Source organism: Peromyscus leucopus, chromosome 2 (assembly GCF_004664715.2).
Source record: "Peromyscus leucopus breed LL Stock chromosome 2, UCI_PerLeu_2.1, whole genome shotgun sequence".
NCBI classification, from domain to species: domain Eukaryota; kingdom Metazoa; phylum Chordata; class Mammalia; order Rodentia; family Cricetidae; genus Peromyscus; species Peromyscus leucopus.
Window position 1 is genome coordinate 111,110,311 of NC_051064.1, and position 105,395 is coordinate 111,215,705.

The 105,395-nt window shown below is 44.8% G+C and overlaps 1 protein-coding gene and 1 non-coding gene across 3 annotated transcripts; both read right to left on the reverse strand.

Moving 5' to 3' along the window:
* Positions 1-10,294: 10,294 nt before the first annotated feature.
* On the reverse strand, positions 10,295-10,399 carry LOC114707724. Its single transcript, XR_003736697.1, has one exon. It is a non-coding gene; the product is annotated as a U6 spliceosomal RNA (small nuclear RNA).
* Positions 10,400-11,699: 1,300 nt separating this feature from the next.
* Scp2 (sterol carrier protein 2) lies at positions 11,700-101,030 on the reverse strand. Of its 2 annotated transcripts, XM_028888562.2 has the most exons (16): positions 100,626-101,028; positions 95,261-95,318; positions 93,764-93,835; positions 91,166-91,297; positions 87,965-88,029; positions 84,824-84,950; positions 76,539-76,602; positions 67,365-67,451; positions 66,139-66,289; positions 63,740-63,887; positions 54,441-54,548; positions 48,896-49,049; positions 39,290-39,392; positions 27,547-27,676; positions 15,331-15,410; positions 11,700-12,721 (listed from the first exon to the last, which is right to left on the reverse strand). In XM_028888562.2, exons 1-16 carry the CDS (start codon positions 100,692-100,694, stop codon positions 12,626-12,628), a joined length of 1,644 nt encoding a protein of 547 aa, XP_028744395.1. In that variant the 5' UTR covers positions 100,695-101,028; the 3' UTR covers positions 11,700-12,625. The 2 variants fall into 2 exon arrangements, with proteins under 2 accessions (XP_028744395.1, XP_037058681.1); XM_037202786.1 differs by lacking the exons at positions 11,700-12,721; positions 15,331-15,410 and adding an exon at positions 12,898-12,947 and having other exon boundaries at positions 100,626-101,030.
* Positions 101,031-105,395: the final 4,365 nt, after the last annotated feature.

Here is a 105,395-nt window from a genome sequence, read left to right on the forward strand (position 1 = left end):
AAGTGCCTTTCCGTTCCCTCTCCCACCCTGGGGTCCTGGGCTGTGGCTGACGCGGCGCCAGCCAAGACCAGGCTGGACCCCTTCCCGGCAAAATTCCTTGTTTTCCGCCCCCACCATCCGCCCTCACTCCATGGGCCCTGGGCCCACAACTTGGTGAACCTTGAAGGTTGGTAAATTGGGCCGGAGTCTTCATGCACACAGCTCCTGCTAGTCACAGAAAGAAAGGCAAGGGGGTGAGCCGGGAGCACTTACGGCACCATATTGCTCCCAGGAGCTGAAAATGGTTCCAAGGAAAGGCACATTAAGTACTAGCAGCTGAAGCAACACTGCTCGGCGGCGCCAGGGGCTTCATGGCTGGAAAGGCGGTGGGATGGTTTGGGTGCTACTTGGAACCGCCTCTGAGACAAACCTTTCAAACGTGCTCTAGCCCTTGAGCAGAACTCACCTGGCTCTGAGGGATGCCGTTAATAAATCAAACGTGGGACCACTTGGCCACCTAAACTGCCAAGACCCTGAAAGGCTCTGGTAAAGTGGCTCCAGACCTTTCCGCGCTGCCGGGCATTCTGTTTCTACCTCCATACGTTAGTCTCTAATCCCTACAGCCCTGCCAAGGAGACTATTTCTCTAACAAGTCAAGGGCATGGCCCCTGCCAGACTGTGTAACTAACGTGACCACTCAGAGCTGGGGATTCTGGCCCGTCTACCCATCTCAACAGCCCTCTGTGATGCGAACAGGCAGATAGGTGAGTGGGTAAGGAGAGAACCTGGATTTGAACCCACAACCATCTGTTTCCATTACCCATCACTGAAGAACTTAACAAGAATGAGAAAGGGAAATATTTTGCCTTCTTTGGCCTCAAATTCCAGTCCTCTCTGAGCTCAAACTTGAAAGTTGGTATGATTCACAGGATTGGACAGGGCCCAACAGAGATGCGTCTCGTGTTTTCTGGACAGGGCCTAGATTCAAGCGGAGCTGAAAGAACTGGAGTCTATTGGCCTGATTACCCATGACCCAAAATCTTCTAGAACAAGGAGAGTCAGCACATACTGAGTGCTAACGAAGTGCCAAGCACTGTCCTTAAAACTCCTGCTCTCCCAGGCCTGTGGGGAAGGGACCCTAGGCTATTCCGGGAAGGGCCAGAAACTTGGAACACTAGACACTCACTTCCCTACTATCAGAAGTAGCTCTGCCAAGCAGTGCCCACACGTGTTTTGTGTCTGTGGGTGCTGAAGGTACAAGCCACATTACAGAGGCCCGGTCTGGAGGAATCACGAGCGTCTCGGGTAGAAAATGGAGACGATCCCGCTGCAGAAGCAAGTCCTCTGGCTTTCAGAAGGCCTGAGGCACTGCAGAGGCTAACAGGGTTGCTTCAGCTCCTTCACACTGCTTCTCGGCGTCAGCATCTGTTTGGTCTGAGATCACTACAGTGCATGATGTCAAGTACACGGTTTGGATGGAGACCCCAAGGAAAAGAAATGGCTATACATCAAACTGTCTACGTTACAGAGAAATCCAGGACGCTGCACAGCACTGGACTCGTGGTAAGTACTCCATAAATAATAGCTGTTTTTTTACAAGACTGTTACCCCGTCCTGACTAAACTCCAAGAGATGTCCAATAGAAATTCAAAGGCCAGTGTCATGGAGCATGCACAACCCCAGGACTTAGGGGCTGGGCAGGAAGACAGCAAGCTTGAGACAGCTGGGCTACACGGTGAAGTTCTGTCTCAAAAAGTGGTGGGGCGGAGGGTTGGAGAGATGCCTCAGTGGGTAAAGCCCTTGCCACACAAGCCCGATGACCTGAGTTCGAATCCCCAGAAGCCATGGGAAAGCCAGACACTGTGGCGCATGTGTCTGTAATTCCTGTGCACTCCAACCAGATGGGAAGTGGGGACAGGAGAATCCCCAAAAGCTGTCTCAACAAGGTACAAGGTGAGGACTGACCCTGGAGGTTGTCCTGGTCCCCCACATTCACACTTCAGCCCCCCGTCATGCTTGTATTAACACACTAGTAACACAAATATACACAAAGATTTTAAAGACAAGTGTCGAGAAATAAACTCCTGTAGGGCCAGCCCAAGTGCCTTCTAATTAGAAACGGAAGGAAGTGACATCCGAGAGGGAGAAAGACAAGGCACGTGAGACACAGAGCGAGGACTGAAGGACAGGAAAGCGCTAGAGGAGATTGATGGTGAAAAGCAGAGTCAAGCTATTTATTAGACTTTATCAACCAGAGAAGAAAAGAATTCCCTCTCCCTTGAGCTCAGGACTCAAGGCCGTTCCTTATCCAGTAGCAGAATCCTGAACACTGAGCAACAGAAGGGGCTGAATCAACTCAGTGCTGTTTGGGGCTATGGCGTTGGTCTGAAAGATTTTTATTGTTGTTGTTGTATTCATTAGTGCTGGGGATTAAATGTAGGGCATTGTGCACACTGGGCAAATGATCTACTGCTAAGCCCTACCCTCAGCCCTCTTTTTAATTTTTGTGACATTTTGATACAGGGTGTCATCAAGTTGCCCATCTTGAACTAGTGATCTGCTTGCCTATGACTTCTCAAGTAAGCGAGCCTAAAGGCCTGGCAACCATCACACCTGACGGAAGGCTCTGGACAGAGGCCAAGACTTGGGCCGGGGGAGACGGCTCAGTTGGTCAAGTGCTCACATGAAGACCTGAGTTCAATTTCAAGCACCCACCCAAAAAACGTTGAGTACAGTGGCATGCACCTACAGACTCAGAAACTGGAGTGGGGGCGGAGTAGAGACAGGATCCCTGGGGTCTTCAGGCAGCTAGTCTAGCTTGATTGGTGAATAAAGATAGAAAGACTAGAGACACAGATCAGTTGGTAAAGTGTTTGTGTGCAAGCCTGAGGACCTAAAGTTTGGATCCCCAGTACCCATGTGAAAAGCCAGTCATGGCAGCACATGTCTGTAAGGCACCCCAATATTGTGGGGCTAAAGACAGGCCAATCCCAGGAGCTCACTGGCCAGCCAGTCTTGCCAAATCAGTCATCTTGAGGGACCCTGTATCAAAAACCAAAGTGGAGAGCAATTGAGAAAGACACCTGGATTATACTTCTGGCCTCCGAGGACATGTGCACACATGTGCACATGAGCACACACAAAGACAAAACTCAGCAAGGAAGCAGAGAATGATGGGAAAACCACAGGCCAAGTCCTGTACAAAGAGGTCTGGACTCCTATTACATTTCACACAAGCTATTATTGGATTTGTGTATTTTTAATGTCCCTCACTGGGTTGAGCCCTCCAGGGCAAGAACCTTAAGTCATGTTGGGCGAAGTCCCAGGTAGAATGTCACATACCACCCCTCAACATACACACACCAGAATGCCTGCCCCTTACCCTCCACAACTTGAAAATACATGACACAAAGGGCTTTGCAGGTGTAATAAAACCTGTGGACATTTTCTTTGGGGAGAGGGTTACTGATGGGGATGGAACTCAGGGCCTCAAACATTACCCAAATCTCCAGCGCAAGGTTGTGGATTTTCTTAATTTTGTTATGTAAACTTATCTCTCCATGCTGAGACATTTTGCAGACTTGAGACAGGAGAAATGGAACAAAGGGGGCCTTCAAAAGGATGTGGCATGTGAGGCTTCCAGTAGCTTTAAAGATGAAGGAGCTGTGCGTCAGGGAAGGAGACAGCTCCAGAAGATGCAACACCCCCAGCCATCCACGAGGGCCTTCAGGCCTGTAGCAGCACGGAGCTGAGCTCTGCTGAAATCCTCACCCATCACACCAGCAGATTCTCTGGTGGTCTCCTCAGAGCAGCTCAGGGCCGCAGTAACTCAGCTTCTAAGACCCGAGCAAAGCAGCCCGGACAACCAACCAGACATCCTGAACCATGTGGTATTATCCACTCCTTACTTCAGGAAACCCACGCCCAGGGAGGAAATGAAACTTGCCCAGAGCGTCCTGCTAATGAGGGCTGGAGGTAGAATTCGGTCTTGGGTCTTCAGGTTCCAGACCAGTAAGAATCTTGTGCAGCAGCCATTCAGTGGTCAGAGAGCCTAGTACATACAGGAACGGTGCGGCCACACACTTCAGGCTGCTTTCACACGGAAAACTTGAAAGCTTTAGAAGGTTCAATTTCTTCCAAAAGTATGAGCAAGTACAAAAATTAAGGGAGAGGAACGAGTCTTTCTGGCACATAGAAGTATTCTAAAAGAAGTCCTCAAAAACAGTCGCCAGTGAAAGGGCGTGTTCTCCATCACACAATCCTTTAGCCGTCCCTAAGGTCTGGCTCACAGTGGATGTCCTCAGGGGTGACACACCTGTGGTTGGTGCCTCTAGTCCACACACTACCAGTTTTCACTGCCAAGAAGTTCAACTGATTTTTTTTCTTTTTAAAAAAATTTATTCATTTTACTAATTTATGAGTTTCTGACCTGCTGTATGTGTGTAGCGTGTATATAGCTGGTGTCCAGGGTGTCTGATCCCCTGCCACTGGAGTTACAAATGGTTGTGAGCCATCATGTGGGTGCTGGGAACTGAACTGGGGTCCTCTGGAAGAGTCACAAATCGCTGAGCCAACTCTCCAGGCCTCAACTGTTTCAACCAGAGATTTCCCAACCTGTATTTCTTCCCTTCACTCGTAATAGCTAAGCAAGCTTCCACCCTCCTTGGTCTTTCCTTTGCTCACATTTGTGAGCTGGTATCACACCCTGCCCTTGGGAATCATCTCACCAAACCTAAGGCTTCTTAGAGCTGCCTAAGCCAGCCATTCATTACAGTATCTCTATGTCCGTTTATTTCCATCCCAATGAAGTATCTTGAACAGGCCTGTGTCTTTCATACTACAGAAGGTGTCATATTCTAAAAAGTGAATTATAAAGTAACTTGGAGAAAAAAGGTTAACATTGGGTAGTTGATTAGTACTTACTTGTCTGCCTTTAACTTATGTAACCCTGTTTTCTTTCAAGATTAAATTTTAATTATTTGTTTTCTTTCAAGATTAAATTTTAATTATTTGTGTTTTTTTTGGGGGGGGGCATGTGCACATGAGTGCTGGTACTCAAGAAAGCTGGAGACACTGGATCTCCCTGGGCTGGAATTATAGACAATTGAGATCCGCTTGATGGTGTGGAACTCAGTTCCTCTATAAGAGCAGCCCACTGTTGTGGGAATTTGGTCCTTTTAGCCAATGGTATTGGAGTGACTAGTCCTCTGGGCGTAGTCTTCTCTGTGTACATGACCCAATAAGCACTGAGGAAGATCCCACTCTTCTCTTGGACGTGGAAGGTTTCCTGACGCCACAGCTCAGTGACCAGGTCCGGAGCTTTCCCCATCCTTCCCTGGTGGACGAAGAGGCAGTGACGCCGCTTCATTCTGTATTTGTGAATGTGTTATTTCCATTTCATCCTTTAATAAGGGGTGATCCCAGGCTTCTGTGGATTCTCGCTTTAGCCCACAACCTTAACCACTGAACCATCCCTTCAGTCCATTTTTTTTTTTATTTTAATTTTTTTGCAGTGGTGTGATCAAACCCAGGGCCTTGCACGCACTAGGAAAGCATTCTACCACCAGGCTACATCCCCAGTCCCTTTGCCTGCAATTTAAATAAACAGCACAGTATAATTAACTGCCTCTACTTAATTGTCCCTAACGAATGTTATGGCCATAAATGCAGCAACTGTAGGTCAAACATTTGCCATGTCTACAAACTGCTGAAAACAGTAACATGAATATCAGCAGTAAAGACTTAGGAGAACTGACTTATATGACCTCCACTTTGGGCATTAAGTTTTGGATTTTCTTTCTTTCTTTCTTTTTAAATAGTTCTTCAAGAAGTCTGGCTAAAGTCCCATACCAGATAAAACATCCAGCCAGATGGAATCAGACTCCACACTTTTCCAGGGCCAGAAATCTAGCCCAATATTCTCTGCTCTACCAAGAATTAAAGAGCTGTTTGTTGCAGTGGTCTCCAGACACATCTAAGATTGGACCATTCCAGAAGATTTTGTAACTCTCTATTGAGAAAAATTCTAAAATTTGGCCAGACTTGGCTGTGGTTCCTATAGCCCATAAATCTTTCAGGCCCCTCTTCGGCTGTTTAGTACAAATCCCTGATTCTTACCAGTGTGGGTCCAACCCATGGAGCACATGGAGGCACAGCCTGGCTGATTTCTTCTCTGGTCAACAATATCTGTGGATGTTGTTGTGTTCAGAGAGCAGCTGTATAGGTCAACTAGAACTGCAACATTTGGCAAAATCTAAGTCTCTGAATGTCATACCAAATAATTCTATATCTGTTCATTTAGTTACTGTTTAGTTATAGAGGCATTACATTTTAATGGTTCTTAGTCAGGCTTGGTGATGCACGCCTTTAATCCCAGCACTTGGGAAGCAGAGGCAGGTGGATCTCTGTGAGTTTAAAGCTAGCCTGGTCTACATAGAGAGTTCCAGAACAGCCAGGACTAGATAGAGAGACCCTACCTTAAAAAAAAAAAAATGGTTCTAAAGGAAAATGTAAGAATACATACGGTCGGCCGGGTGGTGGTGGCGCACGCCTTTAATCCCAGCACTCGGGAGGCAGAGCCAGGTGGATCTCTGTGAGTTCGAGGCCAGCCTGGGCTACCAAGTGAGTCCCAGGAGAGGCGCAAAGCTACACAGAGAAACCCTGTCTCGGGGAAAAAAAAAAAAAAAAGAATACATACGGTCAATAAAAGCAAACTGCTCTCAATCCTAAACCAAACTGGTTATCTGAACTCAGAGAATTCTCAGAATATCCCAAACCAGTAATTTCTTCATATAAAGAAACCTTTCTCAAATAACCTTAGAACAATCTACTGAGTGCTAACATGCACTTGACAGTTTACAGCTACAACTACTAGCCTCACACACCTAGGGCAGATACAATCACTTCAAGATTTATTATCTGTATGTGTGTGTCACGTGTGTATAGGTAGCCAAGGAGGCTACATGGGTGTTGGGTTCCAAACGTGGGTCCTCTGGTAGAGCAGCAAGTGCTTTTAACTCCAACTTAAAAAAAGTTTGTGTGTGTGTGTGTGTGTGTGTGTGTGTGTGTGTTTGTATGTTGCCTACATGTATGTCTATGAACCACGTGTGCCTGGTGCCTGCAGAGGTCAGAAGAGGGTGTTGGATCCCCTAGAACCAGAGTTAAGGATGGCTCTGAGCCACTGTGTGGGTGTTGGGAACTGAATCCAGGTCCTTTCCAAGAGCAACAAGAACTCTTAATGGCCGAGCCAGCTCTCCAGCCCCTCAACTTTTTCTAAAAACGATGTATTACTGTTTTTACTTGTGCATATGTGTCTGTGTGAGTGAATGCCACGTGTGTGCACGTACCCTAAGCGGTCAAAAGAGTGTCAGATCTTCTGGAGCTGGAGCAGTCTGCCAGACACAGGTGCTGGGGACTGAGCTCGGATCCTCTGTAAGAACAGCAGGCGTGCCGCACGCCTTTAGTTCCAGCACTTGGGAGGCAGAGGCAGGCCGATCTTCGTGAGTTCGAGGCCAGCCTGGGCTACAGAGTGAGATCCAGGAAAGGCACAAAGCTACATAGAGAAACCCTGTCTCAAAAAACAAAAAGAAAGAAAGAAAGAAAGAAAGAAAGAGAGAGAGAGAGAGAGAGAGAGAGAGAAAGAAAAAGAAAGAAAGAAAGAAAGAGAGAGAGAAAGAAAGAAAGAAAGAAAGAAAGAAAGAAAGAAAGAAAGAAAGAAAGAAAGAAAGAAAGAAAGACAGACCAGCAGGCGCTCTTAACCATTCTACCCCTCTCCCTTCTCACAGAAGGTCAAACTGGATCTTCACTTACTATTAGCTCAAGGTCATAAAGCTCTTAACTGCTACAGTGAGAACCAAACCACACATCTGACAGACCCCTAAGTTTCCCACAATACCAGGCTCCTCTAAATGTCTCATTGCCTCAGAAGAGAACACCATTAGCTACAGCTTTATGTTCCTGTTTTATTCCCTTAAGGTGACACACACACAGAGAAAACCAGAACACTTACGGAACTACCTTTTACGGAGTATTTCACATTCTAAAGAGAGCTCTTAAGTTGGATGTGGTGGTGCATACCTGTTCGTAATCCCAGCCCCTGGGCTGTGGAGGCAGGAAGATCAGGAGTTCAAGGTCATCCTCAGCTCCATAGTGAGTTAGGGCTAGCCTGGGCTACAGGAGATTGTCTCAAACAAACAAAAACTTTAATTATTACTATCTAATCTTCATCACTTCAAGAAATGGTTATTGGGGCTGGAGAGGTGGCCCAATGGTTAGGAACTTGAACTGCTCTTGCAGAGGACCTGGGTTCAGTTCCCAGCACCCACATCCAGTGGCTCACAACTGCTTGTAACTCCGGTTTAAAGTTTTTTGTTTTGTTTTGCTTTTTAAATTGGCCTTAAAAACATATTACTATTGGCTTACCTCTAATGGATACTATACTGACACTAGAGATGAGATGAGTTTCTAGAACATTCAAGATATTTACAGTCTAAGGGACATGGTCTCTTTGTAAAGAAAGAACTGAAAGCCAGTATACCTTGAATGCCTTATGCCAACTTGGCTTACAGGAGGCAGAGACCGCCTGGTCAGGTAGCAGTGTCTCAGCCAGAGGCCTCTCTGCCCCCAGCCTCCGCCTACCCAGACTTTCCATTGTTCCTCTGCTTATCTGATGCAGATGGTAGGAATCTGTGTGAAGTCATCTGGAGCAAACATAATGATTAATGCATCGACAGCCCTGGGGCCTCCACTTTTACCCCCCCCAAAGCGCTAATAAACTGATCTTTTCTTACTACTTAATTCAGGATTCTGTTTTTGGTTGAAAGACTTAGGAGAGATTCCAAATGTTGTCAAAGATCAGGACAAGCCAGGCTAAGGAAGAGTTCCTAATGTCTGCTTTCATCATTAGGGTAGCAGATGGTCCATTTCAACAGACTGTAATTCTGTGACTACGCTTCCACCCTCAGACATGCCCTTCTGTGGAAACTGTTGGTAAGTTAGCTTCCTTCCTTCCTTCCTCCTTCCCTCTCTTCCTTCCTTTTCTTTCTCTCCTTTCCTTCTTTTTTCCATTCGTTCAATCAGTGACAGTTAAGACTGGGGAAGGGGTCATCATACTAGATGCACAAGAAGCAGATTTTGCCCCTAACGAGCTCTCTGGTGGGAGACAGGAACACATTACCATGAGGGAGTGATTAGTTCCCTTTTGTGACTCATGGGGACAACTTCCTGAAAGGATGAAATCTGAGTTTTCAAAGTGTGTATGGGGACAGGGGCTGAGTGACCAGGGGTGACACAGAAAAGGGGCGACAGAGAGAATAGCGTGAGCAACCCCCCCTGGGTTGGACTCCAGTATATCAGATAACGTGCCTGCACAGTGCGGACTCTTGGGAACCAAGCGCACTGCTTCCCAAGAGAACTCTCATCTTATGTCACTGAATTTTACAAACCAATTCCAGTCTGCCTTCATCCCTACTATGCCATTGAACCAATTTTATTTTGGTCACCAATGATCGCCATGTTGCCAAATCCTGTCAGACATCAAACTACTGGACCTCACTGACCCTTCCCAATTTTGGCTGTGCTCTCTTCTGGAATTTTCCATCTACCTCTCTGACTTCTGTCTACTTGACCTCTGGTTTACCCAAGACTAACCCAAACCCTAATCCACAACTCCAAACAATACCACCCATTCCTGCGACTTTAAACTCAACCCTTTTGTGCACAGGATCCGAATGTGTCTCTGAGTAATTCAGCTGACCTCATCTTGTCTGCTCTACACCTCCCCGAATATTTCTACCTGGTATTTCTTGGGCACCCCAGACTTAAGTTCCAAAGATAAGTGTTTCAAACACTCCTGCTTCAGGTTTCGCTGTGGTCCAGCTAGGGTCCGCCCTGGGAGTAGCTAGTCACAGGCAGTTAGTCTCACCTCGGTATCTAGTTGCCAGGTTGTGCCAGTTAGCTCTAGCTCTACCTACTTCTCTGCATCTGTCTCCATGACTGACAGACGCCTTGGTGGAGAGCACCATCCCCTTGCATTTAGACAGCCACTTTGCTCAGAAGGTTGTCACACAGCTGTGAGGGTGGAAGCAGAAGCCATGGATGGCAGTATCCTGCCTTCAGTCCCTGTTCTGGAGAGCACCATCTGGTCACAGACACCCCAGCTCCATCTTCTCCTGGTCCATGCGGAGTTTTGAAGTTAGGTGTGACACATGACTTTCTTGTTTTCTATTCTAATAAGAATAAATTTATTCAGTGTCCTAGTAAAAATTTTGATCACAAGTATCCAACAATTTAAAAGTACCAAACAGATCTGTAGGTTTAAAAAATGAAACACTTCACAAATTTGTACATTATCCTTGTACAGGGGGCCAGGCTAATCATCTCTAGATCATTCCAATTTAGTATTTGTGCTGCCAAAGAGAACGCACGACTTTCTTTGAACAAAGGCACGTGACCAAAAGCTTTAAGCACACTACCTCTCCCTCTTCCTATGCTGTGATGGGAAGGTGGCCAGCAGCAGAGTGACAGGCATGAAGCCCTGTCTCAGCTCACTGCAGTCCGCTCACGCTGACCCCTTGCAAGTCTTAGAGCAAGCCACCTTTAACTCAGCATTCTCCACTTACTCCGAGCCTTCTCAACCTTCCGCTCTCAGCTTAACAATGTCGTCTTCATAGCTGTCTCTAACGACATCACAAAGACTGTCCCTGCAGCCCCAGCACGTCCCCCTGACGGCTTGCTGCCCAGCACGTCCGTCGGTCTGTGATGATCCCTCCTCTCTGTGATTGCCTCCCTGACTGCCCTGAAAACAGGAGGGGGAGGGGCGCCCCAGCATCTCTGGAGCTTGCACTGCGCCGTTTGGATGTCGAGCCTTCTGTTCCCACAGGATCGGCCGAGAGCCCATTTCTAGAACCTCTCGTCATCAGAGGGCAGAAGGAGCGGCGAACGCAAACTACCGAGAAATCAGGCATTGCACTTTCTTCTTGGTCTTTCTTCTCAGAGTGCAGAGGCCACTCTGATTAGGAAGATGGTCTATTCCTTGAATCCATCTACGGGACTTGAGGTCAACCTGTCGTGGTTTCATTTACCCTCAGGTACTATCACCAAATGCCTTGTTGGTCACAGAACACAGAAAGCTAATGGTCTCAGGGACCTGAGCAAGTCCTGACCACACTAGCGAGGACCACGAATATTCAGGACGAATCGAGCAACCTGACTTTTTTTTTTTAACCTCTGACCTCCTTTGTGAAGGAACAACAAAAGCTGGACCTACAGCTGGGCATAGTGTCACACCTACGATCCCAACACTCAGAGGCAGAGACAGGAGGATTACCACAAGTTCAAGACCAACTGGGGCTATATGGAGAGTTCAGGCAAGCCAAAATTACATAATAAGACTTTGTCTCAAACCTCCTCGCCAAAAAGCAATCAATCAATCCAGGGGACAGCCGAGCTCCCAGTGAGAAGACCAGCCCAGCAGGAGACTTAGATCTGTCTTCTAACAACTCAGGAAACAGCACCCAGGCAAGCAGTTATTTCCCTGCCTAAGAGAGGCAGTCTCCTGGTCAAGTGTCCTTCCCACACGCACCACCTCCCCAATCAAGATCTAGCAACTGTGTGAGAGGACTGGTAGATCATGTCCATGTCACACCTGAGTTCTAAGGCCCCAGGGTTTTCTTTGCTCCACAGACTAGAGAGTCCCGGGCAAAAAGAACATACACAATAAAAACGGATAGGAAGAGCTATTTTAATTTTCTTTTTAAATCTTCCAAAAGCATTATTTTTATCCAAACCTAAGTTATAACAAAGAGCATTAGAATCAGAAAAACTAGGCAGATAGATGCAGACAATCAAATGTATAAAAAAAGAGAACTGTGAGACTCAGTTTATGGACTTATTAATAGGAAGTTAGAATTGAAGCCTGTGCCTCTGGAAGAAACTTTATTCTATTGTGTTTAGCAATGGCATCCAATGGCTCTAGTACCCCGATTTTTTAAAAGATGCCCATTAAAAAAAAATATTTTAAAAACAGCTCTGTTCAGCTGTAAATTCCCTCCTAAGCTCTGACCATAATTCTTGTATTTTATTTGGGAAGAAAAGAACTGTTTCTGATGGCATGAAATGCACATTTTCAAAGTTTTTTCTTTTTTCTTTTTTTAAAACTTAGTACAGAATTTTATTTTAAGAACTATTAGAGAGAACTTGATGCAGGTAATTAAGTGCGAGACACCAACTCCTGGTAACTATGGAAGTCTGTTTCTTCTCCAGTCTCCCTAAGAGGAACTCTCACACCAAGTGTTCCGCACAATGATCCTTAAATACACTTCTAAGCAAAACAAGAGCTTTGTTTACAGTCTTTAGATTACCGTTCTGAATTTTATTCTGAAACGCCAATTTACCCCAAACCATCATTGACATAGTAGCTTTGTTGTGCATAGTTGTACTCAAGTCCTCAAAGCAGCAGCAGCAGCAGCAGTCTGGGAGGCCCCCTATTCACCCCCAGCTCCGGAAAACCTCGATTGGCCACACCCACTTAGCAACAAATCTACCTCAAGCTATCCAGGAAGTGTCAGTCTAAGCCCTGACAATGAGCCGTGGACATCTACATATCTACACATCTCATCGTGTGTTCTGGGGTTGCTGAGGGAGCTCTTCACAGCTTGGCTTTGCCGGGCTGAAGCTGAAGGTTCTGCAGTTTCATCGCCAGACCCATGTTACCAGCAATTTTCAGTTTACCTTGAAAGAAGGCCTGTGAGTGATAAAAAAAAAATACCATTCATTAGTTGGCGGGTTTTGTTCAGCATTTGCTAGTGTTTCTAGACTATTCAGGCCTGAGATCATCTATCAGGTCCTTAACCTTCTGCAAAAGACAAACCTTAGCTTTCTGGGACAGATTCAGAACAAGATCCCTTAAAAGGAAGAATTCCCAACAGCCATGCTTTATGTAAATGAAGGGAATTCCCAAATTCCCTTCTCTTAAAAGTTGGGGCTCTCTACCTCAAATGTAGTATACCTTGTTCAAATGCTAGGCAAAACAGATCCACACTAGATGAATTTGCTTTAAAATATTACTGGGCTTAAAACATGAAATGAAATTTTCAACAGGTTGCTGTGAGAGAAAGCACACTCAAGCCCAGCTGGAAAGTCCCGAGATTCAGTGGATGGTCAACTCCACCTCTGGCTCTGCTCTGCTCAGCTTTCCCCAAAGGACTGGTCCCTGCAGAGGTCAGCCCCTGTTCACGAGGTATTTCTGCTCCTCATGCTCAGTGAGAAGCCTCAGCCACTCTGAAGGGCAGAGCCACAAACTGTTCCATTTAACAAGGCTGGGGATTAGATCACATGACATTTGCTAAATTTACTGTGTAACAAAATCCCAGGGAGACTCAGAAGTAGCAAAATGAGGACTATACATGACTTCTGCTATGACTTTAGTGTTTTAACTCAGTCTTTGAAATAAGGAAGAGCTGGCTGAGAGAGGTTTCTGGGAGTCTCAGACGCAAGCAGCGTTGCTGGGTTTTTCCACACCCTGGTAGGGATCACCAACACTCCCACCCCCAGTAGGGACAAACTAAATATTTCCTTTTTATATGGCACAACTCCTTCTGCCTGATGACTTAACGGTCAGGTGTCTCAGAACACAATATATTTAACATATGTTATTTAAAAGTACAAACCAGCTGTACAGCTGAAATGCACCACCTTCTCCTTTTAAAGCTACAGGAGAAAATAATGGAGAAAGCATGAGCGTCCCCCACGAGAATCCAAGCCTGAGAACCATGTTAATCTGGCCCTAGGTATTCTTTGTGCTTCTCTGTTGGCCGGATCACTGCTTTGTTTCAACTACAGCCAAACACTGGAATTAGAATTTCCACTGCACTGAACGATTCCCAGTCAAATCCTCTACCAAGCATCAGGAAAGGCCATTAGCACATTAACAGAAAGGTCTGCTACTTGAATCTTCAGTTCCTCTGGGTGTTAACAGGTGCTGAAGGAAAGCAAGCTGATACCATGCCCCCTCAAACGCTTGTTCATAGATAAACTGTAGGAGAACAAGGACATCGGATGTGTGAGGGGCGAGCCTCTGCCAGAGCTGTGTGGTGTGCACAGAATGGGCGCAGCAGCTGGGAAGAGGATGACAGCCAGCTCCTGTGCTGGTGGCCTCTGTCCCGTCCAGGTTTCTGGAGCGGACTGTGGGTGGTGATGTCAGCGCCGGGGTGGGTGTTGCAATGAAGCATCACAGATGCACACTGCTCAGTCACGGCATTGCTGAGACATGCTTAGTTGCTAAGAAAACCCATTTAAACAGGAAAAGGAGCGAGAGCCAGGTTCAGTTTTTGTCCGTCATCAGTTACCTGGGAATACCAGAGACAAGATGTGAAGCAGCTAAGACAACAACAAAAAACGAAGTTAGAATAGAGGGAAGGTCTTGGGTTTCTTTTCTGCTAATGGGAGGCTTGCTGTCTCCAGTCCTCTTGACCCTGTTGATAAAGAAGGTTCCTTGACAACTCTGGGACCAGGGGGAACCATATGAGGCACGTGTACATTTTAGATAAATACACCTTTTAATCTAACAACTGTTGAGAGCAACCTAAAACCACCAGGCATTGCACTGATGTAGAACCCCGCGAACACATGATGTGTTTGGTCTTCTGTGGCACTCGAGATCTAACAGGGATGAGACAGACTCAGGACAAGTGCTCAGCTCAGCCAGGAGAGGAACTGTACTCAACAACTCAGTCAGTCCTCGAGGAGCTGATTCGAAAAGGCAAGTCTGTCAGGGAGCAGAGTTTAGGCAAAAAGAGCTTGGGCACCAAGAGGAACATAGAAGGCCCTTTTTACGGTCACTACCACCTCTTGCTTCCTCAATGTGTCCCTTTCTACCGAGCCTTGCTAACTCTGTATGTTAAGCCTTTCCTGAGGTTCCTTCCACATGTGGGCTGACCACAGCCAGGAATGGTACCTTAGACCTTACCATGGATCTTAGCAGCTGTGCTTGGTGTGTGTGTACGTGCATGCATGTGTGCGTGTGCGTGTGCGTGTGTGTGTGTGTATACATACACCAAGAGCAGAGGTCAACACTGGGTGTCTTCACCTTATTTTCTGAGACAGCTCTCATTGTGAGCTCCAAGGATTCATGTGTCTTTGCCTCCCTAGCACTGAGATGGCAGACGTATACGCTATGCCCAGCTTCTTCCCGTGAGTGCTGGTGATCCAAACTCAGGTTCTCATGTTTGTGCGGCACGCACTTCACAGAAATCTGTTTCTTACCACACTAAGTGCAGGGACTACCTCAGGTTCCCCTGGCACTTCTAACACAGAGATGGTATTGTTCACATACATCTGTGACCTCGTACTTACCGACTGAGGATTCATTTTCCCAGTCATCAAAGCCAGCAAATCCGAGTCAGCCATGGTGATGGTGCAGTCAGCCTTCTTATCTACAGCAGACACACACAAGAGAAAAGAAGAAGAGAAGAAAGCATTCAGGACATGACACTTGGAGACCACTCCGTGCACGAGACTCACAGCTGAAGAAGCAAGAGGACCCCGGCACTCAGGGACACTTCTGCCGCAGTCTGGTAAGATGGGGTAACCTTGATGTTCAGTAACAGGAATGAGTTAAGAAAGCACAGTGCGTTCTTATACTGGAACACAAGGCAGCCAGGGTCTGGACGGCAAAGGTCTGGTATTTGTGACAACAGTGACATAGAGGTAGTGACAAAGTAAACCCCAATAACGACCCCATTTTGCTTAAAAATAGTATTCAACGATAGAAATGAAAGAAAAACAACTGTCATCTTAGACACGGATATGTTTCGGTTACTGTGGTTGACAGACTCAGGGTGGCCCTCGTGATCCCTGTCTACTTTTGCATAATCCCCTTGGGCCAGTGTGAGCAGCACCTGTGCCTTGCTTCTGCCACGGGAAGGTGCTGGAACGGAATCCACGGGGTTTACCCTGACAAGCGCCCATCTTGCCAGCAAACTCACACTTGCGCTCCTCCTGGCTCTGATCAGCCAGCTGAGCATGCAAACTTCCCTAGAGAGGGCCACACTTTCCAAGGAGCTGGGGGCAACTGAGGCTGTCATCCTCACAGCCACAGGAAACACATTCTGCCAACAACCTGGCTTAGCCCGGATGCCGAAACCGATCAAGCCTCCAGATGGGGCCCAGCCCCAGCCAATAACTTGACGGCAGTTTTATGTCACCCTGTGCAAGAGAATCAAGTTGGGCTGACATCAGCTCCTTAACCATTGGAAACGTGAGGTGATGAAGAAATGTGTCGCCGGGCGTTGGTGGCGCACGCCTTTAATCCCAGCACTCGGGAGGCAGAGCCAGGCGGATCTCTGTGAGTTCGAGGCCAGCCTGGGCTACCAAGTGAGCTCCAGGAAAGGCGCAAAGCTACACAGAGAAACCCTGTCTCGAAAAAACCAAAAAAAAAAAAAAAAAAAAAAAAGAAATGTGTCCATTCCCCCACTATGTAGCCCAGGCTGGCCCCAAACTGGAATTACAAGTACACGCCACCAAGCCTAGCTAATGTATATATTCTTTTAAGCCATTAAAGTCATGACGATTTGTTTTGCAGTCAGAAAAAATTAACATAATTACATAAATATGGGATTAATCAACATTTCTGGTAAAAGATCAGACACTAAATAGTGTAGGCTTTGAAGGTCACCAGGTCTCTATCACAATTCGCCATTCTATACAGTGCAAAAGCAGCCATAGATAACATGCCAGTGAGTAGCGGGGTCCAGCAAAGGGGGTCCTTTTTTTGTTTTTTTTTATTTATTTATTCATTTTGGGTTTGTGTGTGTTCATATACACGTGCACACACTTATGCCCATGTACGACATAGTGTGTATGCATCAGAAGACAACTTGAGGGAGTAAATTTTCTCCTATTGTGAGTTCCGGACTCAAGTGCCTTTAGCCTCCCCCCAAAAAACTCAAAGCAGTGTCAGAGGGGGGGAAAGACACCTACAACTCACGGATCTACAATCTGTGTCCAGAACACTGAAGGAATTCCTACCACTCAGCGGCGAGCAGGTAGGGGAGGGGCTGGGGAACGGCTTGGGTGCTGCACACGTACAAGGACCTGAGTTCGGATCCCCAGCACCCACAAAAGCTGGGTGCAGCCGGGCAGCAGTGCAAACCTTTAGTCCCAGCACTCAGGAGGTGGAGGCAGGTGCATTTCTGAGTTTGAGGCCAGCCTGGTCTACAGAGAAAGTTCGAGGACAGCCAGGGCAAAGTGACAGATCAGGACCCCACATGTGTGCACTTGAACGTACACATGCAAATGTGCAAGGTCACCCTGGAACTCTCAAGGTAGACCAGGCTGGCCTTGAACTCACAGAGATCTGCCTATCTCTGTCTCCCAAATGCTGGGATTAAAGGTGTATGCCAGCATGGCCCAGCCTAAAGGGTTTTTGTTTTGTTTGGTAGATTTTATTGAGTATAAATTATAGCCTGATAGACATGACTTTAAAAAAACTGCCAGTTCCAAGTACTATAAAAAAATATGAGGCAACTGAATATAAAACAGGCACTATAGCAAAACCCTGATGGTGACGCACTTTATGACCTAACACTCCCACCCCAAAGAAATGTCCCAGGATGTGATAAAATGTCCAGAACAGCTTTCTTAAGACCTAAATTGGGAAGAAGGCAAGGCAGGCACAACCTACAACAAGTAAATGCTGGGGTTTGGGCATGGTCAAGACGAGCAGTCAAGAAGAGCCTTCACTGCCTGCCATCATTTGCCCGCATCCTACACTGCTGAACAGGAGGCCAACGTAAAAACAACTACGGGATGATTCCGTCAACAGCTCCTAAAATAAGTAACACTCGATCTGTGGTGACAGAATCTGCAACAAGGTTCCTTTTTGGGGTGGATGGTATGAGGAGAGGCCTTAGGGAGGCTTCTGGAATGCTGGAATGCAGCAACATTCTGAAGCCTCCTGATCTGGGAGGTGTATTATTCTGCAAATATTCATCAAGAGAGTACTTCAGAGCTATGCCCTTTGCCACAGGCTAGACTTCAATAAAAGTTACCCAAGTGAAACAGAGTAAGAAAACAGGCGGTGGGCTAGACCTGGTCCATAATCTGCCACTTCCTAGACTAGATGGTAGAACTGCGGGAGGAAACATCTACCCTCATTTTATTTCTCCATCTTTTTCTAACCTTTTATACTAACTGTCTGTTACTTAGTGTCTTAAAGAGTATTCATTTGGGTATCATTAAGTATGATAGAAGAAGCCTGGACCACAAAGATTAACATCCCATTGTTGAATTAGCCATGAGGACCATGGGCAGCCAGAGGTTTCCAGCAGAATGGACAAGCTCCCCTTAGCAGCCAGTGTGTTAGGCAATCAGCCAGCGGAACAGGGCCAATAGTGGGCTCCTCATCTTATAAGGGACTAGTTCAAATAAAAGCTGGCCTTTTCCCCAACCAAGGTACCTTCGACCCTCTACCTTTTACTTACTACATTTATCTAAGACTATATTATGTACTTGTATAGATTTTCTATCTGTATTTGTACAAAGAATGAGAAACTTCATGGGGGCAGGATCCACCTCAGTCTTGTTTATTATTATGTCCCTATGTCCCCAAGTCCCCAGAAGAGGGTGTCACAAATAAAGAGCAGACAATAAACTGTTCAGATAATCTGGACCTGAAGAAAAGAGACAGGGGCCAGGACTGGCAAAGCATGCCTGTAACTCCAGCACTCAGAAGGCTGAGGCAGGAGACTGCCCTGACTGGATGGATGCTCTCATCACTGCTCAGCAGGCCAGGGTGACAGTGAGAACCAAGGCAAGCCTGGCTGGGATGCATAGTAATACTTGAGTAATACCTCAAGCTGTCTGTAACTCCAGCTCCAGGAGATCCACGATCCTGGACTCCGCAGGCACTGACACACACATACCCACACAGAGATACACACATGAACACATAATTAAGAAGAAAAAAATTGAGAGAGAGAGAGAGAGAGAGAGAGAGAGAGAGAGAGAGAGAAAGAAGATGGCTTACTCGGCATGGTAGTCCACACCTTTAATCCCAGTACTTGGAGGCAGAGGCAGGCGGATCTCTGTGAGTTCAAGGCCAGCCTGGTCTACAGAGTGAGTTCCAGGCCAGCCCGGGCTTTTTTACATAGAGAAACCCTGTTTTTTTTTTTTGTTTGTTTGTTTTTTTGTTTTGTTTTTTAAAAAAAAAACCCAAATGGGGAAAAATAAAGACAAACAAACAAACAAAAACGAAGGTCCCTGACATGGTGGTACACACCTTCAATCCCAGCACTTAGGAGGGAGAGGCCAGCCTGGTCTACCTAACGAATCCCAGGAGAGCCAGGGTACATAGTGAGATTGTCTCAAAAAGAGGAAGGGAAGAAAAGACAGGGCAGAGCATTAGAAAAGGCACGCCCACATTACTAAATAACTAAAGCAAGACGAAGAGAAGCTTTCACACTGGGGACTGACATTCAATGGCCATTTCCACTAGAGCTGCCAAAACAATTTTCTAACTGTAAGACGAAAGGCCTGAAACTTTCAAAATGAAGACAATTTACTGCCTAGAAAATCAAATCCTGCTGCAAATACCTAATATCAAAGAGCAAGCAGGTAGGGGGTGGAGAGTGGGGGAGCTAACTAATGAGACAGCTGGACCTGATTCTGTCATTCCCAGTGGCTTTGGGAAGTGACATCTGCTCTGCAGTGACTACTGAGATCTCACCATGCTGAGCATGGACAACTCTGTCTCCTCTGACCACATCTACTGAGCATGGATAGCTCTGTCTCCTCTGACCACATCTACAGAGATCTCACCATGCTGAGCATGGACAACTGTCTCCTCTGACTACATCTACTGAGCATGGACAACTCTGTCTCCTCTGACTACATCCATGCTGAGCGTAGACAACTGTCTCCTCTGACTACATCTACAGAGATCTCTCCATGCTGAGCGTGGACAACTCTGTCTCCTCTGACTACATCTACAGAGATCTCTCCATGCTGAGCATGGACAACTGTCTCCTCTGACTACATTTACTGAGATCTCCCCATGCTGAGCGTGGACAACTCTGTCTCCTCTGACTACATCTACTGAGATCTCACCATGCTGAGCATGGACAGCTCTGTCTCCTCTGACTTTATAAAAACCCCATGCAAGTGAGAGAGATCAAATGACTTGCCTAAGATCACACAGTGGCTGCATCTAAGAAAAATTAGTATTTAACATATTGATTCATGAAGTCTTACGATGCTAGGTGCTTTAAGACCCTGTATCTCATTTAATTCCCACAACAGCTCATACTGACAGAAACTACCTTCAGCCATTTTCTAGAGGAGACAATTAGATGCAGGGAAGGAATGTACCTTGCCTAAGAGACTGAGCCAGGATCTGAACCCAGGCTTGAGAGCCTCCAAAGGCTCATCATAATATACCTGGGGACGGGAGACCCAGAGGCATTCTCTACCCTGCTGTCCATGAAGGGTCAGGGTGAGAACTCAGTAACTTAGGGCAGAAGGAAGGAATGAGGAAATAACACTGCTGTGGGATGTTCTGTATGTCCTGTGGGAGCCCGTTCTTGGGTTTCTTGTGGCTTTACCCAGCAGGTCTGCATAGAGGATGATTAGGACCACGGGCCTGAATGCAGGTGTCTGAGATGGTCTGCACTTGGCTGTGCTGGGGGGATGGTCTGTATGTCAAGTTGCTCTGATTGGTCAATTAATAAAACACTGATTGGCCGTGGCTAGGCAGGAAGTATAGGCGGGACTGACAGAGAGGAGAAATAAAAGAACAGGAAGGCAGAAGGAGTCACTGCCTGCAGCAGCCGCCAGGACAAGGAAGATGTAAAGTATCGGTAAGCCACGAGCCACGTGGCAAGGTATAGATTTATAGAAATGGATTAATTTAAGATATAAGAACAGTTAGCAAGAAGCCTGCCATGGCCATACAGTTTGTAAGCAAAATAAGTCTCTGTGTTTACTTGGTTGGGTCTGAGCGGCTGTGGGACTGGCGGGTGAGAGAGATTTGTCCTGACTGTAGGCAAGGCAGGAAAACTCTAGCTACATAACTCGTTGTGTTAGAAGTTACTTCTGAAGAGATACTATGTGAGATGTTTCAAAGAAGTCAAGGGAGAGAAGGAACTCAGAGAGAAAGTAATAGAAGGCATCCAAGAAGCCAGAAAAGATGATGGAAAACACATTTACAAGTGTTTAACATAATCATATGTATACCACTACCACTCTTAGAAAGCAGATGAACAAAATACGAGTATAAACCTTACTTTTTAACAGTAACAAAACTCTCCTGACGATAAGTACACACCAGAAGAACTAGCAATTCTCCTCGCAATGCCAGTTCAAACTAGGACATGTTACTGAGGCTTTACCATAGCTAATATCTAACAAACGGGCATTTGTTGTGGACGTAAGGGGAACTGGCAGTTTCCAGTGGTGGCTTTTACAGGCTAAGCCCACATTTCAACACGACTCCGGGCTGCCAACAGGTGTCAGGTTTAGCAGCAATGACCCTGCCCCAGGTTACCCCCATTCAGGTCTGGAAAAAGGCACCTGAAATGGGGAGACCAGACCGCAGGTGTCCGTGCAGGGAGCAGGGCCTTTCCGACATCGTTCAATAGCCTTCTATAAGCAAACCATGAAACCATCTTTCATGACTAACCAACCAACAGCACAGGAGAACTCTGAAGATTACTTTAGCATCTGTCAGGAAATATAATTCTAAGTAACTCGGAGCCTTTATTCATGTTCTAACTGCCACTCCTGCTGGATATGGTGGCCCATGCCTTTAATCCTAGTGCTTGGGCAGCGGTTAGTTCTCTCTGGCCCTGCTCACTCCTTTCCAGTTCGTCAGGCCTATTCGAGCTTATAACGTGTTGCCAGGTCACGTGGTAACGGCTTGATCCCCAGCTGGTGGTACTACTGAGAGGTGACTGGGCTGTGAGGGCTCAAACTTCACTAGTTTTTCACAGATGAGTCCATGGCTGAATGGGCTGCTAGGAGGCGGGGCCTATCAGAGGAGATCGTCCACTGTGGCTGTCTCTCTGAGGGTACAGTATGTTCCTGGTGCCTTCCTGGCTCTCTGGTCCCAGGCTGGCACGCAGTGAGAAGCTTTTGTCTAGCATGCCCTCCCACCCCGATATTTTTCCTCAGCATGTATCGACCAGCTGCCCTTGAAAACTGTGAGCTAAACAAACCTTTCTTTTCATTTTTATATCATCACAGCATTGGAACTGACTAGTGCATCCACAAGCACCAGTTTCATACTCTGAAGCACAGTTCTTCACTTTTTCTTAAAAAGCTCTAATGAGGTTGGTGTGGTGGTCCACAACTTTAATCCCAGCACTCGGGACACAGAGGCAGATGGATCTCTGTGAATTCAAAGCCAGCCTGGTCTACATCGTGAGTTACAGGACAGCCAGTGAGACATAGAGAGACCTTGTATCAAAAACAGCAGCAACAACAACAAACAACAAAAAATAAACAAAAAAAAAGCTGTAATGATTTGATTATAATATATCAAACAGCTTTCAAAGTTTCTATTATGGCGCTTTTTTTTAATTTAAAAAATAAGTACTTTCTGTGTATGGGTGTTTGGGCTGTACATTAAGTCTGTGTACCACATGTGTGCCTGGTGCCTACAGAGCTCAAAAGAGGGTGTCTGATACCTTGAAACTGTAATATGGACAGCTATGAGCACCATGTAGGTACTGGGGACTGAACCTGAGTCCTCTACAAGAACAGCCAATCTCTGAACCTCTGAGCCATCTCTCCGACCCCACATCAAGGCATTTAAAAATCTCTAGTAAGTTGACCCCGGCCCTTCATCTTTCTAAAGTACCAGACTCTCTCGAGCAGAGGAAGCTCCCGTGCAGTATGACTTCTGCAGCAAGCACCACTCGTGCCTTCCTTTGCGCGCTGTTCTCACTGCTGAGGGCTACACGTGTGATGTGCTACTTGAATTACTGCGGGTGCAGCAGTGGCCTAAGGGACAAAAGCTCTGCTCATAGTGGCCCTGTCGGGGGAGCAGCAGGTGGCAATCGAGCTTTGGGAGTTCGGCCAACCAGGAAGCAAAGCACTGATGGGTGAATCTCGGACAGGCAAGGCCCGCAGGTTTCAGACCCACGGTGTCTCTGCTCCTGCTGTGTCTTTGCATGTCTGTCACTGCCGTTTTTCTCTGGTATCTGGCGTGGTGTGAATGGGTGTGCAGGAATCCTCACTGCCTGTAATGTAGTGTGATTACCTCATGGAAATATCCCGTTCTGCTGGGCATTTTTACCTGTGGATTACTACGAAGACGATTTCCTCCTAAGCTGTTCTTTTTAACTGAAGCAATGATTTTACAGTATAAACAGAATTTTGGTTAAGGGTTTTTTAATAAATATAATAAGGGATTATGATAGTGGTTAGTTTAGAAGGAAACTTAATATAGGTAAAGGTAGGATATGGTGTTGTCCCTGCCTCTGATGAAGCAGGGGCTGCAGAGGACAGAAAACGAGAACAAGGAAGTGCCACACAGCCAGGACTTCCGAGTTCCTCTTGCGTGGCTTAGGTTAATGACTAAGAAGAACAATTGTGTCCCAGAAGTTGGGCTAGCTCAAATTCTTTTAATCTTAATGAACACGTTTTGATGAGCATCACAGTTAAAACAAAGATTTAAATAATGACTTTAGGTTAAGATGTTTTGGTTACTGGCTTTGAAGTAGAAGATCTTAGGGAACAATTTCAAGTTTACAGAGGCGCAGAGTTGAGTGAGGGAGTTGGTGAGGTCAAGAAACAAGAACGAAGAAAGCCCAGTTATCATTAGCTGACATATCTTTCTTGCTAGGATGGGTTGGTGATCAAAAGTGATTATTAATTCCTTGTACTCATTCCTGCCCTCTGCTTCCTGATATAAAAAACTGTTGATGAGGAGAGATGGTTAAGAGCACTGGCTGCTCTTTCAGAGGACCTAGGTTCAATTCCCAGGACCCACATAGCAGCTCACAACTGTCTATAACTCCGGTTCCAGGGGACCCGACATCCATGGCAAAACACCAATGCATATAAAGTTCAATAAAAAAAGAAATTAAAAAAAAAAAGAACTGATGAATAGGCATGCACCCTGAGGACTGAAAGTAGAGCTGACTGTTTTTCATATATAGAAGTTTAGATTTGTGATCTTTTAAGATTTTTTTATGATTACCTCTTAAATAATTAAGCAATTGATCCTTTCCTTGTAGCTGTAAAATGCAGCCTCAGGAAAAGAACTGGCTGAGAAAAAAATACCTTGCTTGCTTACACTCTGTTAATCCATACCAAGTTGCTTGGACATGAATATATGTGGGTTCTTGGAAATAATTTTTCACCTGTAATAGGTAAAATGTTTAATCATATAAGGCATAGGAAAACATGTTTTTTTTTTTTTTACTTGTATTCATTGTAATCATTCACTTGAAAAATAGAATGCAATCACATTGTAATTTTTAAACTGCTTCAAAGATTTTTGCTGGGATATATAGGCTGTAAGGGAAAAATTAAGAACACACACAGAAGGGGTACATCTGGATAGAGGTAAGAAAAGAAATAAAGAGATAAGAGAGAGATGAGAAAGAAAGACCCTGAAAGTGAATGTGTGTGAGTGTGAGATTGTGTGTGTGTGTGTGTGTGTGTGTGTGTGTGTGTGTGTTTTCCTTTTCGCAGTCCCCAGAGAATTAAGTTTTATTCCCTCAAATAGAAAAGTCAAATTGAGTGATTAGTTCGCAGACTCCATGGCTCCCCCTCCATCCCTGAGCTGCTGAGCTGGTCCTCATGGCAGCACTCTGCTTTCACAGAATGGACTCTCGGGGTGGGAGAGCAGCAGCAAATGAGAGCCATAAGCACTAGAGAGAGACCTAAGTCAGAAAACAACAGTAAGTGTGGTTAGGGAAGGAGACTTCTGGGCAAAGACGAGGCGATGAAGCTCTCTGGGGAAGATGGTTCCAGGCGGACAGGACAGAAGTTCCCAAGTGAGAACAACACCCTATGCTCAAGCTACAGCTGGAGGCCAGTTACTAAAGCAAGAGAGTGAGACCACAGCAAGACAAGCTGGCCAGATCATCTGGTGGTGTCACTGAAACTGATTCTGCTTGAAATTGAAGGCTGGCTTTGAGCAGAGGATACAAATCTGACTCTGGTTTCTGATCATAAGGCTGCTGCAGGAAGAACTGTGAGGGACAAGGACAGGAACAGACACAAAGCTCGGATCCAGCGGGACGTGGGAGAAGATGGGATCATGGAGTATGAAAAGAACTGGGCCAAGGATGACCTCAGAGCTTTTGGACTAAGGAACTAAGAAAACACAGGATATTGAGAAGAGGGCAGGACCACAGGAGCACATGCCCCAGGGAAGCAGGGCCCGAGTTCTGTTTCACACACGGTATCTGTTAGGTGTTGACATGGGTTTTTTTTTGTTGTTGTTGTTTGTTTGTTTGTTTTCAAGACAGGGTTTCTCTGTGTAGCTTAGGAACCTGTCCTGAAACTCACTCTATAGCCCAGGCTGGCCTTGAACTCAGAGATTCGCCTGCCTCTGAGTCCCAAGTGCTGGGATTAAAGGCGTGCACCACCACCACCTGGCTTGACATGGCTTAATGTGCCCTCTAAAACACATTAAAATCTAGTTCCAGTGTGTGGTGATATATTGTGTAACCTAATAAACTTGCATGAAGATCAGAGGACAAAGCCAGAGCCAGCCACTAGATTAGACATGGAGGTCAGGCAGTGGTGGCACACATCTTTAACCCCAGCACTTGAGATCTCATGTCTTTGCTTGGGAAGCATACACGCCTTTAATCCCAGGATTATATAGCAGGGCAGAGAAAGGTATATAAGGTGTGAGGAAACAGGAACTCAACTCTCTTTAGGCTGAGGATTTCGTAGAGATAAGAACTAGTGGCTGGCTGTTCTGTCCTCTGATCCTCAGGCAAGTTTATTAGGGTACACAATATATCACCACACTAGTGTAGCAGTATTAAGTGGTAAAGCCTTTTAAAGGGGCTGAGGGCCATGATGTCTCTGCCCTCAGCAACAGATAGGCTATTACCTCTGGAGTAGGCTCCTGAAAAAGGTCAGTGTCCTGCTCCCACGTCTCTCCTGTTTAGCCCACCTCCCTTGTCCTTCCACTGGATCACCGGGGTAAGAAAGCCCTCTCACTAGACGCAGCTGCTCAGTATTGGATTTCCAGCCTCCAAAAAGGGAGCCAACTAAACTTAGTTTATAATTTACCCAATCTGCGATATTTTGTTATAGCAGTAGAAAATGACCGAAGACAGGTGTCCACAGACACTTGTCAGCTAAACAGTTATGCAGACATCTCTGGATATGGTGCTGGGGCCATGGTGAACATATAAACCTGGGAGTCATCAGCCAGTTGTTTTTAAAACACGAGGCTACATGAGATCCCCAGGGAGTGGATGAACCAGAACTAAGCCTTGCAACACTCCGATGCCTAGAACTGAGGAGATGGAGAAATTATCAAGACAGGCCAAAATGAGCAGCCAATAAAACAAAACAAAACAAACAAAACATCCCTGGACACGGGATATGAAGGCTGGAACTAAGAACTGCATCTAGCAAGGTGGCAGTCACTAGGGACCTTAGCAAGAACAAATCTGGAGAGACTGGACAAAAGCTAGATGGAATGGGTTCAAGAAAGAATTGGATGAGAGAAAGTAGAGCTAGTGAACACAGCCAGATCTCTCGAGGTCATCCACCATGCCCTGGATAATGAGATCTCAAGCTAATCAGGAGAGAATGCTCTCAAGCCTCACATACACTCTGTGAAACAGGCAATATTTATGGCCATTCTCAGGTAAGACAACTGAAGCTTGGTGTGCTGGCTAGTTTAAGTCAACCCACACAAGCTGCAGTCATCCGAAGGAGGGACCCTCGATAAAGGAAATGGCACTAAGAGATCAGGCTGCAGGCAAGCCTGTGGAGCATTTTCTTAATTAGTGATTGAAGGGGGAGGGCCCAGCCCATTGTGGGTGGTGCTGTCCCTGGACTGGTGGTCCTGGGTTCTATAAGAAAGCAGGCTGAGCAACCACGGGGAGCAAGCCAGTAACGGGGCCTCCTCCATGGCCTCTGCATCAGCTCCTGCTTCCAGGTTCCTGCCCTGCTTGAGTTCCTGCCCTCACTGCTTCTGATGATGAACTGTTCTTTGGAACTGTGATGGAATAAACCCTTTCCTCCCCAAGTTGCTTTTGGTCACTGTATTTCATCACAGCAATAGAAACCCTACTAATATACTCAGAGAGGTTGAATAACTAGACCAAAGTCAGAATTGGAGTGACCAAGCCAGAAATCCAAGCCAGATGTGTCTACACCCAGTCTAAGACTAGTATCTCTTGTGTGGAGCCCCCCCCCAACTTTGCAGGGGTGGTCTGAACCTCCATCTCTTCCAAGGGTAGAAGAGTTCTTTTCAAGGACCTGTAACCTCTACCGCAGGTGTCTGTGGGAACACCAAAGCGGACTCTGATTTCCCCAGCCGAAAGCCCTGTGAACTTGTCACTGTCTAAGTGAAGTCACTACGGCACTGACCTGAGTTGGGAAGCACCGATCCTTTGCCGTTCTTCACGTCCACCACCCAGGTGGCTTCTTTGCCTCCAGGGCCATCCTTCACTTTGAAGGCAAAAATACCACCGATTTTCTTCACGAACTGTTCCCCTTCCTGGAAACAGAAGGAACACAGGAAGTTATCTTATGTCTCCTCCTCTGGCTTTAAGTAAGTATTTTAACAGGTACATGTGAGCAGCAGGGATGGCAGAGTCCCAAGACTCCAGTAGGATCTCTACTCAGAAGTCAGAAAGAAAGCAGGGCAACAATTCTCCCATCTGTCAACTCTGAGAAACAGCTGTGTAGATGGGAAGATGGAGCCAAAGGCATGGATGGCAGTGTCTTCTGGTGAAAGAGCCTGTTTGCCCCAGTGGTTTGAGAGTCATTCCGGCCGGCCTCAATGTGGGCACACAGGCCTTTGATCCAAAGTCAGTTCCTTAACTCCTGATTTTGGTTCCCTACAATCAAAACTTAAAGTGATTCTAAAACCAAAATTTTTTTAAAAGTTCAATTCCTGCTTAGTAGAAGGAACTATGTAAATAATATTCAATTTGCCTCTTAATGTTGGATCTCAGCAATGCAGTGGCCTAATACAGAAGATGTCCCAGCAATCTCTGGAGGACAGACCTAATACAGAAGACATCCCAGAGATCTCTGGAGGACAGACCTAATACAGAAGATGTCCCAGCGATCTCTGGAGGACAGACCTAATACAGAAGACGTCCCAGCGATCTCTGGTGGACAGACCTAATACAGAAGACATCCCAGCGATCTCTGGAGGACAGACCTAATACAGACGTCCCAGCGATCTCTGGAGGACAGACCTCATACAGCAGACGTCCCAGTGATCTCTGGAGGACAGACCTAATACAGCAGACGTCCCAGCGATCTCTGGAGGACAGACCTAATACAGAAGATGTCCCAGCGATCTCTGGAGGACAGACCTCATACAGAAGACGTCCCAGTGATCTCTGGAGGACAGACCTCATACAGAAGACGTCCCAGTGATCTCTGGAGGACAGACCTAATACAGAAGACATCCCAGCGATCTCTGGAGGACAGATTCCCCTTTTCCTTTCCTTCTTCTTCACATCCCACTTTGTTCCTACTCCACTTTCTTCACCTTCTTGAAACATAAATGGCCCCAGACTCTGTTGCAGGCACCCAGACTGCAGCGGCGAGGGGGTCGGAACACAGGCTGGCAGCATTCTGTACTGCAGACAAAGCCATCCAATAAAAGGGAGCAGAGGGGCACAGTTGGCAGGGTGGACAATGAGAGAGGACAGCGGCACACGCATGCCACTCTAAAAGGAAGCAGGGGCTGGCCAGAAGGCTCAGTGCTTGCCTGGTGCCCCAGCTTAATCCCCAGAACCCGCTATGAAGTTGAAGGAGAGAGCAGGCCCCACAGGTTGGTCCTCTGACTTCACAGGGGTGTGGGCACACGCTCCTCCCCCACATTGTGCACACAGATCCTCTGACTCCACAGGGGTGTCAGCACACGCTCCTCCCCCACATCAGGCACACAGGCACAGACTCTAACCGTAAATAAAATTTCTAATTAAAAAAAGAAAAAGAAAACCAGAGTCTGAAGAGGTGACTCAGAGGTTAAAAGGTGGCTGTTCTTCCAGAGGACCCAGGTTCGATTCATAGCAACCACATAGCAGCTCACAACCATCTGGAACTCCAGTTCCAGGGAATCCAACATCCTCTTCTGGCCTCCATGGGCACCAGACATGCACATGGTACAAAGACATGCCTGTAGGCAAAAACACCCATACACATAAACTAATTCAAAAATAAATTAATTTTTAAAAAGGGAGCCAATTTTTTTTGAAATATTTTTCTTTAGAAAAGAAACACATAGAAAAATTAGCAAATATTGATAAGCAAAAAGAAGAAAATACAAATCATTTCTAGTTTTATCATCTAAAGAAAAAAATCACAGCTGGTATGAATTCCATCTTTTTTCTCCACACACAGTTTTAAAAATGGATGTGATGGCTGGGCATGGTGGTGCAATCCTTTAACTCTGTCACTCAAAAGGCAGAGGCAGATGGATCTCTGTGAGTTCAGGCTAGCCTGGTCTACATAAGCAAGTTCCAAAACAGCCAGGGCTACATAGAGTCACTCTGAATCCAGTAGGATGGAGGTGGGAAATTAATGTAAGGCATATGCCTGTAATCCTGCTGAGGAAAGAGGACTGAAGAGTCAAGGCCAGTCTGAGCTCAAAAAAAATAAAAAAAAAATAAATAAATAAAAAAAAAATGAGTTCTAGAACAGCCTAGGCTACATAATGAGAACCTAATCAAAGAGTTGGGGATCACCTACTTTTCTGCTGCAAGCCGCAGGAAAACGTCATGGAATTCAGCTACTATCACAAAAGCTACTACTTGGAAAAGTCAAGGACTTTTCCAGAGGTCAAGCCACGGCTGAAGGAGTCTTGGTGATATTTTAGCTTTTATATATATATATATATATATATATATATATATATATATATATATATATATATATATATATATATTGGCTGGTTCCTACAGTGATTTTCTTGTGTGCTTCCAAGAACTCCTAACAGTGTATTTATCTTAAATGCCTATCAAGCATCCAAGGCCATACGAAACAACACCTGTCTCCTAGGTCAGGCGGATAGCTTTATTTCTTGTGCAATTTAGGGTGAGACGCTCCTTTCTTATACAACCTTACTAATAGATCCCTAACTTCTTACCTAACCACTTCTCGGAATGCAGACTGAGCACACAGATCCCCCTTTTCATATACTACCCAGTCATTAGCACTCAGGTGACCTCCTCTTTCACCTCTCCCGTTTTGGGTTGTAAAAGAAAGCCTGGTGGTCACTGCCTGAGGAAAATTCTTACCTGCCTTTATGACCCTGTAGAATTCAAGCCTGGTACCTTGCTGACCAGGGGCTTGCTATTGCTTGGGTTTATAACTGGATTCCTGGGAGAGTTAGGTGGACCGTGGAGAACGGAGAGACAGAATGGAGAGGAATACAGAGGACCAGAGTACATGTGGACGAGATGGAAGATGGGGAAGAGTCAGATGGGGAAGTCCTAGCTGGGTAAGAACAATATGAAAAGGACCTAGATGAGGCAGAATTAAGATAAGAGAATTAAGATAGAACTTAGAGGGAGCAGTAGATAAACAGAGAGAAATCAAATCAGGCAAGAAAGGAGCTAGGCACGAGAACAGAACTGATTGTGTATCAAGGATGTTATGCCAGAGGGATTAAAGCAAGTGGACTATAGAGCTCGGTGTGCTGAGATTCTATCTTCTGAAAATAGGCCTCGCCATTGGTAGTTCTCTCTCCTGAGCCCCTGGGATGTATAATATGAAGGCTGGTCCCTCTAGTGTTATACAAGACTTTTCTAGCTAATATAACCTCCTGCCTCTGCCTCCTGAGTGCTGAGATTTAAGGAATGGCTCAGCATGTCCATATGGCCCTTTTATTATTCTATAAAGAAAACTATTTTTTACATTTGTGTGTGTGTGTGTGTGTGTGTTTTGTTTTTTGACACAAGGTTTTACTCAATTTCTTAGGCTGATCTCAAACTTGCAGCAATCCTCCTGTCTCAGCCCCCCAAGTAGTCCTAGGATTACAATCAAGGGTAACTACACCCAGTCACACTTCTATACACATTTACTCTTAGGCATTTTATAGTGCTCTGCTACTACTATACTTTTCATTGTATTTTATGGCTGGGCTATTACAGATACATAGACAACATGCTAATCTTCTTATGCTTATTCTGGAACTGGTTAGTTTTTGAGTCTCCTGTAGATTCTGTTTCCCTTCTTCTTCATTTCAGACTTAACATCCCTGCAGTAATATTTTCATATTTTTTTTATGTCCAGGGTTCTTCCTTCCTATTCATTCCCTTAACAAACAGAGATTAAAGTGTTCACTGTGGCCGGGCGGTGGTGGTGCACGCCTTTAATCCCAGCACTCGGGAGGCAGAGCCAGGAGGATCTCTGTGAGTTCGAGGCCAGCCTGGGCTACCAAGTGAGTTCCAGGAAAGGCGCAAAGCTACACAGAGAAACCCTGTCTCGAAAAACCAAAAAAAAAAAAAAAAAGTGTTCACTGTGTTCAGACCCTGTAAAGATCACCTGAAATACTCAACACTCAAAGGAGGGATTTATGTCAACTGACACCACACCCCAACCTGTTTCTATGTGTGCAGAACCACGGCCCACACTTGTGTGTTCTCGTTCTCTCTCTCTCTCTCTCTCTCTCTCTCTCTCTCTCTGTGTGGTGTAACAGGAATTGAGGTTATAATTTAGATCCTACAAAATTCACTGTTACAGTACACAATTTGGTATATTTTGGTAAAATACAGTGTACCTTTTTTGGGGTACACTCTAAGATGTGTATGACAGTTAATCTTCATTACCAACTGGCAGGAATTAGGATTGTCTAGTGAGTGTGTTTCCAGAGGTTTAACTGAGGAGAGAACCCCCGCCCCCCCATGTGGTGGCACCATCCTATGTGCTGGGATCCCAGACCAAATAAAAAAAGAAACAGGCTAAACACCAGCACCTCTTTCTCTGCTAGAAGCTCCTGGCTTCGGATGTGATATGACTCACAATCCTGCCACCAGGCCTTCCCACCATGCTCAGACTGTGCCCTTCATAACCATGGCCAAAATAAATCCTTCTCCCCTTAAACTGCGGCCTCAAGTGTGTGGTCACGGATGGGGAGAGTGACTAACGTACAGTGCGCCACCCAACATCACCAACTTCAGAACATTCTCATTTTCCCATGTAAACTTACACCCTCTGCAGTCCGTCACCATGTTCTGATACTAGCTTCTGAAAACCACAAACCCGCTTTGTTTCTGTAAACCGGCTCATTCTGGACATTTCCTATAAACAGAACCATATGGTGTGTTCTCTGGTGAGCGGCCTGTCTCCTCAGCATGTGCCCAAGGGTCGTGCGTATCAGCAGGACACTCTCTGCTCTCCTTGCTGTGGTCAGAGGACAGTCTACTGAATGCGGCTTCTTCTGTTTATTTCCGGTATTGTTGTAGTGTGTGCATGTGTGTGTCTGTGTGTCTGCTGTGCACACTCGGGAGAGGGGTGTTCACTCACACAGGCTCACATGGATGTGCACACACACGAAGAAGGGTGTTCACTCATGCAGGCTCACGTGGATGCCAGAGGCTGAGGCTTTCTCTCCTGCTTTTCTGCGTTGCTTCTTTTTTATTTTCACTTTTTGGTTTTTTGTGATAGGGTCTCTCTGTGTAGCCCTGGCTGTTCCAGAACTCTGTGTAGACCAGGCTGGCCTCAAACTCACAGAGATTCTCCTGCCTCTGCCTCCCGAGCGCTGAGATTAAAGGCGTGCTCCACTGTGCCCAGCTGCCACCTTCTTGAGACAGCATGTCTCCCTGGACCTAGAGCTCTATGTCTGAGTTTGTTTCTAGCCAGCAAGTTCCCAGGACCCACAGTCTTCTCCCCACAAGCACCAGGACGTCAGATGTCCGCCACACCCTGCCTGTGCACGGGTGCTCAGAGAATCTCACCAGGTCCTCACGCTGTGCAGCAAGCACTTAACCCACTGGGCCCTCTCCTCACCCCTCTCCTCAGCCCTCTCCCCACTCCTCTCCCCAGCTCTCTCCCCAGCCCTCTTTTAGTTGTTTCCACAGTTTGGTTCTGACGAGTAATGCTGCTGTAGACATTTGTGTACACATTTTCATGTGGACAAAAGCTCTAATTTCTCTTAGCTGGGTAGTTAGAAGGAAACTGCTGAATCATTAGGTGCCGCCTGACTCTTCAAAGAACTAGCCAACTTTTTCTGAAGCAGTTACACCAATACTCCAACCCTACCAGCCGAGAGAGTAGGGTCAAATTTCTCTATGTCCTCGTCACTGACTGTTACCTCGTTAGTCAGTCCGCTGGGCGTGTTAGTCTTTTTCTTATAGAGAAAATTATCCTTCCTTATTACTTCTTTCTTATCACCCTCCAGCCTACCAGAAAGCAAGCACCACAGGTCTTACAGCAAAGTAGCTGATCTAGAGTATTCAGTCTGCACCCACTTTCCTCAGTAGTCATGGGTACGTTTCCCCTCAGTCCTAAAGATTGAAAACCTCTAGCCAGGTTTCTTCTAGATGCGTCTGCCTGCTTGCACAGTGCCTCGCAGACCTGCCAGGAGCAGACAGCACTGAGTTACATACAGCAGGGAAACCCAGCAAGGATTTAGAAGTTCTACCTTCCAAATGCCCACGGGATCCCTGTGGTCTCACTAACCCTCCCCTGAAACAGATGTGAGCTGACCGTTTCCAAAACCACCTGACCCTCTTCTCACAAACCCGGAACGCTTTCACAACATTTTCATTTGGAACGGGAGTGAAAGTGGGTAAGAGTTGAAAGAGAGGAAAAAAAATGCAGTTGCAAAACTGGAGACCATTATTACCAAGCAGTCCTAAGTGCCTCTCACGGGAGGAAAAGCTCTTTCTGAGCGGGGTGAATGTCGGGGAGCCGGGCTGCTGCAAGCGAACAGGACAAAAACTGAGGACGAAATTCCAAGAACACCAGTGGAGTACTGCTAAGAAAGACAAAGACGGAAACACAACCTCTTGCTAGGTTGCCTCCACTAAGTGGAAAATGCATTAATTGACAAAGAGTCCGGACTCGCGCTTTCCAGCGCTGCAAACACTGAGGAACCCGACAATCGTGGGAAGGCCCGGACAGACAGGGATAAGTTAGGAAGGAGTTCAGAATTAGAGAGGGCAGGAGAGGCCCAAGCTTGCACAGCTCAAAGCACAGTGCAAAACTGAACCAGCACCTCTTTGTTAACCCCGGTAAGGCAGTCCTCCACGGTGGATCCATGGCCGACCTCAGACTCCACAGTAGGTAATCTCTGACCCAATCTTCTATTTGACCTTTGAACTAAGTCCTCACAGAGGACTTATTTTACAGTGGACACTCAATAATGAAAGGCATTCAAAACACAGTAGGGAGCTATCATTTTCTGACTCAGCTGGCAAAGATTTTTATACAATAAGCCAATATAGTATTGGAGAAGGTGCAGAGAAAAAAGCAATTATTCTCTTGAATTGTTAGTAAGACTGCAAATTATAATCCTCTTTCTGGTGGGAGTCTGGCAAGCTAGACTAAAATGTAAAATGCACACACTTAACTACCCAATTCTGCCCTTAATTATTTACACTACTTAGTACTTGAAGCACAAGAGGAAATTTACAACAGCAATGTTGCACTTGCAAAATTGAATATAATCTGATAGTCATCCTAAGAGGCCAATTAATAAGTCATGGCACATATGTGCAAACAAGTACAATGTGCTAAAAAGCATGCTAAGGACCTATACACACGGCCACGAAGCATCCTACGGACGAAAACAGAATGAAGTCATCGCCCACGATGGCAGCCTGGTGGTCCTGCAGCTCCGGGTCCCGGTGCCATGCCTGGGGCCACGCCCCTGGCTCTGCTCCAGCCCCGGAAGGCCCTAGGGAATGCTGGTCCTTTCACAAGGCACACTAGCCACAGTACAGTCAGATGTTAAGAAGTCCTCAGACCTACAGTAAGGGACTTAGACGATGTGCTCACCTTTCCCTCTGTGGCTTTAACCGGAGTGGAATGCCAGCCTAAAGGCCCTGACTCCTTTTGTTTAGTTCAGCCCATTTTAATCACCTTCTCAGATGTGTGCTCTGAACTGTGGCTGCGACTGTAACTGTGTCTGCTTGGTCTAAAATCTAAAGTCAATAGTGAGATCCCAAAAGACTTCACATTTCAAACAATGAAATAAATACCTAATCTTGCCTAAGAGTACCTCTTTTTGATTGCTTTCAGGTGACTTTTATCTATCAAGAACTAATTATGGGGGAGCTGGAGAGATGGCTCAGCTGATAAGAGCACTGGTTGCTCTTCCAGAGGTCTTGGGTTCAATTCCCAGCACCCACATGGTGGCTCACAACCATCTGTAACTATAATCTCATGGCACCCAATGCCTTCTTCTGGTGTGCAGACATACATGCAGAAAAAACACTCATATACACAAAATAAATAAATAAATCTTTAAAAAACAAAAACAAAAAAAACACTTGTTTTTGTAGAGGACCTGGGTTTGATTTTCAGCACCCACATGGCAGCTCACACTCATACATACACACACACACACACACACACACACACACACACACAAAGTATAATTCCAGTTCATGCTGGCAAAATACCCATACACATAAAATAAAAAAATCTAAAATAAATTTTTAAAAAGAACTAATTGCGGGACGGCAGTGGCACACGCCTTTAATCCCAGCACTCAGGAGGCAGAGCCAGGCAGGTCTCTGTGAGTTCGAGGCCAGCCTGGTCTACAGAGTGAGTTCCAGGACAAAGAAACCCTGTCTTGAAAAACCAAAAAAAAAAAAAAAAAAAAAGAAAAGAAAAAGAACTAATTATGATACATAAAAATAGATTTTCATGTATAGTGCAATAAACCCAACATGTATCATACAGGACCATGTAAAATTCTAAGTTTATACACAGGATGACAAGTAGAATGTTCACTATGCTAACATTTTAATGAACTCTAAGTGGTACAATTGGGAAAATTTGACATTTTTCTTTTTTTTAAAAGATTTATTTATTTGGTTTTACTTTTTAAAAAATAATATATTGTTAATGAATTTAGATATGATAGATTTGTTAATTATTTACTTATTTTATATGCATCTGGTGTTTTGCCTGCATATATGTCTGTGTGAGGGTGTCAGATTCTAATATGTATACACTGCACATGTGCCTGGTGCCTGGAGAGGACAGAAGAGGGCACTGGATCCCCTGGAACTGGAGTTACCCACAGTTTCAAGTCATTATGTGGGTGCTGGGAACCCAATACCCATCCTTCGCAAGAGCAGACAGGGCTTTTTTTTTTTTTTTTTTTTTTTGGTTTTTCGAGACAGGGTTTCTCTGTGTAGCTTTGTGCCTTTTCTGGAACTCACTTGGTAGCTCAGGCTGGCCTCGAACTCAGAGATCCGCCTGCCTCTGCCTCCTGAGTGCTGGGATTAAAGGTGTGCGCCACCACCGCCCAGCTCAGACAGTGCTCTTAATTGCTGAACCATCTCTGAAGCTACCTAAAATTTTTTTCTTTTTTATGTGTTCCTATATAATGTGAACTTTAAAAATTAGAATTCTTTTTTGCAAGAAGGGAGCAGCAAATAAAAAAAGACTTTGAAATCTGCAAACTAAAAGCTGGGTAAGGTGGTGTACACCTGTAATCCTAGCACACGGCATGGAGGCAGGAAGCGGAGGTCATCCTTGGTCATAAAGTTAGAAGTCAGCATGAACTATATGAGGCACAGTTCAAGGTGGGGGAAGCCAATAAATAATTCCATTATTAAAATAATTCTGAGGAAAGGGGGATGAGGACAAGAGAAACAACAAAACAAATTTTGTTTGAAAATGACATTATGAAACCTAATGTATATGATAATAAAAATAAATAGTAATAAAGAAGTCTGATGTCATGTAGACTTAAATTACGGGGTAAGGGAGAAACCTGGTGCTAGGGAAATTCCCAGGAATCCGCAAGGACGACTCCAGCTTAGACAACTGGCAATAGTGGAGAGGGTGCCTGAACTGGACTATTCAGTAATCAGACTGGTGAATACCCTAACTGTCATCATAGAGCCTGCATTCAGTAACTGATGGAAGCAGATGCAGAGATCCACAGCCAAGCACCAGGCCGAGCTCTGGGAGTCCAGTCAAAGAGAGGGAAGAGGGATTCTATGAGCAAGAGGGGTCAAGATCATGATGGGGAAATCTACAGAGACAACTGAACCAAGCTTGTAGAACTTGAACTCTAGACCGACAGGTGTGGAATCTGCATGGGACCGGACTAGGCTCTCTGCAAGTGGGAGACAGTTGTGTAGCTTGGTCTGTTTGAGGGAACCCTGGCAGTGGGATCAGGATCTATCCATAGTGCGTGAGCTGGAGCCCATTACCTATGGTCGGACGCCTTGTTCACCCTTGGGGAGGGGCTTGGTTCCTGCTGCAACTGAATTACCAGGCTGTGCTGACCCCCCATGGGACACTTTACCCTTTTGGAGGAGGGGATGAGGGGGAGGCTAGGGCGGAGCTGGAGGAGGAATAAGAGGGGGATCTGTGGTTGGTATGTAAAATGAATAAAAAAATTCTTTTAATTAAAAAAAGAGACATAAAGGAAGAATTGAGGAAATAAAAATTAAATTCATGTGCTGTGGGATGGTCTATATGTCAAATGTGTGCTGATTGGTCAATAAATAAAACACTGATTGGCCAGTGGCCAGGCAGGAAGTATAGGCGGGACTAACAGAGAGGAGAATGGAGAGAACAAGAAAGCGGAAGGAGACACTGCCAGCCGCCACCATGACAAGCAGCACGTGAAGATGCCAGTAAGCCACGAGCCACGTGGCAAGGTATAGATTTATAGAAATGGATTAATTTAAGATAAAAGAAGTAGATAACAAGAAGCCTGCCACGGCCATACGGTTTATAAGTAATATAAGCATCTGTGTGTTTATTTTATAAGTGGGCTACAGGACTGCTGGGACTTGGCAGGACCTGGAAAGAAGCTCTCCAGCTACATTCATGGATCACCTTAAAAAAAGAATTCCTGAAGCATCTTCAGCATAAGCATTATTAGACAATTTTCTTTTCAAAAGTGCTGATCAAATAGAAAGATAACCTTGAACACACTAGAGTTTTGCCAACAGGAATTTCCACATTCAATGCTCATGTGCACTGAAGTCTCAAGGGAGAGCAACTTTGTTTCCCAACTGTGTGTGTTTTCTTTATCTACCAAGTCCTATGACTATTATAAAAAAAAAAAAAAAAATACAGTTTGGAGGGAAAACTAAAATGCCAATTTAATACATTGCCATGATTGTTTTTCCTCTACTATGTTGGGTAGGAGCGATCAAGTGAGATACATAAAGAACTAAAATCATAAAAAAAAAATAATAATTAGTAAAAGAATTCTGATGTCCTGTAGACTTTATTATTTGAAATATCATTTGGGATGATTTTATATAAAACCTCTTTAATTCATAAGGAAATTATAAAGCTGAGTGTGGTATTACACTGTCAAATCCACTACTTCAGACCTGAGACAGAAGGACTATCGTGTGTTTGTGGCCAACAAACAATTTGTCTCAAAAAGACAAAAACAAAACAAAACAAAAAATGGTTATATCAAAATATGGCTTCTTACATCTGAACTATACCCATAACTGGATGTCTTCCTGACAAAGAATACTAAGATGAAAATGATCTTAAACATTATTTACTACAGTCTTTATATTCAAATCTGGAGATGTACGCTGGGCAGTGGTAGCACACATCTTTAATCCCGCACTTGGGAGTTAGAGGCTGGTGGATCTCTGTGAGTTCAAGGATAGCCTGGTCTACAGAGAGTTCCAGGACAGTCAGAGCTACACAGAGCAACTCTGCCTAAAAAAAAAAAAAAAAAAAAAAAAAAAAAAAAAAAAAAAAAAAAAAAAAAAAAAAAGAAAGAAAAGAAAAGAAACAAAACAAATCTGGAGATGTATACATTTCCAAAACTCAGTCTTACTAAAATTACAAAGAAGCTTTATGAGACACCCAGGGTTCTGAAACACAGACTATTTCAGCACATGACATGCAATTTCACCTTGAGCTACCAGCAGCATCAGGCGAGAGTATGCAGCGCCTCCCAGCCCCGGCTCTGGTCTCTCACCTCTTCAAGCTTCTTCTCAATCTCCTTAAAGACAAGATCTGCCTTGAATCCATCCCCCGCAGAGCTGGTGGGCGCAGCCTCGATCTGGGGTGCCCTGAAGGAGCTGCGGAAAGAATTAGGGTCAGCTCTGGGAGTCACAGAGGTACCTGGGTTTCCAACATTTCTGTAACTTTCAAAAGGCCCAAGAATGGAGATGTTGCAACTCTGACCTAAAGAAAATCTTCAGCAAGTATATAAAACAATTACCCAATTCTCATCCCACAACATATATTTAGTTCTTACTGGGTGAAACAACCCTCATGAAACTTACATGCCAGAGAGATCATTAACAAAACAGAAAGTATACGGTCACCTGGCAAACACACAGCAGCTAAGTGTCTAGAGAGAGGGGACATCTATGTCAGGCATGACACTGTAGACACTGGTCACAGAGAGCCCTCTAGGGAGGGGGTAATATTTACATTACATTTTCAACCGCTAAATGAACCAGCCCTGCAAAGAGTTTTGGTGGGGAAGCCAATGCTAGCCTGAAGGAACTTAGGTATAAAGGTGGAAAGGAAACACAGGGAAGCTAAAGGAGTCCCCAGGCTGCCATGGCTACAGCAGAGGAGAAAGGCAGGCTGTGAGAAACCAAAGGGCTGAGACCAGAACGAGGCCTCCTAGGCCTTAGGTAGTGGTTTTTGTTTCTTTGGTTTCCTTTTTGTCTGTTTATCCATTTACTTGTAGTCCTGGGGATGGCATCCAGACTCTTGGGCATGCTAGCCAAGCACTCTGCTACTAAAGTGCCCCCAGCCCCTAACATTTCAGTTCTAAGGGTTAGCATGTAGCTCAGTGTAGAGCATGCACTTAGCATGCGTAAGAACCCTCATCACAAAAACAAAAACCAGACAAACAAACCAACCCCCACCACCGAGTTTCAGTTTTAAGCATACCCAAATCACTGGAGCATGACCTAATTTATGTCTGAAAAGGAAATCTAGCTAGAAAATGGACCTTAAAGGGACAAGCCAGGAGACAGGGACATCAATGGAGATAGGATGGGAATCAGAGCCAATTACAGGGAAGTGGATGAGGCAGAGGGGCCCAGGCAAGGCTGGACTGGAGAGCCACCTTTACCTGTGACAGGAGATGATGTGTTTGCAGACACATTGCTGATACCCAGGAGACAGCCACTGAAAATGGCCTCGTGTGGCAACAGCAACGTATCTCTCTCTCTCTCTCTCTCTCTTTTTTTAAGATTTACTTATTTATTGTGTATACAGGGTTCTGTCTGCATGTGTCCCTGCAGGCCAGAAGAGGGCACCAGATCTCATTACAGGTGGTTGTGAGCCACCATGTGGTTGCTGGGAATTGAACTCAGGACCTCTGGAAGAGCAGTCAGTGCTCTCAACAGTTGAGCCATCTCTCCAGTCCAGCACCACAGTTCTTAACGCTGCTAAGGGCCTCTTCCATTCACAAGCAGTGGATTCTGGGCAAATGACTGACGTTATCCACTGCACAATGGGAGGGAGGGGAGACAGTGTCAGTGAGTGCAGAAGTCGTGGAAAACAGTATTAGCCATGAACGTGGTAGGCTCCAGGACCCCAAGAGTTAGGTCTGAGGGAGCAGTCAGCTTTCTTCTGCCAGCTGTCAGATAATTGCCGACTGACCAGCGCAGACTGGTGAAGGCAGGGGAGCCCAGATGTCTGGGGGGGGGGGGGCGCGCGCAGTGCGCGCGCGCACGCACGGCACATCTACTCCCACCTCCCTCCTCCCGCCCTGCTCCTCTCCCCACCGCAAATACACGTCTCTCTTTCTTCTTCTTTCTGTTTCTTATCATCTGTCTGTCTATCTTCCTACCTATCTACATCTATCTATCTATCTATCTATCTATCTATCTATCTATCTATCTATCATCTCTCTGTGGGAACTGAACCCAGGACCACGTACATGCTAAGCAGGACTTAACAGTGAGCTACGCTCCCTTCCCTCTTTCAGTCATTTCATAACTATCTAAGCTGGTATGGTGGCATATGCCTGGAATCCCAGTACTTTGGAGATAGTCTGGAGGGTTGAGTTCAAGGCCAACCTTGGCTACAAAGTGAGTTTCAAGCTAACCTGGGCTACCTATTAAGACCTTGTCTCAGAAAAAAAGAACTAGCTGGGCCTAGTGGTGCATGCTTCTGATCCCAGTATCCAAGAGACAGGAGCAGGCAGAATCTCTGGCCAGCCTAGTCTACATAGGGAATTCCAGGAATACATAGTAGGACCTGTTTGAAAGAAAAAGAAAGCAAGCAAAGGAAGGAAAGAAGAAATGAATGAATGGAGGAAGGAAGGGAGGAAGGGAACCAAACACCAGCCATTAAAACCCATTAGCAACATTCAGTGATTGCCTGCAACATGCAAGGCCATAGTGTTCAAGGAATGTTCTGAGCGGTAAGGTCCAGCTACTACCTTATTAGAGCAAGGAGGGGATCTGCCTCCCTAAAGGCTAAGCTGCCGAGATCTCAAGGGCAACAAGCTGGTATGATCAGAGTGACCAGCACAGCACATGGGGAGAAAGTGACATGGCATGAAGGAGGGGAACTGGACAGAAGACACAAAGCTAGGAATCTGGGAACCACAGAGAGCGGCGGTGAAGCAGAGGGGTGTGTCTTGACAATCCTCCCAACAGTGTGCAGAACAATTCAGAGGGGACATGAAAACAGGTGGAGAGAATGGAGGCTGCTGCAGTGGTCTGGGTATAAGTGACGGTGGCCTGGACTGTGGGCTCAGTCTGCTAATGGAAGTGAAGAGAAGGAAACAGATTCAAAACAAAGAACAGAACCGACAGACTTTGTTGCTGGGGTGAGTGAGGGACACGGGAAGAGGGCAGAGACTGCCTTGGGAGTTTGGGGGTGACTGGGAATGACAGTGCACTCAGGTGAAGAAGAGTGGGCTGGGAGCACAGAGGACTGGATCTACCTGAAATCAGCTGGAGTCTGTGAGGGCAGAGGCAGGAGGACAGGAGAGTCCAGAACACACAGACCCAGGCTGGAGATCAAGTGAGATAATAACCATCAGCAGAATCAAAAGTGTTGGAATCCTGGAATGAACCACAGAGAACACAAGGCAGGGCAATGGCCCTTGGGAACCAATGAGAATTCATTCAGAAATCAGGCAAAGTGTCACAGAAGCCTGGAGCCAAGAAAGTACAGGAGGTAAGAGTCCATTATGTCAAACACGGCCAAGAAAAGGGTCAAGGACCTACGGGCATGTGACAACACTAACCTGCTTTCTGAGACACCCACATATGGAACAGTAAATTGAATCCACCCCTGGAGCAGTGACAGCTGGGAAGGGTAAATAAAGCTTGTTTGGAGTGGGATAAAAATGGAGTCTTTGGCCGGGCGATGGTGGCGCAGGCCTTTAAACCCAGCACTGGGGAGGCAGAGCCAGGCGGATCTCTGTGAGTTCGAGGCCAGCCTGGTCTACAGAGTGAGATCCAGGACAGGCACCAAAACTACACAGAGAAACCCTGTCTCAAAAAAAAAAAAAAAAAAAAAAAAAAAAAAAAAAAAAGGAATCTTTGGGTAATCTCTTACAGAAATGCAGCATTTCCTTTTGGGTATAAGCGTAAAACAGTCCTATAAATCTGTAAGATCTTCTCCAATATTTTAAGTGTGTGAAGATCTACAGGACACAGCCAGATACAGCAGTGCACACTTGTAACCTCAGCACTTGGGAGGTAGAGGCAGGAGGATGGAAAGCTGAAGATCATCTTCAGGTACACAGCAAATTCATAGCCATACTGGGCTTCATGAGACCATGTCTCAAACATGAAACAACAAAACCCCACATCACACATGCTTCATCACCTGAACCACACGTAACTACGCAGTTCAGTTCAGTCAGATGTTAAATATTCTCGGAATGCTGAGTAGTTATCAGCACCATGTAGCTCTGTAACCCTTACATCTTATAAAACTGAAGCTCTGGAGCTGGAGAGAAGACTCAGCAGTTAAGAGCACTGGCTGCTCTTGCGGAGGACCCAGGTTCTAGTTCCAGAACCCACATGGTGACTCACAACCATCTGTAACTCCAATGCACTCTGCAGGCAATGCATAAGTGTGGTTCACAAACGTACATTCAGACAAAACAGACATATACATAAAATAAATGAATGAGTCTTGAGAAAAATATTGTCTCGTGTGGTAGTACATGCCTTTAATCCCAACACTTCAGAGACATAGGCAGCTAAATCTCTGAGTTTAAGGCCACCCTGGGCCACAGCAAGCTCCATGCCAGCCAGGGGCTACATAGTGAAACCCTGCTTTAAATCAATCAGCCTGGCTTTTAACCTTTAATCACCAATGTGTCCTTTTCTAAGATAGACACTTGTTGACTCTATCTGGTAAAACAACTGATCCTGGCAGCCCAAAATGTACAAAGTATCTTGACTATGTGGCAGGTCCAATCCTGGCAGCCCAAAAAATGTACAAAGTATCTTGACTACGTGGCACGTCCAGACATATTTCCAAAGGTCAAGGTCTCCCTTGTTTGAAAAAGCTCATCACTAATTAACCAACTTAGATTATCTAGATTAAAAAAAGTTAACACGAAAAATACTGCCAATATTTTCTGAACATCCTTTCTTGATACACACCCTGTTTAAAAGAAACTGAACAATACCTTAAACTCAGATATCTCTCATACAGAAGATGTTTCTCCTGATTTCCTTTTGTTTTATTGTTTACTTTTTTTGTCTTGCCATGTTGCCCAGGCTAGCTCAAGTGATCTTGCCCTCAGCCTCCCAAGTCCTGGGAATACAGGTGTATGCATGCCATTGTGCCTAGAATCTCATAACTTCTTTTGATACAAAATTTTAGTAGAAACTAAGTTGTGATTGGTTTTTATTTGACTCTGGTAAATACAAGTTTACTGGAATAAGTCTAGCAGTGCATAAAGTTGGAAGGGGCTTAAAGATTAATTTAAAGAATATTCTAGTTTGTGTTTGGGTTCCCACCAGATATATGGCAAGTTTCACTGTAAGGCCTTCACAGGCTCTGTATCCACAACGTCACAGACTGGGAGTAAAGAGAGGTAAATGAAACAGGAACTTTATACTGGGATGGTGGCAAAGACCTTACTTCTTAATCTGAAACTTCCCTTAGCTCAACTGTTTTAACTCTGACCTCCAATTTATCTGCAGTGAGTTCGGTACTACCTACCACGTGGGGTTTTTACACAAAGGAGTGGGGTGCAGACGCACTGCTTGGTGAGGAAGCCCTTTACCAGCACCCACAAAACAGGCCCTGGGTTTAATACCCAGCACAGCAGGAAATAAAAATAAAATGTTAACACAAAGCACCTAGTGTGTTCATGGCACATGCCAGGCCTTTTTAAAGAACCCTTACAATTCGACAATAACCCACTTTTGCCTAAGGCTCCAACTAGGATACAGAAATGGGGAGTAAGCAGCCCAGAAAATGATGTTCAGAAAATGACTGACTATGGAGGAGACACAAGCCAAAACTGTGAGGTGTCACTTCCCATGCAAAGGACTGCTAAGTAAAGACAAGCATGACAAGAGTAAGGAGAGGCCCCCACACAAATGGGGTATTAGTCAGCCCTCAAAAGGATGAAGCTCCTTGGAAATGCTATGTTAAATCAAAGAAGCCAGTCATGAGAGAATAATACCAGATGACTTCCTTTATATGAAAAATGCAGAGTAGGCAAAGAGACGGAGTGGGTGACCAGCTGGCAGACTACCAATGAGACAGACTGGAAGTGAAAGCATTTGGGATTTGTGTTTGGGGAGTCGGGGATAATGAGAATGTTCTAAAAACTGATCATGGTAAGGATAATCCTGTAAATCACTGAACTGCGCAGCATGGAAAGTGTGTCTTAATAGTTTCAAATCATTTCTAAAAGGGGCACAGTTATTCTTAGTATTTGAGATGCATACAAAAGTCCTCCAATTCAGTCATTCAGTCTCAAACCATAGGTAACGGGTCGTGGCTTGCTTGTTCTGGTTGGAGAGGGCCCTGCAATGCACGACCTCACTGAGGAGTAAAGGTCACAAACAATCAGCAAGGCCCTCTGACCTCCGAGCTGGCGGAGGAGCCCACACGCCAGGACAGATGTGCAGCCTCAAGAGCTGGGAGTTAAAAGAAACCTCTTCAGGATATGGTGGCAAGCGCAAGCAGATCCTCCTCGACCGAGCTGTGGGCTGTGACAAGGGGATCGTTCCCATTTTCTACTAAAAAGTCAAGTTTGTTTTTTCCAAACTCCTGAGGGATAGCACAAACTCAATAAATGATTTCAACCACTCAGCCAGGGGAAGGAACCTGAGGCCCAGGGAAGAAGGGAGGCAGGTGCTGGGGAATAAACTCATGGTTCACCCAACGCCTGCAGCCTGTGGCAGGCACACTTTGGAAGTCTCCTGAACTCTGAAGTAGATACCTTCAATATTTTCTAAGTGACAAAAAGGTTCACAGGCTCAAAACAGGTGATGAAAAGGTGAGCAGGGTGCTCTTTCTGGTCCCCTCTCCCTTGGTCTGGAGAACGACAGACAGACAGACAGACAGACAACAACAACAAAGCCCTCACACAACTAAAATGACACTGTCTACAGATGGTATTTAACTAGTTTTCTAAATTCCTATTCCAACTGCTAAAAACTGGTGGCTATGTGAGTACAGAGACACATAAATCACATCATATTGTCCCTAAATTTCTATGTAAAAACTAATGTAAAAAGCTATGTTAAAAAAAAAAAAAAAACTATGTGAAAAGCTAAACTAATGCAAGTATGTGTCCACTGTGTCACCTGAGAAGGCCTCGGAGTGGCAAGAATGAGCACCTAGCTAGCAGATGTATAAGGTGTCTCAGCATCATTCTCCACTAAAGGAAACCACGATTCCTTGGAGAAATGACTGATGTTAGGGATGGGACATGGAAAATGCAAGAGGGGCTGGAGAGATGGACCTGAACTTGGTTCCCTGAACCTACATCATGCAGCTTACAACCACCTACAATTCAAGCTCCAGGGAATCTGGTACCGTCACTCACCTGCATATGCATGTCCAAACACACACACACACACACACACACACACACACACACATAAATATTAAAAAATTTAAAAAGAAAGTACAAGAAGAGGTTGGACTATCTTCTTGAGCCAGAAAATAGGGAAAGAAAGTACTACAAAGAATCATGGGACACAAGTGTCACCTTGAGTGGGTTTCCCACTGGCCAAACCAGGGGCATTCTGAGCACCAAAATAAGTGATAGTAAAGTAGTGTGACCCCATGGATAATACAAGGACTCGTGATTTCATACAGTGTATAGGAACTCATTTAAAAACAGGAGAGGAGGGAAAGTCTTTTTCTTAAAGCAGAATATCAGTTAGTAAATACAGAAGGGAAAGTTAGAAAAAACATTAATGGGTACTAAAATTAAAGGAGTGCCCAGTTGTTTGGCTTTTTTATGAACTTACTGACATTCGTATAAAGAGCAAACAGCAGAGGCAGAAAACAGAGCGGGGCTGCGAGGAGAAGGTTGGAACAAGGACTGATGAAAGGTACATAGAGAACTAAAGAGTTGGGCATGGTGGCGCATGCCTTACTCCCAGCACTTGGGAGGTAGACAGGCGGATCTCTGTGAGTTCGAGGCCAGTCTGGTCTTCACAGTGAGTTCCAGGAGAGCCAAAGCCACATATGGAGCCGCTGTCTCAGAAGAAAAGGAGGAGAAGGAGGACTAGAGGACTAGGGAAGCAAGCCACAGAATCATTCTGAATCTTTTTTTTTTTTTTCAGGAGCCGGGTTTGTTTGTTTGTTTGTTTTTTGAGACAGGGTTTCTCTGTGTAGTCCTGGCTGTCCTGGAACTCACTCTGTAGACCAGACTGGTCTCGAACTCACAGTGCCTCTGCCTCCCGAGTGCTGGAATTAAAGGTGTGCACCACCGCCATCTGGCTCATTCTGTATCTTAACTTGTGGTTTACAAACTACACACCATCGGCATGTGAGAACTTGCAGGAATATATTAAGTTGAAGCAGGAAGATCACTGCCTCTAAAACAAAGTTAGCCTGGACTACCATGTGGGGCTGTCTCCAAAAAAAAAAAAAAATCTGTGGACAAACTTCCTAATTTTATTCTCAAGAAAATGAAGTATCTATTCCAATCATACCATCTGTGTTGGCTTTTCATAGCTTGACTTTTACTAAGGGGTTTCAACTACAAGAGTAAACTGGGTGGTATTCCAAGGTGGTCAGCACAGAAGGGATAACTCAGATTTAGGAAGAACAAGATTCAACCTCCTTTGTTTGATTCAAAAGCATTTACTCACTATGAGGAAGACCCTAGGGGCAGGAAAAGCCACAACTTTAATTAAGCCTCAAGAGACCAGCACTGGAGTAGGACCTAAGGACCACAAAAAGCTGTGGTCATCTGAAAGGAGATAGTCTTTGAGATGGGTCTTAACATTGGAAACAAAAATAAAATTCTGAGCAGAGAAAGAAGAGTGAGATCATGGAGAGGAAAAACACCCAAAGTCTGTAAAAGTAAAGACTGCAATGGAGTCTGTAAGAGTGCCCTATCCTTTGTAGAACAAAGTGTATGAATAAATGATTAAGCAATTACCAAGAATTTCAAGAGAAACAGAACCCATTAGTGTTAGGAAGCTACAGTGTGGTTAAAGACTTTTAAGGATGGAAAATACAGTCAAGGATAATCAATTCATTCGGCTCAAAACACAGCCTGACCTCAACGCAGACCCTGAGGTATACCAGCACACACAAAAGCAAAGAAAAAAGCCCCCACTGCAGGAGGCGGGCAGATGTGTGAGTTCAAGGCCAGCCTGGTCTACAGCATGAGTTTCTGGACAGTCAGAGCTACACAGAGAAACCCTGTTTCAATGAAACAAAACAAAACAAAAGGCTCATCATGAAAAGGAATAATTAAAGCAAGAAGAAAAGAAAAATAGACTGCGGACTAGGCAAGATTCGCTGGTGTTTGGTAACAGAGGCAGGCAGCCAGTGCAGGGAAGGACAGGAAGACTCAAAAGAGGGTGGACATACTCTGGAACTAGTTACAGAAGGTGGGTGGAAACCAAGCACAGAGAGGAAAGCTGGGCCTTGGGAAAGGAGGCGCAACCCTGAGAGGCTGCAAGGAAGTTAAGGGGTCCGAGAGGGCTGGGACAGGCACCTGAAGGGGCAGGCCCTGCACGAGAGGAAGAAAGTAAGACGCGCGAGGAGTTCGAGCAGCAATGAGGGCCTGGTTCAGAAACGTGCCTGCCAGGGTCCACGGGCACATGTATTCGGTCGCTTTCTCCGAACCACTCCAGCAACCCGAGAGGCCAAAGGAGATCGCCAGCCGTGGGAAAGAAAACCAAAGGGAGACTTGTCTGGATTCCGCAGGCGTGTGGGTCAGCATTCCTGCTTCGCTGCCTCCTTCCGAACATAATTTCCCTGAGGCTGACTGCGCTTAAAAACTAAGTCTTAGCTTTTAAAGTCCTATTAGAGAAGTAAGGTCATGCTTTCCCTTACATGCTTAATCAGATTGTGGATTCGTTTAAATACGCAAGCGTCACTTACTGTGGACACTCCGAAGGACAGAAGTGACACAACACGAAATGCCACTTACCCGGCAGCTTCAGGAAAGCCCATCCTGTAGAGTGTAACAACCACAGCTCCTCCGATGCCTAAATTGTGCTGCAGAGCCACCTTTGCCCCGGGAACCTGCCTCTTTCCGGCTTCGCCTCTCAGTTGCCAGCAGAGCTCCGCGCACTGAGCCAGACCTGGCGAGTCGAGCACAGAGCGTCCCGGGCCGCGTTAGAGCCAAGTCTCCGCCCACCCGCCCCACGCGAGCCGCTAGTCGGGACTTCCCGCCAAAGCCAGCCTTGGGCATTTAAAGCCCAAGGTTCGGCGGCTAGTTCCCACGCTAAGAGATCTAGCATTTAAAAAAGAAATCGTGACATACTCGCACTCTTTCTTCAACTCATTCTTTTCTGGCATGTGAAAATCGAAAACACGGCATCTAGCTGATGGATCGATCATGGTGGCGCACACCTTTCATGCCAGCACTCCGGAGGCAGAGGCAGGTGGATCTCTGTGAGTTCAAGGCCAGCGTGTTCTACATATCGAGTTCTATGACAACCAGAGCGACACAGTGAGTCTCTAATGTTAACTCACTTAGTTCTTTTGAGATGGGAGCATTGTGAAAAGCAAAGAAGAAGACTGAACTGAGCTCTGGAGAGGAACTAGGAAGATGTAGGTGACATCAAGTGGGAAATGGAAAAACTGGGTAGGAGAAGGGGTTCAAATTGGAGAGAGGAGAAGGAGAAAATACAGATGGAGAGGGAGGGATCTGTAACACTAAGAATGTCTAAAATAGTCATAGGGAATCATATAACTTTATATTTACCTAAAAATACCTATAGTACATGTTAAGTGTCTGTGTATACACACCACACACACACACACACACACACACACACACACACACACACACACACACTTATTGTTTAAATGAAGTTATACCACTTGGGATGATAAAGCCTCTCCCAAGAGCCATAGACTATCTAACAAAACAAACCCAGTGCCAGGCATGAGAAACCTCCCTTTGAATTGCTGGTCAGGGGAGTTCAGGAGACTCCCAAAACAACGAAGGCCTTGTTGCCCTTAGTGTCATCCCAGAAGTCAGAGGTGAGTGCCTATTGCTAGAGACAGCACACAGGACACAGGACTCAGAGGAGCTGAGCTGGATTGAACCCAAAGCCTCCTTCCCGAGAACTACCTTTCATCCTACCAGAAGGTGCTGTGCAAGCTGGAAATAAAAGGGGGATGAGAAGTCAACAGTCCTACACGCCTGTGGTGCCTATGAACCACAAAATGACCAGCACCGCAAGACATCCCTGAAGGTGCAGTAGTGACTCATATCTTGATGGCCATCAACTGCTGTCTAATTAGACTTAAGGCCCACTCTGAGAGGAAGGAAATCTCACCAGTGGCTGGTGAGGTCATGTATCTTAAGAAAGACTATTGCCCCCACTTCCTGAACCAATATAATGCCTAACTGCATTCTAAATACTTATCCTCCTACCCAGAGAGAAGTAGAGCTCTCGACTCTCAGAGTTCTCTTGCTCCGCTCACATTCCTACCCTCACCTTGAAACACTTCAAAGTCAATCTGAAGACCTCCGTCAGTAAAAGCACTTGCCACACAAGCTGGAGGACCAGAGTTTGGTCGCCAGAACCCACATGAAAAACAGACAAAACCCGGATGTGGTAGTGCACGCCCGCAATCCCAGGGCTAGGGAGGCGAAGGAAGAAGGACCCCGGGGTTCCCGGGCCAGCCAGCCTGTCCCACTTGGTAAACCCCCAGCCAGTGTCTCCCACAAGCACATGCGCTCATGTGCACCCACACACATAGATGTACACATACACCTGTACATGTACACACCACACATCCACACACATGAATGAACAACAGAGCTAAGAAATGATACTACAGTATGTTTGTGTCTACCTTCAAAATATTTTAAAACTAAGTGCATTCTATCTATGTTCCTGCCTGTTTTGGGTTGGCTTTTTAGTACCCCTGGAAGACAACTGTGCTGGTTAATTTATTTATTTTTAAAAATTATCATTATTATTTTATTGTCAACTTGACACATGCTAGAACCATCTGGGAAGAGGGAACCACTATTGAGAAAATTAGATTTAGCCTGAGGCAAGGGGGCGGGCAGCTGGCTCACTGTGGACAGAGCCATTCCTGGCCAGTGGTCCTGGTTTAAATAAAGAAGCTGAGTGAGCCATGGAGAGCAAGCCAGCAAGCAGTGCTCCTCCACGATCCATGCTAAGTTCTGGCCTCCGGGTTGGACTGTGGCATGGAAGCATAAGATCAAATAAACCCTTTCCCCCCTAGGCTGCTTTTGGTCATGGTGTTTATCTCAGCAATAGGAAGCAGACTAGGACAACTGAATGGCATGGCAAATTTGGCAAAATTGTCAAATTTGGTAGGAAAATCCAATGTTAACAAGATGGAAGAAAAAGACATATTTTCCCCACTCTATGGTTGGGCATGGATGCTGGTATAATTTTCTTTGGAAGAAAGTTTGGTAAGCTGGACAAATTTGTAAGTGTGTATCTTTGACACATCTGGAATGAATCCTACGGGTGTGTACAAGCATGCTTAGTGCAACCTGTTTGTGAGAATAAACTAACACAACCCAGATGTCTGTCAATAAGGGATTTTTTATTTATTTTTTATTTTTTTATTTTTTACAGTAAGAATACTATGTGGGTGTTAAAAAGAATAAAGAGGCTGGGTGAGGAGAGGTGGCGCATGCTTATAACCCTAGCACCTTCCAGGCTAAGACAGGAGTTCAGGTCAGCCTCGGCTATATTGTGAGTTCAATGCCAGCCTCAACTAAACAGCAGATTTTGTCTCAAAAAAAGGTTAAAAGGATCTAAAGATAGGATAAAACAGCACTATACAATATATGCACTTACATAAATAAAAACCTGGGATATGGTTTTGTTTGATAGCAGAGTCTCACGTAACCCAGCCTAGCTTTTCTATATGGCCAAGGATGACCTTTTCCATGTGTGCATGCATGAGCACACACACATAATTAAAAATAAAAATAAACCTTACAAAAGTCTTATGTGAGGGGTATGGCACTACTGGAAGGCAGACTCTGGCAAGAGGAAGATGCATACTGCATATCCTGGAGCACCCATGACAGACGTTCATAAAGGAAAAATTCCATAGAAGAGAGGAAATAATAAAACTCTGCCAATCTTTTAAATGATCACAAAAAACCGAAGAAGAGATAAAAAGAACACCAATAGCAAGGTAGCACATCACACTAGAGTTACCTGTGAATGTGCAAGTCTGCCCACCTGGCCCTCCCTCATTTACTTTTTTTCTCGAAGAACTCAGCGCCTTCTGTATCCTAGACAAGTGTTCTACCACTGAGCTAACACGACAGCCCCTGAAATTTCCTTCTTCTCTCCTCCCCAATCCATCTAGCTTTTCTATTTTCTACAATGTTGTAAGCTTACAAAATCTGTGAAGTTTCTTGATGTTTGTTAGTTTTTTGACACAGAGTACTCTAAGTAGCCCTGGCTGTCCTAGAACTCACTCTGTAGATCAGGATGGCCTCAAACTCAGAGATCCTCTTTCCTCTGACTCATGAGTGCTGCGATTAAAGGTGTGCGGTGGAATAATCTTTTTGAACACTGTGAAGATGTGTCATTCTGATTGGTTTAATAAAAAGCTGACCGGCCCATAGCTAGGCAGGATTTTCAGGCACACGGGACACCGGGAAGAAGAAGTGGGGAGTCAACAGCCAGATGGAGAAAAGCGGCAGGGGCAGAACAGAGGAAAGGTAATAAAGCCATAAGGCAAAAAGGAGATTGATAAAAATTGGTTAACTTAAGTTGTAAGAGCTAGTTAGTAATAAGCCTAAGCTATTGGCCCAGCATTCATAATTAATAATAAGCTCCATGTCATTACTGGGGAGCCTGTGGTCCTGACAAAAAGACCCAACTTCAAAGGTGTGCACCACCATGCTCAGCTGAAATTTGAGTTTTAAACAGAAATAAAACAAGGTTAACTGCTTTAATAAATACATTGCTTTAACTTCTCTATTGTGGGAACTGCAAGAAGTTAAAATATTCCATTAATCAACACATACAAGCTAATAAAGAGAAAACACAACTCATCTACCTTTACAGAAACAAACCACAGAAATTTACCACTAAGTTATTTTAGAAACTGCAATACTGAAGTTGTCATTTTTCAGCTAAAGACCTATGAGTCAAGGTGATTAATTTCTAACTGGTTAGAAGAATCACGTGGCCAGTAGACAGCAGACCCATAGTGAAATTTTTTTAAAATATATTTATTATGTATACAGTGTTCTGCATACATAATATACATGCATACATATTATGCATGCAGTGTTCTGCATGTGGCTTATAATAAGTTTTGGTTTTACTCAATCACTGGACAAGCTTCAGTGAAACATTTCACTATTAGGGTAAGAATTTGTACTGTATCAAGCAGGTAATAGAAGAAAATAATAATAATAGTAAACACATAGGGGGAAAAGGTTTATTTATTATGTATACAGTGTTCTGCCTGCATGCCAGAAGAGGGCACCAGATCTCATTATAGACGGTTGTGAGCCACCATGTGGTTGGTGGGAATTGAACTCAGGACCTCTGGAAGAACAGCCACTGCTCTTAACCTCTGAGCCATCTCTCCAGACCCATAGTGAAATTCTTATTTCATAATTTCTAGTCTGGTTTTCTCAAGAGAAGATGAGCTCCATGCATTGCTAACCAACATGTAATGTGCTCATCTGAAATAACCTTATCTGGTTAGTCTAGCAGCTCTGTTAGGAAACATCTTGCTAATTAAGTGCACTGCAGGTAAAGGGAAATCAAGTGACTGCAGTTAGAAGCATGGAAAGCTCCAGTCACAGGGATGGATGGGATGGAGGGATGACTCAGCGGTTAAGTTCATTGGCTGCTCTTCCAAAGAACCTAGGTTCAATTTCCAGCACCCATGCGGTAGTTCACAACTGTCTGTGACTCCTGTTCCAGGGGATCTGGTGTCCTCATGTAGGCAAAATCCCAATGTACATTAAAAAAAAAAAAGAAATATAAAATAAATCTTAAAAAAAGAAAGAGAGAAAACAAAGCTCTAGTCACACAGACAAACTGAATCATAGACGTCAGCCACTCACAGTGGCCCATACCTATAATCCCAGCATTTGGGAGGGGAGGGGCAGGCAGGGGGGGACTGCTGAAAGTTTAAGGTCATCCTGAACTATACAGTGAGTGAGGTCAAGCTGAGTTATAGAGTTATAGAGTTATAGAGAGACTGTCTTGAAAAATAAAAAGAAGAGCAAGATGGCTCATCAGATAAACACATACCACCAAGCTTGACGACCTCAGTTTAACTCCCAGGACCCACAGAGAATTGGAAAGAGAGAGCCGATTTTCTCAGACTGTCCTATGGTCTCCACATGTGTGTACTACAGACCATGAGTGTGCACTCTTAAATACACAATATATAAATAAATAAGTGTAAAAAGAATTAAAAACCAAATCAGGGTCTAAAGTATAATTTTGACAAAAACAACAGAAATTTCTGAGATCTGTATGTGTTGTTACCTGTCGCTCCCAGCGGGTGCCCCTTGGAAATGAGTCCCCCACTAGGGTTTACGACCCACTTTCCTCCATACGTGTTATCTCCTCTGTCAACCAGTGCTCCGCCTTGCCCTGTGGGAAGAAAAATCAACATTCACAAAAGTTAAAAACTAACATTAGACCGGGGGCATGTTTGCTTAACTTTTCCATATAGCCAAGGATTTCTTAATATAAACATTTCCTAAGAGCTTAATAATTTATTGCAAAGGCTTTCAAGTGTTGAGTAATGATATTGAGCAACAAAGACTTATCTTTCAAAAATGTTCTGCATGAAACAAAGCACTTACTCCTTGCTAACAGCCCTGTAGCTTCCAAGTTGACCCAACTGTTAACAGAGAGGCGGAAAAGAACCAATACTGTCAGAACAAATACTCTCCAACACTTTAATTGAAAATTATAGTTTCAAAATTCGTAAGTTTCCAAAATGCATTTATTTTCTCTCTGGTTTCAGCTGCATTACTGTGTAATATATATATATATATATTTTTTTTTTTTAATTAAAAAAAAAAAGAGCATTCTGATTGTGGTGGCACACACCTTTAATCCCAGCACTCAGAAAGCAGAGGCCGGCGATCTCTGAGTTTAAAGCCAGCCTGGTCTACAGAGTGAGTTCCAGGACAGCCAAGGCTTACACAGAGAAACCCTGTCTCAAAAAAACAAAACCAAAGAGGAGGACTAGAGGTGTGGCTGGGTGGTAGAGTGCTTACTTAGCATGCTCATGTTCTGGTGTTTGATTCCAGCACCACCAAAAACAAACAAAGAAAACAAAAACAAACAAACAAACAAACAAAAACTCACTTTCATGAAATTAAGAAAGACCAAAAACACTGTTGAACCATAAAAGGTTAAAAAAAAAAAAAAATTTCACAGTCACAGGAGTGGTGCACAGACCTATTATCATAGCACAGAGGCAGGCAGGTCTTTGTGTGTTCGAGGCTAACCTGGTCTACATATTGTGTTCTAGAACAGGCAGGGCTAGGTAGTGAAACCCTGTCTCAAACCAACCCCCCCCCCAAAAAAAAAAAACAACTACAAATTTATTTCATGTGCTTGGTGGCCTCCACATTACCTGTTAATGGTTTGTTTATTATTTGGTGGTGGTTACAAAATAAATACAAGTGCATGGATTATAGAAAATATTCTTCCAGATGCTTTTCTGATCAAATAATAAGATCTGAGAGCTCCAGATGTGCTGATAATGGTATGGGTGCTGTCCAGATGTCAGTACGAAGAGTGGCCACAGCACCGGGGAGAGAAGGAAGGCAAAGAGTTTGCGGCAGTGGGAACAAGGAGAGAGCCCTGGACAAACCACACGGGGCTCTGGACACAGGACCTGAGGGGAAAATGAACCTAGAGTGTTTGCAAAAGGAGGCTGGGGGAGAGAAGTCACAGCAAGAGGAGGCGGGGACGCCTGGGGAGAAGTAAGGAGACACCATTCGGCCTGCGCCTCTCTGTGAGTGAGAAAAGAGAGCAATCACATGGCCTGATCCCAACAATCACTCTGCTTTGGATCCAGCGAGGAGCCCGAAGGAGTCCAAGCCCACTGGGGACGCCGTGAGAGGACCACAACCTAGGAAGCCGCGCTGGCAGTGACCCAAGCCCACTGGGGACGCCGTGAGAGGACCACAACCTAGGAAACCGCGCTGGCAGTGACCCAAGCCCACTGGGGACACTGTGAGAGGACCACAACCTAGGAAACCGTGCTGGCAGTGACGAAACCGGCAAGAAGTGCTACACTTTCTCTGAAGGCGGAGTCCAGCGCCAACAGGACTGCTCAACAGTGGATTGGGGGAGGGGAGTGAGAAAGATTGACTCTGCAGAGGCTGGAAGGATGGCTCAACACCGAAGAGCACCTGTTGCTCTCGCAACAAGTTTGGTTCCCAGAAACAAACTTGGGCAGCTGACAACCTCCTGTAACCAAGGACTCCAACAGCCTCTTCTGGCCTTTGTGTACTCCTACACACACACACACACACACACACACACGCACGCACGCACGCACGCACGCACGCGCACACGCACACACACATTCACGCACATGCACACACACAAATAATAACTATTTAAGAAGAATGATTCTACAGTTTCCAATGTGATCAACTGGAGGATGTCAAAGATGGAAGGTTTGAGATGATGACAAGCCATCAAAAAGCAAATCAAAATAGCACAAGAAAGACCCTGTAACACCCTGAAAAGTAGGCAGCTTGCTCACTGAGTCTAGATTTCAGGGAAGCATTCAGAGCTGAGAGATGACCCTGAAAGTCATCATCACGTGTATTTAACTGGGTTCTGGTTCTGCTACCAAAGCATGTTCTCCATGGTGCTCCTTCCCCACAGTGATCCTCCCCTCACAGTGCTCCTCCCCCACAGTGCTCCTCCCCTCACGGTGCTCCTCCCCTCACAGTGCTCCTTCCCTCACAGTGCTCCTTCCCTACAGTGCTCCTCCCCTCACGGTGCTCCTCCCCTCACAGTGCTCCTTCCCTACAGTGCTCCTCCCCTCACGGTGCTCCTCCCCTCACGGTGCTCCTCCCCTCACAGTGTTCCTCCCCTCACAGTGCTCCTTCCCTACAGTGCTCCTCCCCTCACGGTGCTCCTCCCCTCACGGTGCTCCTCCCCTCACGATGATCCTCCCCTCACGGTGCTCCTCCCCTCACAGTGCTCCTCCCCTCAGGGTGCTCCTCTCCTATGACCACCACTGAAGGCATGTATTCAGTGCTCTGCACAGCCACCTGATGACTGGGAAGCAAACAGAGACAAGAAGATTAGCAAGGGAAATCTCAGGGAAGCCACTGCACAGGGGGAACTCCAGTTTGAACTCCTCAGGCTGTCCTTCGCAGTTCTGCACAGGGGGCAGCGCCCTGAGACAGCCCCCACGGCAACACAGGCGGTGTCAACACTACAGAGCTAAGCCTTCCCCACTTCCTTTCCACCCCACCCCACGTTTGGCCTTTTCAGGCTGGCCTTGAACTCCTGATCCTCCTGTCTCTGCCTCCCAAGTGCTGGGATTACAGGTGTGCACCACCATCCCACTGACACCCCACCTTTCCACCCAACAGAACCAGGAAAAGAAACCCCTTTGGCTGTAAGCAAAGGAGGCCACGGTAGAAAGCGCCAGAGCAGACGCCCACCCCATTCCAAGTGCAGACTTATGTACGGCTGAGGCTCGCTCCCGAGCCATGGATGCACAGGATGGCCCCAAACCGGCACAGCTCAGGCTCAGGAAGGAAACATGGGTATGCCGTCACCTAAGAAGGCAAGACAGAACTTGTCACAGCAAACTGGACTGACTGCTCCCTAAATCACAAACAGTGTGGAGCTGGGAAGATAACTCAGTCAGTGAACTGCTTACCATAGAAGCATGAAGACTGAGTTTAATCCCAGCACCCACATGAAAAGCTGGATTTGGTGTGCATGCTTATAATCCCAGTGCGGGGAGGCAGAGAGAGACAAGTGGATTCCTGGGGTTCACTGGCCAGCCTGCCTCATCTCAAACCGGGAGCCCCAGGCCCCAGCCACAGACTGTCTCAAAAGTAAAACGGGGAGGAGATAATCCTGGGATTGACACTGGAGGTTGCTGCCAGGCTTCCCCACTGTCCATATTACACAGGCCCCACCGCTCCTCTCCAGAGGACACTGGATAAAGTCACATTCATACTATCCAGGATGCAATCTAAAATTATGCAACCTGCAAAGAATCTGAAAAGAATGTAACCAACTCCCAAGAGGGAAAGATCGTCAGTAGCTACCCAAGCCCGAAGTCCAGATTACAAAGTTCTCAAGGACTTTCAGACTGATGCAAGAGCTGCAAGGTGAAGGAAATAAACACCAGGACAGGAGTTCTCAACAGAGCCAAGAGCTAGAAAACAGAGCCAATATAAATTTGAAAAGTGAAATCTTTGAAATAAAACACTAAATCCAGACGTGGTGGTCACGCCCAGGATGATAGCACACACCGTGCAGAGGCAGAGGCTGCAAGGTGCTGTGGGATGGTCTGTATGTCAAATGTGTTGCTCCTGATTGGTTAATAAATAAAACACTGATTGGCCAGTGGCCAGGCAGGAAGTATAGGCGGAACTAACAGAGAGGAGAATTGAGAGAACAGGAAGGCGGAGGGAGACACTGCCAGACGCCACCATGAAAAGCAGCTTGTGAAGACGCCAGTAAGCCACGAGCCACGTGGCAAGGTATAGATTTATAGAAATGGATTAATTTAAGATATAAGAACAGTTAGCAAGAAGCCTGCCACGGCCATACAGTTTGTAAGCAATATAAGTCTCTGTGTTTACTTGGTTGGGTCTGAGCGGCTGTGGGACTGGCAGGTGACAGAGATTTGTTCTGACTGTGGGCCAGGCAGGAAAACTCTAGCTACAGCAAGGTCAAGGCCGGCTCATAATCGTGAGCTCCAGACAAGCTGCACAGAACAGCCCTGTCTCTTTGTTCTTTTGTTTTATTTTTTTCAGTACTGGAGACTGAACTCAGGGTCTCCTGCATGTGAGGTGAACACTGTGCCTACTGAGCCTGATCCCCAGCCTGAGATCTGTCTCCAAAAAGAAAGGAAAGGAAGAAAAAGGAGAAAAGAAGACATCCTACCACTCTGGAGGCTGGAGCAAGAAGATGGTCATGTGACCAAGGCCAGCAAGATCCTATCTCAGAGAGAGAGAGAGAGAGAGAGAGAGAGAGAGAGAGAGAGAGAATGAGAATGAGAACAAAAAGAAAAGTCTTACTCCAGTGGCTCAGAGCAGAAAGGGATTTAAAAATGAACAGATGTGCATGGCCCCAGGTTTGGTCACTAATTCTACAAGAACAAACAAAACAAAAAAGAAAGTGTTTCACAGACTTGTGGGATAATATCAAAACTCTAAAGCAGACATCACTGTAATCCCAGATTGTGGAAAAGGCAATCAGGGCAGAACAAGCATCAGAAGCAGGGAATGGTGGCACATGCCCAGAGCCTCAGCACAAGCAGGAAGGTCAGTAGCTCCAGACAAGCCTGCAAACCACAGCAAGACCCTGCTTCAAATAAGACAGACAGACAGACAGACAGACAGACACACACACACACACACCAAAAAAAAAAAAAAAAAACCTATAAAACCTAGGAACAAAATTAAAAAGAAAGAAAGAAAAGAAAAGAAATATCAGGGCCGAAAGACTCAAAAGACTAAGCAAAATACTTTCAAAGCTATGAGAAAAGATATAACATCTCAGAAATCTAAGTGCAGCATATATTTCCTTTAGGAATTAAGGCTTGCTACAGACATTTGCAGATGAAACAAAAAGATGATCATTCATCTGTAAGACCCAATTTATCAGGAATACAGTAAGAGAGGGGTGAGGATGTAACTCAGTTGGTAGAGCATTTGCCTTGGTATGCATAAGTTCTTGGGTTCAATCTCCAGAACTAAATGAACCAGGCATGATGGTGCACACGTATGTATGTAATCCCAGTGCCTGGGAGAAGGAAAAGACATGAGGATCAAGAGTTCAGGTTCATTACACACTATCTCAGGAAGGGAGGGACGGAGGGATGGAGGGACGGAGGGAGGAAGGAAAAAGGGAGGGAAGGACAGAGGGACGGAGGGAGAGAGGTAGGGATGGAGGGAGGGAGGGAGGAAGGAAGGAATGCTGAAAGAGTCTTCAAGCTAAAAATATCATGGGTGCTCATGAGTGTTGGAGAAATGTCTCAGTGGTTAAGAGCATGTACAGGCTGGATGTAGAGATTCATGCTTTTAATCCTAGCACTTGGGAGGCAGAGGCAGGTAGATCTCTGTGAGTACAAGGCCAGCCTAATCTACACAGTGAATTCTAGGTCAGTCAGGGCTATATGTTGAGACCCTGTCTCAAAGGCAGGTGGGGGGGGGGAGGTGGAGGCAAAGAGAGGACCTTGGAACATTCAGCCCTAAATGGAATGTCTCTATCAAATCCCTTCCATCAGGGCAGGGGAACCCATCCACCCATCCACCCACTCCCACCTCTGAGGAAGTGGAAAGAGTGTAAGATCCAGAGGGGAGGGAGGATGCCAAGAAAACAAGGCCCTCTAAATCAATATGATCAAAGCTCATACGAACTCAGAGAAAGTGCTGCAGCATGCACAGGTCTGCACAGGCCTGCACAGGCCTGCACAGGTTCTATGAGTATATAGTATGGCTTTCAGTTTAGTGTTCTTCTGGGATCCCTGAGTGTGAGGACGAGTGGTCTCTGATTCTTGGGCCTTCTCTCGGGCTCTTTTCCTTCTGTTTCTTTGCCTTGTCCAACTCCAATGTGATAGTTTTTGTTTTATCACATTATATTTTATTTTGTTTTATTTTAAAAAAGTATACACAGGTCTTGCAGAGGACCCAGGCTTGGTTCCCAGCACCCACGTGCAGTTCACAGCAGCTTTCCCTCCAGTTCCTGGGGATCCAGTGCCCTCTTCTGGCCTGCTCAGGCAATAGGCATATACTTGGTGCACATACAGACCACATCCAGAGAATACAAATAAAGAAGAAACAACATGGGTCTTGTGTTGGAAGCCAGACCGACCCAAGGCTTCCTCAGAGGCCCTGACGAAAGGACCAAGAAAATGCTAGTTCTGTGTCCTTGCCCAGGGTAGACGTGGCAGGTCCAGTCTGGGACTGGAGACAGGCCCCCTCAAGGGAGTTAAGGGTTTGGTTCCTGGAAACCTGGCCTTTTCCCCAGGAAGAGACTGGAGTCATCAGTCTCAAAGATGCCGTGTGCTTGGTCAGTACCGCGTTTCCTATGTTCCTTTTGTGCAACATGGCTTGGTTAGCTCCCTGAAGACTTTGTCCACTGTATGGTAGCTTTCTGCCAACTGTGTTCATTTTCCCTGCACACTGTGTATAAGATGCTGTACTTTTCAATAAACATCTTTGCATGAGCCATGCTTGTAAGAGACCTGATCCCAAACTTTGTCTTCTTTAATGTATCATCCTTTGGTCCTTCTCTCAGAAACTTGTCACTGAAGGAGAACCTGCCAGTCCAGGTCAGTCTTGGGCTGGGAGACGGCTCAGCGGGTAAAGTATTGCCCCTCAAACATGAGGACCTGGACTTGAAACCCCAAAACCCATGCAAAAGGCCAGCATGAATCTATAACCCCAGTGCAAAGTGGGAAGTAGAGACAGGAGAATCCCCAGATGCTTGTAGAGCCCTGAGCAGTAAGAGAAAGACATCTGAAACATGAAGATTGTCCTTGATATCCACGAGCATTCTGTAACACACACACAAACACACACACACACACACACACACACACACACACAATCTTAAAGAATGAAGAAAGTGACAAAAATTATAAATATCTAGGTAAATATAAAAGACTTTTTCCTCTTAATGTCTTCAAAATATGATGAAAGCAAAAATTACTTCATCATGTTAATATTTTCAATATAAACAGGTGCAATATATATAGTAACTACAACAATGGGGTCCATGAAGGCAAAGAGGAGTCAGTTGATGGACTTATATGGCGGCTTGGCTTCTTCCTTGCATGTGAAGAGGCACAACGTTACAAGGTCACTGAAGGTTAAGTACACACCATGACCTTGGAACAGTAGTTCCTAACTGGGGACATTTTACCCACAGGGAGAGATTTGGTAACTTCTAGAGACATTTTTGGTTGTCACAACCGTGGGAAGCATTTGCGGCATTTTGTATGTAGAAGGCCAAGAACACTCACCGCTGAACACCCTAAAAAGCACAAGCTCTCCCACAGAATAACAGGGCTCAGGTGCCAACAGCGCTGAGGCTGTCCTATTAGCAGCCTCCAGAGAAGAAAAAGAAACAGAGGGGCTAAGGATGTAGCTAACTTTGTAGACTGCAGAACTTGGAAAATAGAAGCAGAAGAACCAGAAGTTCAAGGTCATTGTCAGCTATGTAACAAGTTAGGGCTAGCCTGGGGAAAAGGGAAGGCCTATGGGATGGCTCAGCAGAAAGTGCTCACGGCACAAGCCTGATGGCCTGAGTGTGATCCTGGAACCCATACAGAGAGCGAGAGAGAAAAGTAGCTCCAGGATGCTGTCCTCTGACCTCCTGACATTCACTATGCCATGTGCACACCAATGAACACAACAACACAATAATCATAACTAATTCATTTACATTTGAAAAGAGATCAAGCCAAAAAGCTAGCAGATACATTAAAATAGTATATTACAAATGTTCAAATAATGCAAAAGAAAACAGAAGGAGAACAGAGAAGGAAAAGTATAGAACACAAGTAGAAAACAATAAAACAGTCAACCTAAACCATATGAAACACAGAGGACTATGTTCTTGGACTAGAAGAAAATGTTCACAACATAAATGATTATCATTGACCTGTATCTAGAATATATATATGTATATATATATATATATGGTATACATATTAATATTATGTTATATATATATATATATATAAATTCTTACAATACAATAAATACAACAAATAACAGACAAGCAAAGGGCAGAGATTTAAACAGATATCCAGACATGACACGTGATACATAAAAAGAAGGTACACGAGGCCTGGAGAGAAGGCTCGGCAGTTAAGTACATGCACTACTCTTCCCCAGAGGACCCAAGTTTGACTTCTAACACTCCATAGGGTGACTCACAACCAGCTGTAACTCTAGCCCTAGGGGATCCAACGCTCTCTTCTGGACTCCATGGGCACCGGAAGTCACATGTTCACATACCCACACACAGGCACCAACATATACACATAATTAAAGATAATATAAATCTTTTTTTTAAAAGAAGATAAATGAATGACCAAAAAGCACATACAAAGATTTTCAATAGCATTAGTCATGAGGGATATGCAAATTAAAACTAAAATAAGATGCAACTATATTCCCGTGAGCATGTAAATGTAAACAACTGACCATGGAGTGTAGACAAGGAAGTGAAGGAATGAAAGCTCATTCACTAAGAATGGACGCTTTAGAAGGGAAGGAACCCTTCACACCCCACCCACCCATGTTTGCTGCTTTCCTTCCTGCAAGTCTTCCCCAATAAATCCTCTTTAAAATGTAACCGGACATTCTAAGTACTGATTTGCACAATGTGAACGAGGTATACACTCTGTTATGCCAGTGTTGGTGTTGTCCAAGACTGGATGTTCTAAAAACGCTCCCACCAAAACTTCTTACATCCCATTTGCACAGTGTGGCAGAGCCAATGTGCAGGGAAAGGCAACGAGTGACTTCTATTGTTTAATGATGAAAGTGAATCCTTCTCAGTGGGCTTTACACAGGGCAAGGAGCCCTCTTCGGAGACACTACCTTCTGGACAGAGCCCCAGTGCTTCGTAAGTAAGGAGTTCATTGACGGAAAAGCAATCGTGAAGCTCTATCACATCGACGTCACTCGGTCTCAGGCCGGATTTCTCGTAGCACTTCCTGGCAGCTTCTTTACTCATATCATAGCCAACCTAGAACCAAAAATCCATTCAGGAGTAAGGAAGGGCACCAACACTTGGCCTTTTAGCCAAGGAGTTTAAGAGAATAATACACGCATAACATTAAAAACACAAAATATCACATAGATTGAAATCTCAGCTGATTCTGCATTATATAAAATGTCTAAATAAAATAATATCCAAAAAGAAGAATGCACACATTGAATTTTATACCAGAAAGTACAAAAGTTTAAAAAAGATATTGAAAAAGGACTTAGCATCTCTGAGGTTCTATTTATGCTGTTATGAAAACTATGGAGTCATGAAATATAGTTTTACTGATGAAATCAAAATGTATAGTTGTACTGGTTGAAGAGAATTATGAGTCAGACACTGAAAAATATGGGACAATTTCTATAGGAAAATATGCAACCTCGTTTTAGAAGATCATAGAGGATTCAAACTACTTTTGCACAGGCCATATTCAATTTCTATTCAAGGAACAAGACAGAAATAATATAAAATGTGCTATGAGAAAACCGGAACATAACCTATGTGCCATAACCTAATTTTATGATCTTAGCTCTGCTGGTCAACATCCCATTGCTGTAACAAAATACCTAAGAGGACAATCAAGAGCAGGAAAGCTTTTTTTTCTTTGTTTTGTTTTTTTAGACAGGACTTCATGTAGCCCAGGCTAGCCTCAAATCCACTGTGTAGCCAAGGATGACCTTGTGTTCCCGTTCTTCCTGCCTTACTTCTCAAGTGCTGAGTTACAGGTATGTGCAGCTGTGCCCCACTGGAAAGAGTTATTTTGGTTCACAGTTTCACAGGTTTCGATCCAGGGTTACCTGGTGCTATCACACCAGACCCACTGCAAGGTTTAAAAAAAAAAAAAAAAAACATAACAGAGAACACATGGTCGAGTGAGGCTGCTCCCCTCCTGAAGGCCAGGGAGCAGACAGGGCTAGCTCTGTCCACAGAGCCTCTTCCCTGAAACCCATTAAACTATGAACCCATCAACCAATTAGTCCTTTGATTGGGCTGGAACCCCCATGATCTGATCACCTCCCAAAGACTCCACCTCAAAACACTGCTGGGTCAGGGATTAAATCTGTAATATATGAGCTTGTGGGGAGCATTTCAGGAGCAAACTAAAGCACTGGTTAAGTTATGTGGGCATTTCAAACTTGGAGCATGTTGTAAAAACTATTTTATAAACTCTATATACTATCACAATTGTTTCTGTAGTCGAGGGGCGAATCTCCAATTGTTCAACTCACTGTAGGTCTGAAATCTTTTATCTTCCCTTTAATAAGGGCACGCCTTTAATTCCAGCACTTGGGAGGCAGAGGCTGGCGGATCTCTGAATTTAAAACCAGCCTGGTATAGATTTCCTGGACAGCCAGGGCTATATGGAGAAGCCCTTCCTCAAAAACAAACAAACAAACAAACAAACAAAAAACTGAGCATGTCTAATAAACTGAAATATTCATAGCTCCATCCTAAGTAGCATCTGGTTAGCAATAGAGCTGAGTCTGGCCCTGAATTCCTGATCCTCCTTCCTCCGCCTCCCAATTACAAGAGTAGACCAAGCCCTCTCCTTCACAGGTTCTTAAGGATGGGTGTGGTGGTTTGAAAGAAAATGGCCCTAAGGGAGTAGCACTCTAAGGAGGTGTGGCCTTGCTGGAGGAAGTGTGTCGCTGTGGAGGCGGGCTTTAGGTCTCATGTGTGCTCAAGATACCGCCCAGTGTCTCAGTCCACTTCCTGTTGCCTTCTGATCAAGATGTAACTAGCTCCATGTCCGCCTGCATACCACCAAGCTCCCCACCATGATGATTGATAATGGACTGAACCTCTGAACTGTAAGCCACCACCTCAATTAAATGTTTTCTTTTATAAGAGTTGCCATGGTTGGGCTGGCTCAGTGGTTAAGAGCACTCACTGTTCTTCCAGAGGACCCGGGTTCAAGTCCCAGTACCCATATGGCTGCTCACAACTGCCTGTAACTCCAGGGCCCAACCCCCTCACACAGACATAGATGCAGGCAAAATACCAATGCACATAAAAATAAAAATAAAAAAATTTGTTAAAAAAAAAAAGAGTTGTCATGGTCATGGTGTCTCTTCACAGCAATAGAAACCCTAAGACAATGGGCTCCATAAGAACCTTTCTAGATCAAGTTTTTATAATACCTTTTAGAGCTAATGACAGCAAAATGTCAGGTTGCAATTTAAAATAATATTTCCTTAATTTGATTTTTTAAAAAATGAATCAGGTATACCATTTTAATAATGCTTTTTTCTTCAAATGTGCTTGGCAAATCGGTCATCATCTCCTGTGCCACGATTTCCACAGCTTTGGCTTGCAGGCCATACTTGTGCACAAATTCTTCACTAGCCAAAACTGCTGCCGCAGCACCGTCCGAGGTGGGACTAGAAGGAAGGGAACAGGATGACTTAGTCCAGCACCCTCTCCGAGGGGTTCCGACCGGGGGGGAGAAAGACCCGTGTGTCTCCTGGCCAGTCCACAGTCTTCTCTGGGATGTCCACTGTTAAACTGCACATGCAGCCTACTGAGCTGAGCCTCCAGCAAGTCTCAAATGAGCCTCACTGCCCAGTCTGCAGCCTCCCCATCAAGCTCTCACTGGAAGAATCCTGGCTATGCCTCCACTGATGCATGAGGCGATTTCTGGAGACTTTCTGCAGAGTGAGTCTAACAGGCTGTTTCCTGTGTTAATACTATGATGATATTACTATGGACTCACACCACTCCAGCTTTGCTATATCCCAGAGAGCCCAGTCTGGAGATCTTTTAGAACCTGAGACAGAATGGAATGGGGACACTGAAAATCCAGAGGTAAGACCCTTGAGATTGCAACACAGGTCTACAAGAGCTGTGAAGCGAGGTGGCACACACAAGAGGCCCTCAATGAGTTGGGAAGGGTCTTCTAAGTGGGCTGCCCCTAAGACTGTAACAGGTGATAACTGACCCATTTTTTTCAACTGCATCCCAGAGAGTATCTCCAGAGCTCAGCCAGGAATGTAGGCAGGACTACACAGTACTCAGTCAATGTTCCATAAACAAGAGAGTGACAGACAAGTCTCAAGGTGTGACTGAGCACCATTAGAGCTACGATCCCTTCACCTCACTCTTATCTATCACAAGAAAAATTGTCCGTATCAGAAGTCTACAGGGAGATCAAATGCTCCTAGAACCTTGGGGCTGCACTGGCCTCCTAACGCATGTTTTTAATGGACAAACACAGAAAACCCAAAGCAAGTAGCAGTTACTAACGAAGGAAGAAGTAAACCATACTTTGTCATAACAGGAGGGGGATCTGCCTCAGAGAAGCAACAGGAAATAAGGGTACATGCCCATGAAGTAACCCGGACTGAGGAGACATTGGCAATTCTATAAAAACTGCAGACAGAGCCTAACAGTGACCCACGGAGGGACGGGCAGGGGAGAGCACTTATGTTTAGGAAAATATTAACATGCTTTTCTTACCAGCATTGCAAGATAGTCAGAAAGTCGAAAACCGTTTTTGATTTCATTATTTCGTCTAAGTTGTATTCATTTTGGAACTGGGAATACCTAAACACAAGATAAGTAGTTACAAGATGTAAGAAAGCAACTGCATTTTTTGCTGACGATATCTTGGTCCACTGTTACAGAAATTATGTGAATTTTCTTTTCACAACCCACAAACTTACATTAAGAAGTTTCAACCTTAAAGTCATTTGAGTGAAATTTTAAAAATAAAGGAAAAAACAAAACAAAACACTTTACTCCAAACTCCTATGTTGTGTATTAAAACTGTCTGTCCTAGTCGGGCATGGTGGCACTTGCCTGCAACCCCAGAACTAACACTAACTACACTTGGCATTAACACTCAGGAGGAGGCAGAAGGGTTAGAAGTTCAAGGTCATCCTCAGCTACATAGTGAGTTCAGGGCCAGCCTAGACTTCTTCTTGAAACAGTCTCAACAACAACAACAACAATAATAAACTGCCTGTTTTTTGTCATGGATTCTAGGCGCAGAGCTTCTAAAAGCATTTCCTAAGTGACAGGGCTGGCTTTGTTATGCTAATAAGACGGCGGCAGAAGCTGGGCCCCTGGTCAATCATTTCCTCCCCACTCTTCCCTCTGTCCCTCCCCTAGGAGGGTCTCTCTCATTATAGCCCAGGTTGACCTTGGACTCTTCATTTTCCTGCCTCTACCTCCTAAGAGCTGGAATTACAGGTGTGCACCACATACTGCTTGCTCCCTTTGCAACCTTTAAGATAGGTACCTGATCACCAAGAGACCAACCCTGTAGATTCAGGGTATGATGGGAGCCTGCTCATCCTTTGCTGAGGAGAGGAAGGCAGGACATTATTAGGTTCAGTCATGTGGCCAGTCATTCATGAATCATGCCCATATAACAAAGCCAATAAAAATTCTAGACACAGGAGGTGGGGAACATCTGATGTACTGAGGAAACATCAGTGGGGAAAACAGGCCCTCTCCATCGGGAGAGAGCCCCAAAACCACACTGGGACTCTCCCAGTTAGGATCCCATGAATTCCAGACTGGACTTGAACCTGCCGTTAGCCGAAGATGACTGTAAACTTGTGATCCTTCTGCTGGGATAAGAGGCCACCATGCCCTGATTCATTTGGCTTTTTTCTGACTAACGTCTTTTATAATAACACTATAATCACAAACACAGCACTTTCCTGAGTTCTGTGTTATTCTAAAATCGGAAAATCTGAGGGGGTCATAGGAATCCCTAGAATGTAGCCAGTGAGCCTGCAGTGTGGATGGGCGGGCCAAATACCAGCAACTGGTATCTGAAGCGAGGTCAGTCTCCTGAAGGACAGAAGCTGAACCGGGTGGAGTCTGCTATCTTTGGGTGGCTCATGCCAGCCCCAAGTAACAATGTACCCAGCTGGTGCTAACACCAGTTAGATGCTGTACCAGAATACCTTATTTTTTTCCCCTGGTCAATTATAAAATGCTAGTTATTAAAATTAAATGACTTGGGGTCAGTGAGATGGCGCAGGTAAAGGTTCATGCCACTCAAATCTGGTAACGTGAGTACAACATCCAGAGCCCATATAAGGATGAAAGGAGAGAACTGACTCCACGGAGCTGTTCACTGAACCCCATACACATGCCACACGCATCATGCACACAGCACACAACAGTAGTAAACAAATAATTTTTAAATCAAATGACTTATTGGCCAGGAATGTAGTGCAACTGGAAAAGTTAGGGTGGGTTTGTTTGTTTTTATAGACAGGGTCTCTTTATGTAGCTCTGGCTGTCCTGGAACTTGCCTTGTAGACCAGGTTGGCTTCCAACTCAGGTATCTACCTGCCTCTGCCTCCAGAGTGCTGGGATTAAAGGCGTGCATTACCACACCCAATTAGAGTACTTTTCTAGGATGCTTGAGGCCCTGGGTTCCCAGCACCACATAAACTGGGTGTGGTGGCACATGCCAGTGTTTCTGACACTCAGGATGTGGAGGCAGGAGGACCAGACGCTCAAGGTCATCCTCAGATACATATCCAGTTTGAGGACAGCCTGGGCTACATGAGACCCTGTTTCGGGAAGAAAGAGAAAAATCCCTTGCCTAGCCTATGTGATGCCCCAGGTTCCATCCCTGGCACCACAGCGTAAGTAAAGTTAACTTGGACCATGACTAACTTTCAGAAACTACCTTATTTGAGCCATACCCCATGCTAGGCAAAAGAGACACGTATACAGTTCCTACCCTCAAGGAATTCTGTATGATCCCACAGTAAAGAAATACATTCTGTTCTAATATTTACAATATATCCCATACCATGACAGAAATGTTATGTGGGTGCTATGGGAGCACACTGCTGCGCATTAAGTCCAGATGCCCCCAAACAACTAACAAAGGGAGAGAGGGTCCCTGGCAGAAGTGGGCAGCAAACGCAAAACATCCTGAGGCGAAAAAACCCATCAAGGCAGGCAGGAGGGCTTGAAGTCTGGGAGGGGTGAGGAGGCCAGAGGGGAAAGGTGGAGCAGGAGAATGACCCAGGATTAGAGCAGGAACGCCCGTTTTACGACGTTCAGATTTCACACTGAAAACAGCGCGGCATGGGGTACCAAACTGGGCTATGGCATGGTGAGATCCATAAGTCAGCAGAAAGACCTGATGTGCAAAAGGGACAGAAAAACATCATCACCAAAGCAAATCAGCAAAGAGATGGGGCAATTAGTTAGGGCCAGAAATGAAAGGGCCCGACGTGGGAAACTCCAAGTGGAAGATGGAGAAGAGGGATAGATTCCAAAGGCGGTCAGTAAGGAGCCAGAAGCTGTGAGTTCATCCCCGGCTGCATATGGAACACTGTGGGAGGCAGATTCAAGGACGGTCCAGCGTTCTCTCTTAGACGACAAGATATACATTGATGTCAGTGACCATGGTGAAGGACAATGAAGGGACACCAGGGTTGAGGGAAATGACAAATTCAGAGTAGACCCACCGGCTCTGAGAAATCTGTAGGACATCTAAGTGGAGCCAACCAGGAGAAATGTCAGACGTTAAGTGCAAAGCCTCAGGTGGCGTAGGCTAGCTCCAGTCCTTCCTACCTATCACAGATCCTCAGTGCCTTGCAATAGCCTTATACTTTGTGGGAATATGCTCAAAAATAGGGTTTTTGTTTGTTTGTTTGTTTTCTCTTTTGCAGGTAGGATCTCATGGAGCCCAGGCTGGCCTCAAACTAGATTAGTAACTGAGTATAGATGACGTTGTGCTCCTGATCCTCCTGCCTCAGTCTCCTGTGTGCTTACAGGGATGTGCTAACAATGTCTGACTCAAGAATAGTTCAACTCAATCTGACATAGACACATAATACTTAATAGACTGGTGAACAAACATAGAATTCTTTCCTGGTCAAATGAAACTTAGCATGACCGGCTACTATTTATTTCCTTATTTATTCATTTATTTCAAAGCAAAGTTGGCATTCATAAGGGAAGAACAGATCTAAGCATGAGGAGAGATAACCAAGGGGCATCTCAAGAGAGTGCTTTAAGTAGCCAGGCGGTGGTGGCACACGCCTTTAATCCCAGCACTCAGGAGGCGGAGGCAGGCGGATCTCTGTGAGTTCGAGGCCAGCCTGGTCTCCAAAGCGAGTTCCAGGAAAGGCGCAAAGCTACACAGAGAAACCCTGTCTCGAACAACCAAAAAAAAAAAAAAAGAGAGTGCTTTAATGGTGGGTGGCTATCTATAAGAATTTGATGGCTACTGATGTATTTTGTTTAAAGGGTTTTTAAAAATCAAGTAGAAATGCTTGGGGTTTATTTGTTTGTTTTTCTTTCTTTTGACAGGATCTTGCTGTGCAGACTTGTACTCACTACATAGCCCAGGCTGGCCTCAAAGTCACAGTAATCCTCCTGCCTTAGCATCCAGAGTGCTAGGATTACAAGTGCACCACTGCATCCAGCTGTGTACTTACTGTGATGGAAAGGCCTTTCTTTGTAAATGAGATTGTAAAGGGGCTTTTTATAAGGGGCAGTGTACACCTTTACAGACGGGTGAGGAAAAGGCAGGTCAAAAGCTGTCAGAGGAGAACTGAGGACATGACTCGGTTGGTAAAGCACTCTCCTGCTCAAGCAGGAGGACTGGAGTTCAGCTCTGCAGCACCCATGCCAATGCCGAGCAGGCATGGCAGCCCACCGGGGATCCTGGCAGGAGTGAGGCAGAGACAGGGGATCCCAGCAACAAGCAGCTGGCTAGACTAACCAATCAGCAAGTTCTGAGTTCAAGTAAGAGACTCTGCCTCAATGTGTAAGATGGAGAGTGACTGAGGAACACCTGACATCAACCTCTGGCCTTCACACACACCCACACCATGCACCCATACACATGATAACACCCATACCCATCATACACATATAAATATACATGGGAAATGTCAAAGGAATTTTTTGTTGTTTTTTTCTTTCTTTCTTTCTGTTCCCTCCTCCCTGCCCCTCGAGATGAAGTTTCTCTGTGTAGCCCTGACTGTCCTGGAACTCACTCTATAGACCAGGATGGCCTCCAACTCAAAGAAAGATCTGCCTCCTGAGTGAACCACCATTGCCCAACTGTTTTTTTGTTTTGTTTTGTTTTGTTTTGTTTTGTTTTTTGTTGTTGTTGTTTTTGAGACAGGGTCTCACTATGTAACTCTGGATGTCCTGGAACTCATTATATAGACAAGGATAGCCTCAAACTCACAGAGATCCACATATCTCTGCCTCCTGAGTGCTGGGATTAAAGGCTTTCTGAAGCTTTTTCATACAGAAAGACAAATAAACTCTACCTATCCACAGATGGAATCCTGACCTGACCCTGACTTCAGGGTACCTCAGAGATAAGAGAATCATCATTTAACCATCTACATACAATTTCTGAGCCAAACCTGAAAGGTATTCCTAGGCAATCAGTGAGTTTTACATAATAAAAACGACAGCTAGAGACTTGGGTTTGGTTCCCACCACCTACATGGTGACTGACAACTGCCTGTAACTCCAGGGGTGGGAGGTCAGATGCCTCTCCTGACCTCTGCGGACTCCTGCATGCATGGCATTCATGACGGCATACACATATAGACATAAAATATTACTTTTAAATAAAACATATTTATTATTTGTGAAAAAAAACGACATTTAGAAATAATATTTGCCCATTCAACATAACAGCATCTATTATGTAGCAGCAACAGAAGGTCCATAGGGACAAGGAATGCACCTGCCTTGTTTACGACCTCATTGCTAGCTTAAGCAACACCTGTAGGAGGCTACTAGATAAATATTTATGGAACAAATAAAATGTCTTAAGGAGAGTGCTGTGGTAGGTGCATAAATGGGTGGGCGCCTAGTTAACCAGGGGGTTAAGATGAAGACTTGGGAGATGTGAGTGCTAGCGACTTTCCTTGTCACTGTAACCAAAATATCTGACACACACAACACACAAAAGGAAAGTTTACTTTTTTGTTGTTGTTTTGTTTTGTTTTTCGAGACAGGGTTTCTCTGTGTAGCTTTGCACCTTTTCCTGGAACTCACTTGGTAGTCCAGGCTGGCCTCGAACTCACAGAGATCCGCCTGCCTCTGCCTCCCGAGTGCTGGGATTAAAGGTGTGTGCCACCACCGCCCGGCATGGAAAGTCTGCTTTTGCTCATGGTTTCAGAGGGTTCACAGCTGCCGAGATCCATGCACTTAGGCAGGACATCATAGCATCAGGGGCATAAAGAGGGGGGACTTTACCTCATGATGGACAAGAGACAAAAAGAGGAAAAAGGGCAGAGGCTGGAAGCAGGATGCCTCCAGTGACCTACTTCCTCCAGACTGGCCCACCTCCTAAGGTTTTCAGAATCTTGTTTTGAATAGCTGGGGACCAAGAATTCAACCCATGGGGCTGCGTGGGATATTTTGTACCATAATAATTTGATTCTCTAGAAGAAGCCAAAATCTGCCTTTTGGAGCCCCAAAGCCAGAAAAATGCAGTGCTGTTAATTCCTCCACATTCCAGGAAATCAGAAGGCTCTTTAATAGCTCTCCAAGAACTAAGGATACGGTATCGGGTCTACGCATCTGCACAGGCGTCAGTAGACTCATCCTAGCTCTACTGCTCACTGCCAGCATCTCCACTGCACGCTTACCCTGTCCCAAGTACACTGCTAGGATCAAAACGGCAGAAGGGGAAAGGAAGAAAGAGGAGGAGGAGGAGGAGGAAGAGGAGGAGGAGGAGGAGAAAGAGGAGGAGGAGGAGGAGGAGGTCCCTGCAGGAGTCACGACAGGCAGGGAAACGAACCATGGAGAGGTGAGAATGAAAAATCGGTTCAGCCTGACTTGCTCTGCCAGACTGGACCAAACTTCCAGAAAGTTCGATGCCAGGCGGTTAATTGCCAGTGTGTTTAAATATAATATAATGTAAAAAAAGTTCCCAGGTATAACACTATCCCTGGTGCCCAAGGAGGCAATAACTATATTGAAACTTAACCCAAAGTACATGCTCTTTCCTCCAAGAAGATGGGTTTTATAGACAGGCTACATGTATTAGCTTAAGGGTCTGGCATGGTCTCAGTCATACAGATACTATAGAGGTCATCTGGGCTATTAGCCACCTCCCGTCCTGGATGTGGGAGCTTAGGGGAGCCCCTGGCTGTACAGGTAATATAAGGGTCACTAGCCACCTCCAGTCCTGGTTGTAGGCGTTTGATATGTCGTGGCCCAACAGATATCACAAATGACCAGGCTATTAATCACCTTCAATTCCTAGCCTTCTGGAAAAACAGGTTATACATCTTTCCCTTTGAAAGGACAATTCTGGGTGCTTAACATTCCCGGCCTCTGGAGATCTGTGGGTACAAGGACCTTGTGCTCCCCACAGAGGAGGAGGAAACGGTGGTAGAGGAGGCGGCGGCTACTATACATCATATGAAAGAGTCTAGATTTACCATATCAGCAATGGGATTCACCAGGGCTTTCACAATAGCCTTCGATTTTCTATAAAAGACCCTCGGCCTTGGGGATGGAATTTGTCTCAGTTTCTTCTCCTGCTGCTATGATAAAATGACCTGACAGAAGTAATGAGGGAAAAGGATTTACTTTGACTCGCAGTTCAAGGTGTAATCCATCACGGCAAGGCAGCCAAGGCTGCAGGTTTGAAGCGGCCCATCACATTCCAACTGAGGTTGGAGAGCAGAAAGGGGTGAATGAACGCGGTGGGATCAGCTTCCTCAGCTTCCCCCGCTGCGGTGACTTCTCTGCAATGATGGGCCTGGAACTGTGTGTGAGCCAAAATAAAATCTCCCTTTAATCGCTTTGGTTCCAGCGACACAAAAAGAAACCTAGGACAGAATTAGGTGTGCCCTGAGGAGGCTAACAGCAGCGTGAAGTATTATCAATGTTCGATGGTGTGTGTGTGTGTGTGTGTGTGTGTGTGTGTGTGTGTGTGTGTGTGTGTGTGAGACAGAACATGACCCTATTACAGGGTTACATTTAGTAAATGTGGCAAAGATAGTTCAGAAACAATTTGCTGATTACTCCTGGGCTAGGCATTAAGGACATAAGGATGAGAAATGGCTGTTGCCCTCAAAGAGTTTGTAATCTAAGAGGAAGAAATCAATAAAAAGAATGTTGTTGCTCCTCAGGAAGCGGGAGGAAGAAAAGGGGGGAAGAACTAATCTGACTATGGGGTTCAGAGGTGGGTCCTTGGGAGGTGATCTGGATTAGACAAGGTCATTGGGGACAGCCCCCATGATTGGATCCAGGAGGCTTTATAAGAAATGCAAGAGACTGGAAGAAACACAGCTCTACATACATGGCACTAGTATGTTATTATATATATGCACTGTCCTGTACGTCCTTAGAATTCTGCCAAGAAGAGTCCATTAACAAGCTGGACATGGTAGCACACATCTTTAATCCCAGCACTAGGGAGGCAGAGGCCAGCAGATCTCCGAGTTGGAGGCCAGCCTGATCTACAGAGTGAGCTCCAGGACAGCCATGGCTACACTGAAAAACCCTGTCTCAAAACAAAACAAAAAACAAAAGAAGGCGGTCACTGTGAGGTTTAGAACTGTGACTTGCATGTTTAGAAGCACAAGGCAAAATAAATTCCTTTTCTTTATAACTCATCCAACCTGATATGGTGTTATTGGTAAAAGAAAATGATCCAACATGTGTGGCATTGCTTTCATAGAGATGCTAGTCATGTGGCATCAGTTTAGTTCCCATGGACCACTTCCCCAGCAAACACTGAGTTCATGCTATGAACCACGCATTGCACCACCACTAAGCATTCAGAGACTGCTGATGGACAATACACCTGAATATATCCAATATCATTTCCTTCAGATTATTACTGTTGTTGTTGTTGTTACTTTTGTTATTTTGTTGTTGTTGCTGTTTTTGGTTTCTCTGTGTAGCCCTGGCTGTCCTGGAACTCACTCTGTAGACTAGGCTAGCCTTGAACTCATAGAGATCCACCAGCCTCTGCCTCTTGAGTGCTGGGATTAAAGGCGTGTACCACGAACGCCCAGCCCTTCAGATTATTTTTAGGATATTAATTATATTGTTTTTCCAGAATGAGTTAATAATACTAGAGTGACTGTAATTCAACTCAGTTATAAAATATTAATTTAAAAAAATGTTTTTCCTGTGCAAAGAAACAAACTGAAGACCTCATACATGCTAATCATTAGCTCTAGCACGAACTTACATCATCAGACCCAAGGAAATTTTTTAATACCTATCATTCTTATTCTTATTTAAAAGAATCATTAAAGCCATGTGGGATAAACCATGCCTATAATCCCAGCACTTAGGAGACTGATGCAGAAGGATTGCCACAAATTGGAAGCTGGCTAGGGGCTACACTCTCAAACTCTGCCTCCCCTCTCCAAAAACAAATAAACAACCCTCAAAACATAAATAAATTTTTAAAAAGCATCATTAAGCTTTAATAGTATTTTAAGTATAAATAAGCCAAGAACTAGAATGGCAAGCCAAGAACTAGAATGGCCAGAGCAGACAATGTATGATTTGGGCACAAGCCTTTCTTTTATAAAAATCAACATCCAAGCCAATGCCTTTGAGATCTTCCATTTGTTTTCCAAGGATACAATTGCACATTACAGTGGGACAGACCAGATTTTCATGTCATGTCTCCGAAGTACTTACGGGTTATTAACTGAGTGTTTGTGATTTTTCCATCCAATTTTTGCAAAGTGTTCAACTTTTGTTCCTGCAGAGAAAGCAAACATCAATCAATGTGCTGTTTTCTTCGGTTCATTATCAAATGTCACAGCGGAACTCCGTGTTTTGCTAAATATTTCCATAGTTTCTCTCACACTGCTATCAGGGTTAAAGACAGCCATCACTCATATGATTTGTTATAATTAAATCCAAGCATCACCCAAATTGAATCAAGAGACATATGAGATAAAAATAGTTCAAATCTATTTAGTATAATTAAGATTCAGTTTCAAAAACTAGAAAATACAGTCTGGAGCCACAGTGCTTAGCTGGAAAGTACTGCCAGCAGTGACCCAGTGCCTGCCAGACACTCCCAAGCCCCAGAGTGAGTGGGTGTACAAGTCACATCCTCCATGGCCTGATAAACAACCCCACAACTTCCCTTTATGATACAGCAGAAGAGTCTTTAGAAAAGTTACAGCCAATGAATTATACACCCTTTCCAGATCTTTTTTGGTTTGTTTGTTTGTTTTGTGTTTTGAGACATGGTCTCATTGTTTAGCCTTTGGCTGGCCTGGAACTCAATATGATGAATATGATAGCCTGGAATGTACAGAGATCTGCCTGTATCTGCCTCCAGAGTGCTAGGATTAAAGGCATGTGCCACCATGTCTGGCTCCCAGTTCTACTTTTAACCCCAAATAACCTGGGCAAAGGACACAATGGAATAGGTCCTATTCTGAGGTTCTACTTAACTACAGACTAGGTGAACTTTAACCGTGGGGTGTGTCAGAGATTTGTGGCCACAGTACAGGACTTACACTGTCTTCCAGGGGTGGTGCCAGACACCTGCAATCCCAACATAGGAAGTAGAAGCGAGGAGGATCAAGATTTAAGGCCAGCCTGGACAACATTGACGACATCAAAATACAAAATTAAACAGGGCCAGATGCTGTACTACACATCTTTAATCTCAGTGCTCAGGAGGCAGAAGCAGGTTCTGTGAGTTTGAAGCCAGCCTAGTATACACTTTCAAATTCCAGGTCAGCCAAGGCTATACAATGAGATCTTGTCTCAGAATAAAGTAAAATAAAGACTGTGGGATGGCTGGAGAGATGGCTCCAAGGTTAAGAGCACTTTCAGAGGTCCTGAGTTCAATTCCCAGCAAACACATGGTGGCTCACAACCATCTGTAATGAGATCTGGTGCCCTCTTCTGGCCTGAGATCTGGTGCCCTCTTCTGGCCTGCAGGCGTACATGCACACAGAACACTGTATCTATAATAAATAAATAAATCATCATCATCATCATCATAATAAACCGTGGGTAGAAACTATAGGGAGACAGACTTGAGGGTTTGTTGTTGTTGTTTCTTATTTGGTTTGGGGTTTTTTTTGTTGTTGTTTGTTTGTTGTAGAATATTATTTTAAGATGTGTTACATTTGCTTATGCTGTGGGCCATTTGTTTAATAATGCAAAGATGCGTTGCATTTTTTTATGTTGCATTAGTTTAACTCCGTGAGGCTGTGTTACTTTGCCTATCTAAAATACCTGATGATCTAATAAAGCGCTGAATGGCCTATAGCCAGGTAGAAGAAAGGATAGGTGGGGCTGGCAGGCAGAGAGAATAAATAGGAGAAATCTGGGAGGAAAGGAAGAAAGAGCAAGAGAATAAGGAGAGGAAGAGGCTAGGGGCCAGCCACGTAGCCAGCCACGGAGTAAGAGTGAAAGTAAGCTATATAGAGGAAGAAAAGGAAAGAGCTCAGAAGCAAAAGGTAGATGGGACAATTTAAAAAAGCTGGCAAGAAACAAGCCAAGCTAAGACCCAGCATTTATAATTAAGAATAAACCTCTGTGTATGATTTATTTGGGAGCTGGGGGGGGCAGGCACGACACACCAAAGAGTAAAGGAAACAACAACAGTTGTTTTTTATTTTGTTTTCATGGCTTTGTGGCTTTCCATGGAATCCAATTTCACATATAAAAGACCATCTCCTGGAAAAGGATTCTGCCAATCACTTGCCACGTATTTCTTAAGCCTGGCACTAATCAAAGGCTGATGACCACTAAATCAGAACTGCCAGCTAATCTTTTTGGCTGCTGCCAGGCATAGAACACACCTGTAATCCTAGTACTTAGGAGGCAGAGGCTGGAAGATTAGGAGTTCAAGGCCATCTTTAACTACATGAATCCCTACCCCACCTCCCAAAAAATGTTCCACTTTAAAAAAAAAAGAATTTTGGCTGTTCAAAGAGTATGCTTAGTATAGAAAGATTCAAATCTCCTAGAATCAAATTATAAAACCACAAAAATCTGCTGATTCTATCAAGTTAAGTTCTAAGATGTGGTGGTTCATGCCTATAATCTCAGCACTTTGGAGGGAGACTGAACCAAGAAGACTACATCAATTCCAGGATAGCCTGGGTTACACAGTGAGCCCCAGGCCAGCCCAGGCTACAGGGTAGACCCTGTCAACAAACAAAAACAAATTCAAGTATTTCAAATTTTAGACTAGAAAATTATTGAGCTATTCCAAGTAATACAAAACTTAAGAAAACATGTAAGTTTAAAAATACATCAGTACCAGGGTTTCCAAGGCCAATGGAAGCTGCCACATCTGACTCTAGAGCCTCCAGAAATAATACAAATAAGAAGGAAAAGCATGAGTGTACAGTACCATATAATTAGCAAAACCAGAAAAATGGTGGTGCCCAAACCTCAAAATCTCCGTAAGTTAGGAAAAGAGAAAAAACAAACACAGAAAAAGGCCAAATCCCAACCACAGACCTTTGGGGAAACAAGAGCAGCCTGAAGGAAAACAGTCCAGAGGAGAGAGGGCAGCCCACAGTCACTCAAAAACCACCATGGGAAGAGAACAACGCTCTCTCCAAGTGTGAACTAGAGAAAAAAAGTTCCTATAATAGAAATAAAGGACTTGTTTTTAAATCTTTATTTACTGTGTGCGCATGTGTAAGTGCTATATTTGTGTGTGATGTGTGGGTCCTGGGGATTCGAACTCAGGTCCTTATGCTTGTACAGCAAGTGCTCTTCTCTGAGCCATCCTCCCAGGCCTCCAGAAATAGAACTTTAAATTGTAAGTGATTTTTTTAAATCAGTCAATAAATAATAGACATTAGTGTTTAGAGTCCTTATCAAGCTGATTATCAAAATCTAAGTGAAATGGGTAATTTCCTGGCGAAATAGAGATTTACTAAACTTGATCCCATTGGAAATAGAATATGTAATCTAAAAAGAATACATGAAATTAGGCTGAGGACGTAGATCAGTTGGTAGGGATCTAGCATTTGGAGACCCTGGTTTCAATCCCAAGGACCACAAAAACTGGATGAGGTGACACAAGCCTGTAATCCCAGGACTCAGGTGATGTTGGAATCATCAGGAGTTCAAGCTCATCCTCAACTACTTAAGAGTTAGAGGCCAGCCTAGGTGGGCTACATTAAACCTGTCTCAAAAAAAAAGGTGGGGGGATGAAGGGAGGGGAGGAGAAGGAAAGAGGAAAGAACACAGGACAGGGAAGGGCAGGGCAGTGGCCGCTGTGGCGCTCACCTGTGATCCCAGCACTCGGGAGGCAGACGCAGGCGGATCTCTGTGAATTTGAGGCCAGCCTGAAATCCTGTCACAGAGAGATGAAAAAAAGAAAGAAAAGAAAAACAAAGAGCACAAAAACAATTGCTAGGCAACTACCCTACCATAAAAAAAAAAAAAAAAAAAAAAAAATTGGATTCAGACCGTGTCATACCAAATTCTACCAAATCTACAAAGATCCTGCCGTCCCAATGCTCCATAAATGGCTGCAGAGCATTAAAAGTGAAAATCAATCCTCTTTTTATGAGGCAAGTCTAAAACTAACACCCAGGGCTAGTGGGCTAGGGCCCAGTGACAGACAGGCCCCAGAGACAGGACACTTGACTAGGACAGGCCCAGAATCCCCAGCACCACAGGAAATAATAAAACAACAACAACAAAAACTTCCCCGTGATTTCAACGTGTCGAAAGAGGCCTAACTAGTGAAGCCCTAAGTTCAAAAACAGAGTAAATTAACATCAAACTTAATAAACATAACCAAAATGGGGGTGGGGGTACAGCAGGGCATGGTGGTACACCCCTGTAATGTGGGTACTCAAGAGACAGGGGTAGGAGGATCAGGAGTTCAAAGCCAGCCTTGAGACTCACAGTTCAGGCCAGTCTGTGCTGAATCAGATCCTGTCTCAGAAAAGATAAATAAAAACAAACAAACAAAAAAAAAAAAACATTGAAACACAAACAACAGGGGCTGGGGAAACGGCTCAGCAGTTAAGAGTACTAGCTGCTCTTCCAGAGGACACGGGTTCAATTCCCACTAGGTACTAGTTGCTCTTCCAGAGGACACGGGTTCAATTCTCAGCACCCACATGGCTGTTTGTAATTCCAGTTTCAGGGGATCCACTGCCCTCTTCTGGCCTCTGTGCAGCTGGTGCACAGACATATATGCAAGCAAGACAGTCACCCACGTAAAAAGTAAAAACTTTTAAGTTTTGTTTTGTTTTGAGACAGGGTTTCTCTGTGTAGTCCTGGCTGTCCTGGAACTCACTCTGTAGCCCAGGCTGGCCTCAAACTCACAGAGATCTGCCTGTCTCTGCCTCCTGAGTGCTGGGATTAACAGCGTGCACCACTACCAGTTAGCAAATTTTTTTTTAATTTTTAAAGAAAAGTAAACAACAAAATCATGAGGGGCTTTGGAGCCAGAAAATGGTATGTGTGGGATAAATTAGTGAAATTAGGAATACACCCTGCAGATTGGGTAACAGTATCATGTTAATATTAACTAATTTTTTTCTTGAAGTCGAGAAAGTCTGGAGTTTAGCTATGGTGTCCAGGCTGGCTTTGGAGGCCTGGGCTGAAGCAATTCTCCTACAACAGCTCAGACACAGACATCGATAGACTTGACGTGATACTAATTTCTTTTTTTTTCTTTTGTCTTTTTTTTTTTTTTTTTTTTTTTTTTTTTTTTTTTTTTGGTTTATCGAGACAGGATTTCTCTGTGAAACAGTCCTGGAAGTCCTGGAACTCACTCTGTACACCAAGTTGACCTCCAATTCCTGAGTGCTGGGATTAAAGGTGTGCACTACCACTGCCCAGCTAAAGTTAATTTCTCCCTCCCTCCCTTCCTTCCTTCCTTCCTTCCTTCCTTCCTTCCTTCCTTCCTTCCTTCTTTCTTTCTTTTTAAATAAAGATTTATTATATATACAGACGAGGGCAGCAGATCTCATTATAGATGGTTGTGAGCCACCATGTGGGTGCTGGGAATTGAACCTGGGTCCTCTGGAAGAGCAGTCAGTGCTCTTAACCTCTGAGCCATCTTTCCAGCCCTGATGTTAATTTCTTGATTTTGATTTTTATAACTTAGCTGTGAAAGTTTGTAATTTACTCTTTTCTTTAGACAGGGTCTTACTATGTAGCCCTAGCTAGTCTAGAACTCACTATGCAGATCAGGCTGGTCTTGACCTCACAGATATCCTTCTACATGGGCTAGGATTAAAGTGGCCTGCTCCCAAACATTTAAGTTACATAATAATATAGATAAAAGATACTAAAAAAAAAATAAGGATAGCAAAATATAAATAATCTAGGAAAAAGGTACTAGGAATTTTTTTGTACTATTTTGTGCCACACTGTCCATGAAGTCTGAAACTATTTCAAAATAAATGTGAAAAGTTCCAGGCAGTGGTGGTGCACAGCTTTAATCCCAGCACTTGGGAGGCAGAGGCAGGCAGATCTCTGAGTCCGCGGCCAGCCTGGTCTACAAAGCAAGTTCCAGGAAAGCTAGGACTACATAGAGAAACCCAGTCTCAAAATTAAAAAAAGGAAAAGGAAAAAAGTGAAAACCATTAGGGCAACAACTCTTCATAAGTCCCTAAGTCTAAAAGTAAATCATACTATCTTTCAAAACTAATAATCTCTCCACTGACAACCATGAACAATTTCAATTTTTAAATTATTGGTCCAGGGAGAGGACTTTGTGGGTGTAAGAGTTGCCACACAAGTCTCATGACCTGGGTTTGACACACAGAACCTAGTTAAAAATGCAGATGCTGCCGGGCTGGTGGTGGCGCACGCCTTTAATCCCAGCACTCGGGAGGCAGAGGCAGGCGGATCTCTGTGAGTTCGAGGCCAGCCTGGGCTACAGAGTGAGTTCCAGGAAAAGCTCAAAGCTACACAGAGAAACCTTGTCTCAAAAAACAAAAACAAACAAAAAAAATGCAGATGCAGAAGCAAATATCTGTAACTCACAATGAACCTATGAGAGAGGGGACAGAGGCAGGAGAATCATCTGCACACCCAAGGACCACTAGCCTGCAGAACATAGTGCAAGGCAGAAGAAGCAGGAAGAGAGACCCTGCCTCGACAAGGTGGAGGGTGAGAACCGACGTGCATGGCATGGCACATGAGTACCCACACTCACGTTCACAGATGCACACAAAGAATAAGAAACAAACAAAACTGTAATCTAGTCACATCCACTGTCTAGAAAGCGAGGAAACTTAAGTTCTACATGATAGTCAAACAATTTGTTGCAAAATTCCTTATAACTTCATTTGCAAGATAGATCTTTTTAAAAACCACCCAAGCTGATTACTTAACCCAGTGCTCTACTGAGGAATCTTCTACACACAGTGCTATGATATCAACCACATAGAAACATCTTCCAAACATTGGAAGGTAAGGCCAGGAGATCATTCGTGGAAGAGGAATCTCTAGATTCCCATTTCATGTCCACCAGCAGCATCTAACAGCTCCGCTTTCCTGTACTCTGCCCACCTGTGTTGCCAAGCTTACCATAACTGGAGAGAGAGTATTAGCAAGATGGCTTTTGCGTTTTTTCTGTTATTATTAGTCAAGACAAGAGTGTTTTCACGTTTAAAAAAACAGAACTGAAAGCCAGGCTTGGTGGACTCGATCCCCAGGGCTGTGAAGGAGGAACGCGGAGCCTCTGGGAGCAAGGTGCTGAGGTCACCTGTCAGCACCCGTAAATACAAACACATGAACAACTAAAAACGACCCTCCTTGCTACACAGTAAGTTACTGGATACACTGGGATCTCCCTCCACTTCCCAATGAGATGTTAAGCTCTCATTTGTGACATTATCAAAGAACCTCAAAGATTTTTCTAACACCCCCCCTCCCCCAAATTCTAATGTTAAACCTGGCCTAAATGACTGGGAGATGGGGCCTTTGGAGGGAGGCAGTGAACTGAATGCTCATGTCTCCACCAAAATTCACATATTGAAATCTAATTCCCAAGGTGCTAGTATTAAGAGGAAGGACCTTATTAGTGTCCTCATAAAAGATCCCCTGGCAGGGCTGGGGGTGTGGCTCAGTTGACAAGTGCTTGCCTAACATTCATGAAGCCCTGGGTTCAATCTCCAGCACCCATGTCATGGCTGACAACCACCTATAACTCCAGTTCCAGGGGATCGGACACCTTCTCATCTCCAAGGGCACCAGGCATGCATGCGATGCACAGACCAACACACAGGCAAAGCACCCATACACAGTAAAAATAAATTAATTAAAGAGAAGCTATTTTATTTACATCTTATATATTCCAGTCTCTTCCACATGTCTTTAACAAATACCTGTTACTTCTTATTGCACAAATATAACTAGTAATAAGCCTGAAAGGTGATGCTGTTGCTATTATTTTGAGCAGGCTGGCCTGGAACTCACTTTGTGGACCAGGATGGCCTTGAACTCAAACAGATTCAACTGCCTCTGTGCAGGAATTAAAAGTGTGTGCCAGCAGCAGCCTCAACCTTCCTAATGCTTCACCCCTTTAATACAGTTCCTTATGTTGTGGTGACCCCAACCACAGAACTATTTGCAGCCGGGTGGTGGTGGCGCACACCTTTAATCCCAGTACTTGGGAGGCAGAGGCAGGAGGATCTCTGTGTGTTCAAGGCCAGCCTGGTCTACAGAGGGAGTTCCAGGACAGGCTCCAAAGTCACATAGAGAAACCCTGCCTCAAAAAAACAAAAAACAAAACAAAACAAAAAAATAAGAAAAACTATTCGCTACTACTTTGTAACTGTAATTTTGCTACTGTTGTGAATCATAAAAGGCATTCTAATATGCAGGATGCTCTCAGGTGACCCCTGTGAAATGGTCCTGTGACACACACACAAAGGGGTCACGAACCACAGGTTGAGAACCACGGCTCTAAAAGGTGTTTTTTTGTTTTGTTTTGTTTTTTGATTTTTTTTTTAACATACCATATTTTTCCATATGCTCTTTCCCAGCACACCCAAACATCTGTGGAGCAATAGGGTGGGCAGACAATCCATACTTATTGATCAAGACATCAAGATGTTTGTCAATCGGACTGGACCTATCTGCAAACTTAAAGAGAAAAAATAAAATTAATGAGCAGCCGATATAAAAGTGTTTCTTGCAACTTACAATATTGCCAAGACATTTGTTTATCCTAAGAGCACAGTAAACAAAAAAATGGTATGTCAATAAAATCACCGAGAAATACTTTGTCACAGGAAAACATGAGAAGCTGGGTATGGTGCAAATTCCAACACTCGGGAGGTAGAGGTAGGAGGGTCAAGAGTTTAGAACTAGCCTTAGCTACATAGTAAGTTGAAAGAGACCAGAACCCTCTTCCCCGCCCGCCCGCCCCCCAGGGTTCTCTTGAGCAGGGAGAAGTGAGGAATATGTAGATAGAAATACAGAGGAGAGAGACAGACAGAAAACACAGGAGAGCCTGGGTCAAAACCCAGCGGCCCTTTCTGTCTCTACTAAAGGGCTTTTAAAGGAATGCCAAGGGGTGGAGAAAAAGACCTCCCCCAGCACAGCCAAGTGTAGACCATCCCAACCACCTGGTGACCATGCATGTGGTCAAGCCATCCCCTAATGCAGCCCTACTGTAGAATGCAAGCTCAGATCTCACTAGGAAACTTTTGTGGGCTCCCACAGCAAGTCAGAGGCCAGTTCAGGTCACACGAGACCCTGTCTCAAAATATATATATACTTCCTTGATTACTATTTTTTTTTTCTCCCAGGTTTTGTTTTTGTTTTGAGAAAGGGTCTCTTGGGCTGGAGAGATGGCTCAGAGGTTAAGAGCACCGACTGCTCTTCCAGAGGTCCTGAGTTCAAATCCCAGCAACCACATGGTGGCTCACAACCATCTGTAATGAGATCTGGCGCCCTCTTCTGTATACATAATAAATAAATAAATCTAAAAAAAATTTTTTTAAAAAAAAGAGAGAGAGAAAGGGTCTCTCTACATAGCCCTGGCTGTCCTGGACCTCACTATGTAGACCAGGCTGGCCTAGAACTCACAGAGATCCTCTGCCTCTGCCTCCCGAGTGCTGGGATCACCAAGCTTGGCTTATTAATTCTTTTAAGAAATGTTTACAGGGCCAGGGAGATGGGTTAGCAGTAGAGGCTCTTCCCACACAGTCTGATGACCTGAATTTGATCCCTGGTACCTACATGGTAGAACAAGAGAACCAACTCCTGCAAGTTGCCTCTGACTTCAAGCCATGACATGTGAAGACACTCACAAGGACATACACACACACAAAACAAACACATGTGAATTTAAGTTTTTTTCCTTAGGTTTTAAAAATACTTTGTTATTTTATATGTATGTATGTTTTGGCTGCATGTATGCCTTGTGTACCATGTGGTGCCCCCCAGACGGTTGAGAGCCACCATACAGATGCTGGAAATCAAATGCAGGTCTTCTGGGAGAGCAGGCAGTGCTCCTAACTGCTGATCCATCTCTCCACCCAGTGAATTAAAAAAAAAGAAAATATTTATCAAACATTCGCTATCCACTACTCAAGCAGTAACTATTCAAGACTCGGGGAATAAAGGCATGAACATGTCAGCTTAAGATTCTGCTCATTGGGGCTGGAGCGATGGCTTGGAAGTTAAGAGCACTGGCTGCTCTTCCAGAGGTCCTGAGTTCAATTCCCAGCACCCACATGGTGGCTCACAACCATCTGTAATGAGATCTGGTGGCCTGGCTTTGCCTCCTGAGTTATATTCTTTTACCAAATTAAGTCATCAAAATACTGTGTATAAGCCAGATGTGGTGTCGAATGAATGCCTTTAATCCCAGTACTTGGGAGGCAGAGGCAAGCGGATCTCTGAGTTTGAGGCCAGCTTGGTCTACAAAGCAAGTTCCAGGACAGCCAGGGCTACACAGAGAAACCCTGTCTCAAAACAACAACAACAAAAAAAAAAAAACTGTATATTTTACTCCTATGACACACCCCAATTTAGAAGTAAATTTTCATCGGGAATATTTAATACACATTACATTTAGATTTCATGAAATTACAGTTGTAAGAACCGATTTATGGGCCCAAGTGATCCCAAATACACTCAAAACATTTTCAGTGATGGAACAGAGCATTAATTTAAGCTTAAATTAGTTAAAATTAAATGTAAAGTTCAGTTCCTCCGTTACTCAGCAGCAAAGTGTACTAACGGTTCCCTGCTGTGACTAGTATTCTCAGTGAAGCAAGCATTCCTGTTTTAAAAAAAAAAACGTATTTGGTGTGTGGGGTGGGGGGGTGGACATGAGCACATCAAGGCACGTCTGTGGAGGTCAGAGAACAACCTGCAGGAACTAGTTCTCTCTACCACAAGTGTTCCAGGGATCAAGCTCAGGTCAGCAGCTTGGCACCCGGTGAGCCCCGTCTCCTCAGCAGGCTCTCCTTCCTGCTCACAATAGTAACTCTTGTTTCTCTTAGAAGGAAATGTTGCTTCAGTGCATGGCAACCTATCAAAAGTGGAAAGTTGTACTACATTATACAGTAGGACAAACATGGAACTGAGGCCAAGCAGGAGCTTCTCCACAGAGATCCACCTAGGGGCAGCACACATAAACAGCCAGTTGTTTTCCTTAAAGTACCAAGGAACCTGCCTTGAACCAGAAGTTCAAGAGCATCCTCAACTACAAAGTGAGGCTGAGGCTCGTCTGGGCTTATATGATTCTGTCATAGTAAAGTAAAATGTCAAATCATGGGCTGGAGAGATGGCTCAGCAATTCAGAGAACTCAAGCAGCTAAAGCTCTGTTCCCTGCATCCACATTGGGAGGCCCAATAAACTCCAAATCCAGGGATCCCATACCCTCCTCTGGCCTCTGCAGGCACCCCAGCACATGTAGCACAGAATCACTCACACATACACACACACACACACACACACACACACACACACACACACACACTTGTACAAAGAAATAAAAGCAAGTAAATCTTAAAATATATGTATTTTTTAAAACATCAAATCATATTCTCTGTTGCTTACTAAGAGACTATTTATGATGGTCAGATGGACAGTTTTCTCATAGTGTTAAAACAATTGCAAAATAATAATAAATGAGACTCACTTTTATTCCAAGGGACCCCTTCTCCATCTTCTCAAAACCAAGAGCCAACACACAATCTGCCACACCTTAAAGGAATTGTAATTTTTTGAAATTTTAAATTTCTAGGCACCCAACAAAATACTATTAAATACTTCAATATAAATATTAATCTACTCCAGGTATGTGGCACACACCTTTAATTCCAGTATTTGGGAGACAGAGGCAGGTGGATCTCCTTGAGTTTTGGGACAGCCAGAACTACAACAGAATTTGTCTCAAAAACAAAACAAAATATAAATAAATAAATATTAATTTACATGAAATAAACAGGCATACCATAACCCTATACAATTATTTATTTATTTGTGCATATGTATACACTTGTGTTTGTGTATGGTGCACATGCAGGTGTGCATACTTGTGCATGCACGTGGAGACCAGAGGTCGATGTTAAGGGTCTCCCCCAATCACTCCCCTCCACCTTGTTATTGAGACAGGTCTCTCTGAACCTGAAGGTCACTGCTTTGCCTACACTAGTTGGATAGCCAGCTCCAGGGACACTGCTGTCTCCACCTTCCCGGCACTGGGCACTGGGCACTGGGATTACAGGTATATGGCACCATGCCTGGCCCTTTTATTTTTTTGACAGGGTATCACTATGTACCTCTTTGCTAGCTTGAACTCCGTGTTGGGATTGAAGGCCTATGCCACCACTCCTGCAAGACAGGATTTTCTACATGGGTGCTAGGGATCGGCACTCAGATCCTTACATGTGCACAGCAAGCATTTGACCCAGCCATCCCCCAGCCCCCTCAGATATGATCACTTAAAAACTACAGTGACGATTATTTTTCACATTTATTGAGTTGGGGTGTGTGTGTGTGTGTGCGTGTGTTCGAGCAGCGCATGTGGAGGTCAGGGGGAAATGTGGAAGAGTTGGTTCTCCTTCATCTATGTGCATTCCAGGGATCAAACTCAGGCTTGGTGGCACATACCTCTACCTATTGAAAAATCAAGAAGGAGCCTAATTCCGACCCTGAGTCTCATTATACTAAGAAAATTTTCTATTAGTGTGAAATGTTTCAGTAAAAAACAAATATAAAAAGCTATTTACAGCAGCTGGAGAGATGGCTCAGCAGTTAAGAGCACTGACTCCTCTTCCAGAGGACCCAGGTTCAATTCCCAGCACCCACATGGTGGCTGACAACTGTCTGTAACTCCAGTTCCAAGAGATATAACACCTCTTCTGGCATCCATGGGCACCAGCCATGCACTTGGTACACAGACATACACGCAGGCCAAACACCCATACGCATAAAATAAACCAAACAAAAAAATATTAAGTTATAATTTTTAAATATTTTAAATTTAACTATGATTTTAATTAAACTTAAAGGGGATTCCAAATAAAGTCTCAAAAGAATTGATTGAGGAGGAAAAGAACATCTAAAAATTATGTTAAAGTTCAAGTGAAGAGCAAAACGTGACAAAAAACTACCAAAACTTTTCTTTAGAAAGAAAGAAAGAAAGAAAGAAAGAAAGAAAGAAAGAAAGAAAGAAAGAAAGAAAGAAAGAAAGAAAGAAAGAGCGAGCTACTGGAGGATGCAGCTCAGGGGTCGAGCACTTGATCAGCAGGCATGGAGTCCTGAGTTCAGTCACCAGCATGAAGGAAGGGGGGGAGGAAAGAGAGACAGACAGGGAGAGAGAGAGAGAGAGAGAGAGAGAGAGAGAGAGAGAGAGAGAGAGAGAGAGAGAGAGAGAAACAGACAGAGAGACAGAGAGAGAGAGAGGAGGGGGACGGGGAGGGAAGAGAGAAGGAGAATAAGGAAGGAGAAAGGGGGGCATCAACTTTAAAGACAACAAGACGACAGTACCAGGAAGAGGTTGAGGCACCGGCTTACGGCGCAGGAAGATTACTAGCTCCAAATTCAGAGCCCTGTGCAGTAGAACCATCATCAAATCGGCAGACTAGAAGAGGGCCCAATAAAAGGCCCAGTAAGTTTGGAAAGGAGACTATGATCCATTAATATATACTTTATATAGATATAAATAGATATAGACATGTGCATGCGCACATGAAAATATTTGGCCACCAAAACAAACAAAACAAAAACCCTGTGCATAAATGCTTACGGCAGCATTCTTCATAACAGCCAAAAAGAAGAACCGATAATGTCCATCAAAAGATGAACACACAGATAAGCTAAAGCTTAGCCATGAAGCAGAATGCTATTTGTCCATAAACGGGAATAAATACTGGCACATGCTCTAAGAATGAACTTTGAAACAACAGACTGAGTGAAGTGACATGGCCTGTGTCTCACGACGCCACCGAGAGGAACAGATGAGTTCACAGAGACAAGAAGCAGGTGGCGGCAGCGAGGGCCCAAGGTGGATAAGAAACCAGGAGTGACGGCGGCTGGTTTTCTCGGGCTTGTGATCTTACTCCTTGAAACAAGGTTTTCATCACAGTGATGAAATGCTCTAAAACACACAGTGACGATGGCTGGACCTTATGACCATACCTCGTCACCGTAAACTTCATGACATGGGAACTTTATTTCAACAAAGCCTTTGGGAGGCACTGGGGACCACTGCCTGGTGGTACGGTGCCTGCCTGGGGTCCTCAAGGCCCCTGGTTTCATTGCCAATACCACAAAAACAAATAATAAAAGGTTCGGTTTGAAAGCAATACATTTTATATGTCAATATGTTACAGAGCAATCTTTCCCGGGTGGCAACACACAGAAGTGATTAAAAGGAGACATTGACCCCATATTCATTTAAGAACCCGAGACAAGGACCAGCAAGATGGTTCCACAGGTGAAATTCCTTGCCACCACCAAGCCTGACAACCTGAGTCCAATCCCCAGGAACCACACGATGAAAGAAAAGAACCAACTTTCATAAGTGGTCCTCTGGCCTCAATTTATGTATGTGCCTTGGCGAATCTGGACACACAAACAAATAAATATTTTAGAAAACTTTTTAAAAGAACATTAGAGCAATAAGCAAACACTCAGGGCTGGAGAGAAAGCTCAGGGGTGAAGGGCACTAGCTGGTGGCCCACAGCCATCTATAACTCTAGTCCCAGGAGATCTGATGCCCTCTCCTGGCTCTGTGGTCACAGCATGTGGGGCAGACATATGTGCAGGCAAAACATCCCTACACAAAATAATATGAAACACTAAATAGTAATAATAATAAGCAAACATGCCTTACCTCCTTGAATCAGTTGCCGGGCCATAAACAAAGCAGTTGAACCAGTGGAACAGTTGTTGTTGACGTTGATTATAGGAATGCCGGTCAATCCCAAACTGTGGTAGATAGCCCTCTGGCCACAGGTGGAGTCCCCTACAGAGAAACAAGACAGAACGTCACCGCCCACAGCACAGAAACCGTGGGGCTGCAGTCCAGCATGTCCATGTGACAATGCTTTCACTGTTACAGACTGTCCTAGTGTCCGACACAGGCAGGATGGCGATGCACTATGACCGCTGAGTCAGAAACAGCCATAGCACGGACTGTCTCTGATTGTGCAAACATAAAAAGCAGTCACAACAAATCTTTACATGCACTCTCTTTCCTTTTTTTTTTTTTTTCCTTGAGACAGGGCTTCATGTAGCTCAGGATGGCCCGGTGCTCACAGCAGTCCTTCTGTCTTAGCCTCCTGAGAGCTGAGGTTCCAGGCCGGACCCTCACAGAGGGCAGCAAAGAAGCATGCACTTCTGATGTCTTCCTCTTCCTGTCTCCTCCTATTCCAGCCAGGATTGGAACCTGGACCCTAGTACTTGCTAGACTGCGTCCCTGATCACAACCTTGCACCTTATACTTCCTTTATATGATACAGAGGCAGGGAAGGAAGTAAACAGCCAGGTAATGTAGTTAGGGTTTCTACTGCTGTGAGGAGACACCATGACCATGACAACTCTTATAAAGGAAAACATTTAATTGAGGTGGCAGTTTACAGTTTCAGAGGTTTAGTTATCATCATCATGATGGGACATGGCAGTGTACAGGCAGACATGATGCTGGAGAAGTAGCTAACAGTCTTACAACTTGCAAGCAACAGGAAGCTGACTGTCTCACTGGGAATATCTTGAGCACAAGAGACCTCAAAGTCCACCTCTACAGTGACACACTTCCTCTAACAAGGCCACACCTACTCCAACAAAGCCCTTTGGGGGCCATTTTCTTTCAAGCCACCACACCAGGTAACAGCAAATAATTCACTCTCACCGAGTTGTAATAAAAGAAAGGATGGTTCATGGACACTTGATTCTCACACATATATTGTTAAAGGCCATCACAAGGCCACTATCTACTTTTCATATAAACGTTCCACGATTTAAACCACATATGGTAGCACAGACTGTAAGTTCTGGCTTCCCAGGAGGCTAAAGTGGACGGATTGCTGAAGTCTACAGGTTAGAAACCACCATGAGAATAATGTGACACTGCATCCAGAAAAACTTCAGGAAGCTTTGTGGCCAAGGATATAGCTCAGTTAGTAGAGTGCTTGCCTAGAATGCAAAGGACCTGGGTTTAACCCCCCAGCACTGCATAAATCCGGTATAGTGGTGCATCCCCATTATTCCATCATCCAGTAGATGCATGCAACAGGGTCAGAGGTTCAAGACCATCCTTGAATTTGAGGCCAGCCTGGGCTGCATGAGACCCTGTCTCAAAAAATATTTTTTTTCACTAAGTTGTAGAGATTCTGTATGCATCCAGGCCTTACAGAAATATGATCCACACTGAGTACAAACATGACCTCCCACACACACCCCCAAGTAACACGGCCCACAAGGCAGGAACGTGGGAACAGGGGGATGACAGCAGCTGGGGGGTCAGACTTGCCAGGAGCCTTCTACAAAAATGGCAAGGCTCACCAGTGCCATGGTAATAAACGCATGGATTCTCCTGGCATCTTGAAAAGTAAAGCAAATCAATGATGGCTATGCACAAAGACTCATCAATAGTATCATATATTTTAGTTATTTTAACTATCTAAGAACAGGATACCATTACTTCTAACATATAAGCTAGAAGCTTTCAATGGTAAAAATACCATTTTTAATTGAGTAATTTAAATTCTAAATTGTATTAATTTAAAAGTACAATTGCCAAAATGCAGCAGTGGGCTGAGGAAATGGCTTGTCTAGTATGTACAAAGTTCTAAGTTCACTCCCCGGTATTTACAGTGGAGTAGGGTATGAGAAATGGGTAGATATGAGTCAAAGGGTACAGACTTTCTTCTTTTTCTTTCTCCCCTAGACAGGGTCTCGCTATGTAGATCTGACTGTCCTGGAACTCACTAGGTAGACCAGGCTGCCTGGAACTCACAGACATCCAGCTGCCGCAGCCTCCCAAGTGTTGGGATTACAGGCACAAACCAGCATACCCAACTGAAAATGTGTGTTTGTTTTGTTGTTGTTTTGAGACAGGGTCTCGCTATGTATCTCTGGCTGTCCCGGAACTCACTCTGTAGACCAGGCTGGCCTTGAACTCACAGAGATCCTCCTGCCTCTGTCTCCTGAGTGCTGGGATTAAAGGCTGTGCACCACCATGGACAGCTAAGAATTGTTTTTTAAGTGATTGTTTTAAGTGCTATGAAGAAGCTTTTACCAACTGAGCCATATTGCCAACTCCCAAAAACAGCATTGTAATTTGCCTCCTATTTTGATAATACCATAATGGCGAGAACACTGAGCCAGCACACAGAGGTAACCTCCGAGTTCTGTCCTGAGGGTTAATGTTCACTTATGAATTTGCTGCTAGATTTTTATGAGCATAATTTAGAGCACTCTGCTTACATACCGTACACATAGCCAATGCATGCCTGCTCCACAGTGGAATAAGGGATCTGGGCATCTGCCAATGCCTTCTGGCCTGTGAAAACAAGACAAGTTCATCAAGAAAGCACCGGACAACGTGGCTCCCGGTAAGGCACATTCAGAGCAGCGTTTCTTCAGACACCAGTTACTTCTTCGTCGTCGTTGTCGTCGTCGTCGGTCCGGTTCGAATGACAAAGTCACCACCGAATCCTCCCAGAGCCCCCTCCCCTTCTTCCCCTGCACCACTTTTCCATATCTTCTTTCTGATGCTTTCTCTCCTAACTGCACCCCAAAATAAATACACTAAATTCCAAGAGTCTCTCTCTGCATGCAGCCCAGGCGGGCCTGTAACTTACTGTGTAGCCGAAGCTGACCTTGAATTGCTAATCCTCCTGCCTCCACCTCCCAGTGCTGGGGTCACAGGTGGAGACCACCGTGCCCCTTTTCTGTGGTATGGGGGTGGTGAGGTCAGAGCACAATGGGTTAAACAAGCGCCCTAGCAACCGAGCTCCTCCTAGTGCAGAACCAACTCTATACGACCATGTTGGCGGAGGTGGGTCGCTAGGGCGGGCTCTGAGCTTTCAAAAGCCCAGTTCGCCTTCTCCCTGCCTGCTGCCTGCGGACCAGGACATAAGCTCTCCGCGGCCACTCCAGCGCCTGCCTGTCTACTGCCATGCTCCCCACTATGATGGCGATGGACTCACCCTCTAACACTGTAAGCAAGGCCCCAGTTAAAGGTCTTCTTTTATAAATCGCCTTGGTCATGGTGTCTCTTCATAGCAAGAGAACAGTGACCGAGACAATGAACCCTGCTTTCCTCTCCCCAGCGCCTCTGCCATCTGTCCCAGTTACACTCTGTTGTCCAGACAAAACATTCTGACCAAAAGCAACTTAGGGAAGGACGGGGTTTATTTAGCTTGCACCTCACTTCACAGTCTATCACTGAGGGAAATCAGGGCAGGAACTCAAAGGCAGGAACCATGGAGGACCACTGCTGGCTGGCTCCCTTTCTGTCTTGTTCACAAGCTCATGCTTAGCCAACTTGATTACACAAACCAGGACTACTTGCCCAAGGAGTAGTGTCACCCATAGTGGGCTGGGCCTTCCTACATCCATGAACCGTCAATCCCCCACAGACATGCCCACAGGCCAATCTGACCTGGGCAATCCCTCAATTGAGACTCCTTTTTCAGGTGACTCTAGGCTGTGTCAAGTTGACAATTAAAGTTAAGTAGGACACCATCCCAGCACACAGCTTAGTAACACATGAAAGTATACAATGGTGTCTGCTTTAGCTATTTAGCTGCTAAACATGCCCATATGTCTTTTCCTTCCCTTTCCACTGCACCCCAGGACAAGCTCCATGGGAGTTCTTCCCCACGACGGTGGTTCTTTTTGTGCCTGCAAGGCTGCTCTATTCATGGAATAAGCACAAACCACACAATAAGCTATTCAATGTTCAAAAATACTTTTCTATTACCTGCTTCCTTTGCCATATCAGGATAATCCCTTGAATTTTGACCTCCAGGCTTCGCGAACTAGAATACAGAAGAGGATGATAAATAGAAACAGGTATAGAGGGTTTTGTTTTGTTTTGTTTCACAAGAGTATCACAGAAATTCATTCAGTTATTCATCCAACAAAAACACTGTACTGGACTAAGGATATGTCCAAGTGGGTAGAGCAATGAGGCATGGTGGCCAAGGCCTGTAATCCCTTGCAGGAAGCTTGCTACACACCAAGTTCCGGGGCAGCCTGGGATTTATGACACACACCATCCCAAAAGAGTGGTTCCAGGGCTGAGACTGCAGCTCAATTGGTACAATGTATGCTTTCTTGGCATGCATAAAGCTCTGGGTTTGATCACCAGCACTGCACAGACCACATGTACAGGCTCCCACGTGCAATCCTAGCACTCGGGAAGTGGAGGGAAGGGGATTGAGCATGGGAGGGTCATCTACGGTTACATCTATTGTTACAAAGGGAGGTGGAGGCCAACCTGGACTACATGAGATCCTGTCTCAAAGTAAATTTAAAAAAATCAGTAATTCTAGCTAGGTGTGGTAGCTCACACCTTCAGCCCCAGCACTCAGGAGCAGAAGCAGGCAGATCTGAGTTCAAGGCCAGCCTGATCTACACAATCAGTTACAGGACAGTCAGAGGCATGTAGAGAGACCCTGTCTCAAAAACCAGACAAAATGGTAGTTCTGTAAATTATACATCTCTTCCAAATTTGATACTATATAATTTCCCAACCTTACCACTCACCTCATCAATAATATTTATTTGTCCAGCAAACACAGGATTCCTAATTTTCTCCTAGGAACTTGAGTTTTATCATTGATAATAACTACAACTAGATGATCGTTTCCTTTTATTTACCAGTTTTTAAGAAAACTAGGAAAATGAATAGGTTCACTAATATCCTACAAAGATTTGCTTTTAAGGTATAAATGGATTATTTGGACACAATGTAATGGCTTTAATTCAATTAAAACCATTATCATGTTTAAAGGTCAAATGGTTGGACTGGGTTAGCGGCTTGCCTTGAGTGAGGATGTGAGGGCATACTTAAAAAGCCCCAATGTGGCCACCTACTTATGACTCCAGCCCTAGGGTTAGCAGAGACAGACAGGTCACAGGAGCTCACTGGGAGTCAGAGACAAGGGAGAATCCATCACAACAGAACAAGGTAGACAGAGCCTGAGGAATGGGACCTGAGGCTGTCCTTCAGTCTCTTACACACGCACACACACACAAAGTTCAAACTGTCCTAGCTTTGGTCACTGAGAGCTTTGTCAAGTTGGCACCTGAATCTTGACATAACCCAAGGGGGCCCTGATTTCCTCACAATTAATATGACAAAATTCTCCAAACTTATCTTGATCATCTCTTACCTCACCTAGATTTTGCAATTTCTCCAACCAACATGTTCTCGTAATAGAATAAGATTTCAGGGGTTGGGGGCCTAGGAGCCTGGAAGTACATAACTCAATTGGCAGAGTATCTAACATGCATGAAGCCCTGGGTTCCACCTCCAGGACCACACAACCAGGACAGGACACTCACATCTGTAATCTGGATATTCAAGAGGTAGAGGCAGGAAGGTTAGAAGTTCAAAGTCATCCTCAGCTACATAGTGAGTTTGAGGCCGGAATGGGATAAATAAGACACTTTCTCTGGAAACAATAAAAGCTATTTCAGAACCCCAGAGGACCACAGATTTGGCTACTTTTCTAGGTCTCTTCAAGTGACAGAGCTAGAAGTATATATAAAAGGTGAAAGATCTCATAAACTCACATTAACACCTCCCACTCAACGTTAGTATTTCAGTGTGTTTTATCTGTGGGTTGGTTGGTTGGTTGGTTTGTTGAGGTTGTTTTTTTGAGAGAGGGTCTCATATGTTAGTTCAGGCTCGTAGCTTCAAACTCGCTATCTTTGAAGGTTAGGATCTTGTCTCCGTGCTACAGCATTTTCCTGGCATGCTCAAGGCACTGGGCTGGATACCCTGTACCAATAACTAATTTAAAAATTAACAAAGAGTTTGGACAGGGCTGGCAAGATGATTCAGCAGGTAAAGGGACTTGTCACACGAGGCTGGTGACCTGGGTTTCCCATAGCCCACAAAAAGATGCAAGGACAAAATCAGCTCCATAAAACTGTCATCTGAGTGTTCTTTCTCTCTCTCTTACACACACACACACACACACACACACACACACACACTTTTTGTAAGTTTAAAGGATGCTTTCTGAGCATGAGTAGAGCTTATCATCTACTAAGCTTCACTGGAAGACAATGTCGTAGCAAGTTGACTTTTCCCTGGAATTGTTTCAAATATTTCCCCCAACCCATGACAGGAAGGCAGTGTAATTTTGGGTGTGTTTTCTAAGAACAAAGCTAGGAGGCACCGTGTCACATCGAGAATTTTTGTGGTAGTTGGGTTTGGTTTGGTTTTGAGATCATTCTGCTACCACCTGCAGAGCGCTAGAGTTACAGGAGTGTGCCACCAAACTGGCTTCGATCCGCTTTTAGTTTTTTTTTGTTGTTGTTGTTGGGGGTTTTGCGGGGAGAGGGTTGTTTGTTTGTTTATTTTTGGGGGGGTTTGAGACAGGGTTTCTCTATGTAGTTTTGGTGCCTGTTCACAGATATCTGCTTGGCTCTGCCTCCCAAGTGCTGGGATTAAAGGCTCGCACCACCACCACCCAGCCTTCTACCCGCTTTTAATCTTCTAAATATTTTCTGGCATCTCTGCTTATAATTTCTGCTCCAATGCACATTGTTACTTATTGATTTAATGAGATTTGGGGGAAGGGGGAACCAAGAGATAAGTTCGTGCTTTCAATCTTCCATGCTTAACTAAAAATTCCAAATTATCTTTTTTCTTTTTTGTTTGTTTATGTGGGTTTTTAAAAATCTACCTTCAGTTTGTTAGTGTGTAAGCGTGTGTGTGTGTGTGTGAGTGTGTGTGTGTGTGTGTGTGTGTGTGTGTGTGTGTGTGTGTGTGTAGGGTCCACTTGCTCTGCAGTAGTACATGGGGAGGTCAGAGAACTTAGAACTCTCCTAGCAGTGCATGAGGACCAGAGATCAAACTCGGTGTGAAGGCTGATGGAATGGACTTTTACCCACCGATCATCTAGCGAGGCCTTGGTCTTTGTTTAAGATAAGGTCTTGTGTAACCCAGGCTGGCTCTGAACTTGCTATGTAAAGTCGAAGATGACCTTGAACTTCTGATTCTGCTCCACCACCCACCCAGTGCTGGAACTTTGGTGTACACGTCTGGTTTACCCAAGAGTGGAGGAATCATGTCTTCACGCATGCTTGGCAAGTACTCTACCAAGTGAGTTCGATCTCCAGCCCAGTCTTGCTTTTTCCCTCATCTTTGCTCACATATAACACATAGCACCCATACTGAATAAATGCTTAATGAAGAAACCATTTTTATTCCTTTCCTTTTCCCTAAGGAATTTGTTGTTGTTGTTGTTGTTGTTTTGTTTTGTTTTTTGTTTTTTGAGACAGGATTTCTCTGTGTAAGAGAGCCCTGGCTATCCTGGAACTTGCTTTGTAGACCAGGTTGGCCTCGAACTCACAGAGATCCGCCTGCTTCTGCCTCCCAAGTGCTAGGATTAAAGGCGTGTGCCACCATGCCCAGCTCTCCCTAAGGAATGAATATTAATGCCTCTTTCACCTCTACCTCCCAAATGGAAAAAAAAAAAAAAGCATACCTTATTTGTTTCTTATAAAAAATGTGCTTTTTCTATACAGTCCATATAAACAGACATTAGACAACCAATGGAAGACTGTTTAAAATGGAGCATACTGGGGGGGGTAGGGGACGATGACACACGACACCTGCAGTCCCAGGGCTGGGGAAGTTTAAAGCCAGCCAGGTCTATATAATAAGATACTGTCTTTTTTTTTTTTTTTTTTAAAGCTAGAAAACACTTTTGAAAGTTTTACTATCCACCTGTATCAAAAGCTCCCCCTCTAAAAAACAGTGGGATGCTCTCTAAGCTTTACAAGGTATTAGTCAACTTTTCTATTTACATGTTTTGAATTAATTGCATGCTCTCAGCCTGATACTAAGATAATATAAAACTTGCCAGGAATGGTGGTGAACGACTTTAACTCCAGCACACTCAGGAGGCAGAGGCAGGATGATCTCTGAGTCTGAGGCCAGCCTAGTCTACAGAGCAAGTTCCAGGACAGTCAAAGCTACACAGAGAAACCCTATCTTGAAAATAATAACAATAATAATAATATAAAATTTAAGGCTGTTTTTTTCACAGAAAAAAATTCTCTCAAGTAACTCTTTCACAAAGCATATCCATCTAATATTGATCAGCAGGGATTATCATTGTGGGGGATACAGTAGTGAATAATCGTGGTACCCACCCTGTAGTAATACATTAGGAGACTACAGACATCTAAACAAAATTTTTCAGTGCATCAAAGTAAATTAGAGCTAAGCTCAAGGCTCTGTGAGAAAGCCAAGATAATCAAGGGTTTACTAGAAGATAAGATCTGTCCCTTTAAGAGCACAAAGAAGTTAACCAGGGGATGCCAGCTGATGTAAGTAGTGCCCCTAGATGCAAAGCAGCAGAAAGTTAAGTCAGAAGCTACAGGTAACTTGGCATTACTAGGGCACGGAGGGGAGTCGGGGTATTGAGAAAGGTGGCTATGGGAACTTCTGGTCGCCTTAGTGCCAGAGAAACAGCAATATGGTCCGAAGATGGAGGGAACTGCACCTGCATTAGGAGCCAAGCGTCACTTGTTTCTACCCACATCTGCACCTGCTGCTATCTGAGAAGGGCACTAATAGCCACTACAGAGCTGGTGGCATTCACAATCTCCTCTTCTGTCACACAGCCCTGGCCTCCGTCCAAGCTCCAAATGTTTTTCTGTCGTTTTGGTTTGCTTTCTTTGGTGAAAACAAGGTCTTGCTACATAATCCTCTATGACCTCGAACTCCTGGTCCTGGCTGCACCTCCGAAGGCTCACACTACAGACAGATGCGAGCCGGCCGGCCTACCTCGGGATTTAGAATATAAGGAAATATGAGGTCTGGGTTATCTTTGGGGGCGCCTTCACGGGCTCAGCAGAGAGAAAAGGGAAACAGGAAGGTGAAGAAAACAATAGCTGAGGGAACAAACCCGAGACACGGCGACCCCAGGAGGGGCACCACACACCCATGAGTGGCCTCTCTGCAGCCCATGCGACTCTAGGAGGGAATGGGACGGCAGTGCAGACGGCGACCGTGCCCTGATCACGCTTCCCTGTCACCTCGGGGCTGCGGGGCATCACAGGGGCAGATGTCCCGCACCGCGCCCCACAGCTCAGTTTACCTTGGTCATGCCCACGCCGACCACGAACACCCGGCGCAGGCGCGGAGACGTCAACGTAGCGGAAGGCATAGCTCCAGAAGCGGACCCAAAGGAAAGCGCAAGGGGAACGGTCGCCCACAGACTGCAGCCGATGCGGAGCAGGAGCGCTTTGAGGCCGCGGTACCCAGCCCTGGGCGTCGGGGGCGGGGCCGCGGCGTCGGGGGCGGAGCCGGGTTATGGGGACCAGAGGGAGGAGGCAGCACAGAGCGTCTGCGCGTGCGCGGCGGTCCTAGTGGCCCGTCGTTCATAGGGCCTTTTGGGTGTCTGATCTAGACCTAGGCGAAGTTTCTCCGGCAGGAGGAAGAAAGTCCTATAACCTGGCATCTGCACCACTCAGTGTTTGTTGCTGTGCCTCCGCCCTTTACAGTGAGAGCGGGAAGGCCTGGAATGGAAGGGCCGGCCACAGGGGAAACTCAGAAGCCTGAGGATTCTTTGGAGTGTCAGAAACGTTCTGACTCTGTTAGAGAGGACAGTTTCAACAATCGGTGTGTGAGCTACAACGCGAGGTACACGAATAAAGTCAGAATTCTACATGTGGATAACGTGTTTTTTTTAAAAAAAAAAAAATTAAGTCAGAGCCCGGTTTAGTGGCGCATGCCTTTAATCCCCCCTCCCCCCACTTTGGGAGGCAGAGGCAGGCAGATCTCTAATGAGTTCAATCCATCCTGGTCTACAGAGCAAGTTCCAGGACACCTAGGGTTACACAGAGAAACTCTGTCTAAAAGCAAAAAAACAAATGACATGGCAGTGAGCTCCCGTAATCCACTCAGGAAGCAGAAGCAGGTGGGTGTCTGAATTTTTGAAAAGCCTCCCAGACATTAGCCCAACTGACCCCATGTTAGAGGTGCCATTCTGACCTTAAAACCCAGCACATAGGACTCAGCATCTGCCAAAAAGGGTAAAAAGACCTAATCCATCAAAGACCTGGCCCCAGTTCCAGGATCCAGGAAAGCCCCTAAAAGTGCTCACCTTGCCTTTTGGCTTCTGTAGCTCTGCTTCTTGCTAAATTGTTCTTGCTAACTGAAGTGTATCAACCAGGATTCTGTTTTTATGCATAAAAGACAAAGAACTGTGAGGATCAGGGCTGCATGATTTGGACAAATTCCCTGTGTATTAGCCTCAGGCCAGTAATACTATCTATTCGGTTTTAGAATTGTCCGTGTGTTGTTTTCTGATACACCTTGAAACAAATTCAAGTCCAGTCTGGTCTACAGGAAGTTCCAAGCTACAAAGTGAGACCCTGTCCAAAAAAAAAAAAAAAAAAAAAAACTAACATATATATATATATATATATATATACACACACACACACACACACACACACACACACACACACACACACACACACTGGGTTTTGGTTGGTGGTTGGGTTTTTGTTTGTTTCTCCAAAAGGGGTTTCTCTGTATGGTATTAGCTCTCCTGGAACTCACTCTGTAGACCAGGCTGGCATCGAACTCACAGAGATCCTCCTGCCTCTGCCTTCTGAGGGCTGGGGGATTAAAGGCATATGCCACCACACATTAACTATGTATATTTTTATAACAGCCATATCTCAGTCAATCATAAGCATTTCCCAATTGTTCAGAGCATATCCAAATAAGGCAACTGCTTGCCTGTCACTGTTTATGTACTTTCTTTCAATTGTTCTGTCTATAAATATTGCTGAGTTCTCTGAGCCTCTTTTGATTATGAGTGATACCTTACTTATGAATCATTCCTTGTGTGGAGGTGCACACCTTTGATCCCAGCTCTTGAGAAGCAGAGGCACGTGGATTTCTGTGAGTTTGAGGCCAGCCTGGTCTATATAGTGAGTTCCAGAACAGCCAGAGCTATTGTAGAGAGACCCTATCTCAAAAAAAAAAAAGAAAAAAGAAAAGAAAAGAAAGAAAGAAAAGAAAACACTGTTTGAATGAACTGGTCTGGTGTTCTTTTCAGCCTGTGGGCTGTTCTTGAAGAGTCTGTATTTGTCAGCCTACTCACATTTATTTGTAACTCCAAAATCAACACTTCAAGGAATAAATACTTCAAGTTTCTCAGAGCCATACTCTCAGGTGAGGTGGGACTAGGGCATAATCTACCTCTACCCTCTTCATCCAGCTCTCACACTGCAAACAGGTGTTTGACGTGGTCTTACTCGGCCCCCGTTGTTTGCATTTTTGCCTTCCTGTGCTTTGGTTGGCCGTTTCGCCGTCCCTCGGGGGGCCCACCCACACATAGTGCTGCCGTTCGTGCTGGTGTTCCCAGATACGCAAAGGCTTGGAGACAAACCTTCTGAAGAACAGATTTATATGTTAGACAAAGTCGCTTCAGGCGTGAGTTATAGTGCTATTGGCCTTGTTTCAGTGTTTTAAAAAATCAGCCGGGCGGTGGTGGCGCGCGCCTTTAATCCCAGCACTCGGGAGGCAGAGCCAGGCGGATCTCTGTGAGTTCGAGGCCAGCTTGGGCTACCAAGTGAGTTCCAGGAAAGGCGCAAAGCTACACAGAGAAACCCTGTCTCAAAAAGCCAAAAAAAAAAATCAATGTTTTAAAAAATCAGCAAATAGTAATTATCTTATACCCAGAACAAGGAATATTTTGTGTTACTTGGTTGACAGAATTGTGACCTGACACTCTCAAGAAAGCTAATCCCGTGTTTCCTCTGGGAGCAGTGATTCATTAATCCAGTGTTCGAATTGACTTCCTATTATGCAACTGCCATGAAAACCAGAACTGAAAGCCAATTGCCATGGTGCATGCCTGTCATTATAAGACTTACTTGAGAAGCTGAATCAAGACAGTAGCTTGAGCTCAAGACTTGAAATCAACCAATGTAACATAGAATACAGGATACACAGAGAGAGATAGAGACAGAGAGACAGAGAGATTTGGCTGTGTGGACTATGTGTGTTCATTTGTATAAAATTTCTGTGGTCCTTTCTAACCCTCAGGACCTGTGGTAAGAGCCTCTCATAGATCTCTGTAGCTAACACTCTCTCTAGGACACCTCTTATGATTGTTTTTAGACTACTATAATTTAAGGGTGGGCATGTGGAGCTAGAGAGGAGGCTCAGTGGTTAAAAGCACATGCTGCTTGTTGTTCGAGTCTTAGATGGTCTTTTAATAAAAGAGCGAGATATCAGGGTGAAAGTTCAAAGATCAGAGAAGCAGAACAGCCAGCAACTAGTTCTTACCTCTATGAAATCTTTAGCCAAAAGAGAGAGTTCCTGTTTCGACATTCAAGTTGTGGGGAACAAATTCATGAAAAAGCTGCTTGCCTGAGGGCTTGCAGGCCCCAGCTCAGGCCCCAGCTCAGGCCGCAGCTCAGGCGTGAGCTGCACTCCACAGAGTCTCCACCCGACATGGGCCAGAGTCCCTAATCCAATGGCCCAGTTTTTGTTGCAGCCTCTCTGCAGCAGACTCCCCAGACCCAGGCTCCAAACACACTGGAATTGGCTGCTTTTGCACGTTTCCCTGTGCAGACTGTTGGGTCTTTGGCTTCCCCCTCTCCCGGTGGGTCGTGGCTTACTCTGGGCCCCTCCTCTGGCTGCTGCCACACCATCATCTGAATCGTCAGTGTCAGCAGACTTGGTGAGTTAATTGGGATTTCTTAAAGGGAGGAATTAGTTAAAAGAAAGTTTTTTCCTCACACTAAAAAATGGGAAACATTTTACAATGGAAAGCATTTGGTCTCTGTTTGACTATACATTAAATGGTCTGAAAATGGAACAATTAAATGAGACGATAATTAATGTTGATGGATAGATGTAATGTCAATTATAAATATTATTTGTTTAATCATTTTTGTTTTATCATTTAAAAAGTCTGTTAATATGAGTGTCAAAGTAAATGTTTTAGAAAAGCTTATTAAAACAGATCATAGAGCTATGGAGATATGGAGATATGCAGACAGAAGAATTTAAAGGTGAACCAATCTCAGCATTGCATTATAAAGTTACAGAAAAACAGCCTAAGGCTTTTAAATAAATAGCCAACCTTAATCTATCCAGTAACCTTACAGGAACTGCCAAATGCTCAAGGCTATGTAAAAGCCGATTGGACTCCTGTGCAAATGTTAGATCTGAGGAGATTCAAAGAAGCTATAGTGTCGTATGATATGCATTCCCCATTTGTGAAGCAGATGTCAAACTCATGGTCAACTTGTAATAGAATTATCCATCAAGACTGGAGAAATTTGGTTACAACTGTCTTAGAAGCTGGTCCCCAATTATAATGGAGTACCCGGTAGAAGGATGAGGCCAAGACCATTGAACAATGAAGTAGGGCTAGAGATATTGAAATCTCCCAAGACCAACTTCTTGTGGAGGAAGATTATGCTAATGTAGAAGGGCAATCTCTATATGATGACCACACCCTGGCTTTATGCCACACAGCAGCCTTGAATGCTTGGGACACAATTGAAGAAGTAGGGAAAAAATTGAGTCATTTACAAAAGTTATACAGGGCCAAAAAGAAACCTTCACTGATTTCTTACAAAGGCTGTCTTCCTCAGTAAATAGAATGGTAACAAATTCAGAAGCTAGACAAATAATAATTGAATTTCTGGCTTTTGAAAATGCTAATGTACAATGCAAAAGGGTAATTAGACCCTTAAAGTCAAGATCAGCACCCTTGAGGAATGGATCCAAGATACAATGAATATTGAATCTCATGACCATGATGATACTTGAATAGGAGAGGTGATTTCCAGAGGTTTGAAGAAAAATAGTAATGTCAGATGTTTCAAATGTGGTA

Coding starts and splice junctions, on each gene's coding strand:
- Scp2 (XM_028888562.2), bottom strand. CDS start 100,694: ATGCCTTCCGCTACGTTGACGTCTCCGCGCCTGCGCCGGGTGTTCGTG. Junction 67,452..76,538: donor AAACACTCAGTTAATAACCC/GTAAGTACTTCG, acceptor TCTTGTGTTTAG/GTATTCCCAGTTCCAAAATG. Junction 63,888..66,138: donor AAAAAAGCATTATTAAAATG/GTATACCTGATT, acceptor TTTTGGTTCTAG/GTTGGCTATGATATGAGTAA.